General features: G+C 46.1%; 2 protein-coding genes across 14 annotated transcripts; one reads left to right on the top strand and one right to left on the bottom strand.

The window, feature by feature from the left end:
- Positions 1-74,046: 74,046 nt before the first annotated feature.
- On the bottom strand, positions 74,047-89,766 carry Mfap3 (microfibril associated protein 3). 3 transcript variants are annotated; one of them, XM_006246379.4, is made up of 3 exons: positions 89,536-89,763; positions 80,130-80,564; positions 74,047-78,714 (listed from the first exon to the last, which is right to left on the bottom strand). In XM_006246379.4, exons 2-3 carry the CDS (start codon positions 80,401-80,403, stop codon positions 77,945-77,947), a joined length of 1,044 nt encoding a protein of 347 aa, XP_006246441.1. In that variant the 5' UTR covers positions 80,404-80,564; positions 89,536-89,763; the 3' UTR covers positions 74,047-77,944. The 3 variants fall into 3 exon arrangements, with proteins under 3 accessions (XP_006246441.1, XP_038941315.1, NP_001007610.1); XM_039085387.2 differs by having other exon boundaries at positions 89,310-89,757; NM_001007609.1 differs by having other exon boundaries at positions 77,252-78,714; positions 89,735-89,766.
- On the top strand, positions 89,751-124,763 carry Fam114a2 (family with sequence similarity 114, member A2). Of its 11 annotated transcripts, none has more exons than XM_056984664.2 (14): positions 89,751-89,903; positions 94,365-94,561; positions 94,910-95,009; positions 95,304-95,396; positions 99,365-99,453; positions 101,211-101,345; positions 101,813-101,971; positions 103,316-103,439; positions 108,469-108,548; positions 115,458-115,580; positions 116,510-116,649; positions 118,083-118,155; positions 121,641-121,694; positions 123,646-124,756. In XM_056984664.2, the coding sequence occupies exons 2-14, from the start codon at positions 94,382-94,384 to the stop codon at positions 123,766-123,768; spliced, it is 1,473 nt and encodes a 490-aa protein (XP_056840644.1). In that variant the 5' UTR covers positions 89,751-89,903; positions 94,365-94,381; the 3' UTR covers positions 123,769-124,756. The 11 variants fall into 11 exon arrangements, with proteins under 11 accessions (XP_056840644.1, XP_056840641.1, XP_056840645.1 ...); XM_056984661.2 differs by having other exon boundaries at positions 94,907-95,009; XM_063268983.1 differs by having other exon boundaries at positions 89,756-89,869.
- The last annotated feature ends 18,631 nt before the right edge of the window (positions 124,764-143,394 follow it).

Genomic DNA, 143,394 nt, shown 5'->3' with positions numbered 1-143,394 from the left:
CAAACTGCTCTGGGCAAAACCTCAATGGGGACTCCCTTCTCAGGTGACTCCCTGGTGTGTCAAGTTGATAGCTAAAACAGTTTAGGACCGGAGGACAGAGGTGGTAGATTTGTCAGTGGGGCTGGGGGCGTCAGCTGACAGGAAAAGGGAAGAGAGGTAAAACCAAGCTTGGGTCTGCAGCTGAACCCCAGTTTAAAGACTCTATCCACAACCTTCAAAATACTGCCACTGGGCAGGGCATGGTGGCACAGGTCTTCAATCCCAGCACTCAGGAGGCAGAGGCTGGCAGGTGTCTGTGAGTTCGAGGCCACCCTGATGTACAAAGCAAGTCCAGGACAGCCAGGACTCTTACACAGAGAAACATTGTTTGAAAAAACAAAACAAAGTGTCACTGGTAGGGAACAAGCCTGTGGGGAGGCATTTCGGATTCAAACCAACAGACTACCTTCGCCCATCTTGACAAAAAAGGACAGATGATGTCCGTGTCCCATCTCTGGCAGATAATCCTCAGCTCCCATCTGGGTAAAGATTGGCCCCATAGCCTGAATAGCTCCTGCACTGTAAGGCTCCTACAGTCTCCTTGGGCTGTTCCTCTGAGCGAAGCTGGCTGAAAGACGTTTTCAAACATGCCCTTTCCAGGACATTGTCTGACGGAGCAGGGAGAAGTTCACTCAGCAGGATCCGGCTCTGGCTGGGTTTAATCTATGGTGTGCTTATTAGAATTAGGGTTTTAATTAAAATTGACATTTCAAAGACTACCTCTGTGGAAGCCCTGTGTTAGTTGAAAGCGCATCATGGTGGCAGAGGTGTCCCGCCCTCGTGATAGTCGGTGGCAGCAAAATCACTGCTGTTTCTCTTCCTGGTGTGGGTGGACGACCTTTCGACATGGTGGTGTCACTGAGGACTGGTGCGTGGGATGGAGGTGGTTCTGTCATGCCCTCTGGAGACCAGGACTCCCCTGTGGCTCTGTACTTTGTGTTGACTCTTCTGAGACTAGATTTCCTCACATATGAAATAGACCGCTCACTGTTTACTGGGGGGGGGGTGTGTTCTTTTATTTTTAATTATGTATATGTCTCTGTGTGTGTGTTTCAGAAAGAGCGAGTAGGAGAGGGAGAGGGAGGAGAACACTCTGATGAGTGGCTACCTGGTACTGACCAAATCCTTCTCCACCCAACCCAGGAACTCACTTTTCTCCCCTGTAGCACCTGTGGATGCTTCCTACCGCAAAAGTGAAGAGTGGCTTATTAAACTGGAGTCTGAAGGCAGAGGGCACCTGGAATTCTTCTCTCCATTCTTTCTTTTGAGATATTTATTCCACTGAGCTCAGTGTCCCAAAGCCACCACTGCCACCCTCATTATATCAGGAGGTGGAAAGAACCTCCTTCAGAAGCTGCCTGAAGAGGTCTGAGGAAGAGGCAGCTTCATCATGAGACTGGAAGGAAACCCCAGGTACCAGGAGACTTAGCTTGTGAGCAGCCTAGGACTCACCTGAGACTCCTGGTCACCTTGAAAGAGGTGAGGTCACCCACAGTGTGCTGAGGAGGGACCAAGCCAGTCACCATCCTTCCTGAAGTAACTTAGCTGAGAAGCCAGGGCTGAAAACCAGGTAAAGAAACTGAAGCCAGAACGGCCACACAACTATTTAGATTGTGTACTCCCTTTGGAGCCAGACCTGTAGAAAGTTCTGGAGGCTCTGTTGAGCTTCTAACTAGGAAGGAAGAGGAAAGTCATGGGACTCTTTAAGAAATCAAGAGGCAAACTGGGCAGTTGTGGTGCATGCTTGGATCCTAGCACTCAGGAGGCAGAGGCAGGTGGATCTCTGTGAGTTTGAAGTCAGTCTGGGCTACATAGTAAATTCCATAACAGCCAGGGAGGGCTACACAGAGAAACCCTGTCTCAACAAACCAACAAACAAACAAACAAACAAACAAACAAACAAACAAAAGATCAAGAGGCTGGAAGTCCTTCCTCAGTGCTTCTGGGAATTCAGCAGAAAGTTGGGTTAGGCTGTGACCTGGAGGGAGTCATGGGCCATGGAGGTGTGAGTATTCCCATACCCATAATTCCCAGGTGACAAGTCAGTCCCAGAACCAAAGTCAAACCTTCCTCCCTTCCCAGCTCCACAGATGCACCTCTCTCTGATGACAACAGGCTTGGGTTGAGGAGTGGCAGACCCTCAGAAACATTATGGAATGCCTTGACTAGAGGGGCAGAAATCCTTCCAGCCCTCCCCCACCAGTTAACTGGCTAATTAATGACCTCACCAAACATTGAGTATTCACCAGATGCCCTGCCAAGCACAGTTGGTTCTCTTTGAAACGTGCAGTAGGAAGCACGCTAGGACCTCTCTCCTCCAGTCTGATCCAACTGCAGGGGAAAGCCACCAGCACATCTTCTCAGTATTTGCTGCCTCTGCTGCTGAAGGCTTAGTCTCGGGACACTTCAGTATAACCATGCAGGGCTCAGTCCAGCTGCCCCATCCCTGGAAAGCCACCTTGGGCCTCCCAGGTGACCACTATCCTAGCTGCTTCCCAACTCCTTTTCCGGAACCCCTTAAAAGAAGGCTCTAATGCTTCACCACCATATCCATCTTTCCCATTGGCCTGTGAACTCCATTCAGGCTAGGACCACCCTTGAGGCACTGTTGTAGCTTTGGTTCCTGGAGTGTATAGCATGCTCAGTGTGCCTGAAATAGAGCTGCTGTACTGTAGTTCATACACTGCTACAGACCGTCCTGTGGTCCAGCTCCAGCCTGGTTCTTTATTCCAGCTACTGACTGTGATTTCAGACCTGAACTCATATCATTAACTAGTAATAATGAGCCCCGGGGCCAGCCTTGGAGCACTGTAAATGATACTGTGTTGGGAGGAGGTGGGAGGGGGATTTCAATGAGGCTGGAGTGGTTGTTGGGACGGAGAGTGTCGGTTCCTGAGATGTAGACACATGAACAGTTTCAGATCCAACTCTGCAATTTGATATCTCGGTCCCTGTTCTCATTCTAGAGTGATTGGAGAGACTGAGAACTAGGGCTATAGGTCAAGTGTAGTCCCCAAAAGTTACCCTAACCTCTGCAAACTATGAATGTCACTGTCCACTGCAGAAAGTCACTTAGTTAAGGAAGTCAGGAGAGAGCCTGCTTAAGTCCAAGTGTGAATCAGAATGGTTCTTATGAGAGGCCAGGGGGGCTGACTACAAAGAAGCCAGGAAGAGGACAAGGCTGACCATAGAGGAATGGGTTGCTGTGACTTCTTCAGAAGACAGAGGAAGGGTCAACACGCCAGGAGATCAACAGAAGCTGAAAAGAGCTCCTAGAGGGGTCTCCTGCCAATGCCGACTTTAGCTTCACAAACCTAATCCCAGCCAGACCCTCCTGTCTACATGAATCTCTCTCTCTTTCTCTCTCTCTCTCTCTCTCTCTCTCTCTCTCTCTCTCTCTCTCTCTCTCTCTGTGTGTGTGTGTGTGTGTGTGCGCGCGCGTGTGTGTGTAAGAGAGAGAGAGAGAGAGAGAGAGAGAGAGAGAGAGAGAGAGAGAGAGAGAATATGTTTGGTCTCATGTAACCCAGTCTGTCCTCAGAGGATGACATTGAACTTCTGATTCTTCTGTCTTTATTTCCCAAATGCTGGGATTACCTGTTTAACACCAAGATTCCCTTTGGATTTTTAATCCAGAGGCTCTAGAGTCATGGAAGACTTTGATTCAATAAGCTTCTCTGTGTGTGTGTCTGTCTCTTTCTGTGAGTGTCTGTGTGTCTTTGTGTGCTGTGTGTCTGTCTCTCTTACACACACACACACACACACACACACACACACACACACACACACACACACACCTCTTCTCACAGTGTACCTGACAATCTGGGACCCACCACCACCATAACATCAAGCTGTACACACACTCCACTTCAAACCCTCTCATCTACCTAGTCTTTCTCCTAGGCCAAGTCCTCTAAAGCCCTGGCTCACAGCAGAAGGAAGTTATATAGGCACAGCATTTCCGGTTGAGTAGAGCTACCCTGCAGGACCCACGCCTTTCCCCCTGAAGCTACACCATTTATGGATATAGTTCTGCTGAGGAATTTGTCTGATTCCCTGTAGTGTCTGTCCCCTCCTGAAAGGTCAGGCTCTGAGACAAAGCAGGTGAGATCCCTGAAGATCTGTCACAGACTATGCCAAGGACTGCCTGCCTTGAGCAGACTTACTCATCAAAGCTCTGGTTTGAGTTCCTTCTACCCATGCCAGCCAGGGATGTGCCAGCTATTGACGTACCTGGGGCTCCTCATGTTTTGTGCTAATCTCTCCCTGGGGAAAGCTGAGCTTGTGACAGGAGAGTTGTGGGGAAGCTTAGCAGCAATGTGTGCTAGTACAGGCTCCCATGGCAGATGGGTAATGCCAACCCACAGGATGGTTCCCTACCCCAGTGGGAGACAAGGTTCCACCAAGCAGGGTTAAGTGGGTCACCTACTGCTCAAGGCCTCTCCTGCTTGCACAATCCGAGTGCAGTTTAATTGGGCTGCATCCTTCCTTCCTGGCCTTCCATTCCTCCTTTCTTCTGTTATTACTCAATCTCGCTGTTCTTGAAGAATGAGCCATTTATAGTGGCACTAAGAATGCGTATGTCCTTTCTGCCTACACAACCAGGCAGGAGACATAATGCTGGAACTCAGTGTCCTGTGTTCCATTGTAGACTAGACTTATGATGCTAGATCACTGTGCAGGCAGGTCTTATTATTTACTTTGTGTGACCTCGGGCTGTGTGTGGGGACAGACTCTGCTGTTGTGTTGGGAAACCTGAGTTTTGATGTTCTCTCTGTCCTAAACAAACTGGGTGGCTTTGAGCAGTCCCTTATTTTACCCTCTGGCACGTTAGTTCTGTACTTTCAAAGAGCTGAACATGGTGTTTACGTTCCCAGTCCTAGGAAGAGAAAACAGGCCAAGGTCTTGGAAAGAATGTAGAGTCTGCTGTGGGCTCTGCTAAGGAGAGGGTAAGTCATCACACACACACACATAGGACATCCTCTGCCTCTGAACAAGGTGTGGGACCCTGGAGCTGGTCAGATGAGAATGGTTCTGGGTGTCAAACAGGAAGACTGGAGTCCTATAGAAGACCAACGTTTTAGCATCTAGTAACCACACAGAGGGATGGAGGAGGCAAGGGAGTCAAGAGACTAGAATCCTGAGCAGAGGAGGAGACCTAGAGTGAGGACTGGACCTAGAGCAGCTGTCTTGTAACCGGAGACAGAGATGGGGAAAGGCTCATCCCTCTGTCTTGTCTAGACATAGGGTTGTTATAATGCGGATCCAAGACCTTCAAGGGATGAGACTGAAGCTATGAGTCTGAAAGGCTGAAGGTGGGGTTGGAAGCCAGGAGTACGGAAAAGAAAGTAGCACAAGAGAAGGGACAATAAACCCTAATTGAAAGCTTACCACAGAGTGCAGCCTCAGTGTTCTCATCTGTAAAGTGGAGCTGGCTCCCAGGACCGAGATGAGGATTAATAAAATAACGAATGGTGCTGCCGGTATGGTACAGCTTAGCATGGAGTTTGGCGCACATAGGGGATGTTTAGCAAATAGCGATAGTCTATTTTGTGTTGCTATAGCAATCTACCCGAGGTAAGGTACTTTACAACAGAAAAGAAGGCTAAATAACTTTAAGCCTTAAATAACTCTAATTTTTGGAGGTTTAACGTCCAAGATTGAGTGGTGAGTTCTTTAATCTTGATAGGATCTGGAGTTGCCTAGGAGACCAATCTCCAGGGACGGCAGTGAGGGAGTTTCTAGACTGGATTCACTGAGGTGGGAAGACTCACCCTAACCACGCATGGGCTGGAGCCCTGGAGTAAAGGGAGAAAGTGAGCTGAAGACCAGTGCCCACCTTTCTCACCAGCATCCGTCTCTCTCTGCTTCCCGACTGTGACAGCTGCCTCACGTGCTGCCACCTGAGATTTCCCCACCATAGTGGACAGTGGTCCTCTTCAACTGTGAGCTAGAGTAAGCCCCTCCTCCCTTAAGCTGCTTCTTACTAGGTACTTAGCCACAGCAATGGGAAAGAAACTAAGACCGTTGGCTTCCTCTGCTTGGCAGCTGGTGAAGACTCCTGACACCTCTGATTTGGCAAAGAAGGCAACTGGATGACCATTGCGTGACGCTTTGGAGGACCTACCCCATCCCATTCAAACCATGACAAGGACCTTTCTTACTGTTACTTATTCATACGACTAATGTTTGTAGATTGCCTCCTTGTACCAGGTGCAGTTCTAGTGCTGGGCCATATATCAGTGAGCCAACAGACACGTTCCCTGCTCCTGTGACATTTCATGCTTGCTTTTCCAGACTCACGGGGCCTGTGAGGAGGGTCGGATGCTCGCCTATATGGATTTTGCTGGACTCCGGGAAGCCAAGCACCGTATTAAGGTGTGAAGCTAGCGAACGGCAGAGACAGGATTTGAACCCAAGTCTATGACGCATCTCAGAGCCTCCTTCCACTGCCTTATGCTGCCTCTAAAAGGCAACACAGGATTAACGGCTGCACGCATGGTTAGCTCATCCACATCGTCAGTGTCAGCTTCCTGTGTGTGGCGCAGGTTCTATTTCAAGTGATTACTTTTAATTAATTAAGGCTTTTGAGACAATGTCTCGCAATGTATCCCAGGCTGGCTTTGGACTCATGATCCTCCTGCCTTAGCCTCCTGAGATTTGGGATAACAACCATGCAGTCCGAGGAGTGGACCTGAATTTGGAGTCTTGTGGTGGCAAGATGAGTTTGGGGGAGGCTGGAGAGATGGAAGGAAAGGGTAAGAGACAGATTGGGGGTGGCTTCACAGGAATCTCGGCTGGGAGAGCGCACACCATGCATCCCTGAGTGAAGGGATAGCGAGTGTGTGCATTGACCGCAGTCACAAATATTTACTGAATGACAGATACTAGGTACTGTATTGAGCAGAGTCCCAGCTGAGGTATGGCGGGTCCCTGCGCTCGTGGAGGTCATGATGTGTGTATGTGTACATGTGTGTGTTTGTGTGTGCATGTATATACATGTGCCTGTGTACTAAAGGATAGGATATAGCCATCAGTGAGGGCTTTGCTCTCATCTCCCCACTCCCAGCCTTGCCTCTTGATGCCATTCCAGTTTTCTGCCCACCAGAGGGGCTGGCCCACACAGGCTCCTGGAAGCCCCCCTTGGCTCAGGGAGCCCCAGACACTGCAGTGGAGACTGGGCCCAGAGCTCAGTGCTTGGCTTAGCCTCTCTTTATCCCTGTGCTCTGTGCCGGCAATCAATGCTAATCCAATCTTCTGGGACCAAATGAAGCAGCCTTTATGCAAAGGGTCTGGGCTGGCTTTTCTGATTTCCAAATGACCTACATAATCTGTCTCACCCCAGCTTGCCTGGGAGGGCATTACCCCCGGCACAGCCCCAGCAAGCGCTTCCCCTGCTGGGTGCTGGCTAGGGTTACTTCTGATCTTGCCAAGTAGACAGGAGAAGCCTGGCCAAGGGTTCCCCAGGGGGCCTTATTCTCAATTCAGGCTTAAATTAGCTCCTTATGGGACCACCCCCAACCTCACTTTCTCAGTTTGGGATGTGAAGAAGTTGAGCCAAGCCATCTCCAAGTTCTTCCCAGTGGAATATGGCGGCATAAGCCTGTCATTTCAGTACTTGGGAGGTGGGGGCAAGACCATCAGAAGCCAAGCTCAGCTACACAGCAAATTTGAGGCCTGATTACGATACACAAAACACTGTCTCACAAGCAAACAAACAGGAAACTTTACAGAAAGTCAGCCGCCCAATGAAACAAGAAAATAAACAAGTAAAGCTTCAAACTAGACAAGCACGCGCACAAAAAGAAAGATTTCCCCTCCCCCGCCTGGTGCTTCCGAATCACGCAACCGTAGCAGCCCGTTCAGCTTAGTCTCTCAGCCCGAAAATGTCTTCAGGCACTGACTGCTGTGGGGCTGGAAGCTTAACAAGAGTGGAAGAGCAGGGGGCCACTGCGCATGTGCCCTTGAACGGTCTCAAGTTGGCGCTTACTGTGCGACAGATACCTCATAGGCTCACAGACCACAAACATAAGGGGGGATGCACGCACATGGAATATGCGAAGATCACTGGCCAGATAAGCTAGGGTGTATAAACACACCTGGCATTTTAGTAATGTGAGCTCTAGGGACTGAATTCAAGGTTTCAGGGTAAGTGCTCCCCTAACTGAGCTAACTCCCAAAACCTGACGTGACAGAAGCCACGAGGAGCCTCCTTGCTGCAAAGAATTGCCCAGTTTAGCAAGGAGTGACCCCCCCACGCCCCCCCACACACACACACACTGCACGCCTGGAAAGAGGTTTCTTTGATTTTTCTGGAACAAAGCTAGTTCCCTACTGGAGTCGCTCTCACTAGGGATCCTGGTAACATAGCCTTTGACAAGCTTTTTAGATGCCACGCAGGACAGAGGCTCACCAGAGAGGACCACTTAGACACAGTTTATAGTCAGTTGGAAGCCTTTATTGCAAATGGCTGGGACTCCACCTTCAGGGATACAGGACCAAGACGATATAGCCCCGAGCGTTTTCGAGCTTTGGTTCTCGACCTTACTAATGCTGCAACCTTTTAATACAGTTCCTCTTGCTGTGGTGACCCCCAACCACAAAATTATTTTCACTGCTCCTTCATAACTGTAATCTCGCTACGGTCGTGAATCATAGTGTACATATCTGTGACTTCAGATGGTCTTGGGTGATCCCCACCCGGTGAAAGGGTTGTTCGACCTCCAAGGAAGTCGTGACTCGCAGATTGAGAACCGCCGTTAGAAATGCAAGGGACTTTCAAAGGCAAAATCCAGTCTGGGTGCCTTGCTCTGCAGCTGCAGGGGGAAGCAAGCGGTTTAACTGAAGCTGAGGTGAGTTAGCTGGTGCATCTTGACCTCAGGTTCCTAGAATAGAGTTGAGTGATTTTTCCACAGGACTCTCTGTGTAGGAGATTGGATTCTAGTTAAACCTAAAATGGCCTCAAATAAGAATACAAGATGGAGGAGCCCCCCCCCCCTCAGTCTCAGTCTTGCCCTGTCACAATGTCCTCAGCTAGATCTCTGCTAGCTGCCTTTCACCACACAGCCCTCAGCTTGGAGAGCTCTCCTGGAACTGCTTATGCCATTCTGGGTTGTCGTCTCCTTGTTTGATTTCATTTTTAGGTTTCTTTTTTTTGGTTAGTTGCTGAGATGGGCTCTCACTAAGGAACCCAGGGTGGCCTGGAACTCGCAGTTCTCCAGCTTCACGCTCCTGAGTGCTTGGATGACAGGAGAACAGGGTTCCATCTAGCTGTGTCCCTAGCCGAGTTCAAGTTTACAGCGCTTGTTACCCTGTGAGATCATCCTTAGATAGTTGTCTCGAGCTCGCTCTTCTGCCTGGTCCCCAGAGCTAGAGAGTAACTGTTGAATGAATGGGCCTCCGCAAATCCAATATTCCCCCCCCCCCCCCGTTCTTGGCTCTTTCTCGGTTTCTTTCCCTTAAAAATAACTGCTTTTCTAGCATGCTTACATGTCTGTCTGTTTCCCTCAGAGCCCAGCTGTAGCTGCCAGCTTCCCTCCCACCATCCTCCTCAGGGAGCTCTGGGTCCTGTCCATGCCTCCCACCCTCCGCTGGGAACCCTCCTGTGAGCTTATTCTCTCCTCCTGCCTGCTGCTGGCCTCTACTGCCCAGAGTCCACTGTGGTTTGGATGTAGAATGTCCCCCACAGGCTCCTGTGTTTGAACTCTTGGTCCCCCGCTGGTAGTTCTGTCTCGGGAGGATGTGGAGCATTTGGGAGGTGTTGTCTAGCTGGAAGAAGTGGGTCCCTGGGTGGCAGGCTTGAAGTTTGCAGCCCAGCCCTGCTTCCTATCTCAACACTGCTTCCGCTTCTCTGCTATACTAATATATGAGGAGGCCAAGGGTTCCAGCCCCGCCTTCACCTTGTCTCCCTGTCCCTGGTGAACCTCAAGCCCTTAAAACTGTGATCCCAAATAAATCCCCCATTCTCTAAGATACCTGTGTGAGATACTTGTTCACAGCAACAAGAAAAGAACTCTCCTAGAAAATTCCCAGTCCAGCTTGAGGACCACTCCACTCACCCACGGACCCACACTTAATGATATCTTTTGACAAGCAGATGTTGCTGGGAGTTTTTCTTCCTTTTGTTTTAATTTTTTATTTTAAGGAAGATCGATTTATTTTAAAAGGTTTGTTTATTAACTTTATGTATCGGGCTGGAGAGGTGGCTCAGCTGTTAAGAGCACTGACTGCTCTTCCAGAGGTCCTGAGTTCAAGTCCTAGCAACCACATGGTGGCTCACAAACCATCTGTAATGAGATCCGATGCCCTCTTCTGGTGTGTCTGAAGACAGCTACAGTGTACTCACATATAATAAATAAATAAATCTTTAAAAAACAATTTATGTATATCAGTGCTCTATCCGCATGTGCACCTGCAGGCCAGAAGAGGACATCAGATTCCCATTACAGATGGTTGTGACACCCTTTGTTTGCTGGGAATTGAATTCAGGACCTCTGGGAGAGCAGCTAGTGCTCTTAACTGCTGAGCCATCTCTCCAGATGAAGGCAGATCAATTTGTCCCCGTTTTTCTTCTGGCTACTGCTGTGTCCTGACTGTCACATCTTAGCTGACTTCTGAGTTCTGGTTACATAGCACAGCTTTTCACAGTTTGCTCTCCAGTTCTGTGCCTTCGTATTTTACTTATGGTGGCCTTGCTTGGAGGAAGGGTGTCACTGTGGGGGTGGGTTTTGAAGGTTTCCTCTTATGCTTAGACTCCACTCACTGTGGAACAGAGCTTCCTCCTAGCTGCCCGAGGATGCCAGCTTCTCCAGGTTGCCTTCCAATCAAGATGTAGAACTCTCAGCTCTTTCACCGCCATGCCTTCCTGCAGGCTGCCATGCTTCCATCGATGATGATAATGGAGTGAACCTCTGAAATTGTAAACCAGCCATGATTAAACATTGTTCTTTATAAGAGTTGTTTTGGTCATGGTGTCTGTTCACAGTCATAAAGCCCTAACTAAGACATATGTGCTATGATATATGTGTGTGAATGTCACAGAATAACTTGTAGGATTCAGATCTTTGCCTCCACAACACAGGTCAGGCATTAAACTCAGGTTGTTGGGCTTGGTGGCAAATGCCTTTGCCCACTGAGCTATCTTGCTAGTCCTGTACTTTTCTCTTTAAAGGGGATTTTTGGGGGTGGGAGGGTGGGGTAGGGTTTCTCTGTGTAGCCCTGGCTGTCCTGAAACTTGCTCTGTAGACCAGGCTGGCCTTGAACTTAAGGATCTACTTGTCTCTCTCTGTCTCCTGAGTGCTAGATTAAAAATGTACACCACTATGCCCAGCTAAGGAGGATTATTTTGATGATGAGTATATAGCCAGGTTTTGAACTGTTTTATTTTTTTAATAAGTTTTGAAGTTTTAGAGAGTTTTTGAATTAACTGAATTTTAAGCCCTGAAATTATTGATATTTTCACTCAGAGTCCGTCATCTCCTTATGTTATATATTTTTCCTATGTCCTGTGTCCCCCATTGCTCTGTGAAGTCACTTGATTACTTTCTCCTCTCTTTTCTGTTTGGTCTTCCTCCTTGTTTAATATTTAATGGTTGATCCATGGAGACAGCGTGCATCTCCCACCTACCATGCTCTCCTTGGCAGTTACTATCCTATCAACCCATATGGGAGGCATGGGGCTTCTTGTGCTCACAGACAAGCATTAGGAGAACCAGGAGTGTTAGGCACCCAGGTTGTCCTTTCAGTTGGGGAGATGTATAACCTGCTTTCTGCCCAGAAGACTAAGAGTGGATGTGACTAATAGCCCGGTGACATTTGTGCTATCTATTTGACCACATTGGATGCTCCCTTAGACTCTTATCATGAGCTTGTCATTTAGAGGACCTATCTTTATGGAAGGTGTCACATGTACTTTACAAAGTTTCAATGTAGTCATGTCTTATACTTTATTGTACACATAGGGTTGAATTAACTATTACCAGGAAGGTTTTCACCAAGTTGGACTATGCTTAAAATAAACTACTTGTGTTCAGATTCCTGAAGTGGAGCCAATACTGGCTACTGAGTCGTGTGGAACTGAACTACCTTCTTGCCTCCCTAAGTAATCACTCTGCTGGCCGTAAAGGTCGCAGATGTCCGTGTAACAGGAGACAAGACACAGATAGCAGCATATTCCTTTTCACACCTACCCATTATTTCTTAGGGAAAAAAATTCCTGCTATATGCACTGTATAATCTACATAGCATTATTACTTTTGCTTTAAACTATCAATCATACTTTTTTAAATTAAGAAACAAGGGAAGGGAGAGACACTTTACTGGTTAAGAGCACATACTGCTCTTATAGAGAAAGAATCAGGTTTGTTTTCCAGCCAGCACCGGTGGCAGGCAACTCACAACTGCCTAGAATTCCAGCTCCAGGGGACCTGGTGCCCTCTTCTGGCGTCTGTGGGCACTGCACTCATGTGTGCATACACATTTTGCCTATATTCTGAAAGCTGTTGTCCTGGATGTACAATTCTAAGTGGTCAATGTTGTCTTATTTACTTTCTCTCAGCACTTTCCATAGGATATTTACATTTTCTTCCTTGCCTAGGATATATTGTTTCTAATCAAAAGTGGATGGCTCCCCCTGTTCTCCAGCATATACTATAGCTCTTCCTACTTTAAAAAGGGGGTGGTGATGGGGTGCAGTTTTGTTTTAGGCAGTATAAATGTAACATATTTATATGTTATTTAAATGTAACATGTTTACATGTTATTTGTGGGTTTTCTGCTTGAGGAAAAAAGCATTAGGTCATTTGGACTTGTAGACCCAACTGAGTTAGTTTCGTTTGTGTTGTTGTGATACAACATTCTGACCAAAAGAAACTTGGGTAAGAAAGTATCTGACGTATTGGCTACATAATGATCTGTCATGCAGGGCAGAGTCAAGGAAGGAACTGGAGGCAGGAACCTGAAGGCGAGAACTGAAGCAACTGCCATGGAGGAACTCTCCTTACTGGCTTGATCCTTGTGACTTGCTCAGCTTGCTTTCTCAACCCTGAATCATCTGTTCAGGGGTAGCTCTACCCACAGTGAGCTACATGAATCATCTGCAAGGAAAATGCCTCTACAAACATTCCTAGGCCAATCTGTTAGAGGTAATTCCTTAGCTCACTCTTCTCAGATGACTCTAGCTTGTATCAACTTGACAAAAACAAACCAGTGCAGTAGACATACCATGCCTGGATGTACGCCGACAGGGCTCTCGGTCAATACACCATGATAATCGCTCACTTACAGCAATCAGGAAATGGAACCATGCTGGGGAGGCAGAGGCGGGTGGGTCTCTGTGAGTTTGAGGCCAGCTTGGCCTACAAAGTTAGTCTAGGACAGCCAGGGCTGTTACAGAGAAACCGCGCCAGGGGAAAAAACAAAAACAAAAGCAACCAAAACCCAAAAGCAAAACAACAACAAACAAAAACAGAAACAAAGAAAGAAATGGAACCATCCTGATACTCATAAACAAGCAAATAGGATGGGGGTTTAGCTCAGTGGTAGAGCACTTGCTTAGGAAGCGCAAGGCCCTGGGTTCGGTCCCCAGCTCTGAAAAATAGAACCAAAAAAAAAAAAAAAAAAAAAGATTCTGCTCTGCGTATTTACAGATTGTTATTAATGTTCTCAAGGGATGGATGGTACTGGGCTTTGCATGTTTAAGTGGGCAATTATATCTTGGGGCTGGAGAGATGGCTCAGCGGTTAAGAGCACCGACTGCTCTTCCAGAGGTCCTGAGTTCAATTCCCAGCAACCACATGGTGGCTCACAACCATCTGTAAAGAGATCCGATGCCCTCTTCTGGTGTGTCTGAAGACAGCTACAGTGTACTTATATATAATAAATGAATAAATCTTTAAAAAAAATTTAAAAAAAAACAAAAAAAAAACAAAAAAACAAGCAAATAGATAATAAAATGTGACATGACACAGACACAATGAAATTATGGAGCCAGAAGTCATTGTGCAAAATAATGATTTAAACCAAATAAGCCAGGTTCAGAAAGACAAGTCTCATATTTTCCCTCATACACAGAATCAACATTTAAAAGTGTGTGTGTGTGTGTGTGTGTGTGTGTGTGTGTGTGTGTCCATATGCCACATGTGTGAGATACCATGGAAACTAGAAGAGGCTGTCAGGAGCTGGAGTTAGAGGTAGGTATAAGCAGTCCAATGTTGGTGCTAGGATCTGAACTCTGGTCCTTTGGAGGAGCAATGTGTGCTCTTAACCACTGAACCATCTCACCAGCCCATGTAGTTTTCATTTTCCTTACTATAGACCAGCCTGAGTATCTTTTCAAAGTACTAAAAGCCAATTGCCCATCTTCTCTGTGGACTTGTAGAATGATTTACTAGTATGTTTTTCTGCAGGTTGTTGGTCTGCTTTGGCTCCAGTTTTAAGCTCTTTTATAAGTCAGATGCATGGACTCTGCTGTGTTTGAGTATTCCTGCCAGTTTGTCATTACAACCCCTTTGGTTGCAAAGTCTTCAGCCTTGTGGCCAGTGAATTAATCTGATTACATGTATCCCCTATATCATGTGGGCACTGAGCTGTGGTTAGGAGCTCTTCCTTCTTTCCCGGGCTGTAGAGTTCAGCAGTGTTTTCTTCTAGCATTTCTGTTTCTGTGTTTCAACTTTTTGTGGTGTGCGCCATGAGGAATGGGTTCAGCTTTATTTTTTTTCTCTGCGGTGCCTCTGATTTTCTAAGTCTTCTCTCCCCAACTGGTTTCATCTTTAGTTTTTGTAATATGTTAAATTCACATATATACAATTAGGTAAATTTTCTGTCTTTCCCATTCTATTTTGTTGCAACTGTTTGACACTATGTGGCAGGTTTCCACACTGGGAAGCTTGGCCTCCTCTGTTCTGTTGTAATTTTCCTCGCTGTTCCGGATTGTGTTTCTTCCCAGCTGCAGGAAAAAGAAAATCTGATTGTAGTTTTTATTGACATGCTTAGGGCTTATAAATTAACTTAGAGCAATGATCATATTTATGATGTTAATTTTTCCTATCCAAGAACATAGTGTGTAGGAACATTGTGTACCTGTGTACAGTCAGGGGTGAGGTATGGGGGTATGGGCTGAAAGGTCATATATAAGGTCAAAGGTCAATATCAGGCATCCTCAATTTTTTTTTTTTAATATTTGATCCTTCACTGAGCCTGGACCTTACTCTTTCATTTTGGCTACAGTGGCTGGCCAGTGAGCCCTGGGAAGCCCTTGTCTCTGCTCCCCAGTTCTGTGGTTCCAGACGCATACTCCTGCACCTGGCTTTTAGACTTTTACATGGGTCCTGGGGATCTGAACTTGGGTTTTTAGGCTTGCACTGCAAGCACTTTATCGACTGAGCCATGTTCCCCAGCCCTTGCCTTACTTTCTCAATGACTTTGTTGGTGACATTCTCTGTGTGGTCTTGAAACTGAGAACCCGTGGGTCTCAGAAGCTCTTCGGAGCTCATTTCTATGCTGCCTTCTCCAGGGTATTTTCCTTGATTTTATTTGCGGTCCATATTAGCGCTTCTCACCTGACTTTTATCTGTACACATGTGCCCAGTCTCTTCTGGGCTAATAGCTATCTGGGAGCTAAGTGTGCATTATAATTCATAACACTGGTGATGCTAAGTCTAGGCCAGGGCTCTGAGCTGGGCCCTTTACAGGGACTGCCTCACAGTCTTCCCCAGCAGCCAGCTAACTAGGATTGAGCCAAATCCAGCCCACATAACATTCAGCATAATTTTTTTTCTTTTTTCTTTTCTTTTCGTGTTTTAAGTTTCACTATGTGACTCTGGTCTGTCACGGAACTTACTATATAAAACAGGCAGGTTTTGATCTCACAGAGATCCACCTGTCTCTGTCTCCCAAGTGCTGGGATCAAAGGTGTGTGCCATTCAGCCTGGCTCAGCATAAAATTCTTTACAAACATGAACTAGTTGCCGGCACTTAAACATGAAGAGGTGTCACACACCAATACAGACTTTCAGAAGCTGTAGTGGGTTGGGATGCAATTTATGTGGTAGAATGCTTACCCATCATGCAGAATGATGACACATGCCTGTAACCAGAGAAACATAGGAGGTAGAGTATGGGAATCAGAAGTTCGAGGTCATCCATAGCTACGTAGCAACTTGGAAGCTTCCCTGGTCTACATGAGACTTTATCTTCCTTCTTCGTTTCTTCTTTTCCCCTTCTTTCTCTCTTTACGTCTACTACTCTTAAAGCCACTAGAGAAAGATGAAGGAAATCCCAGGACCTGTCAGATACCTGCAGAATGAACTAATTCCCTCTTAATGATCAGGTCTTGAGAGTTAGACTGACTTGGTGAAGGTCATGTGATCAGTACAGGGCAGAAAGAAGGATCTAGAGGTGTGGGGCTGGCTGCACGGCCAAGGCTGGGTGTCTGATAGCCATTCAAGTGCTTACCTACACACGCCTCTCCCTATTAGCTGGCTAATGGGCGGTGAACTTGGTCTCAGGCCCTTAACCATCTTGGTTATTCTCCTAGGGAACGTCAGCATTCGCCTCATTAGCACAGCCCCTGGGGAAAGGGGCCTTAGGCTCCGTGGAGAAATGGCTCTGCCTGACTGCAGCTTCGGAGTCAAGGCTCTTTTTCTTGTTTCTCTTACCAGTGAGTTCCCCCGGGGGCCTTGTCAAATCTGCTGACAGCTGGCACCAGGGGACTGTGGGAAGGCAGAAGGAAGGTTGCCCCAGGCAAGATGCAGGTCTTCACACATGGCTCAGGGATACTTTGCATCTTTTAAAAATCTTTGAAATGGTGTGTGTATGTGTGTGTGTATGTGTGTGTGTATGTGTGTGTGTGTGTGTGTGTGTGTGTGTGTGTGTGTGTGTGTGTGTGCGCGTGTGCTGGTGCCCTTGGGGACTAGGAGAGGGCTGTTGAATCCTCTGGACCTGGAGTTGTAGGTAGTTGTGAGCTACTCTGTGTGGGTGCTAGGAATCGAACTATGGTCCTCTGCAAGGGGCAGTGCAAACGCCCTTACCCACTGAGCATTTTTCCAGGCCCATGCTTTGTCTCCTTAGAGGGAAGTGTAGAGCACACAAGGGTCGCATTCCTGCAGGACTCAGGATGGTCACCAGGTAATTGCTCTGAGAACTGCTAGCCACTGAGCTGTTAGCCAAGGCCAGGAGAACGTCATAAACACATCCCTACTTCAGGAGACAAAGAAACAACATTGTAATGCAGAGATGGTGGCTGCAGGAGAACCGAGTAAGGGTTCCAATTGAGACCCAAGGAGAGGAGGTAGCAGTCTCTGGGGAGGGAGGGAAAGAAAGCCAGGAGGATGGGAGGTTCTGTCCGCAGCATAACACATTCGTGTCTTGGGAAAGACCTGGTGGTGTAGAAAAGCAGGCTGAGCAGCTAGGGGAAGCATGACCGTGGCATCTCTGCACAGAGAGATGTGGGGGGACTCATCCTTTATTCAGGCACAGGGTCTGAAGCAGAAGATTCAGAGAGCCTCTTCTGATCAAACTCAGCACCATCCAGACATGCTTCCCTGGGCAGCCTGGAAAACATCAGAGTTCCGTCATGTTCTTGCCAGCCCAGATTTCCTTTCATATTCTGATGGAAAGCTAAGAAGAGTGGGATGGGAGTATGGCTCAATGGGTAGAGTGCTTTCCTAGTTTGCAGGAAGCATCAAAGTCCTGGGTTCCGTCCCCAGCACTGGACAAACCAGATGTGGTGGCACAGACCTGTAATTCTAGCACCCCGGAGATGGACAGTTCAAGGTTATCCTTAGTTACATAGGAAGTTGGAGGTCAACCTGGACCACATGAGACCCTGCCTAGGAAAGAAGGAAGAAAGGACAGACAAATTAAAAAGAACAAACTAAAAACAAATGTAAAAGAAAAGGAATGTAGAGAGGCAAAGGTGAGTGCATGTGGGGAGTGTGTTTCCGGAGCCTTCCTTTCCTCAACCCCTCTCACAGATGATGAAGTGCCAGGGCTGCAGGAGAGGGCTGTACAGGCTCCTTGGGAGTCTCTCCTGAGTGGGAAGGTTCTGCAGGAGTGGGGACCAGACTCGGCTGCATGATGACTACTGTCAGAGCCTCCATGGGAACTGAATGTGGTTAACTACCTAGGCCAGAAGGGTCCTTGCTCAGTGTGGTCCTCTCAGCCTAAGGCTGGAGTAACCATGACTAACAACTGACTCCCTTCTTCCCTTCTTTCTTCCCTCCCTTCTTTCCTTCTTCCTTTCCTCCCTTCCTTCCTTGTACCAGGGTTGAACCACTGAGCCACACTCCACCCTAAGAGATAGATCTTGTGTGCAGGTCAGAGGACAACTTATGATCGTCCATTTTCTCCTCCCATGCTGTGCATTTGGGGATTGGACTCGAGGTCATCTGTCTTGGTGGCAAGTGCCTTTACCCACAGAGCCATCTTGCCAACCCAAGCAGCATTTTAAATTGGAACTAGACTTTCAGTGAACAGAATGTCCTAGCCTCCGAGGTCATCACCATCACCAAATAAGGATGATAGTGGACTCTAGGGACAGCTAGAGGCAGAAAATCAATGAGGACCAAGGGCTGTATTTATGGCTCCATAAGTCAGAGCCTCGTCCGTTATATCCCTGGATCTGTAGAACAGTCTAGAAGACAGGTGCATTATTCTTTCAATTTTAGGGATGATGGAAGGTACAGGAGATGAGAACTCAGTCATACTCCTTGCGGCTGATGAGCAGCTAAGCCCAGAGAGAATGCTCACAGGCAGGCCTGTGGCTCAGTCCCAAGGCGGCAGGGCTATCCAGGGTCAAGACTCAGTCCCTCTCAGCAAGTGTCTGATGCAGGGTAACTTTCTACTACTTGTTTGGTTTCTTGTTTCATTGTCAGTTGGCTGTTGGGGAAAAAAAAATTATCTGGGTGGTGGCACATGCCTTTAATCCCAGCATGTAGGAGACAGAGGCAGACAGATTTATGTGAGTTTGTGAGTTCAAGGCCATCCTGGCTTACAGAGCAAGTTCCAAGAGAGCTAGGGATGTACAGAAAATCCCTGTTTCAAAAACAAACAAACAAACAAATAAACAAACATTGCATAGCTATAAAGTTTTGTGGTCAGCACATTCAACCCTTACTCAGAAGTATTTATGGACTTTCCACTGTGCCGTGGCCTGGGCAAGATGTTTGTGCTCCCACATGTTCTGAGATGAAGGCTCAGTGTGTATAGAAGTATGGCTCTGAGCCTGGGCACCTGATGCTATAACCAGATTTTTACGTCACAGGGCAAATTGGACCAGGTACACACAGTCAGAAATAGAACTAGACACAGCTGATTAAGACAAGTGTTGATGCTTGAATGTGAAATGCCCCTCCCCATAGGTTCATGCTTTTGAAAATTTGATCCCCAACTGGTGACAGTGTTTGGGAAGGTTATGGAAGTGGTCATGGTGGCTAAGGTGATGGAGCCTTGCCGGAGGAAATGAGCCGCTAAGGGCCGGGCTTTGAGATGTTATAGTCTCACCTCATTTCCTGTTCTTCTTCTGCTTCCTATGTGAGGGTAAAATGTGATCAGCCAGCTTCCTCTCGCTGCTGCCCTACACAACACACGCCATCTCTCTGACACTCTAAACCCAAATAAAGCCTCTCTCCCCTAAGCTGCTTTCTGTCAGGGTGTTTTTTGTTTTTTTTGTTTTTTTTTTTTGTTGATTCTTTTTTTTTTTAATTTAGAGAATACTTTATTAGTTTTTGTAATCAAACCCACGTATATAAGACCTTACATATTTAATACAGTGTGTTACCCCTGTACAAATGGAAAAAACTTAAGTTCAACATTTCTAGACCAATATGGCTGTTAATTTCTGTACAGTGCCAACTCAACACAGTAAACGGGGATACTTTTTTCGAAAGTTGACAGCACAGGTAAAGTTTCAAAAAATTCAAATTATATATCTGTATATATATATTTATATTTATATAAAAAGACCAATAATAGCACTGTGTTATGCATCAACAGCAGCAACAGCTTTTCCAGGTTCTGCAGTCATCTGAACAAAACTGTAGAGACATCCAGCACACTCCATTAAAAAAAAAAAAAGTAAAAAAACAAAACCCGAGAAAACAGCACAGTTCTGTTACTCTTGTGGTACCTGGCACCATTTTTTTTTTTAAATTAGCTTCTCAATCATCATCTGGAAAGAAAACATTCTGAGCAACATCATTAAAAACAGCTCTGATAAAGCACGGTCACTACTACGTATCATAAAGCAGGTACAAGCTATTTTACATCCACAGAGGTATGATACAGTACTGTCCTACATCTATAATACTAGAGGATACAATTTAAAAGGCATTATTTGAGACTTGATTCTACTTTTCCAGCAGAGGGCCCAAAGGATGGTGTGACACAGCTTTGTAAAGAAACATACTCTAGACAGGATTTCCTTTCACTAGTGGCACAGTTCTAAGGATTCATTCTCTCCATGAATGTCAGCTAAAACCGTTATTAAAAAAATGAAATATCCCTAGAACAAAACCGTATAACCACCGGATTCACATGAAGATGACCTAGTGGAGACAAGCTGGACCTCACCTTACCAACAAGCTATCAAATCTGTTATGTTTAAACAGTGAGACCTCCAAGGAAGGAGATGCCAAGTAGTGCTTCAAAGCTTCGGACCACAATCAAACACAGCATCCTTTTCAACAGAAGCAGAAGCTCATCTGAATATGCTCAAGGATGCTGACATCAACATTTAATCATCTCCTCACTCATCCAGGAAGAGGGGGAGATCAGTTACTACTGTACTTTATTGTGTTCAACCAAATCACCATGTTACAAAAATAGCAAGCTGCCATAATAAAAAATAAGGCTCCTCTATCCAGCACCAGATAGCATCATTTTACTTTCAAGCCTAGAAATTGCACACTTGTATATAAACCAACCGAAGATGAGGATTGAGAGTTCATCTTGGTGGATTTTTCCTTTGATGAATATGAAGTGTCCTTCCTTATCTTTTTTGATGACTTTTAATTGAAAATTGATTTTATTTGATATTAGAATGGCTACTCCAGCTTGCTTCTTCTGACCATTTGCTTGGAAAGTTGTTTTCCAGCCTTTCACTCTGAGGTAGTGTCTGTCTTTGTCTCTGAGGTGTGTTTCCTGTAGGCAGCAGAATGCAGGGTCCTCATTGCGTATCCAGTTTGTTAATCTATGTCTTTTTATTGGGGAGTTGAGGCCATTGATGTTGAGAGATATTAAGGAATAGTGATTATTGTTTCCTGTTATATTCATATTTGGATGTGAGGTTATGTTTGTGTGCTTTTCTTCTCTTTGTTTTGTTGCCAAGATGATTAGTTTCTTGCTTCTTCTAGGGTATAGCTTGCCTCCTTATGTTGGGCTTTACCCTTTATTATCCTTTGTAGTGCTGGATTTGTAGAAAGATATTGTGTAAATTTGGTTTTGTCATGGAATATCTTGGTTTCTCCATCTATGTTAATTGAGAGTTTTGCAGGATACAGTAACCTGGGCTGGCATTTGTGTTCTCTTAGGGTCTGTATGACATCTGTCCAGGATCTTCTAGCCTTCATAGTTTCTGGCGAAAAGTCTGGTGTGATTCTGATAGGTCTGCCTTTATATGTTACTTGACCTTTTTCCCTTACTGCTTTTAATATTCTTTCTTTATTTTGTGCGTTTGGTGTTTTGACAATTATGTGACGGGAGGTGTTTCTTTTCTGGTCCAATCTATTTGGAGTTCTGTAGGCTTCTTGTATGCCTATGGGTATCTCTTTTTTTAGGTTAGGGAAGTTTTCTTCTATGATTTTGTTGAAGATATTTACTGGTCCTTTGAGCTGGGAGTCTTCACTCTCTTCTATACCTATTATCCTTAGGTTTGATCTTCTCATTGAGTCCTGGATTTCCTGTATGTTTTGGACCAGTAGCTTTTTCTGCTTTACATTATCTTTGACAGTTGAGTCAATGATTTCTATGGAATCTTCTGCTCCCGAGATTCTCTCTTCCATCTCTTGTATTCTGTTGGTGAAGCTTGTATCTACAGCTCCTTGTCTTTTCTTTTGATTTTCTATGTTCAGGGTTGTTTCCATGTGTTCTTTCTTGATTGCTTCTATTTCCATTTTTAATTCCTTCAACTGTTTGATTGTGTTTTCCTGGAATTCTTTCAGGGATTTTTGCGATTCCTCTCTGTAGGCTTCTACTTGTTCTCTAAGGGAGTTCTTTATGTCTTTCTTGAAGTCCTCCAGCATCATGATCAAATATGATTTTGAAACTAGATCTTGCTTTTCTGGTGTGTTTGGATATTCCGTGTTTGCTTTGGTGGGAGAATTTGTCTCCGATGATGCCATGTAGTCTTGGTTTCTGTTGCTTGGGTTCCTGCGCTTGCCTCTCGCCATCAGATTATCTCTAGTGTTACTTTGTTCTGCTATTTCTGACCGTGGCTAGACTGTCCTATAAGACTGTGTGTCAGGAGTGCTGTAGACCTGTTTTCCTGTTTTCTTTTAGCCAGTTATGGGGACAGAGTGTTCTGCTTTCGGGCGTGTAGTTTTTCCTCTCTACAGGTCTTCAGCTGTTCCTGTGGGCCTGTGTCTTGAGTTCACCAGGCAGGTTTCTTGCAGGGGAAAAGTTGGTCCTACCTGTGGTTCCAAGGCTCAAGTTTGCTCGTGGGGTACTGCCTAAGTCCTCTCCGCGGCGGCAGCAACCGGGAAGATCTGCGCCGCTCTTTCCTGGAGCCTCCGTGCACCAGGGTTCCAGATGACGTTTGGTGCTTTCCTCTGGCGTCTGGATGTGCACAGAGTGCAGTCTCTTCTGGTTTCCCAGGCGTGTCTGCCTCTCTGAAGGTTTAGCTCTCCCTCCCACGGGATTTGGGTGCAGAGAACTGTTTATCCGGTCTGTTTCCTTCAGGTTCCGGCGGTGTCTCAGGCGCAGGGGTCCTGCCGCTCCTGGGCCCTCCCCTACGGGAACCCAGAGGCCTTATACAGTTGCCCCCTGGGCCAGGGATGTGGGCAGGGGTGGGCAGTGTTGGTGGTCTCCTCCGCTCTGCAGCCTCAGGAGTGCCCACCTGATCAGGCGGTGAGGTCTCTCTCCCACGGGGTTTGGGAGCAGAGAGCTGCTGCGGGCCGGGATCCGCGGGTGTGGGACTTCCAATAAACACAGGAAGTGCCCGGTCCTAGAGGAATTTTGCCTCTGTGTGTCCTGAGTTCACCAGGCAGGTTTCTTGCAGGGGAAAAGTTGGTCCTACCTGCGGTTCCAAGGCTCAAGTTTGCTCGTGGGGTACTGCCTAAGTCCTCTCCGCGGCGGCAGCCTCTGTCAGGGTGTTTTATCAGAGCAGCAAGGGAGGAACCGACACCAAAGAAAAACCCTTTTTGAGCGGGTTCGTGAGCAGGAAAAAGCATTCTCTCAAAAGCCGCGAAAGCCCTGGGCATTGAGACTGTCGACCCTAGGACATCAGTATAGCACGTGCCTTTCCCACACATGCGCACAAGGCTCTTCTCAGACCTGCGCCGTTCACTTCGCTCATTCCTGGTGTATCGTCCAAGCGGGGAAGGTCTTCTACTCTTTCTTTATCTACTGATGTCTTTCATATCTTAGCCTGATGTTGTGACCTCCAGCCTCCTCTCCTGTCTCCAGACAGCTCTGCACAGGAGATAAGGGAGGTTAAAAGCGATACAGATTGAGCTGAGGAGATGACCTAGTGGAAAAACACACTTGCTGCCAACTTCAATGACCTGAGTTCAGTCCCTGAAACCCTCATGGTGGGAGAAGAGAAACTGACTCTCTGTGGTTTACAACACATTAACTATTTTAATAGAATGATTTATATCTCATAGTGATTTATGTTAATATAAAAATATAAAATTAATATAAAAGAAATAAAATTAATAAAATTAAAAAAAAAGATTAGTGACTTATCTAAGGTCATAGTCAAAGACATGCCATTAACATCACACCAAATGCTTCTTAGTGTGTACTGGGCATCTGTGGCATCTGCTCTCGCTGCCTTCATGGCTTGAGTGGACCAGACCAGTACTTTTCCACGGCCCAGGGATTTCTCCATATATTTATTCCTGGTGTCCAATAATTTCCTGCAGGGAGCCTCTGAGAGGGCAGATTCTCTCAGCCTGAGGCAGGCCATGAAGTAGGATTCAGGGAATGTCTTGAGCTTCAGAGAAAAGCAGAATTTGGCATGAGTGTCTACTCTGGGCACATCACTCCCACTGCTGTAGGAGGAGGGGGGGGGGCCCTTCATTATTATCTCGTGAGAAAGGTGCTCTCCACATGCAGCGAATCTCTGTTCCCTTGGTCTTTGTTGCATGAATGGTCTACAGCTTCCAACTTCCAGCCAAGCCTGGCTGAAGGTCTCATTGGCTCCCAGCTCTATGCTTCGTGCTGTGGGTGATTTGCTCAACTTGAAAATCGTGCCTGTCTTGCAGGCTACATTTTGACTGGGAAAACCAACCTTGAATAATGAAAGTCATCTGTACGTGAGTTTCAGGGGCTGAAGAGAGGTCTCTATGGTAAAGTGCTTGTCACACAAGCATGAGAGTTTGTATCTTTAGCATTTAGTCTAGCGTTTCCCTGAAAGGCCTGTGCTGGGACTCCTGTCTGCAATCCTGGCACAGACAGGAGGGAAGGGCACCTAGCCTGTTGCCTAGCTTCAGATTTAATGCAAGAGACTTTGAGAAAAAAAAAAAAAAAAAACAACAAACAAAACCAAAAAGGATAGTGAAAAAAACAGCTGGCATCAACCTCTGTTTTCCACATGTGATTACTAGATGGTTAAGAACTCTGACTGCTCTTTCAGAAGATGTGAATCTGGTTTTTAGCACCCAATGTCTGGTACCTCATCGAACTGCAGCTCCAGGGGAATCTAATGCCCTCTGCTAGCCTTTGTGAGAAACTGTACACACATGGCATACATATAGGGAGATAGTCATACACATAAATAAAATAGTGTTTCTTTTAAAGAGCGGAGAGCAATAAATTAAGGCATCGTGGCAGTGCTCACCTTGCTTTCTCTGCTCTTATGCAATGCAGAATCCCCTGAACAGAGGATGGAGCCTCCCACAGTGGGCGGGTCTTCCTAATAATCAAGGAAAAGAGGTGTCCTCTACTCAACCTAATCTATGCAACCTCTCATTGAGACTCCCAGGTAATTACAAGATGTGTCAAGTTGGCCATTAAAACTAACTATTTTTACCTGGGTATAGTGGCATATGCCTTTAATCTCAGGACTCTGAAGAGGCAGGCACATCTCTGTGAGTTCAAGGCCAGTCTGGTCTCTATGCTTGCTGAGTTGTAAGACAACCAGGACTACAAAGAAAACCTGTTTCAAAAACAAAACAAAAACAAAAAAACCCACACACAAAACCAAACAACTACAATGAAACAAACAAACAAAAAACTTAACCAGTGTTTTCTTTGTCTCACAGCTTGCTGGTACAGTCCACCATGGTGGGGAGGACCTGAGGCAGCTGCTCACTTTGTCCTGAAGCAGAGAGAGATGGATGCTGGTGCTCAGCTGACCCTCTCCTTTTGACTCAGTCCAGGATTCCAGCCCATAGCATGGTATCATACACACTGGGGGGTGGGTCTGCCCACCTCAATTACGCCAGCCTAGAAACTCTCTCCCAGCCTTATCTGGAGGTTTGTCTCCTAGGTGACTCTAGATCCTGTTAAGTTGTATGACTATCAGTACCAGTCACCACAGAGGGCTTGGGAAGCAAAATATTTTTGAGGTGCATTGAGGAGGCTACAGGGAGTCAGTGGCGGGGCGTCCTTACGTTGGGGCAGGCATTTTTATTATCCAAGGGATGCTTTCTGTCTCCTTTTCCTGTAGGAACATAATAATGAACTTCACTCTCCTACAGCTGGTTAACTAGAAGCAAGCAAGGGCTGCTTTTCAGCAAAGAGATGGGATGAGGGGTGAGAGGATGGGGGCAGGGGGTGGTGAAGTGGAAATTTAAGGGTTGCTTGGAAAGTTGTGTTGGATGGTGTTTTGCTAAGGCAGACTCATGAAGGAAAGTTTTGTTGAAGCAGACACAGGTGAAAGGTTGTTCTGCCAAAGCAGGCACATGAAAGGACACGTGACGAAGGCTTCTTCGATGATGACACACATGTATTGGTCCACCTTACACTGCATAGTTCGGCTTCATTTGTTGAGACTCCATAGAGAGAAATGCACCAAAAATCTTCTGATGGTGTGCTGGCGGCTTCTTGCCACTTCCACTGACTTGGACTGATTGGCAGAGTGATGTCAGCTGAGACAGACTCACATGGTGAGGCAAGATCCATGGAGAGTGCATGATGTTTGAAGGGAGTATAAATAGGATGCAATGGACTGTAAGAGAGGCTGGGGCTGGTAGAAGCAGCTGTGCAAGGCTTGTTGGTCTTTCGTCTTCGATGATCTTCGCTTCATTGAGAGAGGCATAGCCGAGAACTTCTTCTGGTTTTTCTGCCAGTCAGAATCCCTCCTGCTGACTCGTGCCATTTCGGCTAAGGCCCAGCTGTTCCTACTAGGTTGTGCCATTGCTGCTGCTATCCCAGCAATACTAAACTACTGGCGTATCTGTGAAGTGTTTGGGAGTGGATCAAGCTGCCACTGCTGACCTGTGAGCTGCTGATTCTGACAACAGATTGGATTTGCTCCAAAGAACAATTTCTAAACAGGTCTACTCCTCCCCCCCCCCCCCGTATCCTTTCTTTCCCACTACCTCTGGTGGATGGTGGGCTAGAAGGGAGGTTAAAGTGTTTAAGAACCATCACTAAAAGTAGGCACTGAAAAAATTAAAGTTACAGGCGGGCGCAGGCAGAAGTTGTAAATGGACCCTGGTTCTTGTGACAGGTTCTGGGGATCAGGGCGTGGGTATCTTGGGGATGTCATTATTACGCTGTTTCTATGAGATAACAAGCCTGGGAAGGGACCAGTTGCATCAAGTTTGGTCTAGACCCTGTGTTGACTCATGGTGGCATCATGGGGCACCTCTTGCTTCTCAGGGTAGATACAGCAAAGAACTACCACTCAGCAAGCCTAGGCTGGGGCTTCAATGCAGCCACTCTTTGTCTGTGGGTGTCTGTGTCTCCCTACCCCCAGGGGAACAGAAGCTTGCCTTCTGAGGCCTTCCCTTCCGTTTTCTGCCTTTCCATTGTAGGGCCTGAATCTCTGTACCTTCCAGAGAAATTTCCTGGTTCCTCAGGTCAGACCCTCACACTCCTCACTCCATTTTTCTTAAAGTGGTTATTTGAAAACTCAGTTTGATGGAACACTGTTGGGTCATGCTATTTAAAAGTCCTCCGTGTCCAGACTGCTCTTTTGAACTCAGTGCAAGACAGAAGACCCCCCCCTTTTTTTAAAGCAGGGGTTTCCTCTTCTCACCCTGATCTGGGGAGCTCGACCCCCACATCCTCTACCTGTGGGATGCCATGTGGCCTTGGTGATATTACAGGTTCAGCTTCCTTTCTCCAGATTAGAATCAGCCCAGGAAGCACCTGGAATTCCTGGAATGCTTCTCCATGCAGACAAGGCATCCTTCAGTACTGTAAGCTCTAGTCAATGATACTTGTCCACCCTGGAAAAAAACTTACCCACCCTCTTTCCAAAAACTATATAGCCTTTGATTCACCCCAAATAAAATTGAGCTGCCTCTCTGAAGATGATCATGGAAGTCTGTCATTCCCATTTCATGGGCTGTCTGGACCCTGTCCATTGACTCTGCTTCCTTGGTCCTCATGGCCAATGGCCAACAACCCTGGGGAGAAGGAACGACACGAACACACACACACACACACACACACACACACACACACACACACACACACAACAGGGGAGGGCAGAGGGATATTCAAATGAGCACGGGGCTGGGCAGATAAGCCTACCATTCCAGCAGTCTGAGTGCTAAGTGGGGAAGACATAATGAAGATCCTTGGTGACTTGTTTCCCAGATGAACCCGCTTGCTTTTGCTTTTGTGTTTGATGGCTATTCAAGCATGGTCTCTCAATAGCTACTGAGAAGAGAAGATGGGAAACAAAACCCTTTCCTTTTTGACTGACCCAGCAGCTTCATGAGCTTGATTTTTTCTAGTAGTCAAGAGGTTTTTCTTGTTGTGGTTGATTTGGTTTGGTTTGGGTTTTTTTGAGATGAGGTTTCTCTACATAGCCCTGGCTGTCCTGAAACTAACTGTGCAGACCAGGCTGGCCTTGAACTCGCAGAGATCCACTTGCTTCTGCCTCCTGAATGCTGGTATTAGAGGAGTTTGCTGTTACCATCACCCAGCAGGAGGGAGTTATTTATTTATTTATTTATTTATTTATTTATTTATTTATTGCCCTTGTGAGCACCTCAGACTCTATCTCCTCCTCTAGATATCCTTTCCCTGACATGGATTATTTCATCCAGTTTTCCATGCCGCATAGTATTCGCGGTATGTATTTCATCTGATAAAAGTTCATTTCACACCTATTTTATGTGAGGTGCTGTGGCAGACAGTGGGCACAACATACCAAGCAGAAAATAAGCCCCTGAACTAAGAGTTCTGACCTCTGAAGCTGGTATTGACAAAAGAGACAGGTAATCAAAACTTTCAGCACAAAACACAGCTCTCGCCTCAAAGGGAGAGAGAAAAAGCATCAGTTTATTCTGAGCCAGATGAGAGTGGCCGCAGCCCTGGGACATACATGGACTCAGGTTGCTCCCAATAACGTGTTCCAATGTGGAAACAATTAGAGCAGCTTTCATTGTCACAGAACAAAGGCATGAGAGGGTGCTCTGGGTTCCTGCTGTCTTGAGGCTAGAGTTAGCTGAGGACCAAGAGTGTTTGTTGCTGTAGGGAGTCATGGTGGCTGCTGGGAGGAGAGCCATCACACAGGAAATCCACCGAGTGGCAACATCTGATCAGGAGGACAGGAGAGCAAGGTCGTCCTCACCTCTGGAGGTGTCTGGGGAGCAAACCCAGCCACTTTCCCTGCCCTCCTGCCCCAGAAAAGGAACTCAGAAGTGTTGCTTCCCTTATTAATCTAGCTGTAAGCATTTTTTTTTTTTTAACACCAGCTGTTCTCACATTCCTGGGCCCCTGAGGAATAAGGCACGGAGCCTTGGAATATCTTTAAAATGCTGTCCAGAAAGAGGCACCGCTGAGCCTGGTGACTGAGATGCTAAGAACCGCAGGAGCGAAGGAAGGACAGGAGTGCTGGGCAGATGGTCCAGGCAGGGACCAGTTCCTGCTTGATGTTCACTGCCTCTAAAACAAATGCAGATGAGTCCCCTCCCTCCCAGGCTAAGGTTTAAACACTGGTGAAACAAACACGCGCGCACGCACACACACACACACACACACACACACACACACACACACACACACACACACCAGCCCCCATGGTCTCCAGTAGCCCAGGCTGACCTCCTATTCCTAATGTAGCTGAGAGTAATCCTCTTGTCTCTGCCTCCAGATCTCTGGGAATACAGGTGTGCACCCAATGCTTGGTTTTAGTGTCAATGACTTCTGATGACATAGACACCTGGGTGGTTAATTAACAGCGCTTCTGTGGGCAAGGGTGTAGAGAAGTCGCCGAAATGACCGATCCAGGGGTGGGAAGGTTTTTATTATAGATACGAGAGAGTGAGAGAGAATAGCCAGAGACCATTGGAGAACTTCAGAGCAGAGCCATGGCCACCTCTCAGGGCAGGGAGGAGAGGGGTAGATTGGTAAGGGCCAGGGCTGTCACTATCTCTCTAAGGAAGCAGAAAGAAGAGAGGGAACATAGGTAATTAAGAAAACCGGTAGCTGCAGGATCAAGGAAGGGAATCCTGTGAACTGGACTGGCCTAGAAGTTTAGGGAAGTAGGGGAGGGAGTTTGTGGGCCTGGTGGCTTTGACATGCACTACAGGTATGGATTAGGCAATACAGAAGAAACCAGTTTTTCAGGTTGCTGAGAAATGACAGTGAGCTTTTCTGCAGTCTTCTAGTCCAGCCAGAGCGGAGCCAAGACTTATTTTGGACCAAGTCAGTGGGCTTGCCCCCTTTTAGGGTAGCTTGAGGTTTTCCCACTTTGGACCTGGCAGCTTCTCTTCTCTCTCTCTCTCTCTCTCTCTCTCTCTCTCTCTCTCTCTCTCTCTCTCTCCCCGTCCCCGCCAACCCCCCGCCCCCATGTGTGTGTGTGTGTGTGTGTGTGTGTGTTTCCAATCTCTTGATGACAGTGAGCTAATTGACTACTCCGTGTTCTTAAACCTAACTGTAGCATGGTTATTTCTATGATGTATTTAATCCCAGGCTGTCAGTTAAGCTTCTCTTTGTGTCCTTTCTGCTCAGTCCTCTGCCCTCATCCCTACAAAGAGCTGAGTCCTCCCAAAGGAATATGAGTCTATGCTCAATCATGTCTGGGCAACCATCGCCTGGAGACCCAGATTCAGATCACTCCAAGTCTCTGCAGACCATGGACTTTGTATTTTACAGTCACAGCACAAAAGCAAATCATAAACATAGGCTAGAGTTTTTTTTTTTTTTTTTTCCTTTTTTTCGGAGCTGGGGACCGAACCCAGGGCCTTGCACTTCCTAGGCAAGCGCTCTACCACTGAGCTAAATCCCCAACCCTAGGCTAGAGTTTTTAAATCCTACTTTTAATATGGGTTCTCAACTGCTTTAACCTCCCTTCTAGCCCACCACCCACCAAAGGCAGTGGAAAATAAAGGTTATTAGTATACGGAGGAAGTGGACCTATTTAGAAATTGTTCTTTGGAGCAAATCCCATCGGCGTTGTCAGGAAATCAGAGTTCAGTTCGCAGGATTCAGTAGCGGCCACTCAATCCGATCACAGATATTTCATGAATCTACCAGCAGTCCAGTTCAGTAGAGTCAGGATAGCAAACACGAATCAGCAAGGGGGGCACGACTTAGCAGAAACAGCCAGGCCTCCATCAAATTCGCATGAGTCAGCAGGAGGGACCCAGCCCAGCAGGGACACCAGGAGTTCTCTGCATGCCTCTCTCAACAGAGTGAAGCTCAGCAAAGATGAAGACAGGAGACCGAGAAACCCCCATCACTGTCCACTGAGTTCTATTTATCCTACCTCCAAGCATCACGTGCCCTCAGGTGGGTCTTGCCTCCCACGAATCTTGCCTCAGCACTTGAATGTCACTGTTAGCTGACATCACTCTGCCAATCCATCCGAGTGCTCAGAACCAGCAAGAAGCCACAGAGACCTCACAAATCCTTTGGCAAGTTTCTCTCTATGGCGTCACCACAAGCAGAGCTCTACGCAATGTGATTTGAACCTACACACGTATGCTGTTATGGAAGAATCCTTCATCATGCATCCCTTCATCTGTGTCTGCTTCAGCGAAACCTTCCTTCACGTGTCTGCTCCAGCACAACACCATCCAACACAACCGACTTTCCGAAGAAACTGTAAGTTTCTATTTCACATAAATCCAAGAATTCAGCAAATACACTGATGGGGACCCTGGCTAGGCAAGCTACGACTAAGTGGAGAAGTCTGCTGCTATAGGCAAAAACCTTACCTGATGGTCAAAGGGTGTTAGGATGCACACAGAGGCACGTGACTATTGGCCATTGAGAGGGTTAAAGCTATTTCAAGGTAATTCGAGTTCTGGGTATGCAGCATCCCAGCTGTCCACAAGGATGTTTGAATCTGCTCCATCTGTCTCTGGGACCTTCAACAGAGATGTGGCCTTTTCTTCCAACTTCAGACCTGGAAACTGAAGATGTGCCTGTCAGTCACCTGAGTGTTCCTGTCTACTGGTCTGCTTATGCCTCGGTTTATGCACCACTTTGCTTCACAGGCAAATCATCTCACGAGAGGTGGGACGTCAGCCCTGGTGGGCCCCCATGCCATTGAACCCCAGGTTGAGATCTGCATGGAGTCACCTGTTTTGTGGTTCCTCCCCAAGACCAGGGGGAAGAGTCTAGACTGAACATGGATGACACACTCTATCAGACCATGAGAGGAGAAAGGGGAAGGTACAGCAAGAGAGGAACCACTGACCAAGAGAGGCAGCCTAGGCAAAGAGACCAGAGCAGCCAAAATGGCCAAGTTTTGTATAAGGATCAGGATGGGGGAAAGGAGGTAAAGCCTGGCCCCTGGAGGAGAGGTTTGGGGTGGGGTGAGAAGTGCTGTGCCACAGGTGCCCAGTGAGACTTGCCCTGGGTTTGAGACCTAACGCGAGAAGCTGGTTTCCATTCTCGTCTCCCACGTGGCAGCTCGCACTGTCTAACTCCAGTTCTGGGTGATTTAACATCTTCTCTGGCCTCTGTGAATATCAAGCATGCATGTGATACACAAATATACATGCAGGTAAAACACGTATACACATAAAACAGAAATAAGCACGCCTTTTTAAGAAAAGAGGGCATCAGATGGTTGTGAGCCACCATGTGGTTGCTGGGGATTTGAACTCAGGACCTCTGGAAGAGCAGTCAGTGCTCTTAACCACTGAGCCATCTCTCCAGCTCAAATAAGTGCATCTTTTTTTTTTTTTTTTGAATTTGAACAATTTATTTCAGTATGACACAAACAGGGGGCAAATAAGCGCATCTTAATAAGAAAAATAAACAAGGCTCCTGATGAATGACGCTCAAGGTTGACGTGTGGCTTCCACATCCATGCACACACATATATGCAAATGCATAAGTGAAGACATGGCCGCTCTCAGGCTCCTTTCAAGTCTGTTCCGTTAGTCCTTCGAGGCAGCCAGCCAATGAGCTGAGATCCTCCCCGTCCTCTTTCTGAAAGCCTGCAGAACACTCCCAAAGCCCAGCAGGGCCCCAAGACTGGGCTCAAGGGTGACTGAGGACAGTGCATGAATCCCTGTCCCCAGACTTCAAGCTCTGCCCACTTCCTGGGGTAGATTTACCAAATATCTTTTAGCTGCGTCGTTTTACAAGGGTCCAGAAGGATCCTTAGTGTTAGCATTTTATCTAAGCTCCGCCTTAGTTACCTGGCAACAGCCCAGGTATGCCTGACTCACTCTAAAAGGGACTGCTAGCCCCCTCCTCACGCTCATGCTCTTCCTTTCTTGCTCCCACTCTCCTCATGCCCTTCCCTCTCTCTCTCCACTGCTCATGGCTGGCCTCTACTCCTCTACTTCTCTACTCTCTCTGCCTTTCTCTGCCTCTATTACCCTCTCAGTCCCCTTCTCCATGCCCTGAATAAACTCTATTCTGTACTACACTGTCGTTGTGTGACTGGTCACTCAGGGGGAAGGGATGCCTGAGCATGGGCCCGTGGAGGGACCCCGTTCCCCCATACCTCACCGCACCTCCACCAAAACATATTCCCTCTTCTCATTATCTTTTTATAAACACATCACTTAGTACGATATGATCACTGTATAGGATATAATCTCGTTTGTGGTTAAATGCTTGAGTTTTAGCATGTTTTAAGCCAAAAGTGTGCTTATCTTTAGCAGGATACAATAAATACATAAAAACAAAAAAACTTCTGTACTTATCAGAAGGACCTGAGGCACTTCAGGCTCTAAGAAGACTTTCTGCCCCATCCATCTAGTTCTGGGGTGCCCCCAGGGGGCTATTTTGATATTGCCCTCTAAAATCTTCCATTTGGGTTGAATTCTCAACCTCCACTTTCTTCACTTTAAATTCTGGTGCAAACCCTCCAAGTAGGTGCCCTCTGCTGGGACAGGCACTGCTGGCTAGGAACCCTCTGGGCTCCATTTTACCAGCCTCATTAGGAGCAGCTCACAAGCTCGCGCGCACTTCAGGCGAATGGCTTCAGCAAGCCTGGTTTCCACTTTGGCAGGCGCTGGAGCCTGGCCTCTCCCGCTGGGGACGGCGCTGTCTTATCAGCCTTAGCCTCAGCAAAACGTGTGCAGAGACTGGGGGCTTCAGAATTTCCTTTCCCTCAATTGCTTCCTCTCAAAGGTATTTGCATTTAAACAAGAGTTGGCTCCCCTGCTGGCTATTTTTCCCTCTTTTGATTCCGCTGCTGCGGCAGCCTCTCACCCCTCCCAACCCCCACCCCTCCGCTGGCGTGTTGGTGTCTGGAGGACTCCATGGCAACAGCCTGGGAGTTGAATGGTGTGAACCTCACCTCTTTTTCTTTTTGCAGACTGGTTGGCGAGGCAGACCATTTAGGAGAATTTTCAAGGAAGTGAAAACAGAACTCTTTGCCACCTTGGTACCTCCTGGGCTTGCAGTAAAAACCTGTTTGTAGATTGCAGGGGCGGGTATGTGCGTGGGTGTGTGTGGAGTTGTGGAAGATGATGGATAGGAGTAAAGATAGATTCATGAATCCCCCACTCTTGAGTGAAGCTCTCTCCCCCCAGTGGTTCTGAGGGGCCTACTATATTCTATGATGCTTAACTCCACTAGCAATGTGGGTGTGGGACAAGACTGGTGCAGGAACAACAAGGTTCTTGGAAGCCTTCTGTTGTTGCCGCCATAAAAACACTCTGACCATAAACAACTTAGGAGAGGAAAGGGTTTATTTGACTGACACTTCTGGATCTCACTCATCACTGAGGGAAGTCAGGGCGGAACGTAAGCAGGATCTTGAAGCAGAAACCATGGAGGAATGCTGTTTGCTGACTCCCTCACAGCCTCATGCTCAACTAGCTTTCCTATACAACCCAGAATTCCTGCCTAGGGAATGGTATTGCCCACAGTGGGCTGAGCCTTGCTGTATCACTTACAATTTGAGACAATCCCACACAGACACACCCCAAGGCACACACAAAAATCCCATATTTGTGCTTAAGGAGCTCTTTATACATACGTAGGACATCTTTACTCCCCCAGCCTTTAGATATAGTGGCTACATGTCTCTTTAATGTGACACACTCAGATAAGTAACGAGGACCATGCTTTCTCACAGGCACCCCAATCACTGTCTCTGGGTTATCCAATCAGCCAGGGGGATGACCAGAGATCACTCTGGGGCCTCCATGACCTAATTTATGTTCCAGGTTTCCCCTTCAGATCCCAGTGGGAGCACAAACTGTTATTTCTTCTAATAGCAAGTTTGGTCTCCAAAGGAGTAGCCTTCCAAAACTCACATGATATGCCTAAGTGTTGTCCTAAGCACGAAACAGTGGTGAGCTTGTGGGTGTTCATAAGCAGAATGACTAGAACAGATACTGTTGTTGTTGTTGGTTTTTTCTTTTCTGTTGTTTGTTTGCTTGTTAATTCTGGTTTGGACTCAACGAGGTCCCAGATCCTTGAGGTGGGTCAGGTCGGTGATTGACAGGCTAGTGGACTGATCCTGGAAGTTCCTACCTAGGCTTCCAGTTCAGGCTCTAGGTTCAGACTCCAAGCAGTCCCAGTTGGGGTGGGGTGGGGCGGGGGTGTGGGAGGTGTTTCACCCAAACTTTTGACAAGCAGTGGGCTTTCTGTGGTGAGAGAATGAAAGCCGCAAGTGTGAGACATTTCATTCTTACCTGGCTTGCACTATTCCCTTGACTGTACAATCTCCCCCAACTATTAGAAGTTAAGGAGGAATTTTTGCATCATTTCTTGCTAAATTCTTAGCTTCTACCAGCCTGGGATCCGTTCCTCCCCCAACCCCTGCCCTGTTTTTCTGGCGCTGCGGAATTCTCGGGATGCTGTCCAAAGTGCTGACAAGGAGTTTTTCCGTATGGAAATCTCAGCTTTGCCAAAAAGCTGTATGTCCTGCATACACTCAGGGTCTAGAGCTGGGGTCCCAGTATGCACGTGTTGGTAAATAGAGGAGACCTCTGACCAGCCCAAGCCCCTTCCTTCCATCAGTATGTCTTCTGGGAAGGGTTGTTGATCTTGGCTTTCCCTAAGCCTTTAGGATCCACGCACCACCAGGACGACAGTCGGGGGCCAGATGGTAGGCACCACATTTGAATGCTCATCTAGGATGGCAGACAGACAGCAGAATCTGAACTCATTCTATTTAGTGGCTGCCACTATTACACACTGGCTGTGCGCCAGGCACCACGATGTCCTCAGTGCGCACTTTTTCGAGCTCTTCTCTGCATCACCCAGTATGTTGGGCACTGTTATTTTCTCTGTGTTATAGCTAAGGAAGGTCCAACTTAAAAGACAGATGGCAGGCCTGCGAGATGGCTCAGTGGGCCAGGCGCTTGCTGCCAAAGCTGATAACCTGAGTTCGACCCCCAGAACTCACATAGTGGAGGGCAAACTTTTGCGGTCTGACCTCTGACTTACACCCCCAACCACCATGGCACGTGGATACCCCTTCAAAATAAATATATGTAATCAACAAAACAAAGATAAATGGCTTGACTGAGTAGAAGAGGTAAGGTTTGGTCTGGGGCTTTCCTGATGACACAGATCCTATTTTCAAACCATTCAGCAACTGTGATGGTTTGTATATGCTCGGCCCAGGGTGTGGCACTATTAGAAGGTGTGGCCATGTTGGAGTAGGTGTGTCACTGTGGGTATGGGCTTTAAGACCCTCATCCTAGCTGTCTGGAAGCCAGTCTTCCCTCGCAGCCTTCAGATGAAGATGTAGAACTCTCAGCTGAGCCTGCACCATGCCTGCCTGGATGCTGCCATGCTCCCATCTTGATAACTGATAATGGACTGAACGTCTGAACCTGTAAACCAGCCCCAATTAAATGCTGTCCTTTATAAGACTTGCCTTGGTCATGATGTCTGTTCACAGCTACCTACTGTGAATAAGCCCAAGAATGTGGACAGTCAGTTCTCTGCTTGAATTGTCCTAGAAAGAGATACTTCTCAGGAAAGGGAGATGGTTTTGTGGGTAAAGCATTTGCCACACAGGCATGAGGACCTGAGTTTGGATCCTCAGAACCCCTGTAAGGCTGGGTGCAGTGGTGTTTCTGTGATCCCCCACGCTCCAAGAGATGAGAGGTGGAGACAGACGTCTGAAAGCCATGGGCCAGCTGGTCTGTTGTATACAACAATGAACAAACAAGAGATCCTGTCTCAAATGATGTAGAAGGAGGGACTGACACTAAGGTTGTCCCTTGACCTCCACATACACACTGTGGCACATGTGTGCTCATTTTCTCCGTCTCTCTGTCTCATACACTCAAATGTGTGCAGACACGTGTGTGTGTGTGTGTGTGTGTGTGTGTGTGTGTGTGTGTGTGTATGTGTGTGTTTACGACTTTTAAAAATATAGCCAGCTCTCTCTGTAGATCTCTGAACTCCCCAGCCATGGATGTAACGGGTTGTCTCTCTTGCCTGTAGCCAAGACACTCTTGTTGAACAAGTGAACCCTCTGCTATGGCACGTGAGCTCGAGTCCACATGTGCACTGTGAGAGAATTTTCCTGGGGAGATATGATATATACTCACATCTATTCACCCCAGAAAGGAAACCCACGAGGGACCAAAGTAACAACTGCGTCAAAGTCCAACTTGGCAAACCAATGCGTCCTATGGGGGTTATTTTCAGGAGTCTACTTGCTTCAAAAGCAGCTGCATCACTGTGAAGTCCACTCCAACACGGGAGAAGCAATGAAACTCTGGGGTCCTCTGAACCTTTTGCAAACTGGGAATTTCCTCTCTGCAGCCCTGAGGGTCAGAGTCTCTTCATCCCCCCTCCCCCAGGCAGCTGTTTAAGGCTTCTGTCAGGCTGGGGTGGGCATGGGGGTAGGGGTAGGGGTGGGGGGCGGGGCCTCTCCTGACCCTCGCAGGGTTCAGTGTTCCAGAACATATGTTGTTTGTTCACATATGAGTCTCACGTGTTTCCTCCCAACTCCTGGATGGAAGGCTTAAATCATCGGAGACCGTTCTGCACCAACATGGCGGCTGCAGGGGCGCCTCAGTTTTAAGAGTGCGAACTGGCTCCTCGTGACCTTTGCCTGCCTTTGCCTGTGATCGCCTGATGCCAATTCGTTTTCTGCCTTCCTCAGGAACACGTGGCTTTCTAAACACAGGGACACGGGGTGGGAGAGCCCTAAGATAACCGCGAGAGAGAGCTTGGTGGCTGACACCCCCTTTGTCTTCAGCAGGCACCCGATTTCTCTACCTTTAGCACAGTCTCTCACTCCACAGAGCACTTGAGCGCCCATTGAGCATGTCACTTTCTTATTTGTGGAAATGTCAGGCACTAAAGGCCAAGTACCACTTAACATGTCAAGGAGCAGCGCGCCTGGCAGACAGGCTTACACCTGAAAATCCACCTCCAGCTCTGCCTCTAGGAACTGAGGTAAGATATACTGAGAGCAGTCAAATGGGAAGATCAATCTGAGGGTGGGTTAAACTATCCATGCATGTAGCCCGCCCTTCTCGCAGGTTATCACACCCCCTGCTCGATCCTCTCAGCCCTGCACTCTCTCGGTCTTCATTCACAGAGCCCCAATAGCCGAATGTCCTTCCTCATTTCCTCTCCATCAGTGCGTCTTTGGCTTTCCCTTCTACTGCTCTGCTGGGTCCTCCTTTGTCAAGAAATAATGCTCTGCTTTACCCTTCTGCCTCTGGTTTTTCCCTCTCACAGGTCATTCTGTGGTTTTGTGACCACTAGAGGACTGTAGGTGGGCTGTTCTCGGAATGGCTTCCCAGCAGGGGAAGTTTCCATGGTTTCTTTTCTCTTCTCCTCTCTTCTCCTCTCCTCTCTTCTCCTCTCCTCTCCTCTCCCTCCTTCCCCTCTCCCCCTTCCCTCCTCTCTCTCTCCTTCCTTCCTTCCTTCCTTCCTTCCTTCCTTTCTTTCTTTCTTTCTTTCTCTCTTTTCTTTCTTTCTTGCATGTGCGTGAGTGTACAAGCAGGAGGATCAGAACTTCAAGGCTATCCTTGAATTCTTACCCACCAATTTGGCCAGATTGGATGTCCTGCAACTCCAAGAAGTCTTATCTCCACTTCCTGTTCCAGTGCTGGGACTACAGACACACCCCACGAAGCCTGGCTTTTAGATGGGTGCCTGGGATCTGAACTCAGGTCCCCATGATTTCATGGCAGGCATTTATTGAATGAGCTGTCTCCTCAGCTGTCTCCAGTTTTCCAAGGGTTGGGGTTACAGCCATGAGCCACCATGCCTGGATTATATGCTGCTGGCAACTGAACTCAGAGCTTCATGCAAACTACACAAGTACGCTGCCCGATGAGTTATATACCCCTGCCCAACAGATAGTATGGAATACCGTCATAGTCGCTGAGCTATTGCTATGAAGAGATACCGTGACTGAGGCAATTTTAATTGGAGGCTTGCTTACATTTTCAGAGAGTCATGATCAACATGGGAGGGAGCATGGGGATAATAGGCAGGCTGGCAGGCAGAGTGCTACAGAAGTAGTTGAGAGCTCCCAGCCTGATCTGCAGACAGCTGTCTGTTGTAAAAATATAAAAAAATATAAAAAAAAGTATAGCCTTGTCTTTTATCCCCCACTAGGTCTACACCACAGTGCCCCAAGATATCTGCTGGATATCTTAATTCTCAGTCAGCAAAGCCTCTCACCCGCTCTGCTCCATCTCCTATCACACTGCCAAAGGCCTCTCACTGAACCCAGCAGCAATCTCTCTACCTATCTAGTTCCCAAGGCAGGTTTCCCAACTCTGTGGTGGCCCAAACCAGCCGCCCCACACTCTATTACACTTAAATCTACACATGAAAGAACACACAACACAATAACCCTTGACCCAATTGATAAGATATAATTGCCCACCTAAACATACAAAGCCCAATACACATCCATCCCTTAAAAACATTTGTTAACAACCTGTAAAGTTCCAGTGTGGAAGCTTAACGTCACCCGCCATATTCTCATGCCACTCCTTCTCTCCCTCTCCCTCCAGTCTCTCCTCCTTTCTGTCCAATCTCCTCCTCTTCCTTCAAACTTTTCTCCCCACCCATCCTTCCTTCTCACCCAATGACAGGCCTCCTTCTATCCTGTACCTGCCCTCACCTGTATTTTACAAATTAGATGGGGAGAAAGTTCTGGTGAAGTCACTGGAGTCCTGAATATGAGAATAGGCTGTTGTCCTTGAGGCAGCAGAATTAGCATCAAAATACAGATAACTCCAGGGCAAACCACAACAGCTGTCAGAATGTGAGAGACTGGGCTTGGCATGGGCTTTTGAAACCTCAAACCTTCAGCCTTTTTCTTCTAGTGTGAGAGACCTGGGGGGCATTAATCTTGGGGTCCATTACTTTAGTTGTATGACAGGCAAAAGAGGGGCTCAAGTGTCTCTTGAAGGTGTCTTCTGTCCTACAAGGACAGTTACACTCCAGTGACATCTATGGGTTTGTTTCCAAGTGATTAGGGAGACTGGGAAAGCCAACCAAGTTACTGACATAATCTGCTTGTGTCTAAAAGACCCATCACCAAACTTCCCACCTTGCATGTGGGAACATGAGTCTAAAGTGGCCAGGTCTCCTGACTCCCCAGGAAAAGGTGAAAATCTGGCTTGGTTCCCATGTTTGCCTTCCATTTTTAAATTATTGACAACCCATTGTAAAAATTTAAAGTGGTGAGCAGAGCAGGTTGGCCAAGAGCCTTGGGGTTCCCAAGACCTTTGTTCCACAATTGCTGCACGGCCGAGCAGTAGGAACTCCTGAACCCCAGGCATCAGGTGTGGGCAGGGGTGAGTGTGACAGTGTTACCGCAGAGGGCTGAGGCAAGGGTTCATGCATGAGTGTGTCCAGGAGAGACGTCAGATAAGATACACAGTGTGGGGCTTGTGAACATCCAACGCAGACATACATCATGTCTGTGCAGTTTTTTTTTAATATTTTATTTATTTATTATATATATGAGTACACTGTAGCTGTCTTCAGACACAGCAGAAGAGGGCATCAGATCTCATTACAGATGGTTGTGAGCCACCATGTGGTTGCTGGGATTTGAACTCAGGACCTCGGGAAGAGCAGTCGGTGCCCTTAACCACTGAGCCATCTCTCCAGCCCGTCTGTGCAGTTTTTAATTTGAGAGGATCACATGAAAGTTTGGAAATAGATGACCTTTAAAACTGCTCCTGGCTCAAAGATCCTGAGATGATAACAAGAAAGTTCTCATTAATTAGACAGTATGTTCAGAAGCAGAAACAGGGCTGTGTTTCCCAGCCTTGGTTTTGTTTCTCCATTTAATACTTATTGTACGGAAGGCCTAGATCAGACAACAGTCTGAGGTAATGGTTCTTAAGGCAAAGTCAGGGATGTGGAGAACCAGCAAGCGACTGCTGAGTACACCAGGCTTTCCCCACAGGGTCAGAACCCCCACCATCGAGTGCTTATGGCCCAGCCTCGGATCACCTTGCCCTTCTCCTCAAGGGATCTGGCACTGACAGGTCCTTGTTAGTGAAAACCTAGGTGGTTCCATTCATCTTCATTGTTAACCTGACTGGATTTAGAATCATGTGGAGCTCTGGGCCTCTCTGTGAGGGCCCTTGAGTTTCACTGAGGTGGGGAAAATCCATTCTGAATGTGGATAGCACCATTCTGTGGGCTTCCTTCTGTGGATAAAAAGGAGAAAGTGAACTGAGTATCAGTGTTCCTCTCCCTCTGCTTCCTGCTTTTGGTGCAGCACGAGCTGCCTCCTGCTCCTGCTCCTGTTCCTGGGACTCCCCCACCATGATGGACTGTACCCTCAAACTCTAAGCCAGAATAAGCCTTTCTTTCCTTACGTTGCATTCATCAGGCATTTTGTTACGGCACTGACAGAAGCAACTGGTACACATTTCATTTTTTTTTTCTTCTGCCCACTGCAGTGAAAGTTGGAAGGAAAAGGGCACATATAGTCTATAGTGCCTGGCCGTAGGTGGGTTAGGTGTGAAGAAAGACACTCCCTGCTGAGAAGAGATTCCTCTTAGACCATGCTAGGTGCCTCCCCCTCTGCTCTCTTTCTCTGATTCATTCCTTTGCCCCTCAATTAGACGTAACTTTCAAACATGGCTGCTTCCTTCTACAAACCATTTTTACCTTCATTGTGATTAAAGGTGTGTACTAAGGGCGGTCTTTATTCCAGCCGAGGGATTAAAGGTGTGTCATTTCAGCCAGATCGTACAGACCTCTAAGTTCCTTGGTTGTGACCCCATGCCAGAGTAGCCATGTTGCTGGATTAAAATTCTTCTACAGTCTTTAGGAGGGAGTGAGTCACTGGAGGGGGACCTTGAGACTTCAAAGGCTGCCCCCACTTCCTGTCTGCTTGCTGCTTCCTGATTGCAGACTGCACGTGACCAAGTGCTTCACACTCCTGAGGCCATGGCATCCCTGCCATGACAGACTGTTTTGCAACCATGAACCAAAACACACCTCCCTCCCTTAAGTTGCCTCTTATCAGGTATTTGGTCTCTGTGGCAAGGAAATCAGGTGATACATAGCGATAGGGAAGTGTTGAGTCGCCACCTCTCAGACAGAAGGTTCAGATGCAGCCTTACCATTTCTGTGAGGTACCATTCATGTTGTAGTGTTCGACAATGGCCACCACCATCTTGTTTGAGTAAAAGCAAAGAAGCCACATATCAAGGGACTTCAAAAGCATTGGTGGAGGCATTGGGTATGTGGCTTTAATAAGCTTTATACCCAAGCTGTAGGCATCCGATGCTATCTGCAGGCCTCCTTAGCCTTTGGGTTGGTGGAAGGTAGGGTCTGTTTTAAAATGTGGTTATAAATGGCTATGAAGAGTCTAAACTGGATGCCTAGGCTGTTAAGAGTATGCACTAGGGGCTGGGGATTTAGCTCAGTGGTAGAGCGCTTACCTAGGAAGCGCAAGGCCCTGGGTTCGGTCCCCAGCTCCGAAAAAAAGAACCAAAAAAAAAAAAAAAAAAAAAAAGAGTATGCACTAATATTGTGGAGGACTGGAGTTTGGTTCTCAGCATCAACTCTGGGTGACCTACAACCACCTGTATAATTCTAGCTCCAGGGGATTCAGCACTCTCATCTGAATTCTCTGGGCACTGCGCCCATTGTTAGCATTCTGTCTAAGCTCCACCCAAGTTACCTGGCAACAGCCAGGTGTGCCTGACTCACTATAAAAGGGCCTCTTGCCCCCTCTCGCTCTCTTGCTCCTCTCTTGCTCTTGCCTTCCTGTTCCAGCTTTGTCCTCTTGTCCCTTCCCCTCTCTCTCTCCACATTCTCATGGCTGGCCTCTACCCTCCTCCTCCTCCTCCTCCTCCTCCTCCTCCTCCTCCTCCTCCTCCTCCTCCTCCTCTTCCTTGTCCTCCTCCTCCTCCTCCTCCTCCTCCTCCTCCTCCTCCACCTCTACCTCTTCTTCCTCCTCCTCCTCCTCTCTCTCTCTCTCTCTCTCTCTCTCTCTCTCTCTCTCTCTCTCTCTCTCTCTGTCTTTCTCTGCCATTATTACCTTCTCAACTCACCTCCTCATGCCCTGAATAAACTCTACCATTGTATGGTTGGTCCCTCCAGGGGAAGAAATGCCTCAGCTTAGACCTGCCTATAAACACATCACCCATATATACAAACTCCCACACAAGCACATATAATTAAAAAAGAACACACACACACACACACACACACACACACACACACACACCCAAGATAATCTGCCTCTGAACCTGTGACATACTCTGGTGAGTCCGTCAGGTGTCAGTCAGCTGTGTGGAGTCTTTAACAAACACACAGCTTTTTCCTTCTAGGAACACCACTAAGGAATAACGGTCATTTCTATGCCCCTGCCTCATGGCAGTTATAAGGGGGAGAAATGGAGACTTGGAAGAGTGAGGCGACTTCTGAGGGACTGCAGGAAATCGGGAATCAGAGGAGGAAAGCAGAGGGGTCTGCTTGTGGAGACAGACACTTTCATTCAGTTCTTTTGCCAGTTACTTGGGGAAACACTCGGGCCACTATCCCCTGGAGGTCAGGGCAGAATGAATTCCAGTAGTCACTCTGTCACTCTAAAGTGCTGATCAGAGGGTCAGCCATTGCACACCTACAGTCCCAACACTGGGTGGCAGAGACTGACTGGGTTCCAGACTAGCAAGATTCTGTCTGAAAAAAGACAGTGGATGCCCCTGAAGAACGCTGCCTAAAGCTGACTTCTGTGGTGATCTGAGTGAGAAACATTCTTCATAGCATTTGGTGTTTGAGTACTTAGTCCCCAGATGGTGGCGATGTTTGGGGGAGGTCTAGGAGGTGTGGCTTCGGTGGAGGAAGTGTGTCAGTGGATGTGGGCTTTGAGATTAAAAAGCCTCATGCTACACCTGGTTCACTCTTCATGTTTGCTACTGAGGATGTGAGCTTTCAGCTTCTATTTCCTCTGTGGACACCATGCCTGCTTCCACTTCTGTGCCTCCCCGCCAGTGTGGACTCCTATTAATCTAGAAATATAAGTCAAAATAAACCCTCACCCCCACCTTTTTTTTTTTTTTTTTTTTTTGAGATAGGGTTTCTCTGTAGCCCTGGCTGTCCCGGAACTCAGGCATAAAATTCTTCCTTTTATAAATTGCCTTGGTCATGGCATTTTATCACAGCAACAGAATATTAATCATTACAGCCTTTGACCTACATCTACACATAAAAAAAAAAAAAAAAAAAAAAAAAAAAAACCCAATAACTACACCATCCAAGCTGAGGTCCGTTGCTCCTTTGATGCAGGCAGCCAGGGAGCTGTTCTGTTGCAGCCGCCTTTCTGGTTAAGCTACCTATAATATGGCTAGTCTGCCCTGCGCATATAACTGTCTTCCCAGGTAGAGGAAAACGGCAGTCTAGCTCCTGAAATCTAATCTGAGGGGCAGAGGCTGTCAGGCAGGCGGCAAGATTCATGATAAAGCGTTAGTAGATGCAACACTTGTCTGGTTGACTGCGGCGGCAGTGACCTGGTGTCGCGTGCAGAGGGTTCTCCAGGTTGGGAGCACCACGTATGTGCTTCTTTGGCGATGCGGCGTACCCCTAGCTAATGAATTCAGAGGTGCAGACGAGCGCTTAGAGGAGACTGCTTCTACTTGGGTAGCTCCTGGAGAACCTTTCATTTATTTGAATCGTGTCTTAGATCTGCCCTCTGTGATCAAATTAATGAAGAGAAGCGCACACACACACAAAGCCCCTTGGTGTGGGATAAAAAAAGACATCGGGCTCAAAAGAAAGGGCGAGAGCGAGAAAGCCGCGAGTGCCTGAGGGGCTCCTGTGCCTGGCTGCCTAGCAGAAGCTTCACAGAGCCGGCTTCCTCTCTTCTCTGTCTAGGGAGTTGCACCAGCAGTGAGGGAAGGTTGCCATTTCACAGTGCTCCACTAACTTGGCGGTACATCTGTGTAAAGGCCTCCCTAGGAGGACCTACCCTTTCTTGCATACCCCAGTTCCTGCAGTCATCCAAATATTTTTATTCCTGGCTTATTTTTTTGGAGAGGGAAATGAGCTTGGCTGGAAGCTAGGAGGTGGGGGAGGGCTTAGTTGGGTCAGGGCTGTGTCTGTGCTCCCGAAGTGAGAACAGAGGATCAGCCACAGAAGTGATTCAGGTGAGTGACACAGTGTCTGAGGCTGTGACTCAGTGGCAGAGTGCCTGCTTAGCAGTCATAAAGGTCTGAGTTCAATCCACAGCTTTGGGGGGAAAGGAAGGGAGGGAGGGAGGGAGGGAGGGAAAACACAGAAAATGAAACATAAAGGGCACAGGTTTGTCTTTATAACAATGAAGAAGTGACCAGCCTCAGTAGTCCCTACCTATAGCCCAGCTACTTAGGAGGCTGAAGCTCCGGGTCCCTCCTTCTCTTTTTGAGCTCTCCTGTTTGCCTGAGGCTTCATGAGAGGATGAACTGGAACAAGTCCTGGGTTCAAATCCCACCTCCATTTCTACCTAGCAGTGTGAGCTTACCTCCCTGAGCTTATCTCAGCCTTCTTTCTTACAAAATAGGGAATGAGGCCCTTGTCAACCTTGCAGTGGAGGTTAGGACCGCTAACAGCCCTTCTGAGTTCTGACTTCTTCATACAAACCAGGGTGATTTTCCGCTTGTGACCCTTTATGCCTGTGGATGTTTTTATGTAATCAGGAGTACGTAGGTGTATAAAACAGGCATATGAGCAGACAGTCACAATGATAAAATGTACAGAAACCTAATTTTTTACATTAAAAATGATTTAGTGTGTGCATGTATGTGTGTATGTATGTGTGTGTTGTATTTATGCGTGTGTGTTTGTGTGTGTATGTGTATATGTGTGTATGTATGTGTGTGTGAGTGTGTTAGTGTGTGTGTACGTGTGTATGTGTGTATGTGTGTGTATATGTGTGTATGTGTGTACATGTGTGTGCATGTATGTGTGTATATGTGTATGTGTGTGTATGTCTGTATGTGTGTATATGTGTGTATGTATGTGTGTGTATGTGTTTGTGAGTGTGTATGTGTGTACATGTGTGTGCATGTGTGTGCATGTATGTGTAGGTATGTGTGTGAGTGTGTGTATGTGTATGTATGTATGTGTGTGTGCATGTGTGTGCATGTGTGTGTATGTGTGAGTGTGAGTGTGTATGTGTGTGTGTGTGCATGTGTGCGTGTGTGTGCATGTGTGAGTGTGTGTATGTGTGTGTGTGTCCTGGGGATTGAACTCAGGTTTGCAGGTTTGACATCAAGCCTTTTCATTGTTGAGCCATCTCACCAGTCCAAGAAAGTTATTTTGAAGCAATTCTTTGGTATCCGTATACTCTTGTTGTTGATTACAGACTAAATCAAATGTGCATACTAAGGAGAGGGGTAAGCTTGTTCGCTTTTACATACATAGTTCATGTTGGGCTACACATTTGATGCTGCAGGACATGGCATCTTCAGTGTTCTTCAGAGCTGGCAGCTTTTTTGGTTTTCTGTCATCCGTGCTGAGAAGGTCGACTCACAAGGATACATGGCACAAATGACAGAAATTGTGTTTAGAGCCATTTCAGAAATCATCAGGAATCCCGTTTAATCCCAAGCCAGCGTTCACTTAATAATTTTTTTTTAATGAAGCTCAAGTCACAACCCAAGCAGCGATTTTAAAACCAAACATTCTACTACAGTACATTCCAAACATACACTAATTTGATACATGCTGAGGGATGACGATAGAAAACTCGGTCTTTGTTTTCCTGATTAGATCACCATGCTTCTACAGGAACTGGAAACTTGGCATGGGCAGTAAGCCTTCAGCAGACTTGGAACGTAGCTCAGCCTTGAATCTGGGCTGAGGTCAGGCAGGCAGCGTCCCTCCGTATCCAGCGGCTGACGGCAGGTGAGCTGCGGAGGGCCTGGGTCCTGTGTTCAGCCCCAAGGCTGCAGCGACCTCACGGAATAGAACAGCAAACACAGACAGGCACTGCCACAGATGTCATGAATGCGTTGTGTGAGTTCTAACCTTCATTTTCATTTTATGTCTGTAGGTGTTTTGCCTGACATGTTTGGTTTCAAGTTAATTTTTGGTTGTTGTATATCTAGAAGTCTTTACCACTGGTTTTCTTCCCTTTTCTTTTTTTCACAACTATCACAGTCTGCTGTGTGCCTCCACATGGAGATGTGACCCACTGGTCAAGCAGCTGTGGTCAATGTGGGGGGAGGAGTAAGATGTATGAAATGAGTGCTGTTGATTGTGGCTTCTTAGGACTGATGCAGGGGTTAGAGAGCTAAACTCTGAGATGGGTGCCTTGCTTGCAGCTCCTGCTGGGTCCTAGGAGCCTCCCACTGCGCAGGTGACTTTAAAGGTGACAATGAACAGTCATTTCCCTCATCTGGTCAGGTGGTGTGTGCGAGTGTGTGTGCAAGTGTGGCAGTGTGTGTATGTATGCTTACATGTATTATGTGCAGGGCAGAGGACAACCTCCAGGGTTGCTCCTCAGAACTGTCTACCTTATTATGTTTGTGTATTGAGACAGGCTCTCTTACTGGCCCGGAACTTGACAAGTGGGCAAAGCTAGCTGGCCAGTGAACCCAGAGTCTGCATGTCTCACATGCCACCAAGCTTCGATTTTTTTTTTTTTTTAACATGGGTTCTGGGGACTGTACTCAGACCAGTGTGTCTGCAGGGCAAGCACTTTATGCACTGAACCATCTTTCCAGCCCTCAGGTTATTTCCCCACACGGGTTTGGACTCCATTTACAGAGCTGCTTATGTTTGGCAATAAAGTCCCCCCTTCACGCCCCCCACCCCCACCTGTGGTGAGCTTTGTGTGTGGTTGTCTCTGGATGAGCAAACAGAGTCCTCTGATGAGAGAGGAACTCCCAGGGCCTCCAGTAGAATATCTGCGAACAAGGAAATGTCAAGGAACATGTTTTTCTCCTGGTAAATGTCCTGGACCAACCTGGTCCTGTTTGATTTCAAGGCAGGAAGTGCAAATTAAGGACCTGAGAGAGCTCATTCTCACTGACTCCTGCTGGCGTCTGGGAGGGATGTGTCAGCTCATCAAGGAGGGAGAGCTATGGGGTGGGGGCTGTTAGTCTCAGAAAGGGCAGCTGTAGCAGCTCTAACTGAATCGCAGCTTGAATTAAAATCTGGTGAACTCCAAGCCTGGAAAACGACTAGATGCCACCAAACGTTAGAGATGATCTAATCTGAACTCTCTCGAGAGGGAAACTGAGCTCAGTGAGTCTACAGCTGGGCGGAGGCTAGGCCTCGAGACTTCTTGGGGGTGTTGTGTTTGCGTATGTGTGCCTGTGTGTGTGTGCCTGTGTGTGTGTGTGTGTGTGTGTGTGTATGGTGTGTATGTATATGTTGTCTGTGTGTGTGGTATGTGTGTGGTATATGTGATGTGTATGGTATGTGTGGTGTACGTGATGTGTGTGGTATGTGTGTGTGTAATATGTATGTGGTATGTGCATGAGTGTGTGGCATGTACATATGATGTGTATGTGTTATGTGTATGTGTTGTGTGTGTATGTATATGGGTGTGTGGTGTGTGTATGATGTGTGTATGATACAGGTGTGGGGTATATGGTGTATATGTATGTGTGGTGTGTGTGGTATGTGTGTGATGTGTGTATGTATGTGCATGTGGTGTGTGGTATGTATGGTGTGTATGTGTGTTGTGTGTGTGGTGTATGTAGCATGTGTGTGTAGTGTGTTGTGTGTGTGTTTATGTGTATGTGTGTTGCACTTAGGGCTTTCTTCCTTTGCCTTTCTCCTCCACTGTTTGCTCTGCGTCACACTTATACACTGTCTGCTCTGTTATTATCCTGGTTTTCTTAATACTTGAATCAATTCCATTTTTTATTCCTAAATAAATTAATTTTGAAAGGCAATTGCCATAAAGGGAAAGCAGGGATCATTTGCCTCAGTCACGGGCAACTGCAGACACAAATGCTATGAAAGGCAGCCAAATGTGAACAGACACTCTTGTGTGGGGCTGAGGATGTAGCCCAGTTGAACACTGCCTGCCTGGTATGTGTGGAGCCCTGGGCTTACTTCTTACCACTGTATAAACCGGGTGTTGAAGTGGAAACTTCTGGTTTCTTTGGAAAGTTAGTTATCAAATGATCTTTTACTGGGGCACACAGGTGAAAGGACGTCTTGCCGAAGCAATCAAGTGAAAGATTGCTTTCCTGCAGCAGACACAGGTGAGAGGATGCTTGGATGCAGCAGACACGTGGAAGGGCCCATGGTGAAGGAGTGTAGACGTGACCCCACAGACAGGGGATGAGCACTGAGCTTGGTTGGTTTGCTCCGCCTCCTACTCTTCCCTAACAACTCGCATGTATTGGTTCGCCTTACGGAGCTGAACTTGTGATAATGTGGCCACTGAGAGAAACTCGATCAAGGGCTGCTTGTGAGGTTCCTGCAGCTGCCTGGTGTCTGCCTGCCTAGAGGACTGGACCATAGCTACTGAATCATTTGGTGTTTGCTATGGGACTGAACTGCTGCCCAAGAAGATCAAAGAACAATTGCTGAACAGGTCCACTTCCTCCCTTTTGTCTTCTTTACCTCTGCTGGGTGGTGGGCTAGAGGAGAGGACGAACCCTTATTAAAAGTAGGTTGCAAAAATTTATGCCGACAAGGTGTGGTGGAGCCCACCTGTAATCCCTGAACTCGGGAGGTAGATGCAGCAGGACCAGTTCAAGATTGTCCTTGGCTACATGAGGCCTGTCTTAGAAGAAAAAAAAGAAAGAAAGAAAGAGACAAAAAAAAAAAAAAAAAAAAAGAACAGATATGCTCCCCTACACATTCACAGAGCTCATTCTAACAGCCGAGAGAGCCATCCTATTGAACAGGACCTGGGGACAGCTTTTTTTTTTTTTACATGAGTACACTGTCGCTGTCTTCAGACACACCAGAAGAGGGCATCAGATCCCATTACAGATGGTTGTGAGCCACCATGTGGTTGCTGGGAATTGAACTCAGGACCTCTGGAAGAGCAGTCAGTGCTCTTAACCACTGAGCCATCTCTCCAGCCCTAGGGGAACAGCTTTCAAGTCAAGGGAGAATCTTCACAGCTGTTTCTCACAGCAAGAGCCACCAAACTGACCAGGAAGGTGGGAAAGGTTTTGCTTTTGTTTTTGTGGGAAAGTTCCTAGAAGTAGAATGTGAGGCTCAGGAATCTTACCTGTGCCACTTTGCAGTGCTGCTTGGTAACCCAGGAAAGATAGTGTGTGGCGGAAGTTGTCACAGTCACTAACTGGAAGCCCTTTGAGTAACAGACCGCACAGAAGGCACTTAGCAGAGTCAGGGTCTGTAATTATGGTGAAAATGTAGTGGTCAAGGCACGGTGGTACACGACTGTTATCAGGTGGCAGAGGCGGGAGGATATCTGAAAGTTCCAGGTCTGGACTGCATAGTGAGTTTCAAGCCAGCCAGAGATGCATATCAAGGTTCTGCCAAAAGTAACTGACTGACAAAGAAAGAAACGGGCAAACAAAACAGGCTGGAGGGGTGACTTAGTAGTTAGGAACACGCGCTGCCCTCGCAGAGGACATTGCTTTTGTCTTTAGCATCCACACTGGGTGGCTCAAAGCTGCCTGTAACTCCAACTCCAGAGGATCTGACACCCTCTTCTGGCCCTGCAGGTACCCACACTTACCATATGCGTATACACACATTACACACAGACACATAATTTTAGAAAATTAATAAATATACTAATAAACTAAACGAAGATCCCATCTCTACCATATTACCACAAATAAAAAATAACCCGGTCTTGGGGGCACACACCTTGACTCCCAGCCCTTAGGAGGCAGAAGCAGGTGGGTCTCTGAGTTTGAGGCCAGCCTGGTCTACAGAGCCAGTTCCAGAGCAGTCAGAGCTACACACAGAAGCCCTATCTTGGAAATAAATAAATAAAACCTGAAAGTAGTGTTTCAAGTTTTATTTAGTTATTCCAGAGAAGATCTTACTCTAAAGCTCAAGATAGTTTGAACCTCACTACTTTAGCCTAGGCTGACCTTGAACTCATAGTAATCTTCCTGCCTCAGGCTCTTGGATGCTGGGATTACAGGCAGGAACAAATCATCTGGTTTCAGTCCTTGCCTGTAAGGGGTCAGATAACATATTTTGCCTTCCATTCTGTCCCTGTTGCAGCTACTCAGTTCTTCCTTATTAGCAAGAACGGTCATATGCACCATGCAGAGGGTGGGTGTCTTAGTTAGGGTTTTACTGCTGTGAACAGACACCAAGACCAAAGCAGCTCTTATAAGGACAACATTTAACTGGGGCTGGCTTACAGGTTCGGATGTTCAGTCCATTATCATCAAGGCAGGAACATGGCAGCATCCAGGCAGGCATGGTGCAGGAGGAGCTGAGAGTTCTACGTCTTTATCTGAAGGCTGCTAGCAGAATACTGACTTCCAGGCAGCTAGGATGAGGGTCTTAGAGCCCACACCCACAGTGACACACCCACTCCAACAGGACCACACCTTCTAATAGTGCCACTCCGTGGGCTGAGCATATACAAATCATCCCAGTGGGCATGGCGATGTTCCATTGAAACTCTGCTCACACGAACAGCTGGCTTAAGGCTATAGTTGTGCTAAAGAGTCACAGGTGTAGAAAACAAAGCACACCAAACGGTGGGCACGTACAATGCTGTGTGCATACAGTGCTGTGCACATACAATGAATAAAGAACCTATCCACGTGATTGACAGCTCTAGACCTTCTACAGCCAAACCCCAAACTTCTGAACTCAGTTCTACAAACCTGAAACACAGAATCTAATCTTAAACCTTCAGTTTCACTAGCTGCTGCCATCTTAACATTCCCCAAGGGCTGAGGGAATGGCTTCTGAACTTGAAGTGCAATGGAAGTTCAAAGATGGGTCGAGGGCTAGGGAGATAGCTTAGGTAACAGAGTACAGAGCATGGTGACCTGTTTTTGATCTCCAGAATCCACTAGGACCGCCAAGCCTGTAATCACAGGGCTATAGGGGATGCGGTGGAGGAGATGGTGGGCTCCCTGAGGCTGGTTGGTCAGCTTAGTCTAGTCAATGAGCCCCGGGACAGAGTAAGAGACCTGTCTCAAACAAGGAGACAGCTCCTGACATCCCAAATTATCCTTTGGCCTGTGCATGGGCACCTGCACACACATGCATGTACACATACCACCACAAACACACACACACACACACACACACACACACACACACACACACACACACACACACACACCCCATGCGGTGGGAGTTAGAACAACTTGCGTTTTCTCTCTGCACCGGAGGACATTGCAGCTTCGTTAGAATGGAGTGAGCTGCTCAGTGTCATACAACCAGCAGCCTGACGTTAGCCCTAGGAACAAAGGCCCAGGGCCAGCTGCCTGCTATCAGCCAGGCCTTCCCTTTCCAGTTCTAATTTCCATGATAAAGAAGGAGAGTGCGGGAGAGGGGCTTAGAAGGGTTTAGAGTGGGAAATGGTGCTGATGGTGCCAACCTCAGAGGGAGAAGGACAGCTCCTCAGAAACCATACAATAGAGTGGGAAGGGCATACAGCCACCCTGCTCCTGTCATTACCCCCCCCCACCCTTGTTGAGGGTCTGGCCTGTCTCTCGTTTCTCTGTTCCTCCAGGGGCACACCCATGTGGATGCAGAGGTCAGCCTCAGGTATTCCTCAGGAGCTGTCCATATTGTATATTTGTGTGTGTGTGTGTGAGGGGTGGTGGGGGTGGGTTCCAAACTCCACATCCCCATTCAGAGGGTTGGAGCCAAGTCTTTGTGAATACCAGTCAAGCACTCTATTCCCTTGCCATTTGAGACATCTCTCCCTGGCCTGGAACTTGCCTATTCGGCTAGGCTAACTAGCCAGATTGTTTCAAACACTCACCTGTCTCCACTTCTCCAGCACTGAGATTATAAGTACATGTTACTACACCCGTTATGCCCAGGGACTCTCTCCTTCTATAGAAAATGCCTAGTCCACGGGCCTGATAGTCGTGGGTTCTTTTGAGAAGGCACCAGTGATCTCATGAACATGTTGATTGGACCGCTCAGATCGCTGAGTTCTTCAAGATAGAACTCAGATCCTCATGCCTGAGCTGTGAGTATTTTATAGACCATGCCTTCTCTCCAGCTCTGAAGAGCTCTAGAGGGCTGGCACAGGCACCATTTCCCATCATGATTAATGTCCAGTGGCAACAAGGCACCAGGGATTCAGTGCTTGAAGGTTTTCAGAAGGGGTCAATCTAATTGCCTCTGGGGGGGCGGGGCAAGGGGCAATGTGAAGGACAGGTAGCTCCGGTCCCTCCCTCTCCTTAGATTGCAGGCACTAGATGGAAGAGGTGATAGATTATAGAGTGCTCTGAGGAAATGGAGATAAATGACTTTAGATTCAACATGATAAGAAGGAAAAACGATTTCTTAGACCCAGGAGAGAACAAAGCTACATGAGGAAATGGCTTGAAATCACAGAACTCTGAGCTTGGGGCTAGAATTGCAGGTGGGTAACATTGGCTGTCTTCCTCGTACATTTGGGATGTGCTAGGAGGATTCTCTGCTTTGGAGTTCCCAGAATTCAACATAAAGGTCTTTCCTCTCTGAGGTCTTCACTCCTTGAAGAAAGCAGTTTTAAAAATAACCCTGAAAACCCGAGTTCCATGTCTAAGAGGACTGGTTCCAAAAAGCTGCCCTCTCTGACTTGTACATATAAGACCGAGTATGTGAACACAACTATGGAGCCAGTCATAGACACAAAGGATGCTGGGAAAGGAAGCCTTATAGAGAAACGACAGAGGGAAGCTTTTGGACATGAGTTTTTGCCTAAAGAAGGTACTTTAGTGTTGGCCCTGCCTAAAGTTACCCAGTAGTTAAATAGTCCTCGTAGGGCAAAGTACGCCCACTGCCTCCTTGACTGAGTCATGCTTCATTCAGGTTATGCTTCCATGGCTCCATGCCTCCAGTCATGCTGGAAGGAATTGCAAGGTCATCCAAGTCAGAGTGGTAACAGGCAGAACTGGGGGATGGGGTGGGGTCAGGACATAGGGTGCCGAGGCTGGCGTGGCCATCAGGAACCTCCTGATGTACAATTCACGATATCCCATGATACAAGCTTCCAAGCATGGAGCTTTCCTGAAATTAGATGCTCGCTAATACATTTTGCAGCCGGCACACCAATAGCCATCTACGCTGTCACTAAGTGAGTCTTGCTGTGCCCAAGTGGGTAGCTTAGAGCTAAGAGGCTCTTGATTGGAGAGTGGGCGTCCCCAGCCTGTCTCTCTCTCCCCCTCTCTCTCTCATTCACCCTTCTCTCGGCTTTAATTCTCTTGATGACTAGGGCAGTTTTTAGCCTTTCCTAGCCTTACTTCTCCCTTTAAATCTGAGGGTGAGAGCAGAAAAGATGAGCTAGCAAGAGGGGTCAGTGGCCAAACAATGACTGTCTCAGGATCCCATGGCTGTGGGGAATGTGGCTCCAATGTCACCAAGAGCAAGTTGGGGAAATCCAAGGCCTCAGACCAGTCACAGTAAGAGGACGTTTTTTGTTTAGCGATGGTCTGTGGACTGGCTGCAAAGCCTGAGGGGACCCATGGAGAGGTGAGACCAAAGTGCTTGCCTCTCAGACCTGTGGGACTCTCACCTTTTAATGAGGGTCCAGGATAAACTACAGGGCTCTTTGTTTTACTATTTATAAGTCTGCTATGTGCACCAGGTGTGCAGTGTCCACAGAGACCACAAGGTGGCATCAGATCCCCTGGACCAGGCGTTAAGGTGGTTGTAATATGCCCGGTGTGGGTGCTGGGAACCAACCACTGTCCTCAGTAAGAGCAGAGAGTGCTCTTAACCTCTGAGCCATCTCTCTAGCCCAGGGCAAACTACTGTTTAATGAGTCCCACTAGGCTGAGTGCTCCAGTCCTCAAAAACTTTCAAAGGAAACACTGAAATCATTTTATGACAGGAAAATCAACAACTGACAGAAGATAAACATATTGTAAAGCCAGGTGGCATTTCACTGTCCTTCTGGCTCACTCCATGGTCTGTGCCGCAGAGGATGGGACAGGGAGATGACTGGGCCAAAGACTCCTTGCTTAGTTAGCCTGGCTTTGGCAGTAGGGTTACCTAACGGTAGTTTCATTTCTTTTGAGATAATGGGAGAGTAGAACAGGCTTCGCCTTTTTTGATTTTTCAGGTGGATTAAATGAAATTAAGTTTGCAATGGTTTCTGAGCCCATGGTGAGGGTTTCAGAATGTTTAGCTAATATGCTTAAGCTGTATGCTAATTGTATGCAAATAAACCGGTGCTTCCCTGAATTCTGCAGCCAAGAAAATGGCTCTGATAAGATCTCTTCTGGCTTTCAAGGGTGTAAGTGAGAGCTAAAAAGTCACCTTTTGTCTGGACACTTGGACAACTCACAGAACGTTATCCGTATCCCAATCTCTTGATTATCGCAACTCATGAAGAGAAACAGGTGTGCCAACCACATTTTCCAAGTAAAGTCTTCGATCATGCACCCAGAGTGGGCCAAAAGTTTCTCTGCTTGTTTTAAAGTTCTTAAGCCCAGAACCTTTGTGTATTATGTGTCATGTTGTGGGTGAGTTTTAAGGAGAACTGCAGCCGCGTATATCTGCATGTGCTTGTGCGTTTGAGAGCTAAAGCAGTGAGAGAGAGAGAGAGAGAGAGAGAGAGAGAGAGAGAGAGAGAGAGAGAGAGAGAGAGCTGAGGACATGAGGACATCCAGGGGCACAAAGGGGAAGCCTTCAAGCGAGGCTTCGTGCCAGCCTGTGCCCTCCGTAATTCTTGGGAGTTTAATTTCTGGATGTCAACTTTACATGTTCACTTTAATTCCAACCCTGGACCGTGTCTCCTGAATCTGGCCGAGTTCACTCTTTACCCCTTCCCTTTCCCCCGGAGCTGGTGTCTGTCCAGGCATTGTGAATTTGTTGAACTGTCCTCACCCTGATGCCTTCCCTGCAAAAAGCTTACCGAATGTGGGTTGCAGCTGATCTCCCGGAGCTGCTCTCGACAAGCTCTTGGAGATAATAATAAACACGCATCCATACCCCAGCTGGGCCTGATTGGTGGCTGGTTCCCACCCAGGAACTAGAGCAGCTGGCTGGTTAAGAGCATGTGCCCCGTGTCCTATCAGTGGCACCACAGCGGCCTCTGCTGGCTGCCCCTGGAACTACAGGAACTCTGATTTGGGTTTTCGTTAGTCTGTTCATAGCTGTTGAGATTTGCTGTGGACCAGGTGTGGTTTGACATGCTGTGGATACAGCAGTGAGAACTAAAGTCCTTTATGCTTTGGCATGTGTGGGGCTGAAAAACCAAATACACATATGTGTCAACACATGATGGATGGCGGGATCTACGAAAAAGTTAAAGTGGAAGTGAGGGATACACAGAGCAATGTGTATCCGCGCGCGTGCGTGCGTGCGTGCGTGCGTGCGTGCGTGTGTGTGTGTGTGTGTGTGTTCTGTTACTCTCTGCTTTATTCCCTTAGGCATGGTTTCTCCCTGAACCTGGAACTAAAGCTAACCCAAGCCATCAAGCCTGAGCAAGCCTGTCACTTCCTTCAGCACTGGGATTTCATGTTTGAGCCTAGTTTTTTTAAGTAGATGCTAAGGATCAGAACACAGGTCCTATGCTTGCAACAGCAAGCACTCTTACCACCCAGCCTCTCAACAGGCTGGAGTGTGGCAATTTTAAGTAAGGCATTGGAGAAGCTTCACACAATACAGTGGCTTTAGAGGTGGCAGGTGGGGATCTTTTTTTTTTTTTTTTTAAGAGAATACTTTATTAGTTTTTGTAATCAAACCCACATAGATAAGACCTTACATATTTAATACAGTGTGTTACCCCTGTACAAATGGAAAAAACTTAAGTTCAACATTTCTAGACCAATATGGCTGTTAATTTCTGTACAGTGCCAACTCAACACAGTAAACGGGGATACTTGACAGCACAGCTAAAGTTTCAAAAAATTCAAATTATATATCTGTATATATATATATTTATATTTATATAAAAAGACCAATAATAGCACTGTGTTATGCATCAACAGCAGCAACAGCTTTTCCAGGTTCTGCAGTCATCTGAACAAAACTGTAGAGACATCCAGCACACTCCATTAAAAAAAAAAAAGTAAAAAAAACAAAACCCGAGAAAACAGCACAGTTCTGTTACTCTTGTGGTACCTGGCACCATTTTTTTTTAAATTAGCTTCTCAATCATCATCTGGAAAGAAAACATTCTGAGCAACATCATTAAAAACAGCTCTGATAAAGCACGGTCACTACTACGTATCATAAAGCAGGTACAAGCTATTTTACATCCACAGAGGTATGATACATTACTGTCCTACATCTATAATACTAGAGGATACAATTTAAAAGGCATTATTTGAGACTTGATTCTACTTTTCCAGCAGAGGGCTCAAAGGATGGTGTGACACAGCTTTGTAAAGAAACATACTCTAGACAGGATTTCCTTTCACTAGTGGCACAGTTCTAAGGATTCATTCTCTCCATGAATGTCAGCTAAAACCGTTATTAAAAAAATGAAATATCCCTAGAACAAAACCGTATAACCACCGGATTCACATGAAGATGACCTAGTGGAGACAAGCTGGACCTCACCTTACCAACAAGCTATCAAATCTGTTATGTTTAAACAGTGAGACCTCCAAGGAAGGAGATGCCAAGTAGTGCTTCAAAGCTTCGGACCACAATCAAACACAGCATCCTTTTCAACAGAAGCAGAAGCTCATCTGAATATGCTCAAGGATGCTGACATCAACATTTAATCATCTCCTCACTCATCCAGGAAGAGGGGGAGATCAGTTACTACTGTACTTTATTGTGTTCAACCAAATCACCATGTTACAAAAATAGCAAGCTGCCATAATAAAAAATAAGGCTCCTCTATCCAGCACCAGATAGCATCATTTTACTTTCAAGCCTAGAAATTGCACACTTGTATATAAACCAACCGAAGATGAGGATTGAGAGTTCATCTTGGTGGATTTTTCCTTTGATGAATATGAAGTGTCCTTCCTTATCTTTTTTGATGACTTTTAATTGAAAATTGATTTTATTTGATATTAGAATGGCTACTCCAGCTTGCTTCTTCTGACCATTTGCTTGGAAAGTTGTTTTCCAGCCTTTCACTCTGAGGTAGTGTCTGTCTTTGTCTCTGAGGTGTGTTTCCTGTAGGCAGCAGAATGCAGGGTCCTCATTGCGTATCCAGTTTGTTAATCTATGTCTTTTTATTGGGGAGTTGAGGCCATTGATGTTGAGAGATATTAAGGAATAGTGATTATTGTTTCCTGTTATATTCATATTTGGATGTGAGGTTATGTTTGTGTGCTTTTCTTCTCTTTGTTTTGTTGCCAAGATGATTAGTTTCTTGCTTCTTCTAGGGTATAGCTTGCCTCCTTATGTTGGGCTTTACCCTTTATTATCCTTTGTAGTGCTGGATTTGTAGAAAGATATTGTGTAAATTTGGTTTTGTCATGGAATATCTTGGTTTCTCCATCTATGTTAATTGAGAGTTTTGCAGGATACAGTAACCTGGGCTGGCATTTGTGTTCTCTTAGGGTCTGTATGACATCTGTCCAGGATCTTCTAGCCTTCATAGTTTCTGGCGAAAAGTCTGGTGTGATTCTGATAGGTCTGCCTTTATATGTTACTTGACCTTTTTCCCTTACTGCTTTTAATATTCTTTCTTTATTTTGTGCGTTTGGTGTTTTGACAATTATGTGACGGGAGGTGTTTCTTTTCTGGTCCAATCTATTTGGAGTTCTGTAGGCTTCTTGTATGCCTATGGGTATCTCTTTTTTTAGGTTAGGGAAGTTTTCTTCTATGATTTTGTTGAAATCACTGGTCCTTTGAGCTGGGAGTCTTCACTCTCTTCTATACCTATTATCCTTAGGTTTGATCTTCTCATTGAGTCCTGGATTTCCTGTATGTTTTGGACCAGTAGCTTTTTCTGCTTTACATTATCTTTGACAGTTGAGTCAATGATTTCTATGGAATCTTCTGCTCCCGAGATTCTCTCTTCCATCTCTTGTATTCTGTTGGTGAAGCTTGTATCTACAGCTCCTTGTCTTGTCTTTTGATTTTCTATGTCCAGGGTTGTTTCCATGTGTTCTTTCTTGATTGCTTCTATTTCCATTTTTAATTCCTTCAACTGTTTGATTGTGTTTTCCTGGAATTCTTTCAGGGATTTTTGCGATTCCTCTCTGTAGGCTTCTACTTGTTCTCTAAGGGAGTTCTTTATGTCTTTTTTTTTTTTTTTTTTTTGTTCTTTTTTTTCGGAGCTGGGGACCGAACCCAGGGCCTTGCGCTTCCTAGGTAAGCGCTCTACCACTGAGCTAAATCCCCAGCCCCTTCTTTATGTCTTTCTTGAAGTCCTCCAGCATCATGATCAAATATGATTTTGAAACTAGATCTTGCTTTTCTGGTGTGTTTGGATATTCCTTGTTTGCTTTGGTGGGAGAATTGGGCTCCGATGATGCCATGTACTCTTGGTTTCTGTTGCTTGGGTTCCTGCGCTTGCCTCTCGCCATCAGATTATCTCTAGTGTTACTTTGTTCTGCTATTTCTGACCGTGGCTAGACTGTCCTATAAGCCTGTGTGTCAGGAGTGCTGTAGACCTGTTTTCCTGTTTTCTTTCAGCCAGTTATGGGGACAGAGTGTTCTGCTTTCGGGTGTGTAGTTTTTCCTCTCTACAGGTCTTCAGCTGTTCCTGTGGGCCTGTGTCTTGAGTTCACCAGGCAGGTTTCTTGCAGGGGAAAAGTTGGTCCTACCTGTGGTTCCAAGGCTCAAGTTTGCTCGCGGGGTACCGCCTAAGTCCTCTCCGCGGCGGCAGCAACCGGGAAGATCTGCGCCGCTCTTTCTGGGAGCCTCCGTGCACCAGGGTTCCAGATGACGTTTGGTGTTTTCCTCTGGCGTCTGGATGTGCACAGAGTGCAGTTTCTTCTGGTTTCCCAGGCGTGTCTGCCTCTCTGAAGGTTTAGCTCTCCCTCCGGCAGGTGGGGATCTTAAGGCAGAAGGAACAGCAAAGAGAAAATGTGGGAGTGTCTGGCTTGATTAGGATGAACAATATTGGACTATCTGGCATTAACCGAGTCTGTGGGGAGTAGAAGAAGATGCATTCTGAGAGGTGGTAGTCAGGCTGTGCCAGGAAGGTAGGCCCCTGCCATGGTGCACAGACCAGGAGCACCAATGTCCCCAGGAGGCTGGATAGAACACACATCACCAGGCCCTGTGCAGACTGAGAGAGTCAGGCAGTGGGGCAGAGCTGAGGTGTGGGAACTGCTAGTTAAAGGGGGGTGGGAGTTATGCCAGGACTTAGGCTTATATTCGAAGACAAGAAACCAGCTAGTTTCTATGCAGGAGAATGACTTGATTTGACTTTCAGAAGCAGACACACCCATGCCAGGTTTTCATTGGTCTGTCTGAGATGTGGTCATAGGCAGTTATGTCATGTTGGCTTCTGGGTGGAGAGGTCATGGGGTCATGGGAAGAAGCGGGGAGCTGAGCCAGAAGGCATGGCTGTCAGACAGAGGAGACTAAGGTGACGGCAGTGAGGAGACAACGTCTGTGGCCTAACTTGAGGCTGAAACAGACTTTTGCAGCAGATCTGAGGCTGGGTCGGCTGTACATGGGAGACAGATTTCTGGATGGTTCCTGTGTTTGCTCCAAGGCTGCCTTTCCCATTCCAGAAGAGGGGAGGTTAGAAGGACCAGAAGTTTGATTTTTAAACACATTGTGCTTGAGATGCTTGTTGGTTTGCTTTTGTTTTTGAGATAGGGTCTCACTGTGTAGCTCAGCTGTTTCGGAACTCACTATGTAGAACAGGCCAGCTCAAACTCATACAGATCTGCCTGGCTCTGCTTCCTTGTCCCAACTAACATGTCTTTTTGAGGCCCAACTGGAGATGCTGACTGGGCCTTACCCAGGGGAGATGACCAGGCTGGATGTAGAGCTCTAGATGACAGCCAGTGTTAAATGACTCAAAGCTAGATGAGGTCAGGTAGGAGGGAAGAAAAGAACGAACAAACAAACAAAAGCCCCATATTTCTCAGGCAGCTGCTGGGGAGGCCATAGCAGGAAGGAAGTAGTTACCTCAGGGACCCAAGAGAAAACTATTGCAAGGAGGAAGAATGGTCAGAAGCTGATCAACAAGATGGAGGAAGTTCTCAGGGTTCAGCGGCATGGAGGCACGGGGACCACAGTGACAGAAACTTCAGCAGGGGGATGATGCAAGGGGCGAAGTGGGAGGAGGAAAACTGGAGACAAACCAATCATTGGAAAGTTTTGTCTCATAGGAAAGAACCTGAGAGCTTTACTCACTGTTGGGAAGAGTCTCCGATACCGGGGAGTGAGGAGATATTTTAATAAGAACACATGTTGATTAAGTGTATTTTCATGCTCTCCCACTGCATTTAATGCTGCACGTGAATTATGTTCCTCCAAACACTTCTTCCTCTCCACAGTGCTCTGGAAGGCTCTATTGTTGTCTATAATTTACTGACAAAGGAGTCTGAGCTCTGGAGAATGAGTTTTCATTCCCACAGACACAGCCAGAGAGAGACAGGAGAACAGAGGTCACTCTAGAGGCAAGGGCACCAACAGCAGAGATTCCTCTCACCACCTGAAGAGCCAGAGCCTGTAGCCCCTGTGCCAGCCGAGGAGGGGGGCACTCTGTACTCACACCTGAACTTTGATGGTCCCCCAAAAGGAGCACAATAGCAGTCAACAATTAGTTAAAGCAATCATTGTTGTGGCACGATGTACAGAGCCCGAGGCTTCGCACAAGCGTCCCAGGTTACTCCTCTCTGTTGTGTTATCCTGACACTGTGTGTCTGCATATAGGCCTGCTTACAGACTGCATCACCTCCAGGGCTCCCATACAGGACTGCAGGGGGCAGATGCTGATTCCATGGAAAACACCAGAATGCTCAGATGTCCTCCTCCACTCCTGACCCTGAATTGCACCCCTCTGTACCAGGCTGCAGGTCTTTCCAGGGTTTGTGGACACATTGCTGTGGCAGTCTGTATCTGGCCAGAAGCATCTATATTGAGATAGCAACTGTATTGAGTTGAATAGTGTCCCCTCAATAGTGTCCACCTGGAGACCCAGCAAATGACATTTAGATACTGGGTTTGCCGGTGTGCCTGGTTAAGATGAGGTCATGCTGGATGAGGGTGGGCCATTCTCCAAGGTCTGGTCATTTCCCTCTCTCCTTCTTCCTTCCCTTCCTTCCTTCCTCCCTCTCTCTTTCTTTTCTCCTTTAAAAAAAGTTTTATTTATTTTATGTATGAGTACATTGTAACCGTCTTCAGACACACCAGAAGAGGGCATCGGATCCCATTACAGATGATTGTGACCCGCCATGTGGTTGCTGGGAATTGAACTCGGGACCTCTGGAAGAGCAGTCAGTGCTGAGCCATCTCTCTAGCCCTCCTTTCTCCTTTTCATTTGAGATGGGGGCTTGCTCCCTGTGGAGCCTAGGCTGCTAGTGCTGGATCACTGGTATGCACCATGCCTGGTTTCCTTTTTAGGAGACCTTGTAGATGCACGAGGAGAAGGCAGTGTGATGCTGAAGGCAGAATTTGCAGGGATGCAGCTACAAGGAACATAGAGGGCTGGCCGGCCAGCACTGGGAGCTAGGGAGAGCAAGAAGGATCCTTTCCTAGGCCTCCTAGAGACAGCATGGCCTCACCAGCATCTAGATTTCATAAGTCAAGCTTCACGTTTGTAAAAGAGGACATTGTTAGAGATTGGTTCTAATGCTTTGACTCAATCTGGAATCTGTGTGCCCAAATGCTAAAAGTTCTTGTCCCCAATTGGTTTTTTGATCAATCAATAAAGATGCCAGGAGCAAAGGGAGACAGGACAGGACCCTTAAGAGTTTCAAAGGCTAGGATGCAGGGGGAGGAGGAAGGAATCGCCATGACTGGGGGAGAGATACAGATGGACGTAGGAGCCAGCAAGCCATGTAAGAATTTGGTAAGTGACCACTGGCCGCTTCCCCGATTGGGCCTGGGGTAGCAAGGGAAGGTTTAGGAGTACTCAACCTTTGAGGTAGCCAAGACATTTTAAAATTAACTGGTGTGTGTGTGTGTGTGTGTGTGTGTGTGTGTGTGTGTGTGTGTGTCTGTCTGTCTGTCTGTCTGTCTGTCTTCCATTCTTGAATCCAGATAACTCCTAGGCCGGTGCACACATGTGATCGACCAAGAACCAAAGCGGTGTAGCTCAAACTCACCGCTACAGGACATTTCTATTGTACTAAGCCACTAAGCCTGTGGTGATTGTTGTTGTTATTGTTTGTTTTTTCCAGACAGAGTTTCTCTGTGTAGCCCTGGTTGTCCTGGAACTTGTTCAAGGCTGACCTTGAACTCAGAGATGGGCCTGCCTTTGTCTCCTGAGTGCTGGGATTAAAGGTGAACACCACCGTCACTCATCAAAGAGACTAACAGAGTACCCCCACAGCATGGCAGTAACCTGAGAAGGGTTTTGTAGTCCTTCAACCCCAACCTGAGTTAGGGGTTGAGATCACCATTAAGAGTACGCTGAGGAAGCTGGTGTCTTTATGCTCTTAATGCCCTCCAAAGAGGCCTTGCTGGGAGGCTCCCCAGGGCTACTGTAACTCAGAGCTGGCTTTAAACACAGGGAGAGTATGGGGCTGGAGAGATGGCTCAGAGGTTAAGAGCATTGTCTGCTCTTCCAGAGGTCCTGAGTTCAAATCCCAGCAACCACATGGTGGCTCACAACCATTTATAATCTGGCCTGCAGGTGCATACATGAAGGCAGAAAGCTGTATGATGTATACATAATAAATAAATAGATGTTAAAAAAAAAAGACAGGGAGAGTAAGATCAAGCAAGAGCAAAGGCCAAGCTGAGGTAAGGTGGTAGAGGTAACAGCAGGCTTTGCACTTTGGTTCTCATTCCTCTTGGTGTCCATCAGGAGATCTGTAAATATTTGCTGAGTGAATAACAATCATAATGCAAGTGGCCAGTTTCTTTTCTGAAGCTCCTGGCTTGCAGGATAAAGGCCAGCGCTGCTCTGTTGAAGTTGGAACCACTTTGCTTCAGATGCTGGGGTTAACGCCTCCTGGCTGCAGCCACATTATTATTATTGTTATTATTATTATTATTATTATTATTATTATTATTATTATTATTTTAAATGTCAAGGCTTTTTGGAGACGTAGCCAGAGGAAATTTCTAATGTTGAAGCTCAGCAAGTTTTCCTTGACCATTGAAAGAGGACTTTATGGGCTGGCAAGATGGCTCAATGGGTAAAGATGCTTGCTGTTACACCTCACAAACCTAGATCCATCCTAGGATACCATGGGGGAGGGAAAGAAGTGACTCCTTCAAGCTATCCTGTGACCTCCACATGCCCAATGTGGCATGTATGCCCCACCCAGGTAGCACTAAATAAATAATTGAAAAGTTAAAAAGAACGCCGGGCCTGGTGGTGTATACCTTTAATCCCAGTACTCAGAAGACAAAAGCAGGTAGATCTCTGTTTGAGGCTAGCCTGGTCTACAGAGTTCCAGGACAGCCGGGGCTACACAGAGAGATCTGGAAAAAAACAAAACAAAACAAACCAAAAACCAAAGCAAACAAGCACAGATATAAGAAGAACAAGACTTTCCTAATCAGTCGAACAGTTCTATTAAATGCACAGTAACACCCCTTCACCAGAGCTTGGGAGTCTGTCAACCTGTGATCTAGTCATGACACTGCTCCCTAGAACTCTGGTTATTCTGACTGTAATCATTGACTTGTAATCACTATATTCCCTGGAACTCTGATTACTCCAACTCACTGATTGTAGTTACCTCAGCGCCCCCTAGAACTTGTGACTGTACTAACCCACTGTAGTTACTTAGGGAACCTCAGGCCTTCCCAGGAACTCCTAACTGGTTGCTATTCTAGGATTTAAGCAATAAAACCAATAGACAGCATTTATCAAAACAACGATGGGAGGCCATCGTTTTAAGGCCACATATCCCTTAAAAGCATCTGGTGTGTGTCAGGCAGTGGGGCAGAGCTGAAGTGTGGGAACTTCACTTTTCACCCTAAAAAGTAATGATTCGGAAAACACCCAGCACCTTGCCCTGGCATTTCAGCCCAGGTGGCAGACGACACCCGGTGCCCCACCCCCACCTCGCTGCAGACGCCACTATGATGAACAAATATGTGATGGAGAGGTGGGAAAGATAGAACAAGAGAGCAGTGCTGTGTTCTGTGGAGAGAGGCAGAACTAGAGACATGAGGGCTGTGACGAGTGAGAGGGCGGGCTGAGGTACACACGTTGTCATTGCTCACTAGGGTCAGCAGAATGGTGTACTCCAGCCTAGAGCTTATGCAGAGTCAGACACAGCCCCTGAACCTGCCACCTGGCCACAGGATCACACTGGCTTTGTGCAACGATGGAGGCCGCAGATAAGGAAAGTTTCCCTTTCTGGATTGGACTTCCTCCAAGGACCACCATGTCTACAATGCCCCCAAAAGACACGCTGGTATTTGTGGTCCATGCTGCGGCTCTAGGCCTCAGTGAAGCCTGAGATCCATGTTGACTGAGGTAGTTTGCACTACTGCCTCATGCCTTGGTTATGTCCCCGGACTTTGCTGCCTCAGAAGGCCATGTTGATGTGAATGGCATGAATAGCCCTCTGAGGCTGTTTGAAGCCCATGGTTCCTGTAGCTGCTGCAGGCCCTGAGTGGGTCAACAAGGGGTCGTGCTGATGTCTGCAGCCTGTTTTATCATTGAAGCCCATGTGGGATCCTGCCTGAAGCCATGTTGACATCTGTGGGCTGTGGTGAGCTGGGCCCACCTGTCTACAGCTACAGTATTTTCCTTGGTTTCTGGTGTGGATGCAGACAGAAAAAGACTCATCTTCCCTTGTGGGGCTGGCCACTCGGAAACTGACCATGCCCCATTGAGTGTACGGACCACACAAAATGGACTTGTTTCTTTAATTTTGCATGTGTGTGTGTGGGAGGGGTCATGGGAGTGGGGGCAGATTTAGGAAGATTAGGAGGTGAGCACAATATGGGTGCATGATGTGAGATTCCCAAATAATCAGTAAAAAACTGATGATGCATCCTGAGGTATTGATTGCCTCTCTACTGTTCAGTAAGGCAGCCACCAGTTGCAGGACTCTGGAGGTCCAGACATGCTAGTGTTGTGCAAACATATAGTAGAATGCTTATTCAGAACTTAAAAGAACTTACTTTACAGATAAACACCTCAAATGGGCCAAGACATACATTCAGAGAAAGAGTTTTATAAAAGTGCTTGTACAGGTGAAAGAAACATCTAGCATATACATCTAGTTAAAGAATACCAGATATCTGGGACCAGAGAGATGGCTCAGTGGTTAAGAGCACTGACTACTGTTCCAGAGAACCTGTGTTCAATTCCCAGCCACCACATAGCAACTCACACTTGTCTGTAACTCCAGTTCCAGGGGACCGACACCTTCGTAAAGACATACATGCAGACCAAACCATAAAATAAAAATAAATAAATTATTCTAGGCATACCAGATAGCTGCCCAAAAAAACAAAACAAAAGATGAGGCAGGTTTGTAGGTACAAGTATGAAGAGATCTACATACATACTGGGGTCTGGAGAGAATATACAGGAGGGGAAATGGGAAGAAAGATAGGGTAATGCTTGTGTAAAATAAAGCACTTCAGGGGAATATATGTTGAAAGAAAGGAACGATGGACAGGAAATTTCTAGAAGGATGTGTAAAATGTTGTTAGTATGTAGAGATTAAATGGGGAGGAGGAGGTGCAAAGAATCACTGTTTCTTCTTTAAGGCAACTTGCTCGCCCTACAATTTAAAACCTAGTTATTTAAAAACAAGAAAATCGAGAGTATATGACTTGTTATTAACACCACTGGAGTCCACGAAGAGACCACAAAGAAACTATGCAAGCTTATTCCATATGTATACTCTGACAGCAAGGGAAGCTTGGCTGTTAGCAGAATTGATATGGATATATGCTAATTTGATTTAAGATGTTCAGAAGAGACCAGAGATAGCAATGAATGTGTTTAAAGCTGTTAGAGGGAAGTCATCCCAGGGCCCAAATGTGGGACAGATGGAGGTGTAAGACACCCCCTAACATGTTATAATGCCTCTTCCTCCTCCTCTTTCTCCTCCTCCCTCTCCTCCTCAAGAGACATTCACTTCTGAATTCCTTGTCCTACTGAAGTGGTCTAATATGCTATTAAGCTAAAGATTACTGAAACCCTCTGATATTCACTATTGGTTTTCTCTGTACCAGACATGTGAATCCCTATGACCTGGTGAGGTAGCATTCCCGCAAACAGCCAATCAGACAGTCAGAGAAGTGAGGACATCTGCTCAAGTCCACCGGTGAGAAGGTGGAGGGGCTGCTGTTTGGCCTCCTGCTGCCTAGAGCTGAGCATGCATCTTAGCATTCTCCAGAGGGTGTCACATGTGGGCCATGACAGGTGACTGGACCTCAGGTAACCATGCTGAGTGCTTGTTTTCCTTCTTCAACAAACTGCTCCTTAGTCTCGAATATACAGCAGGTGTCTCAAGCACTGACGACAAAGTCCACACTAAATACAGGGCTTTTCCTGAGAATTGCACTCGCACATCCAAATGTGTACTGTTTGTTTTTGACTCTTTCCAATCTCCCAGCACCGTTAGTCCCAGTCTGTGGACCGTGGGCCCTGTGGTCCACGTGGCATCACTTGCTGTCCTCTACACAGGGGTACTAGTGACTGTACCCTCTTTTGAAGAGCCTCACTGATCATGTCACTTACCCCTTTGTAACAGTCCACCTTTCTCAGAGGGAAGATGCAGCCCTAGCTTTGGCTGGCAGCGGGATGGATCTGCTATCTGGTCCTGGCCAACTGGGCAGAATCATTAGGAGTCTGGTTGTTCAAATGCACGCAGTCATCTTCTTTCTCAGTCTTTGCTAGGGCATTCCATAAGTATGAATCAGCAGAAAGGCCATTCTCTGAAGAGTCCCAGGTGGCTTTTGTTTTTTTCTTTTCCTTCCTTCCTTCCTTCCTTCCCTCCTTCCTTCCTTCCTTCCTTCCTTCCTTTTTTTTTTTATTTTTATTTTTTTGGGACAGGGTTGCATGTATCTCAGACTAACCTTGGATTCGCTATATAGATGAAGATGACCTTGAATTCAATCTTCCAGCCTCGGTCTCCAAGTCCTGGGATTACAAGCCTGTGCCCTTACCTCCAGTCCATGTGGTGCCAGGGATTGAACGAAGGGACTTGTGCAAGCCAATCAGGCTACATCTGGTCCCTTCTGGTGAGCTTTCGACTCTTGTCACATGTACTTACTTGATCACAGGGTATCTTTCTCCAGAACATTCTAGGGTTCAGGAGAACCACACTGGTCTTGTTGATCACTCAGAATACAATCATCTGCCAGATATCCCGGCATGCAATAGAAGATTCTGGCTGGGCTTGGAGTGCATAGGTTTAATCCCAGCACTGTGGAGGCAGAGGTAGGCAGATCTCTTGTGAGTTTGGGGCCAACCTGGTCTATAGAGTGAGTTCCAGGGCAACCAAGGTGACATAGACTCTGTCAGTAAAATAAAATAAAATCCTTTTTAAAAAAAAAAGAAAAAGAAAACAAAAACAACAACAAAAAACGTGTCTCCATTTTGCCACTTTCAAATGAATGGCTCTCTGTCTATACATTCCAATATTTTCTCCTAATATTTCCTGAAGTCTTCCACATTTCTATTTATCTTAATTCCTCTGTAGTCTAGGAATCAAGTAGTCTATTATCTTCCTCCATCAGGTAAAGATATAAAGTGAGGCAAAGATTCCAAATAATTTCCTTAAGCCTCTAGAGTCAGTATTCACCCATCTGTTATTGTCAGTGAAAGGGTAGAGTGAAGGATTGTCAACAGTGACAGACTCTTTTCCAACTGCTGGGGACAGGAAAAGGAAGGGAGATGGGCGAAGGCTCGGCTTTCATGGAGCTGGTGTTCAGGTGAGGAGACCAGGCACTTCCTCGTGCTGCCCCCGGTATGCACCAGGTGAGCTGGCCTATGGGCTCCCGGATAGTCATTTGCCTCTGCCACTGTGCACCAGGGTGTCCGCTCTTGGCTCTCAGCCTCCAATCTTGGCAGTGGAGCCCTGGAGTTTATCAATTTGGGCTACTATGCTCAGCTTTGTGTGGCTTCTGGGGACTTGAACTCAGGTCTTCACGCTTGCCTGATAGGTGTTTTATCCACTGACCCATGTCTCCAGGAACCAAAACTGGATTTGTTTTCCTGCTGAGACAGTGGCCAGGATGGAAGACTTCCAGGTCAAGTTGACAGCCTTCCTTCCCCACCATGACTTGGTTGACCATCCATGTTTAGCTCAAATCTCACCCTGACCTGGCAACACTGCTCTTTTCTGTCACACTTGCCTTTTGCCCTTCAGCTCTTCTGTCTGTATGATCCTGTTTTGAGTCAGTTAGCACTCAGCATGCAAGTCCTTTGAGGTGGCTTATCATAGGAACATGGTATTGGGGGTTTACAGTTTCAGAGGACGAGTCTATGACTAGCATGACAGCGTGGTGGCAGGCAGACAGGTAGGCAGGAAGGCAGGCAGGCAGGGAGACATGATGCTGGAGCAGAAGCTGAAAGTTATCTATCCCCAGGCAGCAGACAGAAAGACTGGGCATGGCATGGTTTTTGAAATTTCAAAGCCCACCCCCAGTGACACACTTCTTCCAACAAGGCCCCACCTCCTAATCCTTCCCTAACAGTTCCACCAACTAGAGACCAAGCTTTCAAATACATGGGCCATTGGGGGGCCATTCTTATTCAAACCACAAGCCCAAAGTGATTTTTTTTTAAAACTTTTTGAGGAACTGTTTTTCTAAGACTAAATATCTCAGGCCTTTTTGTTGATCAAGGTCCTCCCCATTTCCTTCAAGATGTCCCAGTTTTTAACCCATTCACTCTCTGTGTGACTGGTTTGTCTGTCTTCTCACAGCTGGAAGAAGAGAGGTGCCTCTGGTTTTACTCACGGTCCTGTACCCAGTGTGTGTGCAAACACCCACTGACAGAAGTGTTAGCATTCACAACAGAGTGCTGCTCAGGCCATACCACCTGCAGCTGCCCCTCCCCTCTGCTTAGCCATATGGGCTCCCCGTGGAGAGCATGGTATATGACTCCCCAGCTAACAGAGCTCCATGTGCCTGCACTTCTCATTCAGGGAAGTGTGCTTTCAGGCTCAGATGTATCAAAGAGCGAAGAGCGAGGGTGGCTACGGTGTCCCACACATTCTCTTCACCCCTTTCCCTGCCACCTGTGGGGGAATCAGAGACCCTTGCTGCAGGCTGGTGTAGAAATCTTCCTCTTTCCTATGAGAAGGGACCCCAACTCTGCCACGTGGGCTTGATTCATCTTCAGAGCCCCTGCTATGTTATCCACCTATCGCAATAAGGCCTGGAATCTCCTCAGAACCTCTGACATATGTGGTCGGTCTGTCTGTCTGTCTGTCCATTCATAACATTAATTACCATTAGAGTAAGCTTATCACCAACATTCTGTCTCAGGGGTCTTGAGTACTACACGTGAGATGTTCAAAGGCAGCGCGTACAGCCCTAGGTGTTCCAGGCAGAGGAGCCTCAGGAATGAACTGCTCAAGGTCTCCACAAAAGCAATAGGTTTCACACAGAAACCAAGCATGCAGGGGGTTCTTCCAGACGCTTCCCTTCTCTTAAGGACAAGCTGTTTCCTAGAGGGTGGGGTTTTTCTTGGAAGGAGACCCTTCAGGGCTGATTCATTGGTACTCAGGACACTTGAGTGTTCCTTCTTGAACAGCTGAGCGGGCTGCAAAGCAGTGTGCCCAACTGTCAGATATAATTAGCAGGCAGCAGCACCGCGGGTCCCACAGCATATGGGGTGACATATGTGTATTTACATATATACATCGCCTGATCGATAGTTCCAGGGAAAACATAAAAACTTAAGAACATGGCTGTGATTTAAGGGGCTCTGATGGAGTTTCATTACTTAGAGAAAATCAGTGTCAAGTGTGTGTAAGCTGCAGACTTCAGAAAAACCAAAGCTAACAGTAATGTTGAATATTAAATCTTCCTCTAGAAATACATAAGCCTCCTTTTTCCAGATCAGCTGTTTTTAGCATCTTCTCTGGAAACAGCCTGGAAATGCTTGAGAATCTACTTGTACTCGTGGCTTTTTCTTGCCTGTCTCCTCATGAGCCTACAGGCTTATTTCTTCTTTCTCAAGTAGGTCACCTTACTGTGCCTTTCTTCTGTCTTCACACATATCTTCAGGAGGCATGGTGAGGGAACTTTTTCAGCACTCCACACATTTGGTCCTGTGACTGATGGGAAGGTGACCTCGCTGCCCACTGCCTGTGGCCTACAGAATTCACTATTCTAACCCTAAGCAGTGATGCAGGGTTTAGATAATGTACCTAGCCAAAAGTACAGTAACCCCATTATTTTTACATTCATTTATTGTGTGTAAGTACATATATACAGTGTGCGTGTGGAGGGATCTTGTGGAAGTGTCTCTCCTAGCATGTAGGTTCTGGGGATTGAAGCCAGGGTGGTAGGCTTGGTGGTAAGTGCTTTTACCTGTTTGGGAGTTTGCTTTTACCCACTGTGCCATCTTGCTGGCTCTCATCTCAGGCTTATGGCCACAGTGGGGCCAACTTGTGATAATTAACCTTGCCTGCTTAGCTGGATTTAGAATCATCTAGATCAGAGGGGCAGACCTCTGCAGTGGTGTCTCCAGAGAGGATTAACTGGTTGGTGGAGGGTACGGGGGAGTCAGACACCCTGGATGTGGGTTGTATCATGTCATGGCTGGGGCCTGGGATATTATAATGGAGAAAAAGGAGAAAGCTAGCGTGGCAGCACCAATCATGTCTCTTACTTCGAGATCTGCTCAAGCGAACAAGCTCTTGCCTCCATGCCCTTCCCCATTAGACTGTCCCCTCACACCAAGAATCCGAACAAGTCTCCTCCCTTAGGTTGCCTTTGCCAGATATTTGGTCACAGTAACAAGATAGGTACACCCTAACCTAGTTAGTTATGGGTGCTGCTGGGTTCAGCTTCAGGAAGTCCATTGCTCTCTTGATTAAAAAAAGGAGACTCAGCTTTGCCCTCTGTCTGTCTGCCCTCTCTCTCTCTACCCTGAATGCAGATCCTATGCTGGAGGCCAGGGGTGGGGGTGGGGGTGGGCATGTCCTATTAGCCGGTGCTGTTGGCACTCTGCCTATAAATCCCTATCACTCACTATCATTCAATCACCATAGACTTTCTACTGACAGACTAATAAATCTGATACAGGTGTGCTCAAATACCAGAGTGTTAACTGACCCTGAGGATAGCCTGTTAACTAATAATAGATACTTTGGAGGGCTTGCTGGCCTTTGGCCCAGCCAACTGTAGATGTGAGTGTCCCCAGGAAGTTGGAACAGCAGGTTCCCATAGGAACCCTCTCCACAGCGTTCCTGTACTGCCTTCCTTCATGTCTCACTTCCCTACATTACCATCATCTCCAAAATAGACTGATTTCACAAAAACGTCTCTGGAGCTCCTTCTAGAATCCAACTGTGATATCTTGTGACTATGAGAATGAAAGCCACACGCAAGAATGGAGAGGAGTCTAGAAGCCAAGTCTTCAGTAGCTGACCTGAGCCCTTGAATCAGCCCTGAATTGCTTGTGCTGAAATTGAGCACCACAGTTTGCTTTTAGTGGGCCACCATCCCCAGGCTGCCTCAGCACACAGCAGATACAATTCTGAGCAGTGTGAGGAATGTATGGCTGACAGGTGTATCATTGGACCTGGCTAACACTGCTGATGCAGCCCTTGCACTATATACTGTGCTAGGCAACCCGTGTTTCCTATGCTGCTCCAGCTAATTCCAGTGTGGGTTCATCCAAGTAGGCATCATTAACTCATCATCAAGCCTGGCCAGCAAATGCTGACAAGTGTGGTGGAATTCCATGCTTAATTTAAATTTGCTCCTCTTTAAAGTTAATTAACATCAAATTCCACACACCCATCCTTGACTACAAAGTCAGTGGTGGCATTAGGATCATGTACTTTGCCAGTGAAAATTGGCTGGCTCTTCACTGCAGAGTCTGTGGAACATAAGTAATGGGCTGTATGTTGTTCCACCCTTGCCGTTCTCCTTTTTCTGCTGGGTTCTGTCACCAGAATTAACACTACACTTCTCCCAGAGCCAATGCTCCCAGCTGCTGAAGCTCATGAACATGACGCACTGGGAACACACACCACCAGGCCTCTGACTCTTGGGTCTTGGTTGGATCTGCTTCCTAGTCACAGACAGCTTTACTTCAGAAGTAGGAAGCTATGTTGTTTGGGTCCAGGGTGACTGTTACCTGCTGGTTTGTTGTGGAGAGAGTACCCACCAAAGTGTGGCTCATGGCACCATACAGATTAGGAGAATATTGTTTTGAAACAATCAAACTGCATTCAAATACATCCTTGTTTATAATTATCAGGATCAAACTTCAGGGGCTGGAGAGATGAGTAAGCCGTTAAGTGTACTTGCTGCTTTTGTAGAGGACCTGGATTTGGTTCCCAGCCATCTACATGGTAGCTCACAACCATTCACAGCTCCAGTTCCAAAGGTTCAACACTCTCTCTGACCTCCTTGGGCACCAGGCATGCACTTGGAGCATGGACATACATGTAGGCAAACACTCACACACACAAAATAAATCTGAAGAAAGATCAAACTGGATCTTATAAGAGAAGTTCACTCTGTGGATTCAAGTAAATACTCCATTTAACACACATCATTCAACTCTGACTTTTTAAATGCAAGTTTAATTAAAATAATTGTTGAGATACAAGTACTATCAACAACACTCATTCCCTTTTGTGTGACAGGTCCATAAGCACCCAGAAGTTTTCACGAGAGGCCGAGTGTTGTCACATTCCTGCCTAGGTGAGAAGACTGTGGCTCTGGAAAGAGGATACATTAGAGTTACAATGGCTGGTGTGGGGACGAGGCCAGCACTGTGCTGAGCTAGGCTCTAGACAGCATGCATGCAGCCTCCTGGGTCAGTCAGGGACCCAGCTGTAGGGTGAAAACTACATGTTGGGTATAGAAAGCACTGGCCCATGGGCTTCTGAGGTTGGGGAACTGAAGAGGAAGTGGCATCAGATGGGGATCTGACCTTCAGTATGTGGAAGGGAGGAAAGTAGCAGGGGGGGGGGGGGGGGCGGCGGCTTCCTCACAATTGTTCCAGGGTTGGGGATTTAGCTCAGTGGTAGAGCACTTGCCTAGTAAGCGCAAGGCCCTGGGTTCGGTCCCCAGCTCTGAAAAAAAGAAAACAAACAAACAAACAAACAAAAAAACCAAAAAACAAAAAAACAATTGTTCCAGGGCCAGCAGTTCTTACCACCTTTATACCAATATATAGTGGACAGGAAACAGACAAGCTTACCAGGCTTGACTCAAGAAGCCTTTGCCAGGCATAGTGACACATACTTGTAACCCTAGCATTTGTGAGGCAGAAGCAAGAAAATTGCTCCAAGTTCAAGGCCAGCCTAGGCTACATACTGAGACAAAGGCAGACAAAGGCCAGCATGGCAGTGCATGCGTGATTCTAGTATCCACGAGACTGAGACTGGAGGATAACATATTTGAAGGCAGGTTGGACATATAGAAAGACCTGCTTTTAAAAAATATTTAAGCCATATTAGACGTGGCTTTGAGGACTGGGGTTATTAAACTGTTATAAACACAACAGGGCATCAACTCCAAAGTGCATGAGTGTAAGGAGTATATAAAGATGCTGGAATGGCAACTTTTTTTTTTTGGTTCTTTTTTTCGGAGCTGGGGACCGAACCCAGGGCCTTGCGCTTCCTAGGCAAACTCTACCACTGAGCTAAATCCCCAGCCCCAGAATGGCAACTTTTGATAGATTTATTTTATGAAGCCACTATTTAATTCTGTAAGGACACTGAAGTTCATTAAATGACAATACAGAATTCACAGTATGTCAACAGACCTATTTTACACATTTTGCTGCTCAAAGGCATTTAAAACAAAACAAAACAAAACAAAACAAAACCTAACTAACCTATAAAATTCAGCCAGCCGGAAAGATGACACCAGCTGGGAGCAGACGTTCAGACGGTGGCTCTAAGTTTCTACAAACAGAGGAGACTGTTAAATCCATTTGGTTTGATCAGACACAGAAAATATTAACAGTTGTCCTCTTCACTTTGAAAAGTAGATTTTACAAGTCTGCTACTCTTCTTGAGTTTGACCTATCCTATTTTGACAGAACTTGAAAGGCTCAAAGCAGGGCAGTTGCACTGGCCACCAGTTAGGACCACTGGATCAAGTCCAGGCTTAGCGCACACAGGAAGACTGACACCCCACCCTCAAACACACACCTATTGGTTAGCTTTTTGAGACAGGACCTTGTTAGATAGCTCAGGCTGGCTTAGCACTTGTAATCCTTCTGCCCTTGCCTCCCAGGTACTGGGATTATAGCTGTGTTTCCCCATATCGAGTGTCTGTTTTATGTTTCTGTGATGACTGACCCAGGCTATGGTGGAGTGGCCTGTATGAATTCTGTAAGCTTACCTAACTGTTTTGGTATTTTCCATTTTTGCAAAGTATCATTTTCTGAAACTCTGGTCATTAAATATGTCTACTTTAAAGTTCAAGACATTAATGTCCCTTCTAGGAACATGTGGGGGTAAAATCATTATTTAAGGCAACAGACTTCATTGAAGAAGTGACCCAGACCTTGCTTTATCAGGTGAGGAACTATAGATCTGAGAGAAATTCAGGAGACTGATCCCACAGAATAGATTTTTAAAAATTTACTATGTCCAGAGAACAGTAGGAAGGGAAAACATGTTCTGTAACTTAGGGTATGTCTAAGAGCCCTTATTCTACAGCCAAATGTATGAAAACAGCTTTCCTTAAAGAAACTCACATCTCTGAGCCAAGGCAAGCTTTTTGGTTGAATGATTGGTAGCTTTTGTTTGGCTCTGAAGGTTTCCATGGAAACAGCCTGAGAGACAGAAAAGGCAGCATTACCATATTATCCATATGCCACTTGATGAAGCTGCACACTGATTCGTTCACATTGTCCAGAGCGGAGGTGTCGTATGTATCTGAGGAGCCTGACAAAGGCAGGCACTGAGCTCACTGGTTACACTTTGAATTTCCTGCTGTCCTCTGTTTGTTTGACACTTTAAATTAAATTCCGATGAACACCTCCTCTGCACATTTCCCTCGGGACCTTCTAGCTGAAGCAAATCTCCCACAACCAGAAGCCAAATGAAGTGAAGCATTGCCTTGAGCTCCACAGCCACGATGTTAAAATTCTATGGCATGAGCTTCCTGCAGCCGAGGAAAGGATTGAGAAGACTACCTACAATCTGTCATGTCACTCTCCGTCAGCGGGAAGTGCCAGCGTCAGTGCTTACTGTACCCCGACGAGGTGGGCAGCACCACCACTTGTCGTTTCTCCCTTGGGTCGATTGCCTGTTTTTAATATAATAACGAACTGAGCACAATGATCTCCTCTGATTTCAGGTAGGTGCTTCAAGAAAGGCTACAAAAGAGCCCTCAGTCAAAAGGATGCATCTGAAGAACCAAAATACTAACAACAACGAGTCTCGGCAAGACAAGAGGAGGTGTATCACCTCTAGCACCAGGTTGAAGAACACAGGGGACAGGGGTGCTTGCGGTTGGGCACTACTGCGGATTCTGCAGTTCTAGACCTACACAGAATCCACCTGGGAATTTAGTACGTCTAAAAAGAGAAAGCCTGAGACATTATTAAAAAGTATCAAAATTGATGATTTTCCAGAGAGGTGACTTGACATAGTTCTTGTTCACAAAACACCGAAAACATTTTTCCTTGGGGACATCAAGGCCAGCTCGATGGACTAAAGGTAAAGATAAGCTAAAAAGACAGGATGTACTCCCAAGAATACATTTCTCATGGAGAGAGTGACCTTTTCTCCCCCGCCCTCCATCCTTTTTTTTTTTTTTTTTTTTTTTTTTTAAAGACAGGGTTTCTCTGTATAGCCTGGCTATCCTGGATTTGCTCCATAGACCAGGCTGGCCTAGAACTCAGGAATCTGCCTATCTCTGCCTGGAATTAAAGGCATGTGCTACCACACCCAGTGAGAATGATTTTCTCATCAAAATTTACTCTCTAGATCTGTGTAACACAGTGGTGCCTCACTTAAAAGATCTGCCCAGCACATGTTCACTCCCCAGGGCAGAGTCTCTCCATGTCTGGCATTGGTGTAGACGACTAGAGTGCAGAATAAAGTCTTTGGATGGACCAAAGGTCTAGTGAGAATCTGACTTAGAGGTGAAATAGGTAAGAAGTTTGGGTTTAAGTTTCAACTCAATGAGAACAAGTCACTGATTCCATTGATAGGGAAACTTAGGCTTCAATGTGTCACACATGAGCCAAAGAAAAACTGTGACCAGAAGTCTTACTCAGGACCTCTCACCTTTCAATTTTAACACATATCACTCCAGCAACCTTAAGGAAAATGACCAAATATTAGAAAAATGCTGCCCTTTCACGATGACTTTGGCAATTCATGCTGTGGTGTGCTTAAGGTTAAAGGGAAGACCCTGGTCATTTTACAATAATGTTATGTTCTCATAGCAGGCTCTTTCCTGAGCACTGGGCAAGCTGTCAGTTGCCACATGCTCATTCTCTGTGGTGAGTGCTGCCCTCAGCCGATGCAGGGTCACTGGGTGGGCTAAAATGACTGCTGTCTTGAGAATCTGTCCCAATGCTTTTGGTCTCTGACTGAAGGTGGACAGACACCTGTACTGCTATCTCCTGTCCTTGCTCACTTAGAGAGCCATCATCTGAATCTCCACCGGGCGAGTTACTTCGGCCTAGCTCTGGGTTAATCACATAGATGCCACTTTGAGCGTCTAAAGCAGGTCTCTCCTTAATTCTTTCTCCCATGTCATCAGGGTCATCCACTCGCACAGCCTCAAACATTTCCTCAACAAAGGCCCGGCAGTTGAGAATAAGGGGTGGGAGAGGGACGCTTCTGGCCAGTTCCTCAATATAGCGGGCAAACTCCATAGTCTTAAACTGTGTGACCTTGGCAAGCTCGAGGGTTTTGGCTGAGGTGATGATAGGGATACGCTTTGCAATCTCAAAGGCCTTCTGGAGCTTCTCAGCGCCCTCGGTCCTGAAGAACTCGTTGATGGCCTTCTCAGTCTTGCGGAGGTGGGTGCTCATCAGGCACAGCCGAGTGACGTTCAGGATGAGTGTGATTGTGAAGGCGATCAGGCAGACGACCATATAGTACACACTCATGTCTCCAGAGGTGAAGATCACACGGAGGGTGACCGAGTAGGAAGCACGAGTGGGAGAAGTGATGATGCATGTGTAGAGCCCACGGTCATCAAAGGCTACGCTGGTGATATTTAGGAAGTTATCAGAAACCAACCATTTTCCACCTAATAAATCCAACAGAAATGAAAAAAAAATTACAGAAAAGACCGACTGCCTTGCCAATATTTGCCTTTTCATAAAAGTACTGTAGCTTGTCTGTTAGGTTCTACTGTTTAAATCAAGTTAAAAAAAAGAGAAAAAATTAGAAAGGAAAAAAGGCAGGCAGGCAGAGTGTCACATCTGATTAGGATTCTATCAGCATAAAATAAGCAATGAAAATTGATCTTTCTGACCATCCTTAGGCTAGCATTTCTTTCTCACTGCCAGACACCAAACCTGTCAGGGAGACAGGTACACACAGACCCAAAGACCAGTCTTTCAAAGACATGGTCATCCATGTGAATCTATACCACGCTGCTCTCTATACATTTTTATACATGAAAAGAACATGTCTCAGAAGTATAGACATGTTTATTTGTGGGGCGATGGGTTATACACTTTTATTGAAATGCTGCTTACTTTTTATCATGAACTCGTATGACAAGGTACAAAAGTTATGTTTTAAAATGCATCCAGATGGTGCTAGAGGTAGTTGAGTGGGTAAAGGCACTCCTCAGCAAGCGCGGTAACCTGTAGCCACTGAACTGAGCAGCAACATGCTTTCACTGCTCGCTGCTTCTTGATTACGATGTAATATGACCAAGCTGTTTTGAGCTACTGCCACTGGCTTCCCTGCAATGACAGACTGCAGCATGGAACTGTAGGCTAAACCCTTTCTTCCTAAGCTTCCTTTGTCAGGGTATTTTATTATGGCAACTGGAAAAGAGACTAAGATCTTTTTGTGTGTCCTGTTGGAGAGCTAACCCATGTTTGCCAGGAAAGGACTTTCCACTGAGACATACTCCACCAGTTAGTGTATGGGTGGGAGAAGGGAAGAGCACTGTCTCTTCTGCCTTAACTTAAAATGAAGAACGAATCCTCTGTTTTAAGAGGTAATATTGTCTATCTTGATAACAATGTTTGCTGAAAGTTTGGCTTTTCTTTTATATATATATGTATATATGTATATGTATATGTATATATATATATATTAATACCCATCCTTTTTTACAACAAAATAAATATAATTATTTTGTTCTTTTTGATATGTATAATGCTTTAGAACTTAACCCCTACCCACTACCCCCATGCTGGGATCAAACCCAGGGCCCTGTGCATTCTAGAAAAGTGCTCAACCACTGCTGTATCCCTAACCTCCTTTGGAGCTAGTCTCCTTGACATTTTGTCTTGGGGAATTCTTTTTTTTTTTTTGGTTCTTTTTTTCGGAGCTGGGGACCGAACCCAGGGCCTTGCGCTTCCTAGGTAAGCGCTCTACCACTGAGCTAAATCCCCAGCCCCGTCTTGGGGAACTCTTGTTCAGGATGTGATAACCCCCAAGAGCAGGCTTGAGTCACCTGCTAATCACACCTTACAGGATTACCTCTGCTATGCAGCTGCCGTCCTTTCGAGTTGTACCAGTGGACTTCTCCATAGTGATCCACCGTGAGAAGACACTCCAGTGAAACATTTGTTCCCTCTTTGGCTATGATGACATCATCACCTGAGTAGGAACCTGCCGAGAGTTCAAAGCTCGAAAGAAATGATGCATTGTATGAACTCTGATTCGTTCCCAGTGGAGTCACATCTTCCAAAACCAGAGCAGTTGGCACAAAAGTGACCACCAGTAAGATGCACAGACAATAATGCAGCTTCATGGGAAAATCAGAGGCAGTCCTGTTTAGACTTGGAAAACTCAGATGTGGCTATGCTCAACAGGATCGCAGTGGATGACTTGTTGCTGGTAGAACAGTTTTCCAAAGAAGTGGTCCAGGTGTTCTGAGGCTTTCAAAATTAAAAGATGAGTGTGGAGACCAGCCTAAAAGAAAGCCACATAGTGTTTACCTGAGACTCATCACGGGATAAAACTGCATGCCCCAGAAACAAACAGGCATAAAACCAATTAAACAACAGGTGCTGATAGCAGGGATGTCAGAGTAGCTCACAGAGATGGAGAAGCTGAGCCAGATATCAGCAGTCTTAGATTGTAGCCAAACCTTGCTGCCAGCGCCCCCACTGTGACAAGCAGCTTTCTCTGGGCTTTCACTTCCTCATTTGCCCACTGAGGAGAAAGATGAGAGACTCTAAGGTTGCTTCTGGTTCTAAACGCAATAGAGTCCATTTCACTTGGAAAATCTTATGCAACAGGGAGTCAATGAGAGCTGGAATATAGTTTAATCATCTTTTATTTCAACCTGCACCACTACCATATGCTAGACTAGTATGTAAAGCAACTGATATGTCTTACTCATTACCATAGAGATCAAAACTATATATGCAGATCAAACAAATAGTTCAGGGATATCTGAGGTAAAATCTGGTCTTGTTAGGAAAAAAAATACTATGTGACCTACACAAGAGAGATATTGATTTCTGAGGCTATAAAACCTTTCTCTCAGAATGCTATACAAAAAGCCCCATAGCATCTTCTTTACAATTAAAAGACAAAATAGTATATTTAATAGTATGTATAGAAATCTATTTCTGGATTGAAGTCTAACAAAATTGACATCTTAAGTGTGCAGTTGGTAGAAATAAAAATACATAATTACAAGGACGACTATTACACAAATTTGGAAGAATAAAATAACTCAAAAGCAGAATAAAAGTCTAGTCTGAGTTTTGGTGTTTAGGATTTTCTCTTCCTAATTTGATTCCCCACTTTTAACCACCAACTCACAAGGAGAATGTCAATTCATACTTCTATAAATATGTGGCGAGACGCTCTGCTTTATTTCTTCTCAAAGTCCAAGGTAATTAGCTTTGAGGATGACATTTATCTCCTTTTATACTCACAGGAAGGCTGCTTGATCATAGAACATAAAACCAATGGGTCATTGTGTTTTGCCATTAAACCCTCAAAGTCTGAATTACAAGTTTTAAAATGTCGTTTAATTTCATTAAGCTCTTAAAGGACCAGATGAACAATGACAATAAAAAATCTCTATCTTTAAAATTTAAGGACAGACTTATTTAGAACAAAACAAAAACTCTAGACTTTGGCTCTACAGAGTATGTTAAACATGTGTTTACTTCCATTTCCTCATAAAAACCTATTAAAATGACACTGAAGGAAACAGCCTTGGGCATTTAATAAACAATTTAGCTTACTTTATAAACTTCACAGTGCTGACTTGTTAGGATTATGCCATAAGTTAATGGGAACCGACAAGCACCAACAATGAAACACTGATGAGGACCAGAAGCCAGGCTCTGTGCTAGTATAAGCTTCAAGTTCTTGGTCATGGAAGATGAGCGGTATCTGACAGATACGACTTTGTCCTCCTCCTAGACTAGCAGTTAAGCTTCCCCTGGGACTTTGACAGGGAGTTCCCCAGGCTCATCTGAATCAAACTGTGAAATGTCATTCACTCCCATTGCCATACTCTTTACTGTCAAGCTAAGGCAAAATCTTTAAATCCACTCATTTTCTTTCTGTATATTTATTTTAAAAGGGACCTGTACAGCACTTCGGTGGATAAATCAACCTGTATGGCCAAGTATAAAAATGATTCATTTCAGTTACTGTCACCTGCTGACTCAGCAGTCCTTGTGAGGCCAGTCATTGTGAGGCCCAGTGTTGTATCAGAGAAAGGTCTGTTCCCACTCTGTGTTCTTCTCTTAATGCCTTGATCCTGCCTGCAGTCAATGTCCATTTCACGAGTGAGCCATGTCTCTTGAACTACTTTAATCTTTGACCTCTTCAATTGTCATTGGACAAGTATCTCTCTTACTTATCCCCATCATTACAATCCTGAGTCCACCTCTGATTTCATGTCAGCACCAAGAATCCAGCCCAGTCTCTTTCCCTCCAGAATCAGGATCCAGCATTCTCTGCCTCCTGAGTCTGCTTGTGAGATATACCCACCACTACCACTTGTGGCTCTCCTCTACCTCTTTTTTTTAAAAAAGATTTTATTTATTCATTTTATATATGATGAGTACACTGTCACTGTCTTCAGACACACCAGAAGAGGGCATCAGATCCCATTACAGATGGTTGTGAGCCACCATGTGGTTGCTGGGATTTGAACTCATGACCTTTGGAAGAGCAGTCAGTGCTCTTAACCGCTGAGCCATCTCTCCAGCCCTCTCCTCTACCTCTTGACTAGTGACCCTTCTGCTTATTGCTTGAGCTCTGGCCTCCTCTTTGAGGAGTTCCATTCTCGATCTGCCCATCCTTCGGGTCTCCTGCACGGTTCACTTTCTTGGGGGAGGCTTTCTCAGTGTGCACTGCTCTACGTTTGAGTCCTCTTGCACTTCTGCCTTGGGTAACGTATATGCTCACTAGAAACTGAATAGATGAGAATGCGGTCTCTACACTGAAGCTGCTGGTACAGGTAGAGAAGGAGGGAAAGCAGAATTGGTACAGATTGAAGCTGTGCAGGGCTACTTGATTTGGCTTTTGGTGTCTGTGAACATGGTGGGTACCCATCTCAGAGCCTGAAGCAGGTGGCCGTACTTCTGGAAGAGGGACACTGTGCTAGTGATTTAATATTCAAGTGAACAAGCATTCTTCAACAGACTTGCAACCTCCTCATTACCAGGTGATCAAGGAAAAGGTTGAAACAAAACAAAACAAAACAAAACCCCCTCCAAATTCAATACTCATCTAAGTATTATCATCATCTAGAGAGCTTTTAAAAATACAGATCTAGGGGCTGGAGAGATGGCTCAGCGGTTAAGAGCACTGACTGCTCTTCCAGAGGTCCTGAGTTCAGTTCCCAGCAACCACATGTAATGGGATCTGATGCCTTCTTCTGGTGTGTCTGAAGACAGCCAAGTGTACTCACATACATACAATAAATAAATCTTAAAAAAAAAAAAAAAACCCCAAAAACCCAAAAACGGATTTGCTGTGGTCTTAGATTAGCAGCCTGGCTAATTCTGGGGCAAGGGTCCCTGGGCTGACATTTGGTAGCACCATCACAGTTGCTCTTCTCTCTGACAGTCCTGCTAATGGTGCTCTAGATTGCAGGGACACTTCCTACCACAGAGCTGAGCTGTCACACTCCATTTTGGTCCTGGCTGCCTCTGCACTGGTACAACTGAATGCCTGCAATCTGATAAAGTCAGGGTGGCCGAGGTTCCGAGTGCAGACTTGACTGAGCCTATTTCTTGGATGGACATTTGAGCCTGTATTCTAACCAGCCCTGTAGTTCTTACAAAGGCCTTAGAGTTTCTGCCTTGTCCCCCTCATCTTTAAAGTAGGAAAAACAACAGTACTTATTCTTACAGGAGTGGGGCCTAGAGATAATTTATATAAATGTAGTCATGCCACAGCACTCACTCAATGCATTCTATTTATTACTGCTGTTTGTTCTCTAGATACTATACTCACACGTATACCATTTGACAGTTACACCACTAAGCACTTTTACTCACAATACCATAAACTGTAAATATTCTGGGGGGTGGGGAGACACCATTGCAATTTCAATTTTTAATTCAAAACGTCACTTTTCTTAGTTCACCACAAATCACTATTTTTCAATAACATCAAAATGTCATATCACCTGTGCCCTGCATTTGTGGCAGACAAGCTTCCTTATAATCCACGTATCCTGTGGGTCCCTCAAGCCCTGCCTCTGTCTCCCAGTTAAGTAAGCTAACTGAAACCTTTGTTTTGGGAGTTAGAATGGAGATATTTGTAGCTTAGGGCCATTTGAGAAGAGTGAGCATTCAGGGTGTTGAGGCAGTTTGGTTCAGCCTACCTACAGTGGAAAGCTGAGAGATAGGACAGGAGGGATGGAGAAGAGGGGGAGCCATGAGAAGATGAAGAGGAGGTGGAGAAAGAGCCTCATACATGCTGCTTTGGCAATTACAGAATTCAAGTGTTTGGTACCAATGACTTTTTTTCCTTAAAGAAATAAACATCTTTACTTGTTTGTTCATTTGCTTTTTTCAGGCCAGGGTTTCTCTGTGTAGCTCTGACTGTCCTGGAACTCACTCTGTAGATCACGCTGGCCTCAAATTCAGATACACACCTGCCTGTTTCCCCTGAGCGCGGAGATTAAGGCATAGGCCACCACCATCTGGCTCTTTATTTGGTTTTATTCACAATTAAAACTATGAATCATTAAATTTATCTTGTGATCAAGGAAGCAAATGGGGAAAATGGTTAGGTAGGAGAAAGAAGATTAGAAGCCTCATAAGACTAAGATAACCATAGTTGTAGTCACCAGGTGACCCTTGCTATCATGCATCTCCAGCTATTTCCTTTGTACTTTGGCAGTGGTTCTCAGCCTGCAGGTCAAATGTTCCTTGCACAGGAATTGCATACCAGATATCCTGCTTATCCAGATATTTACATTTCAGTTTATAACAGTAGCAAAATTACAGTTATGAAGTAGCAACAATAAGTTTTATGGTTGGGCGGGGGGGTCACCACAACATGAAGAACTCTATTAAAGGGTCCAAATGTTAGGAAGGTTCAGAAGCACTGCACTATGGGATGTTTTGAGCAAAGTACCCTATGGTCCACAACTACAGTCTTTGTTATATATTAACACAGCCACTTGTGTGGGCTAGGGGGTTCACAAACATCTTCATAACAGAATCTACAGAAATATCACAGCCACCCTGAAGTTGATCCTCTGTCAAAGGGAGTAGCACAGCAGCCTAAACCTGACTTCTTGGCAGGAATCTGCAACGGCCTTGAGTGTCCAGTCAGCACTAGCTACTTTAGACCCATTGCAGGCATATGAACACGAAGGCTTTCTGCTATCAGCCATGAAGAATTAGAATCCACCTGCAGGTAAGACATGTTGAGCAGCTGGACACAACAGTGGCAAAAGTTCAAGGTGACTTATTCCTCATATGAAATCTTAAGTTAGCGTTAGTGGTTTCTTTAACTTGCAATCTAGACTTCGAGTGACCATTTTCTTTCCCAAAGCAGTGATGATGGAGGTCAGCAAGTGTTACCACTCAACTCAAAGCCTGACTTTACACCATCAATTAAGTCAGGAACCTACCACACGGAAGGGAAAGCAGCCAGTGCTGCTGCTGCTGCTCAGGTGAGTCAGACTGGCCCCCACACTCAGGGATTTACAAACTAGTTTAGAAGCTGGGGGCAGAAACAGCTAACCACACACACACACACACACACACACACACACACACACACACACACACACATACACACGATGGTGTGAGCAGTGCTGGAGGGAGGTGCAGCTGTGCTGCGAATGCAAGAAATCAGGGGGATGCATGAATGTTAGGAGTGTGAGCCACTTCTGACACCATGCCTGTTATTGTCAGTGTAGCAGCTGACATGTTAGGATCATGAATGAGCAGAAAAGTAGGGGATTTTGCCCCAGAAAACCATTCTGAATATTAACTATTATTTTAAAAGTCAGGAAGAGTCTTCACTGTCATTCTTAGCAGACTGCTTGGCTGCTGTTCCTGCCAACTTTGAGCGAAGAAATATTTCCATTTGGCTCCGGTTCTCAACAGAAGCAAATAAGGAAGCAATGTGGCTGACTTCCGTTCCGGTGGCACAGTATTTAGTTGGCTATGGAAATCGCTGTTTGCAGAAATCATTTTGGGTAAAGTCAAGGGGGGAGAACACTGGCACCCAGATGGCAATGTTTTTCACTCCAATTACAGCAGGATACTAATGTCCCAGTCCTATAATTAACTGCTCCTCATTGTATTTACAGCGCATCCGCTCTGCTCTCCCCTTAGTCACACTTGCAAAGTGGAGGTTCCCATACAAACTGCCACACAGTTGACAAAGTGGCATTCTGAGGTGGCAAGGAAGAAAGCAAATGGAGAACAGCTTGCGTGTCCCCACCATCCACCGCAAAGAGCAAACACAAGTTGTGCTGCTTACCTAGCGGTTGCCATGGGGATCTGTGACATTGCAAAGTTAGTTCTTAGGCCAAAGAGATGGTGCCGGGGTAAAGACACCTGCTGAGCAAGCCTAGAGAGTTGAGTTCCATCCTGGGACCCACATAAAGATAAAAGGGGAGAACTGACTCTACAAAGTTGTCCTCTGACCTCATGACCTCTGACCATGGCACATATGCTGTCTGTTTCCATATACACACACTAAATGTATATATTTAAAGTTACTATTTACTATTCAAACAGAGGTCATCATTTTGAGGGCTATTTACTTAGAAGTTTCTAGTCTATATTTCCAGTCATTTCCTGAAGCCTACCACTCTACCCCCAGGTATATGGACAATCTTAGCTCAAATGTCAACATAGTTTCTGGCATAATAAAAAAACATTTTGGGTCTCCATCAATGGTAGTTTGACAGGTTTGGCTCCCATAGATTCATGTGTTTGAGTACTTGGCCTATAGGGAATGGATCTTTTAGGAGGTGTGGCCTTGTCGGAGGAAGTGGGTCATTGTGGGGGTGGGCTTTGAGGTCTCCTATGCTCAAGCTCCACCCACTGTGGAATTCCAGTCTCCTGTTTAGATGTATAACTCTTGGCTCCTCCAGCACCATGTCTGCTTGCATGCTGCCATGCTTCCCGCCATAATAATGGACTGAACCTCTGAAACTAAGGCAGACACAATTAGATGTGGTCCTTTATAAGAGTTGCCTTGGTTATGGAGTCTCTTCACAGTAATACAACCCTAAGACACCATCCTTTGTGGAGCTTTGTCTAAATGTCAGTATTATTCTGACTTCTATCCTTTTTGGCATAGCAGGCTTAGATTCAGGACCTTCCCACTCATTTTCTTTCTTCTGTAGTCTGAAACTGAGGAAGATCCCACTGTATCCTTAACTCACAGTGCAGCCCCTCACGGTAATCCCAGACCTACCTGTCCAACCAACATACACATGGCTTAGAGGGGATCCACAGAATCCTTCCGGTTTTGAAACGCCAAAGCTATAGGATTATGTAATTTAGTGGCCCGAGGAAATGGGCTCTCGAGTTATAAGTACCTGGTCCTTGATCTGGGTGAAGCCCAGGCTGGAAAAGCCTTTGTTTTCACATCTACTGAATGAGGTTAGTAACGGTAACGATCTTGGAATGTCTGGAAGCATGGATGTAGTAGGTACATTATAAATATATGTTGTTATTATTATACTTTTTAGATACTTTCCAGTTAAGGTCCTACTGTATCTGCCCAGATCACAGTCCTTTTACCCCATATGGGTACCACACTCTAAATCCAATCTAACCGCTTGCAATATATCCAAATTCTGTCTTTCAAAGAAAAACAATCTATTAGGAGACCTCTCACTATCTAGGAGATAAGCTTAAAACTTCAGGCAGCAGCAGTAACTCTCCAGGAGCTGGGTATGTACGCAGCAGTGCACGCGTGCACAAACTACCTGATGTAGTTTGTAATTGGTATGGTCTTTACCTGCACCTTTATCATTTGCTCTGATGTGCTCTAGGACTTTCCGTATCTGGAGGCGGATTCCACCTTCACCCCTTTTTTTGCCTAAAATTATACAATGTTTCCAGCCCCCACACAAAGCTTCCATTATGTGTGTCTTACTCTCGACTGTCTCTAAATAGTCTTCCACTTAACACTCTGGTTCTAGTTGTTCTTTTGGCTTATCAGTTCCCCTCTCGGCAACATCGTCCCACGAGAAATTAGAGAAATTGTGTTTTTGAGAAAAGCTCTCCGTGTTGTCCAGGCTGGCCTCAAATTTGCACCCCATGGTAAACCTGAGCTCCCCCTCCTGCCTATATCCCATCTGCTAAATGCTGGGATTACAGACCTATGCCAGCACTTCCACCCAGAAAATATCCTTAATAGAAATGCCAGTAATCATCGAATGACTTACTGTTTTAAAAGAAACTGTTTTTTTCAGAGTGGTTTTGATTTCTTAAATAGAAAGTACTGGTAGCAGTAATCTATTTTAACAAAACCCTTTGAAACTCTTGGTAAGTTTAAGTGTAATGGACTCTTTAAGATTAAATTTTAATGATAACATGTAAATAGACAAGACAGCTACTAGTTGGCCAAGATACACTCCTACACATTTTTCCTTTACAAAAGAAAACCAGAAGAAATCCCTTTTCTGATTTATTTGTTGGACCAGACATTTTGGTTTGAGACAGGATGTGGCTGGCCTAGAGTTCACGATGTTGAACTTGCAATTCTACTCCAAAGGAATAGGCATTTAGTAAGGTTGTAGGTAACATCAGCATGGCAAAAATTACCATTGGAAGTGAAGAAAAATATTTATAGGGTTTTAGGGAAGTGGCAGTTACATCTGAACACTGATGTAAGGGACTGAATGGAAGGGGAGAATCTGTCCGTCCCCCCCCCCCCCTTTTTTTTTTTGTGCTAGGGATAGAACCCAAGGCCTTGCACATGACAGGCAAATGCACTACCATTTAGTTATACACTAGCACAAGAGCAAGAGACTTGAAAGCAAGTCTTTACTTCTACCCCACACCCAGTTTTTACAAAAATTTTGCTTAATGCCTTTTTGGCTAAACTGCTCTCAGGGGCAAATGAAACGACACACTGCACATTTGAGCAACCCCAAAATTACAAATCAAACGCATGTCGCTCTCCTGTTTAGAAACCTTTAATTACTTCCCTCCGAGTATCACATTTAAAGTCAAACGCCTTGTCACTGACCTGACAAAGACTCGGTGCCTAGGACTCTCTTCTCCCTCTCTTCTCCGTCGTCTCTCTTTGCTATTTATTCAAAAGCTCTACTCCTACTCCCAATAGGCAGGCTTCCTCCTTATCACTTCCTCACTCAGTTCCGTTCCATCAGCAGATTTCAACTTCGATTAAAGCTCTTCACTACCCTCTCAGATCCCGTTGTTTTGATTTGTTTGTGGTCTCCCTTCCCCATTACCTTTGCAGTGAGCTGAGAGCAGGGCCTGCACTGGATTCCCAGGGCGTCGCTGGCCCTTTAGTATTCTGTAAATACTTCACGGTGGAACCCCCACACCCGTTCCCAGCCTTTACAAGGGCTGGCATCCTGATATCCTCCGTGTCCAGCTCCAAGAGTCCTTTATCTCTCAGGAAACTACCTGAGCAGAGCATTCACTCACCTCACTGCATTCAGCGCCTTCCGTCCCAGGAGATACTTGACCCGGAAGCACTCCTTGAAGGCAAACCCGCCTCCGAGAGGAGGTCAGGAATACTTCCGTGACTGTCGGATCGGCGAGCAGGCGGCGGTGGCCGCGGTGAGGGGCGGTGTCGGGACTGCGGGGCTTCCCGGTGAGGGCGGCGAAGGCTGGGGTCGCCGGGGTCACGGGTTGAGGGGCTGCAGCACTTCCGGCTATGTTAGATGGTCTTGCAGGCCTAAGGGGCTCGAGAGCTTGTTTACCTCAGGCCTGGGGGTGGGACCTGCGTGTGGACGTGCGGAGACGGGAGACCGGCCACGTTAGCCCGGGAGTCCGCCGCTGCTTGCAGCCGGGGTTCCTCGCCGCACGGACAGGCTGCAGCGCTGACCCCAGGCCGGGCTCTCAGCTAGTCAGCCGTGCCAGTCGCACCGCCTGTCTCAGGGTAAAAGCGGTGGGAACGCGTGTGCTTTGGGCTTATGTGTGTCTCGACTGTGAGGCGCCTCGTTCGAATTCTCCAGTCACCTGGATCCTTCTCCTCCAATCAGGAAAACCCATTTGCCCCAGACTACCCAGAAAACATTAAATAGTACAATTCCGTATGTCTGGTATGTGTTTAATCTTAACTTACAGGAACGGTGGAGAGGGTCATCACCACACAAACAAATCTTGTCTCCTGGCTCAGCCTAAACGCTTGGCAAGGCCTCGATGCTCATTAAAATCTTCGTTGTGCAAGTGAAGTAATAGTGATAACCAGAGTTTACTAATTGGAATGGTCTAGTTTCATAACATTTAAACGAACTTATGCAATACGTATGCTCGATTTGCCTACATCGAGCTCATCGATGGGCCGTTTATTGTAGGTTGTAACTCGGAGAAAGAAGAAAAAGGGAGTTCTAAAACAGTTTTTACACAGCTACAAGAACACCTTCTGAACTTTGTGCAAGCATGTTGGTGTCTTTTTGTTAGATCAGCCTTTGGACTGACTGGGGCAGAAATTGCCTTACATATCATCTCTGCCTCCAGAGCGGGGTACATATGCAAAAGGTTCTATTTTTCTGATCACGAATAAGTAAATGAGTTATTTTTCTGATCATGAATAAGTTATTTTCTGATCATGAATAAGTGAATGAGTTATTTTCTGATCATGAATAAGTGAATGAGTTATTTTTCTGATTTGGTTTGCATGGCAGTTGGTACTTGTATATGGGTTTTTTTCCTCCATGAGTTTTTGGGACAGTTTAATATGTGGATATCATGTATCCACATAGTTTAGGCGACACGGTCTTAAGCCACCTTTCTAGCCTGTGACCTTGCCTAATATGGTCATTACTCTAGGTGACTCTTCGTGGGCTGCTGACCTTTCTTCTGTGTTGTTTCCATACCCTTTGTTTATAGTTACTTTCCTGTTACTGTGATAAGATACTCAGACAAAAACAAGGAAAGCGTATTCTGAGTCACAGTTCACTTGTCCACAGTGGCAGGAAGGCCACATAGGAAGTGGGTCACATTGCATCCACAGCCTAGGAGCAGAGAGCAGGGGCTGTTTGCCATCAGCTAGCTTTCTCCTTTCTCTACCTTTGGGAATTCCAGCCTATGGACTTGTGCCACCCACAGTAGATGGGTCTTCCTGCATCTGTTAACCTCATCAAGACAATCTCCACAGATGTGCCCAGAGGACTCTCTGGTGGTTCTAGGGTTATCAGTTTGGCAACTGAGATTCACCATCACACCCTTAATTTTTTTTTTTAATTTCATTGGCATTTTCATTCCTTAACATCTTAAACATCTTTAAGGTAGACTTTACAAACACAGATGCGTGCAGGGTCTGATTGAATTACTATAAAAGGGTAATAGGAATTTGGAGATAGTAGAGTGTGAGAGAATACTGTTCTCATGCAAAAGGATTCAACGGCGGCCATTTGCCACCAGACAGGTCTTATCTACTCAGATGCCCCTGTGGCATTGCCTTTTACAAGGGGACCTGGAAACGTCTATTTCTTTCTATGGAAGATGAGACCTTAAATGTTAGCAACCAGTTGAAAAAAGGTTTAAACGGTGTGGACTAATTAAAAACACCTATAGGCTTTGGTTAGCTAACAGATTTCTAGTTTGTGACCACGTCTCTAGATATACTTTAGGAATCATTCTCTGATGCTTATGCTTTATGCTGCCTTCTTTGTTCTTTACGTTTCAGGGTGTGTGTGTGTGTGTGTGTGTGTGTGTGTGCGTGTGCGCGCGCGCGCGTGTGTGCGTGTTGAGACAGTCTCACTATGCAGCTCTGTCTGTTCTAAGACCCGCTGTGTAGATCATGCTGGCCTTGAAATCTCAGAGGTCTTCCTTTGCCTCCTAAGTGCTGGGACTGAAGGCCAATCAGCATGCAGTATTCTTTGCACGTGCTTCAATTATTGTGCTATACCCCGTCCGCCTTTCTTGTAAAAAAAAAAATTTTTTTTTTTACATTAGAAGCATGATTGCTTGAGTTGGATTTATCCCTCACTTAGTGCATACGTCAGCATACCTGGTGTGTATGTTGTATATGTGCATGTGTGTTCATTGATGACAGCTGGTTATTCTGTAAACTAGTATTTCTCTTAGTGTAAGTACCAGTGACATGTTGGCTTTAATTGCCAAAGAGCTGTATTCTCGGAAGGGATTGAGTTGGATAATATTGCTATTCCAAAGCTGACCTGAGGGACCAGTGGATGTATTTAGGTGGTAGAGCTTGCTTAGCATGAATGAGGTCCTGGGTTTGATCCTGGCATAGCAGAGTAAATGAAATAAAAAAAAAAATGGAATTCAGATGCTTTGGTTACATCAGATGGCCCAACTATCAAAACAGCATTAGGAATATTTACAAAGAATATTAAAAAGTAGAACGCTGATCTGACATGGTTTAAACAGCCTCTGGAAAAAATTGAAGTAAGAATGAATGCTTAATGATACAATCTTTGAAGGACAGTCTAGTGAAAGGAAAGATTGATAAACAGGCTTCATCAAAAATGAAAACCTTCCTTGGTGAAAGACCCCATGGAAATAATAAAAAGACAGGTGTGGTGACTCATGTCTGTAATTCCAGCACTTGGAAGCCTGAGGCAGGAGGATTGCCATAAGCTAGTGTTCAGCAAGGAGGGAGATCTTATCTCAAAAGGCAAAACAGAATAAGACAATGAAGATAAGTTTTACACTGGGACAAGACTGAACCTAGAACATCAAGTGCTTTAAAAACTCAACAGAAAACAACACAGCAACCTAAGCAAAGCGTGCAAGGATGCAGCTAGCTGTTTCTCTGAAGAGACTATTCAGATGGCAGATACGCCCCTGAAAAGGTGTCAAGTGTCGTTAGTCTCGAGGAACTGAAACAGAAGCCACAGTGCACCGCCACCACATACTTAGAAAAATGGCTCAAGGTGGTGGTAGTGGGGGAACCTGGCCAGAATGCAGACATTTTTGGTTATTTGTACTACTCTGGAAAAGATGACAGTTACATATAAAAATAAGCATGGGCTTATTATGACCCATATTATTAATATAGTCTTAGTCATTTATCCCAGAGAAAAAGCTTATGTTCACATAAATACCTGTACGTGAACTTTGAAAGTTGTTTTAGTTTGTATAACAGCCTCATATTGGAAACTGCAGATTACCTTGAATGGGCAAATACCTTGTGATGTATGTATGTATGTATGTATGTATGTATGTATGCATGCATGCATGCATATATCTTCTATCAATCTATCTTCTATCATCTATCTCCATCCATCCATCCACCCACCCACCCACCCACCCACCCACCCATCCACAATGAAATTATTGAGAAATTGAAAGGGACTTTTGATGCAACCATAGCAGAACAGAGGGACTTAAGCTGAATGAAAAAAGTCACTCCAAGGATAATCTGTATACTTCAGTGTATATGACTTGAAAATGTCAGTGTCAGAGAACAGATCAGTGGTTGGTTGCTATAGGTTGAAAGGGATGTGGGAAATGTCTAGCTACAGAGAGGATGGCCCAGGTATCCTTCGGATTGATTTGTGCCTTACCTGCCACTGGTGCTCAATAGAGTTAAGTAGTTGACCCTCTGTGTCTGGGAATCAGCATTTGTGGATTTAACTAATCATAAGGAGAAAACAGTTGGAAAAGTTTCATCTGTCCTAAACCTGTGCAGACTTGTCATTGTTCCCAAGAGTGTTTTAAGTCCATTGCAAAGTGTCAAATATGGCGTTAGACATTACAAATGAAGTAGAGGTCATGAAACTGTGAGGATGCTCCTGATGATACGCACACGCTGTCCGTTTTATAGAAGGGATGTGGCCACCGAGATTTTGTTGTCTGCAGGGTTCTTGCAGCCAGTTCCCTGCAGAAACCAAGGGACGGCTGTGACTGTGGTAACGTTTTACGTAACTAATGTACACATAAAGGCGCATGTAAGAACAGTAGAGTTGGGAGGACACTGGTGAATTTCAGCCATGTCAGCTTCTGATGGGGAGCTGGGTGGAGGTAGATCTCTTTGTGTTGTCGTAGTAGCATATGAATCTGAAAGTCTCAAAAACACTAGGCAAATAGTTTGTACTAAAGAAACCGGCATCAGTAGATTCTTGTCGGGCTTTTGTTTTAGCAGGTGATGCTGCAGTCATGGCAGATAAGGATGCTACAGAGACTCCAGCGGTGACCGAAGCAGCCTCGATCCTTAAAGATGAGAACTGCGAGCCAGTAGAGAAGCCAGAGAATAAATGTCAGCCTGCAGTGTCCACCCGGAAAAGACCAGAGACCAGACCTTCCAGTGACCTGGAGGCCTCTGAACTTCCTGCTCAGGTTACACAGGCTGGGGCCAACGTAGCCTATATTAAAATTTGGGGATTTAAACATACAAGTCTTAGAAGGGATGTGGGAGCAGTACTAATTTACAGTGGCGTTCCCTTCTTCTTACAGCTATAACATGTCGCTCTTTGACGCAGCAGCACCTTTATCAGGGATTGCATTTGCTGCAGGGTATTTATGTGCTGCTGGCTTTCATCTGTCAGCCCAGCAGGATTGACACAAGGCATGAATTTGCCAACCCATGCTTCTCTCATGATTAGATCCTTGGTCTGTGTACTTCTGAGCCTCCTCTAACTTTCTGTTTTCTTTTGTCTTGTTCCTTCTCTCACCGGAAAACAGCAGGAGACTGCTTCTAAAGATGCATCTCAGACTGGATGGGGCTACTGGGGCAGTTGGGGCAAGTCTCTACTCTCCTCAGCCTCAGCTACAGTAGCTACAGTAGGTAAGACCGTGGGTCATTTCCTTACTTTGTGCGTGCACTGGGGTTTATGCCGTGCTCTACTAGTAAGCTGAAGTCTAGGGATTCATTTAAGCCAACTTTTTAGTGATAAGTCGGTGGGATTTTTGTTTTGTTTTTGGGCTTGGTAAGGAGATGATGACAAGGATGGGTTATCATGAAAATAATGTCTTGTGACCATGATTTTAGAAATAAGCATATTTTATTATTATTTTTATTTGTTTCTTCAGTTTTAGTAACAACACACAGCACATGAATGCTAATTGTTTTTCTCGTTAGGACAAGGTATTTCAAATGTCATTGAGAAGGCAGAGACTTCTCTTGGGATTCCTAGCCCCACTGAAATTTCAGCTGAAGTCAAGCAAGCAGCAGGTCAGTATATGTGCTTGGGGTTTCGGTTGGAACTGACAGTTAAGTTCATTTTTGGCACTGGCACTTGGTGATAATACTAAGTCAGTACCTGACACTTAGGGCATCTTGAGACTGTGAGGAAGAGGGTCTGGGACATTGAACTCCAGCTGTGTCTCCCACTGCCATGCATGTGCCTCTTCACTGCACTTTTGCATGGATGAAGTGGCTCAGAGGCTGGTAAACACTCAGCAGCAAGGCCTCGAGCATGGCCTTTGAGAAGAGCTCGCCGTTGTGTCTGTCATAGTTAGGTTTCCCATCAGTAGAGTTAGCCCAGTCTGAGTTTGTCGTGGCTGGACAGAATGATCGTAGTGTGCTAGCTGGTTTGTTTTCATTTGGGTTTTTGTATGAAGAAGAAGTTCTGTTCTGGTTTGTCTGGATCAGAGGGAAACCTACAGTCACTCATACCCAAAGGACACAGTTACCACTAGGGACCAGGAGAGTTTTAAGGCCAGGCTTACTTTTCTATCCCTTAGGGGCCATACTATTTCTCACTGTTGTTTTCTTTGCTTTTTTCTTTGTTTAAAAAAATATGTATTTATTTTATATATGTAAATGCATTGTTACTGTCTTCAGACACACCAGAAGAGGGCATCAGATCCCATTACAGATGGTTGTGAGCTACCATGTGGTTGCTGGGAATTGAACTCAGGACCTCTGGCAGAGCAGCCAGCGCTCTTAACCACTGAGCCATCTCTCCAGTCTATTCTTTGCTTCTTTCTCTCATCTCCCATGAAGCCACCTGGCTCCCTTTTGGTCTCCTCCAGCTCCACCTTGATAGAGCTCTGGCACACATGATATCAGAAACTATCTGGCTCCAGTTGTTCCCACTTATGAATTCCTTGGAGTGAGAATTAGATTGGCATAAAGTTAGGTCACTTGACTGCAGTGTAGATACAGCCAAGAGACAAGCTCACATTACACAGATATGGCCCCACAGGCTATGTGTGTGAATTTGAGGCACTGTTTGTATTGACAACCTTTCCTCTCCTCCCCTCCTCTTCCTATCTGTCTTCTCTTCTCCTCTTCCCCTTCTCTCTTTCTTCCTCCCTATTCTCTCCCCAGCCCTTTCCTCTTGCCTTCTTACCCTGGTTGGCTTTGAAGTCACGCAGTCCTCTTGCCTTAGTCCTTCAGGTGCTGGGATCACAGCTCAGAGCTTACACCTGGCTTTCCTTATGCTTTCTACGGCTCATCACATGATACTATAACTGAATGTGCTCAAGGCCAGGAATGAAGTAGAAAGGAAGTGACTTTCCCCTACCATCTCTCCCTGGGAAGAGAGTCAGTTTCTTCTTCAGCAGTTCCTAGCATAATTCTGAAATAGCTCTTGGGGCTACAGAGGTGACTCAACCCCAAGAGTTTTTCCCCTCTCTCCTGAGGACTGAAGTTTGGTTTCCAGCACTTGTATTAGTCAGCTCAGCTATAATTTCAACTCCAGGGGATCTGATCCCTTCTTCTGGATTTCAGAGCACCTGCACACACATAGCATCTACTCACACAGACTCACACATAAGTAAAAGTACATCTAAAAAAAACTGGGTCTTATGCTGATGCTGTAGTGGCCATAAGTATAAGTAAGAGAAGCCTGGGTTTGGGAGTTAGAAGTGGCATTAGATGTAAACTGTGTCATCTTCATACTGGAGGCTATCAACTACCCAGGGCCATGGGCCAAGACATGCATTGAAAAACTAAAGTCCTTCATGGTGAGCTCCCTGGTGGAATAGCCATAGAGTTAATTAATGTCTTACAAGTGAAAGTGTTATAGTGAGTGTGAAAATGTGAGGACAGGAGTGTTAGTGGGTGCTGGTTCTTTTTATGTCTCTGAAGATGAGAATGCAGAGTAGGGCTCAGACTCAAGGCGTGACAGTAATTCTACTCAGTGGAAGTCCATGGGCTTAGATTGTAGTTCAGTAAGAATGATAGAACTTTGCCTAATTAGAATAGACTACTTTTGGTAAGAAGTCCTTTCCAACCAGGCTGGCCTCGAACTCAAGAGTCTGCCTGCCTCTGCCTCCTGAGTGCTGGGATTGAAGGCTTGTGCCACCATCTCCAGGCTGCTTTGGTCATCTTTTAGGGATCTGTGTTTCTTTAGAGGACCATCTCATCTTTGCTTTCCTTTCGTTTGCAGGTAGTTATGGTGTGTGTGGCTTAAATGAATCTTTTAATGTTTCTAAGCAGTTATTCCAGCAGTCAGGAAATGGAGGCAGAAGGATAGAGAACCTGAGACCTATCTCAAAACAAAACCAAAAATGTTAGTGTGCTTGCTCAGGCTGAATCTGGAGTAGCCTTTACTCAAGGGTTTGCTTAAGGCTTGGCTCTTCTGTGGGCTCCATCCATTTCCCAGGTACTTAATGAGTCCACTCGGTAGGGTGGAAGCCAGGCGTCTTAGCCTAGTGCGAGCTCTGAAGGTTGTTTAGCTCACTGCTCCAAGGCAGTTTCTTTCCCAGCCTGTGGAGTCTCCTGTGCCTGTGTACTGAATTCCCTGCAGAGCAGCAGTCATAGCGAGGCACTCAGCGTGTGTGTTTCTGTAGAACCTTAGAATTCTGGGGTGACAGAGTCCCCTTAGCTCCTACTGTCTCTCATCTCTGCCCTTCCCTCCCTGTAGTTTGAAAGTTCTTCTGAATAGCAAGCCAATTCAGTCCCAGGAGTCATTTTGTTTCTCCTTTCTGTTGGACCAAAATCTCCTTGTCTGACTCTGAAGTCATCTCTTCCCTCTTGTCTAGTTTTATAGCTGTCATAGTAGGAGGGCGAGTCCAAGAGCAGTTAGTACATTGTAGCTGGAAACAGAAGCGGTCCTCCAAGAGGGTGTCTCAGACTGGGCACTCAGATTATGTGGTCGCTCAGTCTGAACTGCATGCGTGCTACAGCCTGAGTCCCTGACCCCCAGAACCCGTGTAAGAAGAGCTGTAATACTACTGTTCGAAAGGGACAGAGAAGACACTGTATGGGGCTCGATGGTCACCTAGCCTAGCTTAATCAGTGAGCCCCAGGCCCCAGTGAGAGAGACTTTCAGAAAACAGGCTTTCCTAAAGAGCATCCCAGGTTAACCGCTGGCTTCCACATGCACACACATACATGACTTACATGTGTACTACACACATGAACACATTTTCACAACGCCTTTGCCCCAAAGTTGACTTCTACAGGGTTAAGTTAATAAGATGGAGTAGATTGTTTGTGGGACATGGACACCATGATGCGGGTCTGTTTGATGACAACCATTGAGCACCACTTTCTACGGCAGTGACCTGCGGTTCACTGTTAGCTGTGCAGTTTATATTTGGATGTTTGCAGAGGTACTTACGTTTATGCGGCATAGTCAATAGAACGCCGTGATCTGTACTCCCCTGGATCTCATGGATTATAAGAATGTTTTAATGACCAAAAAGGTTCATGTAACTTTTATCCCTGGTCAGTCACTTGCCTGTTTTCTATGGTTTCCCCTTACCTAGAAGTTTGTGTCTATGAGATCACTCATTATACAGTCTGATTTCATATCAGTCTTTAGTTTGTTTGAGACAAACTTTTTTATTATTGAAATGAAGTGAATGAAAAAGAAAACTGTCTACCTTATCTTTTATTGTAACATAACAAATGATTTAAAATAAATACAGAAAGGCCTGAGGCCTTGTGTGGAGAAAAAGTGTCTAATTTTTTTTTTTTAAGATTTTATTTTATGTATATGAATACATGGTCACACAGACGAGGACTCAGATACACCAGAAGAGGGCACAAAGATCCCATTACAGATGGTTGTGAGCCACCATGTGGTTGCTGGGAATTGAACTGAGAAACTCTGGAAGAGCAGTCAGTGCTCTTAACCACTGAGCCATCTCTCCAGCCCCAGTGTCTGACTTTTTAAAAACCACATATTTGTTGTTAAAGCAATGAATGATCCTTTCTTTCATGTTTATATACCTTCTCTGTTTTAGGAGAAACAAGTGCCAGTGAGAATGGAAGCTTACTAGTGTCTGGGCCATTCGGGATGCTCTCGACCATCTCAACAGCTGTGCAGAGCACGGTAAGAAAAGGTGTAGGGGCCTGTGCTGTCATGATGGGCTGTGTCCTTGAGCCAGACAAGTGGATTGTGAACCGTAGAGTGACAGATTATCTTAGGGACTAGCAAGTCTTAGCTTTGTGTCCTTAGGAAGTGTTTCTGCTTTACAAAGTTATTTCTTGGGGCTGGAGAGATGACTCAGCAGTTAAGAGCACTAACTGCTCTTCCAAAGGTCCTGAGTTCCAATTCCCAGCAACTACATAGTGGCTCACAACCATCTGTCATGGGATCTGATTCCCTCTTCTTGTGTGCTTGAGAACAGAGCACTCACATATGCAAAATAAATCTTTAAAAAGTTATTTCTCTTATATCTTCATCTTTTAAGCAGAAGGGACATGTGATCTTTTTAAATGAACACTTGCTAAATTTTAGATGATGAGAATGTTTGAAAAACGATAGGGCTCTTAAGGTCTTTCCTATATGAGGGAAGGTGGCTAGTATTTTTAGTTTGTTTTTTTTTACTTTAAACTTTTTTGGTTTGAGACAGGATCTTTAACTTTTTGAAATAGGGCATGCAATATAGAATGTGATGCCATATATTTAGTTGAATTTTCATAGCATTCTAATTTTCAACCACGGTAAGAAACCTGTGGGTCCATTGCTTTCCCATCTTGAGGCTTGTGTTCTTTCCCCAGCTTAGCTAGCAGCCACCACTGGGACTTGTTCTGTCCTGAGTGAGTTTGGACCTGCTCTTCAGCTTTGTATAAATGGAGCCGTAGATGTCCATCCAGTTTTCACATATCGTGTCTTGATGCGTCCATGTTGCAGCTTTGCTGTATTCTTAGCGTGACTTGGTCACCTTAACCCCACAGTTAGTAAATACCAATTCTGTTTCCAGTATAATCTCTTACAGAGTGTTGCATTGCACACTCTCGACATGTCGTCTAGTCCATCTCTATGCATTTCCTGGGTATGTGTTGGCCCAGGGAGCTGCACTGGTAGGAGGTGTGGCCTTATTGGAGGAGGTGTGGCCTTGTTGGAGGAGGTGTGGCCTTGTTGCAGGAGGTGTGTCATTGTAGGCTTTGAGACCTTTTTCTTATCCACATGGGAGACAGTCTTCTCCTTGCTGCCTTCTGATTGAGATGTAGAACTCTCAGCTCCTTCTCTAGCGCCCTGCCTTTCTGGATGCTGCCATGCTTCCTGCTTTGATGATAATGGAAGGAATCTCAGAACCTATAAGCCAGCCCCAATTAAATGTTGTCCTTTATAAGAGTTGCCTTGGTCATGGTGTCTGCTTACAGCAATGGGAACTCTAAGACTCTGGGTAAGGCAGCTGCAGCAGGTACAGACTCTTAGGTTCCCTGAACGGTTCTTTTTGTGTGCATTTGGGTGAGCAGCATGTACTTGCTTTAGCTGCTCTTTAGGCTGCTTAGTGCTTGGTATTGTTGGGTGCTGCTTCTTCTTCTTCCTCCTGGTGCTGGGATTGAGTTTAAGGCCTCACACATGCCAGACAAATGCACTGCCACTAAACTGGTAATACATCCCCAGCTGCCTTTTACCTTTATTTTGAGGAGGGTTCTTACCGTTTGCCCAAACAGGCCTGGAGTTTACTGGATATGCTTTTGCTGTACCTGGATGATTTCCTCCCTCAGCTTCCTGAGTAGTTGGGACTGCAGGCCTGTATCAGCAGCCCCATACTCTATAGCCATTCCTAAACCGTCAATTAGTTGTAATGGAATTTTGCAGAAATTTGTTTTAATGGAATTTTTTGGCTTTCTTAGGGCAAGAGCGTTATCAGTGGAGGTTTGGATGCCTTGGAATTCATTGGGAAGAAGACAATGGATGTCATAGCAGAAGGGGATCCTGGATTTAAAAGAACCAAGGGCCTGATGATCCGGAATTCTACACTGTCACAGGTTCTGTTTCCTTCACCTGTGCACTCCCTGTTTGTGTTTTGATTTGATTTTTGCTGATGTTAACTTGGAAACCTTGTTAGTGTTATTTTCTTTGGGATCCTTTGGGGTTGTGGGATGGGTAGCGAGCTCCAGTGCATAGAGGAGTTCTAGCTGTTCCTGCGTTTCCCTTTTGAGCAGCCTTCTGTCAGCAGAGAAATGCTAAGCCCTGCCAGAGCTGTTAGATTAGTGTTTAAACCCCCCGCAGAACAGCACCTGGGGTCTTGGATGTTATTTACACTGTCTAGCATCAGATGCTGTGGGATAACTTATTCCCGCTGTCCCAAGCTTCTTGGATTTTGCCTGTGATGCCAGGATTGATGGGGCTGTGCTCTGAATGGAGCCTGAGCAGCTGTGCTCCCTTTTGCTCTGTTAACGCACTCTTGAGCTCTCATTACTTGGTGCAGTACAACGCTTCAATCTCTTTTTAGGTTTTACGAGAGGCAAAGGATAAAGAAGAGCAGTGGCCTTCCAATGAAGTAACCATGGAAACAGACAAGAAAACTCATTATGGGCTACTCTTTGATGAGTTTCAAGGCCTTTCACATCTAGAAGCTCTGGAGATGCTTTCCCGAGAAAGTGAAATAAAGGTACTCCAACCCCAAACCCCTCCTGAAGCAGTCTTTGTACGAAAGGGATGCTGCAACTGCTCCTCTGTTGTGCACTTGGAAGGTGAGGTGGTTTTGGTGGAGGCTTGAGAGTTTGGAAGTGCCCTACACAGCAAGCACAAACCAGCCTGTGAGCTAAGTGATGGGAGGGATCAAGAGTGGTTGTCCTAATTACACAGGAAGGGCGGGTTTAAATAAGAACTTTTAACACCCTTGTCATTTTCCATTGTCTGTCTGTCTGTCTGTCTGCCTGCCTGCCTGCCTTTATTTATTTATTTTATTTATTTTCTGTGGTCTTTTTGGCTTTAGCTGCCAAAACCCTTACTGACAAGTTGCCAGTTTGCATAGAGTTAGCTGTTGGGTTTTAGTTGGCTCAGGGCTTTTTGTTGTTGTTTGTTTGTTTTTTTCGTGTTAAGATTTGTTTTATGTTGAGACAGGACCTCACTGTGTAGCCCTAACTGGCCTGGAACTTGCTGTGTAGACTAGGCTGGCTTCAGATTTGCTGAGACCTGCTGTCTGCCTCCTGAGTGGTGGGGTTAAGGGTAAACATTATCCAAACCTGGTTAAGGATTTTTATTTTTTGGTATTTGTGTGTGTATGCCCTATGCTGCAGGTATCCATAGAGGCCAGGAGAGGATACCAGAGGTTTTAGGTGGTACTGAGCAGCTTGGTGTGGGTGCCAAGATCTGAACTCAGGTCCTCTGGAAGAGGAGCAAGCACTCTTAGCTTCTGAGCCATCCCTGCAGCCCAGTTCAAGACCATTTCATTTCCTTTTATTTCTAAGCTGCTGTTAAGCACTAATAGTTTTCAGATATCTGTTATACTAGAAAGTCCAGATTCTCTAAACCTTTCTGTAGAAATTAGATTCTTGAATTAATTTTTTAAATATTTTATTCTTATTTTATGTGCTTTGTTGTTTTGCTTGCATGTATTTTTGGGTGAGGGTATCAGATCCTTTGGGACCGGAGTTACAGACAGTTGTGAACTGCCCTGTGGGTGCTAGGAATTGAACCCAGGTCCTCTGGAAGAGCAGCTGGTGCTCTTAACCTCTGAGCCATCTCTCCAGCTCTGAAGTTAAAAATTTTTAAGGAATGGAGTTAGCCATGGTGGTACAAGCCTATAATCCCAGTTCTCAGGAGGCTGAGAAAGGAGAGTTGAGAGTTCAAGACTAGTCTGGGCTATATAGTGTGATGCTGCTTCCCCTTCCCTATCCAGAAATACTTGTGTTGACTGGTTAGTTTATAATTCATATTTTATTTGACCTGTGGACTCTTCTGTATTTGAGCTTTTTTTCCTACAAATTTTAATTGTCTCATATCCATTTAGGTGAAATCTATCCTTAGTTCTCTGAGTGGAGAAGAACTACAGACAACTAGACTTGAGCTAGAGCAGCTCAAAGAAGCCTTTTCCCTAGCAGAGTTCTGTGAGGAAGAGGAGGAGGAGAGACAAGGTAATGCAGGGTTCTGCAGCCAGTGGGTGACCCCCCGCGCACTCTGTCACAGGCTCGCCATGCTTTCCTCACACCCTTGCCTGCAGGGCCCTGCCACTTTCCTAAGTAACCTGCAGGTGTCTCAGCGTATTGTTTCCGTAGGAGAGCCACTGTGTTCGCTTCTGTCCTGTTTGTCTGGTGCTCACTGTCAGCCTTTAGTTAGACGCTTCATCTGTGCCTTTCCCGCTTCTGTAACCCCTGGTCCCATCTTGAAGCATGAAAGGTTGTTATCCAGAAGGTGGTGATCCTTTGTCTTTTTCCTGTTCACAATGTACGTGTCTGTATATTTTTAGAAAGTGTAAATGTTGAAACCATCCTGTTCTGCAAAATTGTCAGGAAATATGGTTTATGGGTATCGTGTATTGTAATATGGGTGCATTCAGGTCATTGCAACTATCCTTTAAGAAATAACCATCTTGGTTTTTTCTATAGTACTAAAAATTATTCAGTGGGGCTAGTTAGATGGCTCAGTGGGTGGAATGCTTGCCATGTGTAGGGACTGAGTTCGAGTCTCCAGAACTCAGGTGAAAGCTGAGCATGGGTTGTGAAGAGACACCATGACAAAGGCAACTCTTATAAAAGAAAGTGTTTAATGGGGCTGGCTTACAGCTGTAGAGGATTAGACTGTTGTCATCATGGTGGGAAGCATGGCAGCATCCAGGCAGACACGGTGCTGAAGGAGCCGAGGATTCTATGTCTTGATCCACAGGCAGCAGAAGGAGACTGTGTGTCACACTGGCCATAGCTTGCACATATGAGACCGTAAAGCCTGCCTCCAGTGACACACTTCCTGCAACAAGGACACACCTCCTAACAGTGCCTCCCTATGGGCCATGCATTCAAACACATGAGTCTCGGGGGTGGGGGCATTCATATTTAAACCACCACAGTGTGCACAGTGTGGTAGAGGGCTTCTGTGATCCCTGCACCCTCACAGGAGATGGGAAGTGGAGACTGGAGAATTCCCAGAAGCTTGCAGACCAATTAGCCTAGTCTACTACAGTGGGCAACAAGGACACTGAGACAAAGGCAAGGACTCTCACCCAGGTCATCCTCTGACTTCTACACATGTGTGTCCCTGGTCTCCTCTTTCTTCCTCTCTTCCTCTCCCCTTCCCTCCTCCTCTCCTTCTTCCTCTTTGGCTGGGATGCTTGTGCCCACACACGTGCACACACACAAGATTATTAAAGGGTAATTATTATTATCTGAAAAGTCATTAAAATGCATCTTGCCTTTGCAATAATGCATCCCTGCATGGTTGGATGTTGTCCACCTTTAAGCTTGTCCTGTCTTAACAGGCTAAGTATAAAAACTGCATAAGAGAATCTTTCATTAAGCTAGCTATTAGACATGTCACAAAGATATAAAACAATGACATTGTTTTCAATGATTTTTCTTTTTATGGGAGATATATTTTTTCCTTAAAGTTATGTTTTATTGGGGTTGGCAGTGTAGTTCAGTGGGTAGAGTGCTTGCTTGCACGTGTGAACCTCTGGGTTCAGTTCCCACAATCATATACACTTGGGAGGTGGAGGCAAGATCTTCTGGTCATTAGCCCTGTTTCAAAAAAAGCTTGTTTTATTAAGAAGTGGTGGGGTTGTTACCACTTTGTGTGTGTGTGTGTGTGTGTGTGTGTGTGTGTGTGTGTGTGTGTGTGTGTGTATGTGTGTTGGGTGGTTCATGCCCATGTGCATGCCCTTGCTGAGGCCAGAGGATGGTGATGGGTGCCTTCCTCTACTGTTTTCCATCTCATGGGTTTTAGACATGATCTCCAGACTCCCGTAGGCTGGCTGGCCAGTGAGCTTCCAGTGTCCTTCTGGCCTTGCGTCCAGCATTGGTATTACAGACACGAGCTGTTGTGTCTGGCTCTTTATGTGAGTGCTGCAGTTCTGAACACAAGTTATCATCCTTGCACAGCAAGCGCTTTACCGGAGAAGCCACCTTTCCAGCCTGGGTTTATTATTATCTGTTTTTCTTTTCTTTTTTTTTTTTTTTTTTTTTTTTTTCCCCCGGAGCTGGGGACCGAACCCAGGGCCTTGCGCTTCCTAGGCAAGCGCTCTACCGCTGAGCTAAATCCCCAACCCCTTTCTTTTCTTTTTAAAATTGAAAATAGATTCTTTTCTTATACACTATATCCTGATTACAGTGCATTTATTATTGTTAATGAATAATACTTTAGACATTTAATTTTAAACATGTTTAACTTGCATTTAAAATAAAAGCTTCTGGGAGGCCACAGAGTTTTATGGTCTGAGAATTTCTAGGTGAATTATGCCAACCGGCAATGCTTTAAAAGCCCTCTGTGATTGCTTTTCAGAGCTGTGTGTTCTTGTTTCCTTCTGCGGGGTTATCTTTTACTTCTGTTGAGTGTGGGAAGCTTACCTGAGACAGCGCTCAGTCTCACTTGATTTCTTCATTTCCAATCTGCTGTGAGTGGAAAGCCAAATAACTTAATTTACGATAGGAAAGCAAAGGTCCCCTGGGACAGGGTCTGAGGGCTTCTTCTGTGAGGAAGAGCAGATCTGACTGAGCATTGGTAAGACAAGGTGCTTTCTATGAGAGAAGAGCAGAGGCCAAGCTGACTTCATCTGTAATGCCTCACTAGTGACAGTTTGTGTGAAGGCTCAGCTTGTGTTCAGAAATGGTCGTGAATATACTCTTTAAAAACTGTCTGGAGATCCGGAGACACGAGTTTAGTGCCCCGCCTGATACGGTTTAAAGTTAGACTTGGGTTCCGCGGAGTCTTTCACAAAGCTGTGCGACTTCTAGAAGAGGCTCGTCACAGAGCCTTTGTTTCATCTTGGTAGAAGATGGTTTACTTCCTCTGGTGGTGGTATGAGGAGAAGGTTAAATATACTTATATTAGGCGTGTAGTGTGTGCCTAACAAGTGCTCCCTGTCACTGTCACTCTTAGAAATATAAACAAACAGCTGAAAACCTGCATCTGAAAAGCCTCGGCAGGAAACCAGTACAACAGCCTTGGTTTTGTGAGAGGCAGGTTCTTCCACTGTTCTCAGCAGGCCAAGGTAGAGCGACGGTTCCTGCTTGTTTGCCAGCCTAGTTTAGGTCATTTGTACATGGTGAGGTTAATGTCTTCAATTTAGTCAACAGCTGGGCTTTGCACAGTAATTAGAAACTGGTATGTATGTATGCATGCGTGTATGTATGTATGTATGTATGCATGTATGCATGTATGTATGTATGTATGTATGTATTTATTTTACTGTTCTGATGGCTTCAAGTTTTCTGAACAGACAGAACAGTCTGTGATATTCCTTCTTACCTTTGCAAGGACGAAGACTTTGAAAACATGGTGACGGCTTCAGCACAGTCCTCCTGACTGCCCAGCCCCAGCTCTCCTCTGTGACTCTTTTGCCTGCTCTGTCTCTGATTTGGTGGAAAATGCTTCAGTGACTTGGTAGTTAATTGTATGTCACTGATGCTGTTAAGACAGAAACTCGGGAATAGCAGGAGGAGAGAGTGCAGAGCTCAGCTCCGGATGTCTTCACTCCCATGAGCCCCTGCATTTTCTTTTTTTTTTTTTTTTTTTTTTCGGAGCTGGGGACCGAACCCAGGGCCTTGCGCTTGCTAGGCAAGCGCTCTACCACTGAGCTAAATCCCCAACCCCAACCCCTGCATTTTCTAGACTTCATTTCCGAGCCCTCTACCCACAGCCCCTCCCCTTAAATAGTAGCATTGTTTCCTTTCCACCCGTGCATCTCGACAGGCACTCACCACTGAGCTTCATGCTCAGCAGCTACTTCTGTTCTAATGCAGCAACTGTTTGTGTAGTCAGTTCTGTATGGCAGAACGTGGCAGATTTGCCAAATATGTTTCTCATCATTATGTTTGATAGTAATAGAGTTTTGGTCACTCAGACATAATATATTTGAATGCTTATAAATTTAATTTATACACTACCATAATGTTCTATTACTAACAACCTAAAATGTGAGTCAGGGTAGAATTGCTAGGTGCGGTAAACATAGATTCCTGTTCTTTCCTCTGTGCCATTGGTTAGTTTGTGAATTCCTTGGCAGAGCCCTCCCTTACACCCGGTCACACCTAGTTGGGGAAACCAAATGACTGTGGAGGTCAGGTTTTGTGTCCTTTCACGGTAGGTTGTGACTGGGAGTTGTTTACTGGAATTATGCGAGTGAAGACTGTATCAGTGAGAACAGCTTTTCCTGACTCCCCAAAATTTGGGATTTTCCCAAATCCCCACACTGGCGTTCAGTAAATCACTTTTTTTCTCTGCCTTAACTATCAAGAGAGAGCAAAAGTACAGTTGAAGGAAAAGAGACAAGATGGCTCCCTAGAATTCTTGGGGCTGTTTCTGGGGAAGTAGTAGGCATAGAAGGGAACTGATTTGACCTTGTGTAATATGGACTTATGATTAAGAAATACTCATAGATGTTCACGCTTAAAGATTTTTGTGGTTTAAGATTTATCTTTTGTACCACTCAGCCAGGGCCAGTGGCAGGATTTAGATGAGAAAGAGGAAGGCATTGTCATTTGTTTTGATGTCTGGTTTGCTGTGATCATGGCCCCTATTTGCTTGCATGTTTTGTGTGTAATAAACACCAGGACCAGAAGCAACTCGGGGAGGAAAGGGTGATCTTGCTTACACTTTTAGGTACCAGTTCGGTGCTGAGGGAACTAGGATGAGAACTCAAACAGGGCAGAAACCTAGAGGTAGCAGCTGATGCAGAGGCCATGGAGGAATGCTGCCTACAGGCTTGCTCCTCATGGCTTGCTCAGCCAGATTTCTTATAGAACCCAGGACCACCAGCCCAGGGCTTGGTTGGTACTGCCCACAATTGGCTGGGCCCTTCTCCATCAATCACTAATTGCTTGCAGTCTGATCTTATGGAAACATTTTCTCAGTTGAGGTCAGATGACTCAGCTTGGAACAAGTTGACTTAAACCTAGGCAGCACACCATTCTTGACAGTGTTTCTTGAATGTTTTATGTGGCTCTTGGTTCTCAGGGGATGAAGATTTTACCAAGGAGATAACAGAACTGATTGCTCAGCTTCATGTCTCTTCCCGACCAGAGAAACTTGCCAGGGTAAGTTACTCCATTTTGGGGATTTTCATTATTTTGTTTGTAATATTTTAATGGATAGTCAGGTATGGTGGCACCACTTAGGAGCTTGAGGCAGGGGCACTGCAAGTTCAAAGCCAAGTTGGGCTATATAGCAAGAGCTTGTCTCAACCTCCCTGCAACACATATGTAAAACAAGCATAAGATTATACTTTTCTGGCCAATGGGATCACCAGCATGGAGGAAGGATTCCACACATTTCCCCGCTTCCCATTCTCTAGGTCAGTGTGCAGAGCCTATGCCTGTCTTCCCAGTATGTGTCCCATCCTGACCTGTTTTTTGGAATACTTTGTTTGAATGCTTCATTGAGGCTGTTGAGTTGATCACTTAAAATCGGCACTTATGGGATCAGAGGTGCAATGAGTAAGGTCTCTGATCAAAGACGATGAGGACAGGGCTGGGGTTAGACATTGCTGTGACCAGACAGTGACTGACGGTGACTCTGCTAGTGACCATTTAGAATTCAGGAATGAGAGCGACGCTAAGATAGCATGTGTTTGGGATAAAGTCTTGCAGAGCTCAGAAGAGGGCCATCGTGTATGTTCCTCTGTCTGCTCAAGAGGTACTGTTTGTTGTCCTGTGCTGCTCCTCCCTCTGTATCCTTTTCTGACTGAACAGTTCCCGGCAGCCATTAGCAGCAGCCATGCATTGTCTGGCCGTGAGAGCTGCTGGCTGTGTGGAGTCAGCACAGCCATCTTTCCTCCCTTTCAAGCAGGTAAGGAGTGAGAGACACTGGCCTGGGCAGATGGTGCATTCCCTAGTGAAGCCTTGTAGGCTGTGCTCAGCATCTACCTCAAGGACTCAACCTTCTGACAACTTTAAATCCCTGTGACTGAAATTCCTGACACCAGCTGCTCAAGGGAGGAAAGTCATACTTTAGCTTATATTTTCAGAGGATTTTAGTCTACCATAGTGGGGAAGGCATGGCAGTTTAGCCCTGACTGGAAAGTTCGAGGAGTGTGAGGTTGTGACTGTTCCCATAGCAGTAGAGGATAGCCTGGGCCATACCCTTCAGAGTCTTGTCCCAGGGACCTTGTAGGCCCTACCTCTGAAAGGTTTCACAGGCTGCCATCATAGTGCCACCAGCTGGCGACTGTGTTCCACATATCAGTCCTGTTTCATATTCAGAGCACGACATTGCTTATAGCATTTTGGAAACAACATCAAACTGAGAAAAACGTAAAAACTGTACAAGCAGCCCCCGATGCTAGTGCTGGCACGCTACTTCTACTGTTCAACCACACGCACAGCACCTCTGCTTTCTCTGTATTCACATCAACCTCACTGTTTGAGAATAAGTAGGAAGATATGACTATCCCTTTGCATAAATCATAGTGCAGTTGTCACTTCAGCATGTCTAACATTAATAGTTTCAGAGGCTCAGTTCATTATTGTCATGGCAGGGAGCACAGTGGCACACACTTAGTGCTGGAGCAGTAGCTGAGAGCTACATCCTGATCGCTTCCAGCAGGCAGAGAGAGAGGCCTGGCACATTTGCACAGGCTTTTGAAACCTCAAAACCTCCTAACTTTCTAATCCAAACAGTACCCGTCTCTGAGGGTAAGCATTCAGATGGATGAGCCCGTGGGAGCTGTGTTATTCAGACACCCCCCTCACCTGCAGCCAGATTGAACTAGTTTTACTTGTCTGGTTTGGAGTCCTTTAATATGTGGTAGTTCCTCAGCCTTGTCTTTAATGATGTGTATCTTTTTGAAACACACAACTCTCTCCCCTCATTCTAAAAGTAGAGCCTTCCCTGTCTGCTACCTGTACCAGGGGTTTGTCTAAGCTTTTCTCTCTTTTATTAGGCATACATTCCTAGGGCCAAAATCCTTTGTCTGGTTCTGACTGGTGATGTGTTGTATGATTCTCTGTGCAGTTAACGATTTATTTCCCCTTGTTGCTATGAAGAGACTGGTAAAGATTCTAGACAGTCTTCTTACCCCTATTCCTCATATTTTTCTTCCTTTTTTTTTTTTTTTTTTGTATGTCTGGTGCTGGGGACTTAAATTTAGTGTCTGTTATGATTCTTTTGAGACATGCAGCCTAGGTTGGCCTTGAACTCACCGTGTAGCTGAGGAAGACTTTGAACTCCTGATCTTCCCAGTGCTGGGAAAGGGGCATGCTACTGTCCCTGGTTTGTGCAGGGCTAAGGATGGAGCCCAGGGCCTCCTGCATACCAGGCACTCCTCCTACAAACTCAGCTCTATTTCCAGCCCTTCTGCTCTTGACTCACATACACTGGTCCTTAGGGTGAAAATGCCTTCTACCTTGCTTATATGCTTATATTCTATATTCTGGTCTTGATAAATCTCAGTTTGCTTAATACACTGTGAATATCCTGTGTCTGCACCTTGGTATAAGTCACTGTTTGTTTTTGTGTGTGTTACATGTGCATGTGCTATGTGCCTGTGCCCGTGGAGCCATAGGTTGAAGTCAGTTGTCTTCCTCAGTCTTTCTCCGTTTATTTTTTGAGATAAGGTCTTTCACTGGACCTGAGGCTTACTGATCTGGCTAGCCTAGCTGGATACCAAGCTCCAGGGAGATCCTCTAGTCTCTGACTCACTAATGCTGGGATTATAGGCATGAATCACTGTGGCTGGCTTTTGGCCAATTTAATCATCTCTCTATCCCCTTCTGTTTGCTTTTTCTCTTTCTTCTTTCTCTTTTTGGAAACAGAGAGGTTGATATTTAAATGGTGTGAAGGTTTTCTTTTTCAGTATTAGATTAGATTGTTCTTGCAGGTTCTTTGGGAGAAGAACTATTCTGAAGAGGACAGAACCCTGAAACAAATGAATGCCAGGTTTTCTCCAGCTCATGTTGTAGCCTTGGTTACAGGATTACTCAGGACACTTAAAGGCTCAAGTCCAGGGCCATATCTGCAGTCTAGTGCCATATCCAGTGCCGTATCTGCAGTCCAGTGCCATATCTGCAGTCTAGGTGGAATGCCCAGGGTAATGTGTGGTCTCTGTTGCCTGGCTCAACTTTTTTTTTGAAAGTTTAATTAATTTAATTATTAAATTAATTTAATTAATTTTTTTGTTTGGTTTTGTTTTTCGAGAAGGATTTCTCTGTATAGCCCTGGCTGTCTTTGAACTCACTCTGTAGACTGAACTGGCCTGGAACTCACAGCCTCAGGTGCTGGGATTTAAGGTGTGTGTCACTGCTGTCCAGCTCAGCGCATTCCTTATGTTTGTATAAAATTCATTAAGTGGGTGCCTTTATTCAAGGACAGTTATTTTCTGTCACCATGATAAATACCAAGACCAAAAGAAAACCTTTATTTCTTCTTATAACTCTCATGTTACATTTCATCACTAAGGGAAGACATGGTAGGACCCTGGAGGCTGGAATCTATTTCAGACATCCTGGAGGCGCATCATTAATTGGCTTATTCCTCCTGCCCCCCTCATCCTGCTTTAGTATATATACAGCCTGGAACCACTGGCCTACGGGTGGTACCAACTGCAGTGAACTGGGCTCTCCCACCTCAGTCATTAATCACGACAGTTCGTTTGACTACTTCAAGCCAGTCTTTGGAAGCATTTTCTCAATGAAGAGTCCCTCTTCCCAGATATATGTAGGTTTGTATCTAGTTGACAGAAACCAGTTAGCACAGGTAATGGAGTTCTTCCTCTACAAATGCTAAAAATACAAGTGGAGTTGTATGAAAAGAGGGGATGCAATAGTCAAAGAAACTAGAACAGTGAGCAGTAGTGTTGCTTCTGGAGTGGCTCTGAGAGGAGCCTGTACCTCCAGGCTCTGCTATTTTTCTGTGGCTTTGTTCTTAGCATACTTATGTACATGGCTTTAAGAGAGCGCTAGTGGCTTTGGGTTGATGGTTTACCTTTCTTAGCAAGTTTACTAAGACTCTGAGAGTTCATTGGCCTTATTGTATCACATTCTTGTCCACAAACCAATCACTGTTGGAATGGTGGGATTAATGTTACTTGGTAGCTAGCGGAATCATTTGCTAATCATTGGTGCCTATATATTTATAGGCAAGACTCATCCAGACTATATAAACCCAGAAGACTCTAGAACCCAAACCAGTATGCTACACAAAGAAGGGAGATAAAGCAGTTGTGAAACGCACATGCCAGGGACTAGGTGTACAAGCCAGATGCTGCTGTCCTTCAGCATGCACTCTACTTAGGAGACTAACAGATGATTTCTCTGTCTTCTGGTAAGCACTCAGGTTAAGTGGTATTCTGGGATTGTGGAAATTCAGAGAAAGGTTGTTCAGGTGCCTTGTCTTTGGAAATTATGTGGGATGATGTTTTAGGTGAAGGGCTGGGGAAAAAAGGTACAGTTAGAGGTTGACTTACTGGAGCACAGCATGGGAAATGAGATTGGAAAGCAGTTAGATCATGTGAAGGAACATGACCTAGGTGATGGGGCACCCATGACCAAAAGGGATTACTAATTACTGTTCTCTGGCTGGGATAAAACACCATGACTACTGAAAGAAAGCATTTAAATTGGGACTTGCTTACTTACAGTTTTAGAGTTAATCTATGACCATCATGATGGGGACCATGGTGGCAGGAAGGCAGGCTTTTGAAAGCCCACCTCAGTGACACACCACTTCCAGCAAGGTTATATTTCCTAGTCTTTCCGAAACAGGTCCACTAACTACTAAGCATCAAATACATGAGTCTGTGGGATCCATTCTCATTCAAGCCACCACAGGGGAATGATCAGCTTTGCATGGTAGGCAGATCACTGACAGTATTATGACAGTGAAAATAAATTTAAGACAAGCCACTTTAGAAGTAATAGAGTAGTCATGGCATCGCTCTGAGTGCACATGATGGTAATAGAAGGGGAGGGTTGGGGCAGTGAAAATCAGACTGATGGAAAAATCCAAGATGGCTGTCATAGTTTTGCTTGAGTCACTAGTATAGAACAGTACCTCCAAAGTTTGGCTAATAAAAGGATGGATTAGAGATAGAAAGATAAAAGTATTTCATTTCCTTTACATGCAGTATGTGTTGCAGAATATCAGATGTGTGTCTAGCAGGCGTTTGGGGTGCTTCATTTTTCCAGAGAAAGAAGTTAAGATTGGAAATAGTGATCTAGGCAAAGGTAGCAGTAGGGTGAGTGGGGTCAGAGGATATAGGTAGGCCGGCAAGATCAGGATTACACTGCACTTTATAATCACTGAAGAGCAGTAACTAAAAAGATGGGTGAAGAACCAGAAGATTGTATTTGAATCAAAACAAACTAGAGAAACCAGAGAAAGGTTCATTATCAGGAGAAAGGAAATTTGTGGCATTTGTGTGGAGTGACAATCTTTATGTAGGAAGTCAGTGAATTAGTACATGTGACAGTGTGGGTGTGTCTGACATTGGCTGCACTTTTAACATGCAGGCACAAATGAAAATGAATATAGAGCCTACTTTTTTTTTTTTTTTATTAACTTGAGTATTTCTTATATACATTTCGAGTGTTATTCCCTTTCCCGGTTTCCGGGCAAACATCCCCCTCCCCCCTCCCCTTCCTTATGTGTGTTCCCCTCCCCACCCTCCCCCCATTGCCGCCCTCCCCCCAACAGTCTAGTTCACTGGGGGTTCAGTCTTAGCAGGACCCAGGGCTTCCCCTTCCACTGGTGCTCTTACTAGGATATTCATTGCTACCTATGAGGTCAGTGTCCAGGGTCAGTCCATGTATAGTCTTTAGGTAGTGGCTCAGTCCCTGGAAGCTCTGATTGCTTGGCATTGTTGTTCATCTGGGGTCTCAAGCCCCTTCAGTTCTTTCAGTCCTTTCTCTGATTCCTTCAACGGGGGTCCTATTCTCAGTTCAGTGGTTTGCTGCTGGCATTCGCCTCTGTATTTGCTGTATTCTGGCTGTGTCTCTCAGGATCGATCTACATCCGGCTCCTGTTGGTCTGCACTTCTTTGCTTCATCCATCTTGTCTAATTGGGTGGCTGTATATGTATGGGCCACATGTGGGGCAGGTAGAGCCTACTTTTTATGAATTTTACCATAGTGGTTAATTCACTTTGGCTCCCAGGAGGTTGTGTGCGCTGTATCCACCCTAGAGCTCTGGGTACTCGAATGAAAGACACACTCACATGCCAGCTAATTTGGATATGCCTTGACTAGCTCAGTGGTTGGGCATTTCTAAACCTCCCTGAGGCTAGCACACACTCCCCTCCGGTATTCCTGAGTTAACATCTTTTAAAATCTCTATTTCATCTCTGCTACCCAAGACACAGTTGGGGGAATGACCCTTAAGACCACTTTCCTGGATTCTTACATGTTGGCAGGTCCTTAAATTTGCTCTTTTTGCTCCCCAGTCATGATGATTTTTCTTCCTCAGTCTCTTGCCCTACAGTCTAAAAGTCCCACCTCTGTCCCTCTGCCTAGCCATTGACTATACATCACTTTTTTATTATCAATCAAAGCCAGCTGCGGGCAGGGACCCTCAGCATCTGGAAGCTCTGGCTTTTGGGAGCTGAATTAAGACAAAGCATTAGAACTAATCCCCAAAATTTTACAAACCAGGTTGTTGATGGTGAGCTAAAGTCTTTTGTGGTGAGCATTATTAAAGAAGGGGCCTGGAGGATCTATGTGCTGGGGGCAGTGCTCTGCAGCTTGACCTACCTGTGAAATGTCTGATCTGTGCTCCAGATGCTTGCACTTTCCCTAGAGCAAACTTCAGTTTCAGAGAACCCACAGGGTGGAGTGGGAGTAGGGGGTGGTTTGCAGGGAGCCATTGGACAGGGTTCAGTGTAAGGGTTTGCATCTTACGAGATAAGGACTGAAAGGTTGCATGGTCTGTTTTTGTGAAGAGCTTGTCCTCCAGGGTGCTGATGCATTTCTGGTAAGAACTGCTTTTTAATTGTTTAATTGTTTAATCCTTATTAGGCAAGAAATACAGCCTACGAATGGATCAGGACGTCTCTAGCTAAGCCAGTAGCAGAGAAAGAAGAAGGGGAAAAACAGTTGGAGGCAGAAAATACTGAGGAAGCCCAGAAACATTCAATAGAGGTAACCAAAGCAACTAAACTCTCTTAAAGAAAGATGAAGTTGTGGGGGCTGGCAGATGGCTCAGTGTTTGCTGCCCAAGCATTAGGACCTGAACTTGGGTCCCAGCATCCACATAAAAGGCTGAATGTGGTCTCACATGGTTGTAACCCCAGTGCAGAAGCTGTGGGGTGTGAAGGCAAGATTTCCCCAGATTTCACTGGCCAGATAGTCTAGCCATAACAGTAGGCTCCAAGTTTAGTGAGAGACTCTGTTGCAAAAGATAAAGTGGGGGCTGATAAAGGAAGACATTGGACATGGGCCTCTGGACTCCCCACTCACATACACGGGTGAGTGCACCTCCCCACACACAGGTGAGTGTGCCCCCTCACACACCCAGGTGAGTGCATCCCCACCCCACACTCATGCACACTGGTGAGTGAGTGCACCCTCCTATACTCACACAGGTGAGTATATCCCCTCCCCCCCGCCCCGTGACACACTACAATAGAGGTGACCTTGCAGTTGAGCTGAGGAGCCTTTTATTTTGTTGCTGGTATCAGTGATTTCAACATTATGATGTAGGTTGGTATGATTTCAGTTCCAGAATGCAGAAGAGGAATAAATAAAAATAATGAAGTGAAGGGGAGAGGAGGGAAGGAGGGAAGTTGACTGTAATTCTGAATAAGCTACCAGACACTTATCTTAGTCCTTTGGCTGGACTTAGTTACACGGTCACAGGCAGCCATGCAGAAGCCTCGGTTGCTGTAGTGATGAGGCCAGCTGTAGAAGGTGCCGTGCTGTGGAAGAAGAGCAGGCCTATTAGACAGTGGCCTTTCCTCGTTTCTACTTGGGAAGCATCCTATTGTCTCTTTAGTATAAGAAGCAAGGGGCCGTCGTTTTCACTTATAGTGATAAGCAACAATAGCGATAATGCTTTGTTTGGCTCTTAGGACATCCATGCATTTGCAATCCGGAGCTTAGCAGAGTTGACTGCCTGCTCAATTGAATTGTTCCACAAAACAGCAGCGTTGGTTCTACATGGCCAGAAGCAGGAGGTGACAGCCTTAGAAAGGAGCCAGACTCTCTCCCAGTAAGTACAATGCATCCTGCACATCTCAAAGGAACCTGCGGAGAGGGTTTCTTAATCCTTCAGCTTTTAGAATGTTGCTTTTTAACAGGTACTGGTCCCATTGCACACGGGCACACGTTAAAGGCTTGCTTATTTAGGGTATTGTTACCAAGCAGGGGCATGTGTACATGTAAACCCACCTGTTTCATTAACTGATTGTTAGTCTCTGTAGGAGTGGAACTTAGCATGAGTAACAACAGAAAGTGGGCCTAAGTTCTTCAGCTCTTAAGTAAGTTATTAGTCACCAGTGCTCATTTTTATAGCAACATAAAAGGTAAATGATTAGTACAACTTTACAAATGGAGGAGGTGTAGACCCAGGGCAGTTAAAGGAGGCTACCCAAGCCCCACACATATTTTGTCACTTTTGCTGATTTTGAACAAATATATTTCAAAGTAGTAAAATGTGAGTAATGGCAGTAGAAAGGGTAAGCCTAAGTCTAGTAGTTTATAGTTTATAAATCTAAATAGACATCCGTGTGTGTGTGTGTGTGTGTGTGTGTGTGTGTGTGTGTGTGTGAGAGAGAGAGAGGGGGGGGGAGGAGAGAGAGAGAGAGAGAGAGAGAGAGAGAGAGAGACACTCAGATAGACAGACATGGGGGTGGGGTAGGGCGAGGGGAGCATCTTGCTATGTAGCCTAAGCCAGCCTCAAGTTTGAGGCCAACCTGGTCTACACAAGGAGTTCCAGGACAGCCAGAGCTATATAGATAGACCCTGTCTCAATAAACAGACAAAGCCAGCCGGCCAGCCAGCCGGTAGTACCAGTGACTGTCTATGGACGTATGGGGAGTAAGGAAGTTAACACATGGTAGGGAGACCATGCCAGTGTTTGAGCCTCAGGGAATTATCACACAAGGTGTGGGAGACTTGATGTAGGTGACAGATGAGCAAGGACAGGGACCTGTTTTCACAACTCAGGATGGAGGGATTTGGGCAAGAAGGAAAGGAGCTAGAAAGGGGAGAGGCCCTTCAGGGACTAGAACCTGAGAGAGAAGGTGGTTGGCTTAGAAGTCATGATGAGGGAAGAAAGCATGGCTTCCACTGCAGAGTCAGGGAGCTCATTCATCCAAGAAGCATCCCTTGTAGGAAAAGGCACGTAAGGTCGTCTGTAGCAGGAAGGAATGGACTCTTATCACCAAGGACTGGCGATAGCCACTGGAGCCCAAGGTGGACTACAGAGCAAGTGGCAGGGTCACTCTGTCTCCTAAATATGCCACTGTCGAATTGTGTATCCACACTGAAATAGTGGAAAGAGAGATGTACATATGCCATTAGAGGCATCCTTCTTCATTACTAGGACGGATGTGTCTCTGTGTAGCAGTTGTTAAGCACAGTGTTTAAGTGACTAGAAAGAGAAAGAAGAGCGGAAGTCTCCTGATGTGTTCTTCTCTCCAGGATGACAGTCATGCTGTGTAAAGACTTGGCCTCTCTGTCTAAAGAGTTCACCACCTGCCTGACCACAGCTGGGGTAAGAATTCCTGCTCGTGGGGCCAATGTCTGAATGGTAGTTTATGTACCATAGAGTTCACCGTCTCGGTACAGGTTGATGCTTGTTAGTATGACAGAGATGTACCGTTGCTACTAGGATTGGAGTGGAGGAGATTTCATCACTGCCCCTAAGATTTCACACATTGGCACTCCCCCTTTTCTTCTCTACTCCATCTCTACTAGTCTATGACGGCGGTTTTCTCTGTAGTCTATGATGGTGCATTTTCTCTCTCCAGAAAGCTTTCTCATCCTAGACATTTACTATCAATGAGATGACACGTGAAGGTTTGTTAGATTGGAATGGTAGTTTTGAAGTTGGTCCTGTTTTAGCATGTGTTCGTACTTACTGTTTTTATTAATACTTTATTTTATGACTGAATATACCCCATTTTAATCTGTTTTTCATTTGATAGATATTTGGATTGTTCTTATTTGTGATTATTTTGAATAATTCTGTCATGAACATAGTGTGAGTTGTTTTTCTTTTCTTGGGTAGATGTGGGATTGCTGAACCTTATGGATAACATGGTAAATGTCACATTTTTTCCAAAGTGACTCCATAGTTTCACATTCTTACCAGTAGTGTATGACGTGACAGTTTTCTTGTGTCTTCACCAGTAATAGCTGTCTTGGTGAGTGGTAAGTGCTGACTAGATTTACATTTCTGTAGTATCTAAGGATACTTTGTCTGTCTTTCCACACACTTGTTGGGCATTGGAGTGACTTTGAAGAGATGTCTGCTACAGTAAGTTTAACGGGGTTGTTTGCTTTTTATTACTGCCATGTGGAAAGCTCTTGTGTCTTGCTGATGTAAATTTCTTGTCAGGTATGTGACAGACACAGACTTGCCCTCAGTTCCTGGGTTGTTCTCACTTTTTGTTTGCTTTTGCAGTGCAGGGGATCAAACCCAGGATGTGTCTGTGTACGGCAAGCATTCTACCACTGAGTTAGAGGCCCATCTTGTAGGTTTTTGAGACAGGGTCTGTGTAGCCCAGGCTGGCCTTGCTATCCTCTTGTGTTCCTTTTGCTTCCTGACCAATGGAATTACAGGTGTGTGCCGCCACCATGTCTGGTTTTTTGATTTGTTGTCCTATGTGACATTGACGAATTTCAACAAAGTTCTCCTTTCATTGGTCATCATCATCACATACAATTTGGTGTTTTAGCAGGAGGCATCACCTCACCAGGACCCACTTCGTGTCTTCTCTGATGAGTGTGTGTGTGTGTGTATGTGTGTGCGTGTGTGTATGTGTGTGTGCGCGTGTGTATGTGCGTGTGTGTGTGTCTGTGTGTGTGTATGTGTGTGCGTGTGTGTATGTGTGTGTGCGCGTGTGTATGTGCGTGTGTGTGTGTGTATGTGTGTGCGTGTGTGTATGTGCGTGTGTATGTGCGTGTGTGTGTGTCTGTGTGTGTGTGTATGTGTGTGTGTGTGTGTGTGTGTGGTATGAGGCACAGGTTACAACTTCATTGGTTTGCATTCTTCTGTTTCGTGTACCAGTGAAAAGGTTACTCTTCCCCATTGAAGTCTGTCTCCTTGACAGAGGTCATAAGATTGTAGACACACGGTTTTATTACTCACGTCTGTATTTGAGTATCGTGTCCTGCCCTGTGGTGGCTTGTGTGAGAAATGCCCTCCAAAGACTGTGTGTTTGACTGTTTGTCCCCAGTTGGTGGCAGTCTGTGGGATGTCCTGGAGTTTACGGCTGCTGAGCCTTGCTGGAGGAAGTCTGCCACCGCAAGTGGGCGTGGAGAGTTTGTGGCCTTGCTCGTCACCTTCTCTTTGCTGCATGGGGTTGAGGTGTTTCCAGCCAGTCTCCTGCTCGGACAGTCTGCCACAGTCTTCCCCATCTTTATGGTCTAAGATTACTGAAGGTCTGTAGTGATGTGAAGGGAGATCTGGAAACTAGTGATCTCTTGGTGAGGTGAACCAAGAGCATGGAGGAAGATGAGGCTGGCTCTTCAGTGTGTGCGTCAGCGGTGGTGGCAGAGTTGCTGCTGAGCCTAATGTAGCAAAGCCATGGCCCAGATGAAATGCCAGAGCTGGAGTTCAGACTCTCCTGTTTGGAGTAATCTGAGGATGTAGCTTCCCGTCCTTAGCATCTTCTTTAAATGAGCTCCTGGATTTCCTGAGTAGTTTAATGGAGATATTTTGTGTGTTTTGTGAAGGCAGGCTAAGATAAGTCAACTATAAAGTACTGTTGTGTTTGAAATTCGTACTGTGTTTATATGGAATGAGACTCTCAGAGGCCTGAGTTCAAAACAGTTGAGTGTGAGCTTATTTTAGAATTGTCCCAGTGCTGTGGTCAGGTTTCCAGATGCCCTTCTTAAATGAAGATTACTTTTCTTTCTATAGTTTATCTGCGTGTTTACTTCATTGTTTTGGTTTCTCTGAGTGCATGGTTTTGGTTTCTTTTCCTGTGATGGGATGTTGTAGCAGATGCAGCTTAAGGTGAAAGTTAGAGCGAGTAGTCCATCATGGCGGGGAAGTCAAGGCAGTGGGAGCATTGAGGCCGCTGGCATTGTTGTCTGCAGTCAGAGCAGAGAGCAGTGAATGCGTGTTCAGCCTGCTGCCTCCCCTGAGCAGTGCAGGAGCCCCTGCTGAGGGAGTGATCCCAGCAGCAGTTACTTAGCCCAGGCAAGAGAAGCCCTCACAGAGGGCTCAGAGGCCCATGTCCCAGATGATTCTACAGTCTGTCAAGCTGACAACACGAACCATCATACATACAAACTCACCCCATTTTTCTCTTGTCCCTCCTAGTGCTGGCTGATCGCCTTCTATCTTTTAAATAGTCCTACTTTCCTGCCTCCCCCATCTCTTTCTCCACACCTACAGAGAAGGGTTACTTTAGACTCCACATCTATTACAGAAAACATATCTGTTTTTCTTTGTGACACCAGCTTGTCCTACTCAACATGAAGACAGTTCTGGAGAGTACCATCTCTCCTGCTAGTGACCTTCATACCTTCATTCCTCATTTTGCCTGAATAGAACTCCATTTTGTGTTTATATCATACAGAATGAAGATAGTTTTAGACGTTGATAAATGACTGCAGGGTTGGTGACTTGACTCAGGGTAAGGTGCTTGTTGAGCAAGCCTGACGTCCTGAGTTGAGTGTTCAGAGGCATGATGGAAGGAGAGAACTGGCTCCTGAAATGTCCTCTGACCTCCTCATGCCTTGTCATTACTCATGTGAGCCTCAAGAACACACACACACACACACACACACACACACACACACCCCAAAAAACAACAGCAGCAACAACCCCCCCAAACTGCTAAGCAGTGCGTTCTCGGTTCGGCAGCGCAGACATGTGTAAAAAGTAAGCGTGAAGCACTTAAGGTTTCCTCCAGAGACGACACAGAGGTGTCCTGTGCCTTTACCCTGTGTGTTTCAAGGGGAGAGTCTGTTCTGCCTGGTGTCTTGTCTTGATTTTTGGTGACAAAACTCTCTCCTTTATTCCAGGTCAAAGAGAAGGCAGATGTTCTCAACCCGTTAATCACCGCAGTGTTTCTAGAGGTCAGTAGTGATGGCTTTTGTGTCTCTGACTCCAAAGGCATCGCACATTAATATTTTCCACCCTTAGGTTTGCTTTTTAAAAACCAGATTGCAGGTTAGCCCTGCCGATACAGATATCGCCAAACGCTGTTTATTTGATGTGTCCCTACTCAGTACAGAAGGTGTGACAAAGCTGAAGGGTAAAGTGACATGGAAGGAGCCATAGGCCGTCGTTACTCAGTTCCTCCCTGAAGCTTCATGCACGATTCTCAGTAATGAAACACTTCTGGAGACCAGCTGTCGAACACGAAGGACTGAAGCTCACTCAGACAAGCACTGCCTCCTGAAAGGCCGGCCTCGTGCAGAGGAGTTAGAGAAAGGCACGTGGCCATTGCCAAGGAAAGAGTTCTTCTCTGTTTGACAGGGTGGCACTGGAGCTTGCACGTCCTTCTCAGTCTGTGAGCTCCACAGGGTTTAAGTCTCTGGAAGGGGTGGGAGGAGAGATGGCTCAGCAGTTAAGAGAACTGGCTCTTCTAGAGTTCCCTGGGCTTAATTCCCAGCCTCCACATGGTGGCTCACAACCGTCTGCACACATGCAGGCAAAACACCAATGTACGTAAAGAAAAGGTTTCCAGAGGAGGAGTGAGAGGATGCTGTCCTCGGTCAGATTGTCACCTGTGTGGGGTGGTTTCTGGAGTCCATGCTGTCTGACAACTTAAACCTTCGATGACCTGGTGAGATGAACTTATGTAACGCAAGGAGAGGAATATGTTGATAATTGGCTAGGTTTTAAGTAAGAAGTAAGGATCAGTGAAATGGCTCAGTAAAGGTGCTTGTTATGAAGCCTGACTGACAGCATGGGTATGATTTACAGGATCCACATGGTAGGAGAGAACGGACTCCTGAAGGTTGTTCTCTGATCTCCACATGTGCATTATAGCATGTGTACACCCACATGTGTGTGCACACAAGTAAATAAATAAAATATAGGTAAAAACATCAGTGAAAAGTTTTTAAAGAACTAATTAGACTGTTTAGTTTAAAATTATTTTAAGTTACTATTAAAGAAATGCTCTTAACCCTCCAGCTGTACAGCATTGAGTAGCCAGGCCTCTTGTGATAAGGTAAACTGCTTTTAAACATGGGCCTGTGGTTTAGTAGCTGGCAGAGCTGAAAGCACTTGGAAGCCAGTAGGCCTCCCTCACAGTCCTGGGTCAGAGTTGCCTTTCCTGGCAATCTTACCTGTTTTAAGTGCAAGGAGCTGTAACCAGAGGATCCCTAAGGCCTCCTTTGGCTGGAAATTGTGTTATCAAGTGTCCCACTGAAGTTCTGATAGGAGTGCCAGCTATTGATAAGTATACAAAAGGCAGGCTCTCTTGGTGTGAGCTCCCTGTTTCCATTTTGAATGGGCTATTCGATACAAAATTGAAACACTCTTGTCCTTGGAAATGTATGTCTTTATTTTAGGCTATTATTCTGGGAAGGGAGAGCCTGTCAGATATAAGCCAGATCTGCATACTTGGGTGTAGAGATTCTCTAAGGCTCCTCGTCTGCATGTCTGTCACATTGAGCAGACTGTGTCTGTACTGTTCATACCTGTGTGCAGTGGTTCCGTCATGGCATTGGGTCAGTGGAAGGAGATGTGGTGGTTCAGAGGCTCCGGAGAGCATGTCAGTCTTGACCCTAGTGCGGGAACAGAGTCCTTGGTTGTCAAGTTTGAGCAGCAGTCAGAGCTGCTGTGCTGGGTGGGTCGGGGAGCTGGTGTTCTTTTGGTGTTGTTGCACTATCTGAGTCCTGGGTCTGTCTTGTCCCATGTCAAAGTTGAGTGCAGTAGTCAAGCCTGTTCTTTCTTTACTTAAGCTGTGATGTCGGTTGGATCGCAGACACAGGTCTGTTGTTTCCTTGTCTTCAAGTATTTCCTCCTCCATGTAATTGTAACATTTTGTTTCTGGTGACTTCTCAATCCTGCCAGGCCTCAAACAGTGCCTCCTACATTCAAGATGCCTTCCAGCTTCTCCTGCCTGTGCTGCAGATCTCTCTCATCGAGAACAAGACAGAGTCACCAGATGTGAGCCACCAGCCCAGAGACCTCTGACAGAGCACTGAGGAGCAGAGGAGAGGCTGCCTGAGATTGTGATAGCAGAGACTCTGACTTTGCTCCAGGACGCCCTGCAGCCAGACGGAGACATAGTCCTGAGTGTGTGAGAGCGCAGGCAGGGCGCAGGCTCACGGTGCTCGGCTGCTCACACTGCTCTTCCCAGCCTTATAAGTAATACATTATTTAAAAAAACATATTTCAGGAAAGTCAGCGGGACATTCTGGCAGAAATGCTGGATTTTCTTACAAAGATCAGAAAACACTAAAGGCTGGCATGGATGTCATTTACAGCCAGTGGTATAATTGTTAAACAGGAGAGAACAAAACCTCAATTTGCTGTCCTGCGGTTTATGACATTCTTCGTACCCTGGGTTTTTTCCTTTCCATAATAAAGCCTGTGGCTTTTAGAGAGCTGACACTCCATTGGCCCTAAGGCAGATGGTCAGACAGAGCTGTCCTCCCTTCACCTCTAGATGCTTGGCATGGAGTAGAAACTCCTAGCCATGGTGTGAACCCCAGCAAAGTGCCCTTTAGCTTCAAATGGCTCTCTTCCCAGTGAGACCATGCAGCTGCATGTCTGCTCGTGCGCTGAGTCTCTTCAGGCTGCGCTGTGCAGACGCTGCCTGAGGCTGCGTCCATGCAGGGCACGTTCTTCAGCTGCCAACCCCAGAGCGGGAGGAAGCTCTTTTGGCGATGGGGCTTTGTTGAGTCCTATGAAGATGCTCACTTACGACAGGACTTAGCCTCAGATGTTTCCCCTCATTATTCCCTGTTTTAATGTACTTGTTACTGTGCTTTGGGAAAAGCTCAACTGCCATCCTGTACTCTTGAGTCTTCTTTGCAAATTTCAACAGTTAAGAGCTGTTTTGGTATCCAGGCTTTTTGAAAATGTTCGCTAACTTTGTGGTTTTTAGTAACTCTGGTAACTTTTGAGAGCCCCATCCTTCATCTTTGAAAACCATTACAATAAAGTATAATTATGCCTACTTATAAGTGTGGTATTTAAGAAATATCTAGAATTAAAATAGTTTACTTTAATGTTGTTCATTTTCATAAAAGGCTTAAAGAATGAAGCATTTGAGAAGCAAGGATATTCTGAGAATGATAAGAGCCTTTAGTAACATGCCATTAGGGCCCTGTCCAGCCTGTGAGGGGAGCTTTGAAAATGCACGCGCTGGTATGACCCCAGTTGCAGTCCTCTCCTCAGACACCAGTCTTCTCGTTTCTCTACTCAGAAGCCTTGCTGGTTATTTTGTTGTCTGGAGGAATCCCACGTCCCTAAGCTCTTTGTCTCAGTCATTTTCCTGGGGAGTGAAAGGGACATCCAGATGCCTGCCCAGCACTTGTTTAGAGGTGAACAGAAGTGGTGGGTGTTCCACTGACAGATCAGGGCCATACTTGCCAGAGAGCACATTTCCGAGCAGCCTAACCTTGTGTGTGGAAGACCTTGAGCAGGAGGGAGCTGCAGTCAGCCCACACTGGTGCTTTCTCTGCACACCGCTGCTGCTGTGCATGGCAGCTGCTTCTACAGTGCAGGTCAAGTGACTCCACTTCATGTGGGTATGTGTGCATGTACCGATAGTCTTAAAGTATTTCATTATTGCTTGAGAATCTCATACATGTGAACAATGCGTTGGAATTCTATACACTCCAAGCCTCTTTTCTAACTCCTAAAGCATCCCCACAATGTCCCCTCCCAACTTCATGTCCTTGAAAAAGGTTTTTTTTTTTGATAACCCACTGAGTCCCATTAGTGATGCTCACCTGTACATACGTGTAGGGCCATCCACTGGAGCGTGGGCAACTTACCAGGGACCACACCCTAAAGGAAACTGACTTATCCCTTCCACGACAGCCATCAGTAGCCCCTCAGCTAGCACTTGGTCCTCAGGAGCCCTCCCCATCCATGTTGGGATGCTGACTGGCTTTTTTTTTCAGGTTGCGGGGAGGCATCCACAGCTGCTGTAAGCTCATGGGTGCAATGTTCCTATCGTGTCTAGAAAACACTTTCCCAGTAACCCTCCACAACCTGCTCTCCAGTCTGCTCTTTGAAGCTGTCCTCTGAGCCTTGTGGGGGTAGGGTATGTACAGATGTCACAATTATGGCCGAGTGTTCTCCTGCCACTTATTTTCTGCATATTAACCCAAATAAGCTTAAATTTTTTTTTTTTTTTGAGACTCTGTATCTGTGGTTGGTCTGGAGCTTGCTGTATAGACCAGTCTGGCCTCATCTGAGTAACTTACCAGTGAACATGGAAATTTCAGTTGAGATTTTAAACCCGAAGGGCTTAAGTTTTCCATGCAACTGAAACCAGCTAACCTCTCACTTGGCTCTGAATAATTCAGCCCTGCGTTAAAAGAAAAGTTTTGAAAGTCAGCGAGCGAATATTGCCTTCAGTAAATCCAGATGCATTTCTGTATCTAGTATAACTGTATTAGCAAGAGTTCCCCAGAGTAATAGAACTTACAGAATGAATCTCTCTCTGGAGGGGTGTTTATCAGGATGACTTTCAGGCTATGGTTCAGCTAACCCAACCATGGCTGGCTATGAACGGAAGGTCTGAGGAGAATCCAGTGGTTGCTTGGTCTGCGATGTCTTCAGTGTATGCTGGGATCTTGAGGAAGCAGGCGCAAATGCCAGTGAAGGAAATGGATTTCTAGCCATTCAAGGGCAAGCGAAGCAGGCAAAGAGCAGAAGTTTCCTTTCGTGTTCTTGTATAGGCTTCCTGCAGAAGGCATGGCCCAGATTAAAGGTGTCTTCTCAAGATCTAGCATTAAAGATCTGTATTAAAGGCATGTCTGCCCACCTCAGAGATCTGGATTAGGAGTGGATCTTCCTACTTCAAACTAAGCAAAAACCCCTCACAGGTATGTCCCCCCCTCCCATTTTTAGATTTTAGTTGGTTCCAGATGTAGTTCGTCAGCCAAGAACAGCCGTCATGCTACCCTCCAGCTCACTTTGATGTTCTGCCACAGGGTCGGAAGTGTGGCTGTCAGTCCAGAACAGGATCTGCTGGCATCTGGATTGTGTAGTTAAACCCATGGCTCCCTAGCCAAGGACACTGAGGCCTCCTAAGAGGCAGACTCAGCTAGGCCCTGAACCCAGGTCTTCTGATCTGTTTGTACTTGTCTGACATTAGATCCCACCTCACTTCGGCACGTGTAGAGAGACACTGCTAAGTTCTGAGGAAAGAATAGGGGTGAGTGTATTCTGTTTAGTTTAGTTCATGCTGGTGGTTCTGGCTGAGCCATCTCTGTGTAAGGAGCTGTGGAAGTCTCAGAGGAAGGGAGGGAGCAGCTACACATAGTGAACCATGGCTGGTTTGGAGGGCCTTGTCTCCCGTCTGCCTGTCCAGTCGGGTTAGCATTGCAGATGTTTACAGATGTGTTCACCACACCCTTGTTGCTGCCTTGGCTGGTTTTGACTCAAGGAGCTGATGTCTCCTGTCTCTGAAACTTGAGAATTACCAGCCACCAATGGCTAAAAGGAAGCTCACACAGGGATCACTTTGGCTAGGAAGTCCTGTGGAGTGTACTTTAAACTCTCCTAACTATTGGGGGGCCAGAGTAATGGTGCCCTCCAGCTTGGGGGCTGCAAGACTGCTTGCACAGGCCGATAAATGACTCTCTGAATCTCTGCTCTCTCGTTTCTACGGCAACGAACAAGTAAGCAACTCTTCAACTTTCTCTATAAAATCAGCCTTGTGACGCTGTGAACCAGTCATTGGTAGGCTGAGCCTTGTAAATCATCTACGGGGAGCCCGCCACGTGACTGTCCCAAACACTGTCCTGAATGCGTATGTATCATGCACCGCTTGTACCATGTAATCCTCACAACCACCCTGCTGTTAACATACTCATTTATAGATGAAGAAACTGAGGCATGGGAGGGTTAAGCCATTAGTCTGAGGTCACAGAGGTGTCAGTGATGGGGCTCAAGCCCAGAGCACCAGGGTTCCCGCTCTCCATGATATGACACAGTCACCGTGAGCCATCAGCAGGGAAACCGGTTTAATTCTTGGCTGTTACAATAAGGACTGTGAAACAGACCAAGAGGCCTGGCTTTTAAGATGTCCCAGCTCCGCCTGCAGAGCCTCTACGGTGAGTCCGCTGTGTGGTTTTTAACCTCATATGTGTCCTGTGTTATTTCCTGAAGGGAATGGTGCAGGGATGCTCATCTAGTGATAAAACCTGTGTGCGAGCATCTGCTTGGGGTTTCCCGGAGCCACTAGACTTGGCATAGGAAGGACAATATGGTCACAGAACATGTTTGACACAGCAGGAACAAAGGCCTCCGTTATGTGGGACATCTGTGTTGATTAGTGTAATTAGTGATGAGAAAGGAGAGCTTGCTTTGCCTGGCGGCTATGCTTGTAACACCCCCCAAACTGGAGAGACCTAGACTTTGATACAGCTATACTATGTGCTTCTCAGCAGTTAAGGTAATGAACCCATCATAGATCTTTGTAACAGCTGAGGTCAATCCCAAGGGAATTCATTATGCGGATAAGGAGTGGGGGTGGGGGAGAGCCCTACAGGCTACATTCTGCATAATTCTATTTATGTAGCATTAAAATGACAACATAACAGGACCCGGCTTCTTGTCTGATGTCTACCTCAGCTGAGTCTAAAGATAGGCCAGTCTCCAGTATCATGAGGCTTCTAGAGGCTGTGGGGTGCCTGTCTCATTCTGGCTGGAAGGCAGAGGAGCAGCAAAGAACCCACAGCATGCCAGTGAGAGGACTCAGTTGTGAGCCAGCACCAGGGAGCCACTCAGACACACTGAGTCCTGGCCAAGGCAACATGGAGCCACAGTTGGGTTGGTTCGGCCATATCCTAGGGAAGAATGAACTGAATAGGAAGCATGGGACCTTGATTGGAAGGAGTGCCCTCTGTCAGAGTAGGGTCAGACTTGAATGGAATTGGGGGACTCCACAGTGCTTGCCCTAGTAGCCCCAAATCACCTGGGGAAACAAGTATCGACTGAGTGTCTTTATCAGGTTGGTCTGTGGGCATGTGTGAGGGGGAGTGGCTTGATTGTTATCTGACATAGAAGGGTCTCTTAATCCACTATGGGAGGTACCATTCCCTGGGCAAATAGTGGATGAGAGAGCTGGTTAGTGTCCTCCTCCAAGGTTCCTGACTGAGCTCCTGGGCTGACTTCCCTCTGTGACTGTGACCTGGAACTATAAGCTGAAATAAACAGTTTCCTTCCATCAGTTGTCTTTGGATAGAGCCCCTGTTTCTTCTTCACAGTAATAGACATCAACCTAGAATAATGTCCAACCTAGAATAATGTCCAACCTAGAATAATGTCCCTTCCACGGTCAAGCAAGCAGTGTGAATCCTGACCTTGAGACAGGATGCTCGGCCTCTAGATGACTCTGCTAGAGAAGCATCTGTACCTGGAAAACAGAGTCTGACTAGGCAGGGAGGGAGGGGCTGCTGGAGATGGACTCGCTCACATGGGAACAGGCTGGCTCCAGGTTCTGTAGAAGGTGAGGGGCTGGAGCTGCCCCGGAGCTGATGGATGGGAAGGTACGAGACTCCCATGACCTCTAGGCTTCCTCATGGCCTGGGCATCTAGCCTCTGCCACTTCCCTCTGCCACATCATCTTGCTAAGGTCTGGCTGCTCACCCCACAGAACCCGGAAGTGATGGCCGTGAAACAGGAAAAACCCAGCCTGGTCTCGGGATCTAAATGATAGGTGTTCACAGCCTAGGGAGAGGGTGAAGCCAGAAGAAAGTGAGGGGAAGGGATTGCACGGGTGTGAGACCCCAGGGGAAGGGAGCAGCGAATGGGAAGGGCTGCACAATGAAACTGTCCACACATGCTAGTTAAGCCACTGTGACTGACTTTACCTTTTGTTTTTGACATGTACTACATGTATCTGCAAACCTAGGTGCTCTGTCTGTGAGCCCGGATTCCTCTGACTGGTGACCCCCTTCTTTATTTCCTATCATTCTCTCACAAGCAAGCTAGAATTAGGTCAGGGTATCTTGGAATATATTCTGCTTGACCTATATCCTGCTGGCTGGGCAGAGGAAAGTAGGGGGAAAAGGTAATGGCTGGTCTTAGAGTCTTATGCCTGGCTTAGACAGCTCGCAGGTGGGAAACCTCAAACACACCTCTTACCTTTGTGGCCTAAAACTGGAAATCAGGGCCAGTGCGATGGCGCAGTGGTTAAAGGTTCTTGATGCTAAGCCTGAAAACCAGAGTTCAAGCTATGGGATCTACAACAGTGGAAGAAAAAAAACCCACCTCCTGAAAGTTGTCCTCTGACTGCCACACAAATAATGCCCTGGCGTGTATGTGTCCCTTGCCACCAACCAACCAACCAACCAACCAACCAACCAACCAACCAACCAACCAACCAACCAACCAACCAACCATCCAACCAAGTAAAACAAAACAAAACAAACAACAAAAATTCCCACCAAAACCCAAACTAGAAATCTGCTCAGGATTCCAGGGTGCTTGGCTCCATCTGCTGGCCAGTTTTGGTCATTGTACCTTTTTGCAATAGTGCCACCCTCAGTACTATTCCAGGAGGCTAAGGCTTCTAGGACATATGGGTCTGCTGTGGGGTCTGGGGGGAAGGCTGGACACATCACAGTTGTCCTGAAAGTCCAATGAGTTGCTGTCACTTTTGGGTCACACCGGTGGTGTTTCCAGCCCTCAGGAAGCTCTCACCTTGATTCATGATAGAGAAGTCCCAAGAGTCAGGTCTGTCGGGTACTGGAGGGCCTGATATTTCTGATGGTTGCAGTCTTAATTAGGTTTTATTGCTGTGAAGAGATACCATGGCCAAGGCAACTCTTGTAAAGGAGGACATTTAATCGGGGCTGGCTTACAGTTTCAGAGGTTTAGTCCATCATCCTCATGGCGGGAAGCATGACAGCGTCCAGGCAGAGTTGGTGCTGGAGGTACCAGGGGTTCTACATCTTGATCTGAAGGGAGCCAGGAGGAGGCTCGCTTCTGCAGGCAGCTAAGAGTCAGCTCTCTTTTGCACTGGGCAGAGCTTGAGCATAGGAGACCTCAAAGCCTGCCTACACAGTGACACACTTCCTCCAACAAGGCCACACCTATTCCAATAAAGCCACGTCTCTCAATAGTGCCATCGTCCTGGGCCAAGCATATTCAAACCACCACAGTCACAGAGGCTCGTGCCAAAGCAGGACCCTCTCCAGGTCACACATGCAGGTCCTAGTTTTCCAACACCAAATCCATAGTGCACTCCTCACAAGCTGCTTCCTCTGTCTCCAGACTTCCTGTCCTGGCTGACCCTTCTTCCTCTTCCCCAAACCCCCTGGAAATAGGGAGAACTGAATAAGCACAGTGTTCTATCCACTTGTTACCATGACAACCACCTCCTCCTGTTCCTGGCCCCAGTCTGACTTGGGATGTTCATCCTTCTCTCCAAGCCAGAACATTCCTGGAGGGATGGGCCATGAAGGGAGAAGGGAGGAGAGCCCCCTGTATTTGCCTACAGCTCTGGCCCTCTTCCCTTTCAGCCTCTCTGAGCCTCAGTTTCCCCTAGCCAGTCAGCTCTGTGAGATGGCCGAGGAGGAGGATGGGAGCTTGGGTGCAAAGTATTCTGAGAGTTAGTGAGCCTTCTGGTTAAGTATTAAATGTCCACGTCTGTCTATTTTCTCCCAAGTCAGTCAGAACCCTGGGAGCTAACTGCTGTGTAGTTAGTGCAGGCGCTTTGGAGCCTCAGAGCAGGGAGATGCGTGGGGAACCGGAAGGCAATTCTCGGAGTGCCGGTGAGAAGAAAGGACTATGACAGGCGATGGAAGCCCTTCCCATGTTTGTGGACTGGCAGCATTAACATTGTGAAGGTGGGCACATTACCAAAAGTGATTTACAGATTCGATGCGGACCCCATCAAAAGTCCAGTGGCATTGTTCACAGAACTAGGAAAAACAATGCTAAAACCCACAGGGGAAGCACAAATACCCTGCACAGCCAAAACAGCGCTGAGCTAAGAGCAAGGCTGGAGAGATGACATGTGAAACTTAACCCACATGACACAGTGACAAAAACGGCCGGGCACTGACACAAAGCACGAGCTGTAAGGCCAACTGAACAGCTCCCAGGAATAATGTCCCAAAGGTACGAGAACACTGGAGAACAGACAGCCTCCGGACGCCCTCCTGCAGAAGACTGAACTGGATCTGTCTCATGCTGACAAAAGTCAGCCCAGAGTGGATCACCTTAATGTAAGGACTAAACCTTAGAAATGAATAGAGGAAAACTCTTCAATCTATAGGCATGGGTGAGGTAGAGGTAGAGGCAGGAGGATCAAGAGTTCAAGGTTATCCCCAGCTGCATATTCAGTTTTAGTCTAGCCTGGGTTACATGAGCCTCAGTCTCCAAAAAAAAAAAAAAACAACAACAACAACAAAAAACAAACAAACAAACAAACAAAAAAACCAAAAAGATCAAAAATAAAACAAAGGCATGAAAAATAATGTTTAGTATTTTATCCGCTGGATGGATGCAATTCAAACCTATGTTGAGACTTCATCCTAACCCAGTCAGAACAGCTCTTCAAGAAGACACTCTAGGCACGGGAGGCCACACCAGTAACCCCAGAGCACTGCAGAAGCACCATGAGTCTGAGGCCTGTGGTGGTTTGAATATGCTTGGCTTAGGGGGTGGCGCTATTAGGAGGTGTGGCCTTGTTGGAGGAAGTGTGTCAAAGTGGGCATGAGCTTTGAGACTCTCCTCCTAGCTGCCTGAGGAAGCCAGTCTTCTGTTTGCCTTTAGAACAAGATGTAGAACTCTCAGCTCCTCCAGCGCCATGCTTGCCTGGATGCTGCCATGCTTCCTGCCATGATGATAATGGACTGAACCTGAGAACCTGGAAGCCAGCCTCAACTAAATGGGTCTTTGTAAGAGTTGCCTTGGTCATGGCGTCTCTTTACAGCAATGGCATTTCTTACCCTAAGACAAGGCCAAGCTAGGCTATGGTATGAGACCCTACCTAAAAATGACAAATCCAATTAAAAAGGAAGAGCAATTCAAAGCAAAGATATACAGGAAGAGATGGGAATGGGGAGGAGGGGAGTGGGAGGGCGGATGGATCCTCTGTCTCAGCACTGAGTATCCAGTTCCATAGTTCATCTGCCCCTCCTGCATTGTCGTTTCTGAGAGCCCCCTAAACCTTTCCAGCAAACACAGGACACAGTCAGTCTCCCTCCCTCCCTCCCTCCCTCCCCCCTCCCTCCCCCCTCCCTCCTCCCTCCTTCCCTCTACCTCCCCCTCCTCTCCCTCTACCTCCCCCTCCCCTCCCTCTCCCCTCCCTCCTTCCCCTCCTTCCCTCTCCCTCTCCCCCTCCCCCCCTTCAGTCACTCCTCTTCCAGGCTTGGTGGCAGCTTTGGGGAGGAAGCTCGCGGTTCTTTAGGGAAAGTGCATGCTGCAAGCTGTGGCAAGTGGTGCTGCTGTGTTCTGCACGACAGACTGGCTGTCACTCTGGGTATCCTCCAGGACCCGTTGATGACTCTATTCACAGCATGCACAGAGCTGCCAAGCTCCCAGTAGTTGGTTTGGTCTCCTTGAAGAGAAGGACCTGCCCACGCGCAGCTCAGACTGTAGGTACCCGGAGGCCTTTGCTGATTAATGCAAGTCCCTGCCTAGGGCTCTCAGCTGCCAAAGCTCTCCATGCCAGGCCCAGCTCACCTTTTCAGTGTGTTGTGAAGTCTTCTTGGGTGACCTGTAGTACAGGAATCCTCCCTTTCCAAACTTCTCAGGACTTTTGTGCCCAGTGTTCCAGAACTATGTCCCATCAAGACCTCTTCCACTCGGTTAGGAGCCCTGTTTTACTGTATGAGTGGAACAGGAAACTGCTAAGTTAATTTGAGACAATAGAATCTGTTAAATATAGGAGGCCGGGGCCGGGGCTGGGGAGATGGCTCAGCTGGTAAGGTTCCGTGCAGGCAAGCAGGGGCCAGTGTTCGATCCTCAGAATCTCACATTTTAAGAAGTCAGTGTTTTCTTATATAAGGCTTGCACTTGCTTGGTTAAATTTATTGCAGGGTGTTTCATTGTTTCTGAGGCTGGTGTGAATGGCCATATGGCCCTGATTTCTTTCTTGCTACACTTGTTGTTGGAGCTAGGAAAACTACTGACTTTCGTGTGTTCGTTTCGCATCCTACTGCTTTGCTGAATGTGTTTATCAGCTGCTTTGGGGAGGCAGTTTTAGGGTCTCTCGTGTGTCAAATCGTATCATGGTGAATGAAGGTACTTTGTAGTTTTCCTTTCCTGTTTGCTCCTCTTCGTTTTCTTCAGTTCTGACTGCTCTAGCTGAGGCTTCAGTCACAACACCAAAGAGGGGCGGAGGAGGTGGGCGCCCTTGTCTTGCTCCTGGTTTTAGTGACAGTGCTCTTGATGTTTTCTCCAGTGAGCATGCTGTTGGCTGTGGGCTTGCTCTCAACTGCCCTCATTATGTTGGGGTGCATTCCTAGTTTCTCTAGCTCCAGTGTCTCTTTTTATCACAAAAGGATTTTGTCCAAGGCCTTTTCGGCATCTAATGAAGTTTTTGTCCTTAAATCTTTTTATGTGATAGATTACATTTCTTGATTTACTAGTATTGAACCATCCTCGTGTCTCTGGGATGAAGCCAGTTTGATAATAATATTTTAAAATGTGTTCTTGAATTTAGTTTGGAGGGATTTTATTGAGTTTTTTTTTTTTTTGGTTTATCTTCATCAGAGATATTGTCCTGTATTTTCTTTTATTGGATATTTTTAAATTTACATTGTAAATGTTATCCCCATCCCTAGTTTGCTCCAGAAACCCGCTATCCCACCCCCACCTGCTTCTATGAGGGTGCTCTGTCACCCATCCACATACTTCCTTCCACCTCCCTGCTCTGACATTTCCCTACACTGGGGCATCAAGCCTTGACAGGACCAAGGGCCTCTCCTCCCACTGATGCAGGACAAGGCCATCCTCTGCTACTTGTGTTGATGGAGACATAGTTCCATTTCTGTGTTCTCTTGGGATGGTGGTTTAGTCCCTCCGAGCTCTGGGGAGGTCTGGTTGGTTGATATTGTTGTTCTTCTTATAGGATTGCAAACCCCTTCAGCTACTTCAGTCCTTTCTCCAACTCCTTCACTGGGGACCCTGTTCTCAGTTCAGTGGTTGGCTGCAAGCATCCACCTCTGTATTTGTCAAGCTCTGGCAGAGCCTCTCAGGAGACAGCTATATCAGGCTCCTGTCAGCATGCACTTCTTGGCATCCACAATATTGTCTGGGTTTGGTCTCTGTATATGGGATGGATCCCAGAGGTGGGACAGTCTCTGGATGGCCTTTACTTAAGTCTCTGCTCCACACATTGTCTCCATATTTCTTCCTGTGAGAATTTTTGATCCTCCTCCTAAGAAGGACTGAAGCATTCTCAATTTGGGCTTCCTTCTTCTTGAGTTTCATGTGGTCTGTGGATTGGATCTTGGGTAATCCAAGCTTTTGGGCTAATATCCATTTGTCAGTGAGTGCATACCATGTGTGTTTCTTTGTGAGTGGGTTATCTCACTCAGGATATTTTCTACTTCCAAACATTTGCCTATGAATTTCATGAAGTCATTGTTTTTAATAGCTGAGTAGTACTCCATTGTGTACATGTACCACATTTTCTGTATCCATTCCTTTGTGGAGGGACATCTGGGTTCTTTCCAGTTTCTGGCTATTATAAATAAGGCTGCTGTGAACATATTGGCTCATGTGTCCTTGTTATATGTTGGAGAATCTTTTGGGTATATGCTCAATAGTGGTATAGCTGGGTCCTCAGGTAGTACTATGTCTAATTTCCTGAGGAACCTCCAGACTAATATCCAGAGTGGTTGTACCAGCTTGCAATCCCACCAACAATGGAGGAATGTTTCCCATTTGTTGGTTCTTGATCTTAGAGCATAAGCCATTGGTGTTCTGTTTAGGAAATTTTTGCCAGTGCCCATGTGTTCAAGGCTCTTCCCCACTTTCTCTTCTGTTAGTTTGAGTGTATCTGGTTTTATGTGGAGGTCCTTGATCCACTTGGACTTGATCTTTGTACAGGGCGATAAGAATGGATCGAGCATTCTTCTACATGCTGACCTCCAGTTGAACCAGCACCATTTGTTGAAAATACTATCTTTTTTCCATTGGATGGTTTTAGCTCCTTTGTCAAAGATCAAGTGACCATAGGTGTGTGGGTTCATCTCTGGATCTTCAATTCTATTCCATTGATCTACCTGCTTGTCTCTGTACCAATACCATACAGTTTTTTTTATCACTATTACCCTGTAACACAGCTGGAGGTTAGGAATGGCAATTCTCCCAGAGGTTCTTTTATTGTTGAGGATAGTTTTGGCTATCCTGTGTACAGGGGAAAATTTGCTGAGCAGAACACCTGGGAAGAGAATCTTAGTGACTCTTATTTAGATGTTTGTCTGTGGGCACATCTCTGGGGATTGTCTAGATTGTCTGATATAGGAAGACTCAGTCTATTGTGGGCAGCACCATTCCCTAAGCTGGGGACCATGAACGGTGTAAGACAGAAGAAAGCTAGCTGAGAGCAATCAAGCAAGGGTCTGTGTGCTTACTCTCTCCTGCTCTCAACTGTGGATGTAGTGCTTAAAGTTCCTGTCTTAACTTCCTCACAATAATGCAACCTGAAATCTTAAGCCAAGTGAATTCCTTTTGTCCCTAAGATGCTTTTTATTGAGTATTTGATCACAACAGAAACTAAACTAGAATAGAAATTTCCTGGACCAGAAAATGGAGGCCTGGGAAGCCAAGCAGTGTGTAACTGATATATTTAAAAGTAGGATCTGAATTAGGGTTTAATATCTCAAGAATCCGAGTATCTCTCTAGGCCTTTCCATTGATCACCAACCATCTCTGGGGCTCTCATATATGTCCAGTCATATTAAAGGTTTATTTCTTATCCGGGCCAGCTGGGAAGGCGCTTTCTTGCAAAGCTCCTTTCTGGCCAGCAGGTGGCAGTGCTGCCCCAAGGATATGGCCTAGGAGGCTAGAAAGCTGCTTCTAGTATCTTTTGTCTGCGCAGGGGTCTGCTCTCTGGAGCCTTCAATGTATCTGCTGAACTGGGGCTGCCCATTTCCTTCTCTCCTGGCTCTAATGCCGCATAACTTCGTTTCCTCAGAGTCATTAGCGACAGATCTAGATGTTACCTGCAGCTAGAGTTTTTAAGCACAGGCCTTTCCGAGTTGGGTGTGGTCCTCTGCGCAGAAGAGGAAACTTGAGGCTTTCAGAGGCTGGAGAGGTCATGGAGCAGGGGAAGAGGCAGAGCCTGGTAGGAGCCTAGAAGTTGTGGAGCTGGTATCCAGAGATGGGGGGGGGATTCACTCTGAGGGGAGCGGAGCCGAACCAGAAGGGGATGGGGTTGTGATTCTGGGCCTTGTCTAATTTGTCCTCCGCAGTAATGGACCAGGGTCTGTGTGTCAGGCGGTCCTGCCCGCCTCTTTCCTACACTCCCCAGGTACTGATCCCCCACAGAATGATTGACTGGTAAGTGCTGTGTTCAGCTCTGATACGGCTGTGCAAATCCAGCCCAGCCTGGCACTCTGCAGGGACCAGAGACTTCCTCCTTCATCTTGGAATTCTGTCACCACGCATCGTGACACCTAGTGATAAGGGAGAAGTGGGGTGCCTTTGAGTAACACGGAGGCTTCCTTTCTGGGCTCAGTAGTTAGGGTACCAGATGCTTACAGTCACACAAAACCACCGCTGGGTCGGTGGCTTCAGGGTTCCCCTCTCTGAAATTCGAAGAATGAAATTCACGGAGAACTGCTGAGTTTAGAGAGAGTCTTATTATGGATTCACGGGTGGGAGGTTAAGGAAAGAGATGGAGATCCCTGACGGTAGGAGGAGGGCTGCACATGGGATACCATCCAACCAGCCAGTGTTTTAAAAAAATGTTTAATAGGGTTTAGAGACTGGGGTGAGCTACGGAGAGGAGGATGAGCCGGTCACTTCAAGGTAACCAGGCCTCTGTCCTCTGCTTGGGGTGGTCAATTATCTATCATAGAAAGAGAAGAAAGAGGTAACAGGACCAAGATGGCTCCCTCTGGCATTCCAGACCTCCAGACAGAATAGGACCATGAATATTGGTGACTTCTGTCCAAAGACATAAATTAGGGTAGTTTGCCCCTGAAAACAACTTCCATCCTCTGACCCTAGGAGGAACTGGTGCAGATGCGGTTTGGCTCACAGGGTGATGTGCGTGTCGGCGTTGCTTTGCTCACCGGGCCTGGCATTAGTCTTGCCTGCTGCGGGGCACCACCAGCAGGCTCTGCCTCCTTGGGTCCTCTAACCCTGCTGGGCAACACATTTGCTCTCCGCTTGTTCTGTGTCGTCCCAGAGTGGTCCGATATTCGTCATGTCTCATCCCGTGTGGAGAGAGCCCGGGGAACAAGCTCTTCTGCCTAGCGTCGAGCCTGAGGTTGAGTATAAAGTAAGTCGTTTATGAAAACAGCCCTCCGCCCGCCGTGTTATTCAGGCAGCGTGTATTCATTGCTACAAAATCGAGAATATGTGAAAGGACGAAAATTAAAACCACCTCCGTAACAATAGGATCTTTTTCTACAGTGATATTTTAATGGAATTGAATTTTTCTCATTCTCTTTTTATTGTACAAGAAATACATATTTCTCAACAGGGTTATGAAGTGGCATTTCCAGGGGATTAATTTTTTCTTTTGGTCTTACATGATTTTTTTTTATATTTGTACAATAAAGGATTTTAATTTATCGGGGCTGGCACTTCATGAACCTGTCAATAATTCTGTGAGAGGTGGTGATAGCCACCTCTGTCTGTTGAGGACCTACTAGGTGCAAGCAGTTTTTTTTTTTTTTTATGGGTGTAACTTTATGGAGGGATGGTTTATATCTCATAGAATCAACTTGTTTAAACCCATTAATCATTATAACTCGAAGATTGTTAGGAGACTGGAAAGATAGCTCCACGGTCGAGAATATATACTGCTCATGGCCTAGTGATACGTGACACAAAGACCTAAGACGCTGGACAGTTACAGTCATCAAAGCCCAGCCTGGGACAGTGGTTCTGAGCTGGGGAGAACTTTGTGAGTTTGTGTGAAGTGGGAGCAGGCTTTTAACAATAATCATGGAAAAGTGAGGCACTAGAGGATGGTAAGAAAGTTGGAAGGGGTCCCCAGGGGAGGGAAAGGCTGTTGACTTACCTTGTCAAGGGTTTTCATAGGACTATGGTGGAAACTGGGCTGACTCGATTTCTACTGAGATTGGGCAGAGCCAACGGAGGTCCTGTACACGCTACCTGTGACCCTTAGGCCAACCAGGGGGATGGTCAGATGCTGCCCTGCTAGCTAGGGAAAGTTCCCATCCCTGACTTTGATACCACCCCAGCCCCATTCCTCAGCCTGCAACAAGTAAACCACAGGCCCACGTGCTGGCACCCAGATTGTGGGTGGGAGGACAGGATGTGGTAGGAACCGCATACCCATAGGAGGATGGTGATGGGGCTGAACTTTTCCCTGCTGACTAGTAACAGGCACTCACAGGGATCTATAGACTTTTACTGCCCTGCTAGAGTTCTGTCTCTCCTGGCCAGTTAGAGGAGCCACCACTGGTGTCCTTTGCACAGCAAGGGTCCACAAGGCCAGGACAAGAAGGCCAGCTGTGAGGAGAGGGAGACCTGGCCTTGGGCCTGGGGAGAGGTCTGTGAGCTCAGGAGGCAAGCCCAGGCAGAAGGAGCAGAGCTTGACTTGGGGTCAGGGGCTTCTGAGTTAGTGACCCAGAAGTCAGTGTGAACACTGGAGTTTACACCAGCACAGACAGCTCCCTTGGAGAGCTGTTTTCTAATAGTTTTCTCTTGGAAAACCTTTAGTTTTATTGCTGGTCTTCCAGTTGGGGCTGCACAGTGGCTGACCTGTCACCCAGGTCATCACCTGGTCTACTACAGTACCCTTCACCTCCTGATCATCCTAACACCCCAGAAGCGAGTGCCAATGACTGTCTACTTTGGGCCCAGGGAGGCTGTGCTTAAACGATCATGAGTCCTACGGTCCTGTGGCATAGAGCCAGTGAATGAGGAGGCTGAGCCCCAAAGGCCTGTCCTAGGAGCAGTGTTTAGCACAGTGTGAGCAATGGCCCTGAGGCAGGAAAAGATTTCCTCAGTCTAGGTAAGGATTGCTCGAGGCAGATACCACCATCAGCAGCAGAGAGCTTAAGAGTTCCCAGCCAGGATAGGGCAGAGGTTTTTGGGATCGTGAGTCAGAAGGATGAGTTAAGGACGCACGGAGTATGGCATTCTCCCTCAGGCTTCTCTGCCCCGATGCTGATGCAGCTCCTTAGAGACGGGGAAATCACTGGACGCAGCCTATACTGGCTGTTTTCTAATATTGAGCATCCCAGGCCATAGCGTGTAGCATCAGAGTGCCAGCTGGGGAATTTCCAGTGCTGCAGGTTATGTCTGTCATATTTATTTATTGCAGTGTTAAGGACAAAACCCACGACATCACCTCTGCTACGCAAGTGCTCTGCCACTGAGCTCCACCCCGGCTCCATTTTTTATTAGTGCTTTTAAAAACCACCATTACCAAAAAAAAAAAAAATGGATTTCGTAAAGACATTTTTATATATACTTTAAAAAAAAGATTTGCTTTTACTTACGTGTGTGCTCGTGTGAGCACAGCTGCCTGCAGAGGCCAGAACAGGGTGTTGAAGCCCCTGGAGCTAGAATTGCAGGGTGAAGTGGGTGCTGGGAATCAAACTGACAACTGCTAAAGAGATCTCTCCAGGTCTCTGTGCTTTGGGTTTGCTGATCCTCCTCACTGACGCCCTGTTCCTCTCCTGCTGACCCTCTCCCAGTAACCACTTTACTCCGTACTACCCTCTTTCCTGTTCTCCTCCATAATTCCCCTTAATACCTCTTCTGTTGCTGGGTGTGGTGGCACACGCTTTTAGTCCCAGCATTCAGGAGGCAGAGGCAGGCAGATCTCTGTGAGTTCAAGGCCAACCTGGTCTATAGAACAAATTCCAGGGCAGCTAGGGCTACACAGAGAAATGAGGTCTAAAACAACCAACCAAAAACCAACCAACCAAAAAAAAATCTCTGTCCCTTACAAAGATACACGCACACACACACACACACACACACACACACACACACACACATACCACACACACACACATACCACACACACACACATACACACACACATACACACACACATACCACACACACATACACACACACATACACACACACATACCACACACACATACCACACACACATACACACACACATACTACACACACACAGACAGACACACAGACACACACACACACATACACATGCACACACACACATACACAAACACATACACACACATACACACATATACTACATACACACATACACACACATACACACACAGACACACACACAGACACACAGACACACACACAGACACACATATATACACACACATGCACACACACACACACACACAAATTGAAATCTGGATTCTGTCCATGAACAAAAACATATTTGTCTTTCTGAGTCTGGGATATTCAATGTTAAAAATATCCAGTTTCATCCATTTTCTTACAAACGTGATGATTTCTTTCTCCTTTTATGGCTGAATAAAATTTCATGTGTATGTACACGTACCACATTTTCCTTGTCTACTCACCAATTGATGGGCATTTCTGCTGGGTCGGCTCCTCAGCTCTTGCAGATAGAGAAGCAATGGGTATGGGTGGGCTAGTGTCTCTACATACATCCTTTGGGTGTAGACCCCGGAGTGATGTACAGCCCAGCTATTTTTGTTTCCTAAATTTAATGTGCTGTAAGATTATATCGTTCTGTGCGGCAGGAAATCATTCTCCACCAGCCCCGAGGCTCTTCCTTGTCCCAGAGCGTGAGGCCATGTCCTCGGTTCCTGGGGAGCTCAGACGCAAATTGCTACAGACTGCCAGCAAGTCAGTTTGATCTTGAGGACAGTGACTCTGTTCCTTCTGAACCAAGCTGGCCTGTAGGGCCTCATAGGTGATGATAGCCTTTCAAGGTGTGTCACAGTGCTTGCAGTATTGATTCTTCTTGGTCCTCTGCTTCTTAAGCCCCCAAATTCCCCTCTTCTTTCTTCTCCAGAAAATCTAGAGGAATTACCATTATACACCAAATCAAGCCCTACTTCATCAATGTGTTGAACTCACAACCTCCCAAAATCGCTGTGTAAAATAGGGTCTTTCCAGAGATTGTTAAGGTTAGATGAGGCCATAGGGGCCTCACCCAGTGGGGTTATTGTCCTTTTAAGAGGTGGATGTGACATTAAGTCTCCTTCTTCTCTGTTGTCCAGTAGAGGAAAGGGTATGTGAGGACATAGTATTTTTTACAACCCAGGAAGTGAATCCCTTCGGGAAGCCAGGCTGGTGGGACCTTAGTCTTTAACTTGTAATCTTCAGAATCAAGAAAACCCATTTCTGCTGGGAATTTTATTTTGTTGTACAGCAGAATAGACTAAGACAGACGGCGTCTTAGTGAGGTAACACCTTGCCAACTCCGGCAGGAGAGTTCCCTTGGTGGCCTTTGCATTGCATCTGGGTGTCCAGAACCGGTGTCTGAAGGAGATGCTATGGGTAGTGTACTGTGATACTCAGGAGTCAGGCACAGGTATCACCTGTCGATGGCCATTTTGGTTTTGTTTCTGCTGTTGTGATATAAAACCCTGATGGAGACCAACTTAGGGGGGAAAGGGCTTATTTCAGCACATGACTTCAGGTTGCAGTCCATCCTGAGGGAGCCAGGACAGGGATTTTAAACAGCTTATCACATTAAATCATCACAGCAGAGAGGCATGAGCATAGGCCTGTGCTTGTTGCTTGTGCTTACATCTGTTTCTCCACTCTTACTCAGTACAGATCCACCAGCCTAGGGGATGGTGCTGCCCACACTAGACTGTCTTCCTACATCCATTAACTTAAGACATTCTGCACAGACATCCTCAGAGGCCACCACCACCACCACCATCACCACCACCACCACCACCACTATCACAACAAACACACATATAGTTCAGGAACCCTGCCTAGGGAGTGGTACACCCAGAGTGGATGGAGTCTTCCCACTTCAATTAAGACAGTCCCCTACCAACTTGCCAACAGATTAAGCCAATGTAGAGAGCCATTTAAGGAGGCTCTCTTCCCAGGTGATTCAGGTTGTGTCATATTGACAATTAAGCCTAACTATCACAGTTCAAAAGGACAAAACACTCAGAAACACCTAACTTGGCTTTGGGTGGAATTTCTAGGTCCTGATCTGACTTGGGGAGGGATATAAAATGGGGATAAAACTGGAGGCAAGAAGAAAGACATCACCTCTACTATTCGTGTGTCCTCAAATGCATTCCTGATGTAACAATTACAACTATTACCATAACCACAGTCACCATAACCTCCATCACCAAAACAACCACCACCTCCTCCACCATTACCAGCACCACAACAACAATGAAAATATAAAGGATTGTGTGGAATAAATTAAGGCCATGTTAAATTATATAGATTTAAGCTGTTTTAAACCTTTATGTGAAAATGATTCCTAAGGTCTTTTGTTGGTGGTAGTTGTTTTTTCTT

The sequence above is a fragment of the Rattus norvegicus genome, chromosome 10, assembly GCF_036323735.1.
Source record: "Rattus norvegicus strain BN/NHsdMcwi chromosome 10, GRCr8, whole genome shotgun sequence".
In the NCBI taxonomy this organism is placed as follows: Eukaryota; Metazoa; Chordata; class Mammalia; order Rodentia; family Muridae; genus Rattus; species Rattus norvegicus.
Note: the sequence above shows the minus strand (reverse complement) of the source record. Positions and strands in the feature narration are given on the sequence as shown.

Bases quoted from the DNA above. Each gene is read 5' to 3' on its own strand.
- Mfap3 (NM_001007609.1), bottom strand. From the start codon at position 80,403: ATGAAGCTGCATTATTGTCTGTGCATCTTACTGGTGGTCACTTTTGTG. The intron at 78,715-80,129 runs GTAATCCTGTAA...TGGATTTATTAG, and splicing joins ACGGCAGCTGCATAGCAGAG to GTGGAAAATGGTTGGTTTCT.
- Fam114a2 (NM_001402010.1), top strand. From the start codon at position 94,382: ATGGCAGATAAGGATGCTACAGAGACTCCAGCGGTGACCGAAGCAGCC. The intron at 95,010-95,303 runs GTAAGACCGTGG...TTTTCTCGTTAG, and splicing joins AGCTACAGTAGCTACAGTAG to GACAAGGTATTTCAAATGTC. The intron at 115,581-116,509 runs GTAACCAAAGCA...TTTGGCTCTTAG, and splicing joins CCCAGAAACATTCAATAGAG to GACATCCATGCATTTGCAAT.